Source organism: Rana temporaria, chromosome 8 (genome assembly GCF_905171775.1).
Source record: "Rana temporaria chromosome 8, aRanTem1.1, whole genome shotgun sequence".
In the NCBI taxonomy this organism is placed as follows: Eukaryota; Metazoa; Chordata; class Amphibia; order Anura; family Ranidae; genus Rana; species Rana temporaria.
In genome coordinates, this window is record NC_053496.1 from 75,418,336 (window position 1) to 75,562,514 (window position 144,179).

The 144,179-nt window shown below is 43.0% G+C and overlaps 1 protein-coding gene across 1 annotated transcript; it reads left to right on the plus strand.

Annotated features, from left to right (window-relative positions):
- The first annotated feature begins 26,583 nt into the window (after positions 1-26,583).
- Positions 26,584-110,439, plus strand: ASAH2 (N-acylsphingosine amidohydrolase 2). The gene is made up of 21 exons (XM_040362061.1): positions 26,584-26,773; positions 43,021-43,198; positions 49,008-49,167; positions 50,996-51,145; positions 53,583-53,759; positions 61,426-61,553; positions 63,487-63,564; positions 68,440-68,560; positions 74,996-75,121; positions 77,712-77,798; positions 82,607-82,711; positions 82,993-83,074; positions 85,079-85,194; positions 86,853-86,947; positions 87,036-87,075; positions 90,146-90,241; positions 93,197-93,292; positions 100,895-101,047; positions 103,047-103,106; positions 105,969-106,057; positions 110,082-110,439. The coding sequence occupies exons 2-21, from the start codon at positions 43,047-43,049 to the stop codon at positions 110,296-110,298; spliced, it is 2,328 nt and encodes a 775-aa protein (XP_040217995.1). The 5' UTR covers positions 26,584-26,773; positions 43,021-43,046; the 3' UTR covers positions 110,299-110,439.
- The last annotated feature ends 33,740 nt before the right edge of the window (positions 110,440-144,179 follow it).

Here is a 144,179-nt window from a genome sequence, read left to right on the forward strand (position 1 = left end):
ATAAGAATGCGATCAAAAAGAAATAAAATGGCACCTGGTACTGACTGCATTCCCGGCACCCCCAATGGGTTCATACTGTGCCTAAGAACCAGTGAATACGTTCAGCTCGCAATGTGTGCCTAACTAGAATGAGAGTGGACCCCCTGTCCCGGAATAACTGATATTTCCGAGATCGTGGGCCCATCCCAACGTAGGGATTAACCTAGCCTATTTCCATATTTTAGTGAAAGCATGAGACTCCTGACGAGAGCCTAAATAACAAGCAGTAATCTCCAGTGCTCACTATAACACATAAACATAAACAAAGAAGAGAGAAGATAAAGTTCTCTACTGTAATCTTTTCAAGATGCAACTGCCTATCATACCTTAATATATTTATGGAGATATGTAAAGGAAAAGGAAGAGAAAAAGGGAAAGAAAAGAAACAGAGAGACAGAGGAAGACAAGATAGAAAGAGAACATAGATTAGTGTCGCCAGCTACTGACTATATGATTCGCTCTATACGTCCCAAAATCAAAAATAACAGCAATCCAAAAAGGATGGATAACCCCCAACCACCCTTATCCTTATATCAAAGAGATGCCTATATATCTAGCCCAGGGTTCCCATACAGCCTCGAAAGATTTGGAAGAATTGAGTATTGTACTGACCATTTTCTCCTGGTGCATGATCCAAGAGATTTTCCTTTTGGTCTTCTGGAAAGATACAGAAGGTTGTTTCCACGCCCCAGCCAGTGTGATCCTAGCACCAGTGAGCATGAAGGCTATCAATTTTTGAGTATATTTGGTGGCCTGGGGGACATTAACCCCTAATAACGCTATTTGTGGAGATTTATCCACCGGTATCCCGGTCACCTTCCTAATGAGAGAGAACACTTTGTTCCAAAATCCCCTGATTTTAGGGCATTCCCACCAGGTATGCAACATGGAACCCTGGGCTAGGCAATTTCGGAAGCACAATGGAGATGTGGTTGGGAACATTGCAGCTAGCTTGCAGGGAACCAGATACCACCGCATAAATACTTTAAGGTTAGCTTCTATTAGAGAGATGTTGATGAGGCCCCTAGAAGCCCTTGACCCTACCTAATGCCACTTCTCCATGGTCCATGACATCTGTAGATCCCTCTCCCACGCCTCCATGTAGGAAGATTTGGATGTAGGTTCTGATAATGAATTGTAGACAATGGAAATGCCACCTCTTTGTTCTGTAAAACTGATGCACCATTTCTCATAAGGGGTAAAGTCAGGGGGATTTGGCTTATTTTTCCAGATTGAGTTAATAAATTGAGATATTCGGGAGTATCTATCTTTTTCTGTATCCGGCATTCCTAAGGTCCCCACACAATGTGCTAACGAGATCAGTCCCGATGGGGAAAGAAAGTGTCCAATCCTATAAAGTCCCTTGTCCGACCACCAGCGAAAAATTGTAGAGTCCCCCTTCGGATTAAAATAGGGATTTTGAAATAGATTAGCCAAAGGTTGTATGGCAGAGGTTATAGCTGGAGACTTCCGCAAGTCATCCCAAAGCCTGAAGGCTTGAGAGAGTGTAGGGGCCATAATGGCCGGTCTCAGTCTTTGGGGACACCAAAGCAGGTCATCCAAAGAATTCTGAGGAACTTCCTGTCCCTCCATCTCCATCCAATCCGGTTTCTCTCGACCGGAATAGATAGAAGTCAACTGAGCCAGCCGGGCTGCTTGATAGTAGCGAAAGAGATGTGGTAGACCTAGACCCCCTTTAGTTATGGGGTGATTCTTTTTTATACCCACTGTATATGGGCTCTGAGAGAATCCTCAGACTGTGCAAACTCTGACTAGGATTGACTCTGAGCTTACATGGAGCTTTGTCTTTTCATTCCCTGTGGTAGTAAAGGGAAAGTAAAAATATGATTTCTTTATCGTACATCACGGGACACAGAGCGGCATATTCATTACTATATGGGTTATATGGAGTACCTTCAGGTGTTGACACTGGCAATCTCAAACAGGAAATGCCCCTCCCTATATAACCCCCTCCCATAGGAGGAGTACCTCAGTTTTTACGCCAGTGTCTTAGGTGTTAGTCATGGTTTAGCTTGCCTCCGCATCCTTGGGATTAGGTGAGCTACCGGTTCTGTCCAAAAAAGCCTCAGCGCTAAAGTGGTCAGTAACCGGACCCCAAACCCTTGGGGTATAGCCCATAATGCTTTTCTTTTTAGAGAGCTGGACCCTGGGCCCAGAACTTAGAAACCTTTGGGTGCCTAATGTTTTCTGTTGCCAGGGTGCTATATGGGCCCAGGACAGTGGATCATTCATAGGAACCCAGGGCCTGAAGGTCTAGACATCCCCACGGAGATGGGGGAAGATTGGGCCTCTTGCTTGGCAAAGTCCTGCGGCATGGAGCAGGTAAGTGAGGGGAAAACTTGCGGAACTTGGTTCTTAGCAGGTTTTTTTCTGGGGGGTCACAGGGGACATGCCTAAAGTTATGCACTGCATCTGGCAAACTAGTCACATATCATAAAGATAGGATGGCTCTATATGTATTATTCCCCATAAGATGTGACCTCCCTTGTAGTGTTGGAAAAGCATTGAGTGGGGCCTGTGTGATATAAAAATATATGTGTGTGTCAGAGAGCTGTGCTTACCTGCAAGCCTCCAGGCGATGCTCCATTCAGTCTTCCTCCTCAGAGCCTGCAAAGCAGGCAAAACGCTGACCTCCTCATGGTTCCAGGCTGCAGGCTGCAGTTTGCTGGAACAGAGAGGTCCCTTCCTCCCAAACCCCCCCCCCTGTCGGGAGGGGCATTTCCTGTTTGAGATTGCTGGGGGGGGAAGGGCGGGTCAGTGGCTTAAGGAAGGGGCGGCCCTTCCTTGTTTGTTCCATTCAATACTTTGGAACGGGGGAGGAAAGACCAGAACGGCAGCACGGGGCGCCGAGGACTCACAGTGGCCAGAAAGGATATTGCAGTCTTCAGAAGACTGTTTTTCAAGCCTAGAAATAGGCTGTTTTCTTTTCCATCTCATAGTTTTTCTTTGCAATACTACTCAGGGGGACAGAATGTTTTTTTCTTTCCTGGATTTGAAACAAAAACGAAAAAAAAAAAAAAAAAAGTCATCTAGGGGAGAGGAAGCATTTTTTATCCCCCAAACAGGTGTTTGGGCAATTAACTTTTATAGTTCCAAATACCAATAGGTAGCAGGTGTACCTTGGTATTGTACCATAGGCATCCGGAGAGTCTAAGGTCTCGGACAAAGTTATGCCGCTGCTTTCCCCACAGGGAGCCTTGGGGCCATCGGGATCTGGGGCTGGAGCTGGCGCGGGTCAGTCCAACCCTAAGATGGTCACGGACGAGGTATTACTCACCTCTTTAAGAGAGATGGAGAAAAGAATGGGAAAAATGATAGCCACAGCTATGCGGGGCAGTAAACGGATTAGATCTCCGTCGCCCGAGCGCAGACCCTCAGAAGAGGAGGTCCTTTCCTCAGGGGAATTGGACGACCTCTTGGACAAGGACCAAGTAGGTTCAGGGATCGAAGATCCGGATACAGAGGAGTCTGGAGCAGTCTCCCAAGGGGAGAGCTGGTGGACTCAAGCCTTAACGGACTTGGTCCATAAATGCATTCAACTTGCCAGTACCAGATCTCCAGGTATCTACGGTTTCAGCTTTGGGCTCACTGAGGGCGCCTCAAAGCAATGCAGTATTTCCGATCCACCCTCTACTAGAGGGAGTTTTGTTCCAAGATTGGAACAAGCCAGAAAAATCTTCTTACCACCTAAAAGATTCTCTGCCCTATATCCTATGGAAGATAAATTTTCCAAGAAATGGGCTACTCCTGCAGTGGACGCAGCCATCTCATGTATTAACAAATCATTAACATGCCCTGTAGAAAACATACAGGTATTCAAGGATCCAGTTGATAAACGCTTGGAAGCACTACTTAAGAACTCCTTCACTACTGCAGGGGCAGTAGTACAGCCAGCCGTGGCTGCGATTGGGGTTGCTCAAGCATTATCGGATCAGGTTAAGCAGATGCTTAAACTTATTCCTGCCCAGCAGGCAGAAGAATTTTCGGATGTCCCTAAGGCCATATGTTTTACAGTAGACGCAATTAAGGATTCTATCCAGCAAGCGTCACGTTTATCGTTATCCCTTATCCATATGAGAAGACTCTTATGGTTAAAAAGCTGGGAGGCCGAGCCCCCATGCAAGAAGCTCCTGGTAGGGTTCCCCTTCCATGGAGGACGACTCTTCGGAGAAGACCTAGATAAATACATTCAAACCATTTCAAATGGCAAAAGTACTCTCTTGCCAACTAAGAGGAAGTTTCAGGGGCCTGCGTTTAAACGACAGTACTCCCCTGGGCAGGGGCCCTCTAATGCCAAACAGTATCGACGGCCTCCTGCGAAAGCAAACTTCGGCTTCAACAGCAAATCACAAGGCAGGCTGCTAAAGGCAGAAAGCAGTGGGTTCGCAAACCAGCAAACCCAGCCCCCAAGCCGACCTTATGAAGGGGCGCCCCCACCCACGAAGGTGGGGGGAAGGCTGCGACTCTTTTCAGAGGTTTGGGAAGCCAGCATTCCCGACGAGTGGGTACGGTCTTCCGTGGCCACGGGCTACAAATTAGATTTCCTAAGGTTTCCTCCTCTTCATTTCCAGGAGTCGAGGATTCCAAACGATCCGGAGAAAGGAGCCGCATTAATGTCGGCATTAAATCATCTACCTTCCCAGGAAGTAATAGTAGAGGTACCAGTCCTGGAACAGGGGCTAGGTTTCTACTCCAACCTATTCATCATCCCGAAGTCCAATGGAGATGTCAGGCCAATTTTGGACCTAAAGATGGTAAATACATACCTAGAGATCCACTCATTTCGGATGGAAACCGTGCGGTCAGCAGCTACCACACTCCAAAAGGACGACTTCATGGCGTCCATAGACATAAAGGATGCCTACCTTCATCTTCCAATTTATCAGCCACATCAAAGATATATACGCTTCATGGTGGCTTCGCGTCACTTCCAATTCGTGGCGCTTCCCTTCGGGTTGGCTACGGCCCCCCGGGTGTTCACGAAGGTCCTAGCTCCAATCCTAGCCAAACTAAGGATCCAAGGGGTCACGATCCTAGCATACCTGGACGACCTCCTAGTCATAGATCACTCGTCTCCCGGCTTGGAGCGAGCAGTGGCCCTCACGGTCCAATACCTCGAAGTTCGGCTGGGTCCTAAATCGAGAAAAGTCAGCTTTCCTGCCCACAAGGCAGTTGGAATATCTCGGCATGAGATTAGACACAGAACAACAAAGAGTGTTTCTACCTCTGAGGAAGGTCAAAGCCATCAAGGAATTAATCCTACTGGTTCTAAGCAAGAAGGAACCGACTATTCGCCTATGTATGAGATTACTAGGCAAGATGGTGGCCACATTCGAGGCGGTACCATACGCCCAGAGCCACACTCGCATCCTGCAGGCAGCCATCCTGTCAGCATGGAGCAGAAGGCCGCAGGCCTTGGATATCCCGTTGCCGCTCTCATCAAGAGTCCGACAAAGTCTGTGCTGGTGGTTAGACCCTCAGAATCTACTGAAGGGGAAGTCTTTCAGCCCAGTGGCTTGGAAGATAGTGACCACAGACGCCAGCCTGACGGGCTGGGGAGCAATTTTGGATGGTTGCACTCGCCAAGGTACTTGGGCAACGCCAGAGAAGCAGTTGCCCATCAACATCTTGGAGCTCAGAGCTGCTCGACTAGCCCTCAGGGCTTGGACGTCAAAATTGCAGGGGTTCCCGGTGAGAATTCAATCAGACAATGCCACGGCCGTGGCATACATAAATCACCAAGGGGGAACCAGGAGTCAAGCCGCTCAGAGAGAGGTGAGCTTGATTCTCCTATGGGCAGAGGCTCATGTGCCCTGCATATCGGCAATATTCATTCCAGGAGTGGACAACTTTCAGGCGGACTTCTTAAGCCGCCAGACTCTTTTGCCGGGGGAATGGTCTCTGCATCCACAAATCTTTCAAGCACTCTGCCAAAGATGGGGAGTGCCGGACGTGGATATCATGGCATCGAGACTCAACAAGAAGCTAGACAGGTTCATGTCCCGCTCAAGGGATCCGATGGCCTGCGGAACCGATGCGTTGGTTTGCCCTTGGCATCAGTTCAAACTTCTTTATGCGTTTCCCCCGCTCCAGTTACTACCCCGCCTGCGGCGCAGGATCCGGGTGGAGCACATACCAGTCATCCTGGTAGCTCCAGCATGGCCCAGAAGGGCATGGTACTCACTAATCTTAAAGATGGTAGTGGGAGACCCTTGGACTCTTCCTCTACGGCCAGACCTGCTATCGCAAGGTCCGATCCTCCACCCTGCCTTACGGCATCTAAATTTGACGGCCTGGAAACTGAATCCCTGATTCTCAGGGGTAGAGGTCTGTCTCAGAAAGTAATCTCTACCCTAATCAGAGCCAGGAAACCGGTCTCTAGGGTGATTTATTACAGGGTCTGGAAGGCCTATGTAGGCTGGTGTGAGTCCAAGCGATGGCTTTCTCGCAAATTTACCATCGATAGAGTATTACGTTTTCTCCAGCTAGGAGTGGATAAAGGATTGGCATTAAGCATAATCAAAGGACAGATTTCTGCTCTGTCAGTGTGGTTTCAGCGGCCGCTGGCCACCCACTCGCTGGTTAAGACCTTCCTTCAAGGGGTCTTAAGTATTAAACCTCCAGTTAAATCCCCGCTTTGCCCGTGGGATTTAAACCTTGTTCTGTCAAGTTTACAGAAACAACCGTTTGAGCCGTTGGCTGAAATTCCTTTGGTTTTTCTGACAAAAAAGTTAGTATTTTTGGTCGCCATAGTTTCCGCAAGAAGAGTATCGGAACTGGCGGCCTTATCCTGTAAGGAACCATATCTTATTTTTCATAAGGACAGGGTCGTTCTCCGCCCTCATCCTTCCTTCCTACCGAAGGTTGTATCCAGTTTTCATTTGAACCAGGATTTGGTATTACCATCCTTCTTCCCTAAACCTACTTCCAGAAAGGAAGGGTTGCTGCATACCTTGGATATCGTCAGGGCCATGAAGGCCTATCTTAAAGCTACAAAGAAGATCCGGAAAACAGATGTGCTGTTCGTATTACCGGATGGGCCCAAGAAGGGGCAGGCAGCTGCAAAGTCCACCATTTCTAGGTGGATTAAGCAATTAATCACTCAGGCCTACGGCTTGAAAGGGTTGCCTCCTCCAGTATCATTAAAGGCTCATTCTACTAGGGTCATGGGCGCCTCCTGGGCAGCACACCACCAGATCTCTATGGCTCAAGTTTGCAAGGCGGCAACCTGGTCTTCTGTCCACACGTTTACAAAGTTCTACCAGTTGGACGTAAGAAGGAATTCTGATACAGCCTTTGGGCAGGCAGTGCTGCAGGCTGCAGTTTGAGACCCTCGGAATCCGGGGGCTCCTCTTTTTTGAGTTAAATTTAAAATTTAAGATTATTTTTCTCAACTAAGTTGGATTTATTATGATTTGAGTATTCTCTAAATTAAATCCTTTTGTCTTGGAGATGTTCTCCCTCCCCTCATTGTGAGCATTGCTTTGGGACATCCCATATAGTAATGAATATGCCGCTCTGTGTCCCGTGATGTACGATAAAGAAAAAGGGATTTTTAATACAGCTTACCTGTAAAATCCTTTTCTTGGAGTACATCACGGGACACAGAGCTCCCACCCCTCTTTTTGGGGACCATTTTGGGAGGCATACTGCTTGCTACAAAACTGAGGTACTCCTCCTATGGGAGGGGGTTATATAGGGAGGGGCATTTCCTGTTTGAGATTGCCAGTGTCAACACCTGAAGGTACTCCATATAACCCATATAGTAATGAATATGCCGCTCTGTGTCCCGTGATGTACTCCAAGAAAAGGATTTTACAGGTAAGCTGTATTAAAAATCCCTTTATTGCAGAGGACCAACTTTAAATTGAATGTAAACCCAACAATTTACTTTTCTTATGTGCTCCCTTTTAGTTGGGTATATCAAAGTACACTGCTCAAAAAATTTAAAGGAACACTTTGAAAACATATCAGATCTCAACGAGCAAAATTCTCATGCTGGATATCTATACTGATATGGACTGGGTAATGTGTTAGGAATGAAAGGATGGCAGATCATTTGATGGAAATTAAAATTATCCACCTACAGAGGGCTGAATTCAAAGACACCCCGAAAATCAAAGTGAAAGAATTATGCAGCAAGCTAGTCCATTTTGCTGAAATTTCATTGCAACCTGGCGGCACCGGATGGACTGAAACATAATGTCCCAGAGGTGTTCTTTTGAATTTGGGTCAGGTGAGTGTGGGGGCCATTCAATGGTATCAATTTCTTCATCCTCCAGGAACTGGCTGCATGCTCTCGCCACATGAGGCCGGGCATTGTCGTGCACCAGGATGAACCCAGGACCCACTGCACCAGCGTAGGGTCTGACAATGGTTCCAAGGATTTCATTCCAATACCTAATGGCAGTCAGGGTGCCGTTGTGTAGCCTGTAGAGGTCTGTGCGTCCCTCCATGGATATGCCTCCCCAGGCCATCACTGACCCACCACCAAACCGGTCATGCTGAACGATGTTACAGGCAGCATAAAGTTCTCTGCGGCTTCTCCAGACCCTTTAATGTCTGTCACATATTCTCATGCCGAACCTGCTCTCATCTGTGAAAAGCATGGGGCACCAGTGGCGGACCTGCCAATTCTGGTGTTCAATGGAAAATGCCAATCGAGCTCCACAGTTTCCGGCAATGAGCACAGAGCACACTAGAGGACTTCGGGCCCTCAGGCCACCCCCATGAAGTCTGTTTCTGATTGTTTGGTCAGAGACATTCACACCAGTGGCCTGCTGGAGGTCATGTTGTAGGGCTCTGGCAGTGCTCATCTTGTTCCTCCTTGCACAAAGGAGCAGATACCTGTCCTGCTGATGGGTTAAGGACCTTCTACGGCTCTGTCCAGCTCTCCTAGAGTAACTGCCTGTCTCCTGGAATCTCCTCCATGCTCTTGAGACTGTGCTGGAAGACACTGCAAACCTTCTGGCAATGACACGTATTGATGTGCCATCCTTGAGGAGTTGGACTGCTTGTGCAACCTTTATGGGGTCCAAGTATCGCCTTGTGCTACCAGTAGTGACAATGACACTAGCCAAATGCAAAACTAGTGAAAAAGATGAGTAGGGGAAAAAATGTCAGACACCTCCACCTGAAAAAACATTCCTGTTTTGGAGGTCGACTCATTGTTACCCATCTAGTGCACCTGTTGTTAATTTCAATTAACAGCAAAGCAGCTGTAACTGATTAACAACCTCCTCTGTATACACCCCTCCCCCTCTGCTACTTAACTGATTCCAGGAGTTCTGATTCAAAAGTGTTCCTTTTAATTTTTTGAGCAGTGTATATTTACAGTTTGATAAGTGCAACAAATACATTTATTCTGCCAGAAATCTTTACTATCTGTTATCAGTTATCATTGTTTCCAGGTCTCTCTGGACGGCATGACTCTTTCTGCCATGTTATGAAGAAGAGAAGGATAGGTGTCCTATAGTCTTAACACAAGTCCTGTCCTAGGGCGATGACAGATCCCCTAGTCACCCAGAACTGCTAGTTCTTACTGGCAGAATTATCAGGTAAAAATGAAGGAAAAAAGATTAAAAAAAGAGAAAGCTGAAATATAGTACACTTTTGTTCTTTGGTTTAGATACCCCCTAAAAAGAAATCGCTTTGGTCTGCATGTCATGGAAAATGTTATAAGTCCACAATGGCCAGAGTAATAAGAAATTAAAGCGCTATAGCAGGCTTGGAATATTCTGCAGTCCGTATTGGCCAATAAAAATGCTCAGTTCTTTATTAAATATGCAACTATGTGCTGTACTAGTGATGTGAAAACATAAATACATAAAATAACACAAACGCCTCAGCGCTCACTCCGATGGTGCATATGTAGTGCCTAGATCAATGCTGCCCTCCTAAAGCAGGGAAACTCCAAACAACGCAGTAAAGAAACACAGGAGGGCGCAAACACCTAGTGCATTATCAACAACAATCGTGTTAGTGGTAATGTACTGGACTTTTGCACCCTCCTGTGTTTCTTTTAGAATACATACAGTAACTCAAAAAAGTGAGTACACCCCTCACATTTTTGTAAATATTTTATTATACCTGTTCATGTGACAGCACTGAAGAAATTAAACGTTGCTACAATGTAAAGTAGTGAGTGTACAGCTTGTATAACTGTGTAAATTTGCTGTCCCCTCAAGATAACTCCACACACAGCCATTAATGTCAAAACCCCTGGCAACAAAGGTGAGTACACCCCTAAGTGAAATGTGACTACATCTTGATAATACCCTTGAAGCCTAGGTTCACACTGCTGCGAATTCAAAATCGCGGTAAAATGCGCGATTTTACCACGATTTCGCGGCTGCGATTTTGGCCGCAATTTAATGTAAATCGCGGCCCGAAATCGCAAATAGTAGTACAGGATCTAATTTTTGAAATCGCAGATGCGGCGTCGCACTGATTAGGACAGTGCCATTCTCGACAATTGCCGCCGATTTGAGATGCGATTTGACATGTCAAATCGCATCTCAAATCGTTCCAAATCGTACCCAGTGTGAACCAGGGCGAAATCAAGCTTCACTTTAAAGTCAGAGAGCTTACTCAGCCATAGAAGGAAGTCCTAACCAAGGCACTGAACTTTGGTTTGGCACCCTGACATGTAGTAGATGTCACAGCTACAGAATCTTACATCTTTAGAAGAGGCCGAACATCTCCATCTGAGAGTCTCATGCCGCGTACACACGAACGGTCCATCCGATGAGAACAGACCGATGGACCGTTTTCATTGGTTAACCGATGACGCTGACAGTTGAATAGAACACAGGCTAGAGCCATAGGCGTGCGCACAGGGTGTGCCAGATGTGCCCAGGCACACCCTAATCACTCCATGCGCATTAGTGTAATCTCTCTTTGTAGGGAGATCAATGTGCCGGGGCCATATATATGTAGATACCTACACATGCATGTGTGTTTGAGCTTAACCCCTTCCTTACCGACGCATTGTAAAATGATGCCGGCAGGAACCCTCCCTGGATCCGGGTGGCCGTCATATGACGTCCTTTGTTCCCGGCGATCTAGGGCGCGTGCCGCACCACTCGTGACCTGGCGCGCGTGCCCGGCGGCCGCGATTGCCGCTGGGCACCCGCCATTGCCGGTGATCACGGCAGGAGTGTGGATCTGTTTATTTAAACACACAGCTCCACCTCCTGTCAGCGGTGAGGAGACCAATGCTGTGTTCCCAGTACAGAGGAACACACATCGGTCTCCTCCCCTTGTGAGTCCCTTCCCCCTACAGTTAGAACACACTTTAGGGAACAATTTAACCCCTTCAGCGCCCCTAGCGTTAACCACTTCCCTGACAGTCACATTTACACAGTAATCAGTGCATATTTATAGCACTAGTCACTGTATAAATGTGAATGGTCCCAAAAACGTGTCAAAAGTTGTCCAATGTGTTCGCCGCAATGTCACGGTCACAATAAAAAAAATTGCAGATCGCCGCCATTACTAGTAAAAAAATTAATAGAATAAAAATGCCATAAATCTATCACCTATTTTGTAGACGCTATAACTTTTGCGCAAACCAATCAATGTACGATTATTGCGTTTTTTTGTTTTGTTTTTACCAAAAATATGTAGAATAATACGTATCGGCCTAAACTGAGGAAATTTTTATTTTTATTTTAAATTGTGATATTTATTAAATAAAAAAGTAAACAATATTGTGTTTTTAAATAAAAACCGCATAGATGATCAAATACCACCAAACGAAAGCTCTATTTGTGGGGGAAAAAAACATAAAGATTTAGTTTGGGTACAGTGTTGCATGACCACGCAATTGTCATTCAAAGTGCAACAGCGCTGAAAACTAAAAATTGGTCTGGGCAGGAAGGGGGTGAAAATGCCCTGTATGGAAGGGGTTAAAGAGGAAGTAAACCCTGATAGGTTTTACTTCCTCTTTTGCTCCCTGCAAATGAAAAGCATAAAGGGCTAGTATGCATCGCATACTAGCCCATTATGTGACACCTGCAAAATAATCCAGCGATGTCCCCCTGCAGGCTGCGTCCATCTTCTGGCCCCTCTTCCTTCTGGGCCGTGGACCTGCGACTCTGTGATTCGCCGGAGCCACGGGAGCCGCCATTAAAGGCACAGGCTAGGAAAGAAACGGCACAGAGTTTAGTTTTTTTTCCCAGCGCATGCGCCGTTTACATTATCGGCGGACTAAAAGTGAAAAATCTCCTAAACAGCGCACGTTTAGGAGCTAGTTCTACTACATATAGGTAAGCCTTTTTCTAGGCTTACCTATAGGTAGAAGTCACAAAAAAGGATGCGCACCCTAATGCAGGGGTGGCCAACCAGTGGCCCGCGGAGCCCTCTGATGTGGCCCGCGACCTCCTGCTCTGGAATAATGGGTTGGTAAGCCCAGATCGCAGGTTTCCGACCCACCATACCACAGCATCAGTGTTGTGAATTAAGCTGGTGGTAGATCAAGAAAGCGGCTGTGGAGCAGAACCCCATAAGCCGATGCTTCCTCTACAGCGCCGGCTTTTGCACAGGCGGAGTCTATGGCACAATTCAGCTAACCCGCAGGATAGACACAGGTGCACTACGCTGCACCCGCGGTGTGGGTAAACTGCAGCACATCAGTTAGAAAGCAGTCTTAGGTTCTTTTCACACAATCAGCCCGACCAAATGTGGCCCTCAATTCATCCCCTTTCATCTGGGTGGATCGGAGGGCCTATAGAGTAGCCGTGACCTGTCATCCACCTGCTCCACTCATTGTGGCCCCCGATTAGTTACCAAGTTGCTTAAGTGTCCCTTGCTCTTCAAAAGGTTGGGCACCCCTGCCCTAATGCATTAGGCTGCACACACCTATGGCTAGAGCATGCATGTTCCTTGCTGGACCTTTGTCTCAACACCATCTATTTTAAGTATAAGGATAATTTCTACAGACAAAAACATGGCTGTGCTATGAAATCACATGTATCTCCCATTGTAGCTTATCTGTACATGGAGGAGGTGTGTAGAAGAGAGAAGTACCGGTACATATTCTATATTGTATGTTCATATATTGATATCTGTGAAAATTATTTTGTTGATCTTAAAAAAAAAAAAAAAAACTCTGTTGCTTGACCTTCACAGTGTCTTCATCATTCCATCCTGAGAAAGTAGACCAAGTCTGAAACGCATGGAGATAAGATGGCATTCCACTGTTGGTTATGATTATGCTACACCCAAGATGACACTGTATTAATGAGAAAAGTTTTAGATTGGTATCTATTAAGGCAATGGTGTTTAGCTTGTCATGTGGCATGGTGCAAAAGCAAAAATTATGCATTACCTGTAACATTTTAAAAAATTGTTAAAAAAAAATGTTTAACGGCGTATACCGCGCACTTTTTTGCCCTGAAAATCAGGGCAAAATCGTGGGTGCGCGGTATACGCCGATACCCGCTTTCCCGCGCCGAGTTTAAATACTGCGCCGATATATACCGAGCGCAGTACACTCGTGTATTGTCGGGCAGTCTCGGCTCCTCTCGCGCTGACGTCCTGGACGTACAGGACGTCAGCGCGGGAGTAGCCGAGCCTGCCCGACAATACACGAGTGTACTGCGCTCTGTATATGTCGGCGCAGTATTCAAACTCGGAGCGGGGAGGACGCGAGGATGCCGCAGAAGGACGCCGGACCCGACGAAGAGGACACCCGAAGCCGCAGACGGACGCCGGACCCGACGAGGCCGCCACGCAAGACACCAAAACTGTAAGTAAAAAAATACTTTTTTCCAAAGGAATTCGGGGCAACTTTAGGGGTGCGCGCTATACGCGGGAGCGCGCTATACCCCAATAAATACGGTATATATTGGGAAAAACAACTATTTTTAGTTATACATTCTTCCCTGAGTGGTACCTGTAAAGTCGGAATATATTTTGGATTCATTGTTATTATAAGATAATGGATGTGATACCAGCCTGGCACTTATCTTTTTACACTGCCTGCCTATTATCACTAAAAGGATTTAAAACAATTTTTTTTCCTGCATATGTACAGTCTTAAAAATTACAAGGTCAAGTAGTACTAAATTATCATAAGAGAAAATGTTGGTATCTCCTCTGTATGACGCATGCTCTGAGCTTCTTTTTTTATCCTGTTTTCTTTCTGGAAAATGTTACATATTTAAGCTTTTTAAATTTGATAAACAAATTATATCTGTTCCTTTTTATACATAGAAAACGTATTTCCAGTGTAAATTCATTGATATGGTTTCATGTCCAACATTATAGAATATTAGGACATTTAAATTATATAAGCACCCAGGAACAAAAGGATTACCAGGAGAAAAATAAGGAAAAAAGTGAAATATCGCCCCAGACGATGCACTTTGTTGCGAAACGCACCGGGTGACTCCACTGCTGCCGTTTTTACCTACAAGCGCTGTTTTTATCCTTCTTAATGTAAGTGTTCCTACCTATATTAAATTTCATTTATATACAGTATTATGCTATGTGCCCTTTTCTTTTTCCTTCAATTTACATCCCATTGGCTCTACTTCCCGGCCCTCATTGGGTCTCCACCTGGAAGCTACTTACCATCGAAGCACCCTCTTGTTCACGTTGATTGGTGTGAGTATCGTTTGTTCGGAAACTACAGCTGAGGATCCAGTTCTTCTAGTCACTAGAAAGAAAAGGCCACCATCCAATATAGAAGAGGCTTGCCGAAGGCAGTGAACCCAAAAGAACGTATGTCTTTTGGGTTCACTGCCTTCGGTAAGCCTCTTCTATATTGGATGGTGGCCTTTTCTTTTACTTCACGTTCCAGAATATAGGGACTATCATCACTTTATTCACTTTTGTACTTTTTTCTGAACATTTAATAGTGATTGTTCAATTTATTTGGTGATATACATATATTTATCCATTTATTTATCATTCACTGTTGGACACCATATGTAATATATACAGGCATACCCTGCTTTAAAGTACACTCACTTTACATACACTCGCGAATAAGGACATACCCACGAGTGTATGTAAAGTGCCTTACAACAGACATTTTGCAGCTGCAGTAGCAGGAGCTGAAGCTCCGAGAGCATAGCCCGCCCTGTTCCAGTGTGCCCCTGACACCCCCACTACAGCCCCTGAGACCTCAACTACAGCTCCTGACACCCCCACTGCACCCTAGAAGTGAAAAAGTGTATTGTTTCACTTTAAGTACATTTTCGTTTTACATACATGCTCTGGTCCCATTGTGTACTTAAAAGTGGGGTATGCCTGTAGGTGTTTATTTATCATATATGCGCTGCACTTTTTTATGTTTGGTTTGTATTTACCATTTGTTTACTGGTGGTGTCAGCTGCTCTAGTCACATTTAGACAGCACGGAATTTCTCTTGTATTTTGTTTCTATACACAAACTTAACTTGCTAACTTAAAGGAGTTCTCTGACCTAAAACTTTTAACCCCCGCTGTGCCCGGGCTGTAAAACTATACAAAATAAACTTTCACTTACCTGCCTACGATCCCCCGTTGTTCCGATATCGCCGTCCCGTTCTCCGGTCCCGGTCTCTTCCGCTTCCTGCGTGTCGGTGACTCACAGTGCGCTCAGCCTATCAGCGGCCGCAGCAATGTCCCGTCGCGGCCGCTGATAGGCTGAGCGCACTGTGAGTCACCGACACGCAGGAAGCGGAAGAGACCGGGACCAGGAGAACGGGACGGCGATATCGGAACAACGGGGGATCGTAGGCAGGTAAGTGAAAGTTTATTTTGTATAGTTTTACAGCCCGGGCACAGCGGGGGTTAAAAGTTTTAGGTCAGAGAACTCCTTTAAAGTGAATACATATAAATATTTATTTAGTCCATAATAAGTTGCAGAAAGATGCCAGGTTAATTGCACCCAGAATGGTAAGAAAGTCCAATGAAATTCCAAATTCAGTGAGATGTAGACATGTGCACAGCAAAAATTTTCGTTTATTTCTGTTTCGTTTCTGTTCGTTTATCGTGATTCGTAACGAGTTGTAATTTCGTAAGACGTTAGTTATCGTATTCGTACTCTTTAGTATTTTGTAACACATTTCCGTTTTTTTCTGTTAGTTTATTTTTCGTTGAATCGAGATTAGTATTTTCGTTATATTTTGTATTCTGCCGAGTTCGTATTTTTAAAATGATTTTATCCATTCCTTCGTTTTTACGTTAGTTTAATTTTCGTTGTTTTGCTATTCGTATTTACATTATATTTTCCATAATGCCGCGTTCGTATTTTCGTAAGAAATATATTTTCGTTGCTTTATGATCATTCGTATTTTCGTGTCTAATTTCCTTTGATTGTAAAAACGTACTTTTGTAGATTTTATTGCATTCGTAATTCTGTTAGAATACATTTTACGTTTATTTGACACACTACTCGTCGTAATTTTGTAATTCGTACTTTACTATGATTGACTTGACTGTCTTAGTTACCACACACACCCTATCTAGAATGAAGTCTGACGTAGAAGAAAACTAAAATATGTCAGATATTACAAATACAAATCTAGAAATTAGATGCACTGCAGTCTAACACAGAAAAAGACACAAGGAGCAAGGAGGTAATGAGAAAGAAGCTCATTGGGGGAAGGAACAAACCTCTTCAGAGGAAAGGGACAGCGCTCAGTGGCTATTGGTCAATGTCCAGAAATATTTCAGTACTAACGAAAGCTAATTTACATTATTTCGTATTTTCGTTGTTTTCATTTCCGTTTTCCGAAGATTCGTAATTTATTTTTCGTTAGTTTTGATTTACGTTTTTTATTCTTTGTTCGGCATTTCGGTTGTTTTCTTTTCGGTCTTCGAATATTAGTAAGTGTTCATTTTGTTTTTCGTAATAATTTTTTTTTTTTTTTGGTTCGGTATTTTCGTTGTTTCTATGTTTTCGTTTCTTTCTTCTTTCGTATCTTCGTTGTTTTTCATATTCGTTATTTTGAAAATATCGTTATTCGTTATTAACTGCGCTAAACCGTTCGTTCATTCGTATGTTAACGAATCAACTAAAATAACGAAAATTTACGGAAAACGTATTCGTAACTTAAAAAATTGCACATGCCTAGTGAGATGGACTGCTGTCACCAACACCTCCACACGTGCAGGAAAGCGTGGAGGTACACATTCTCCCTGCGTATAAAACTCTTACCAGAAAGCATTGGAACAAAGTGCATAAATACCAGAGTCTTACATTGACAATCTATCCGGGGATATTTCCTCTCCAAGTCTCCTTAATGCCGGACAGCTGGATCTCACAATCAAAGGGTCATTCTTTTGCTCTCCTAGACAGAAGTTGTCTGAGGTTACCAGGCCAAGAACCTCAGAAACTTCTGTCTAGGAGAGCAAAAAAATGATTGTATGGTGTTGGTGACAGCAGCCTTATCTCACTGAATTTGGAATATCATTGGACTTTCTTACCATTCTGCAATCTCTATGCAACTTATTATGGACTAAATACATGTTTATATGTATGCACTTTAAGTTGGCACACTGTGAATATCACAGGTGGTTTCTGTATAGCGCTGCCTTTTATCTCTTGATTCTTCTATTCTTCTTTAATTTTTTTTTTAAACTGAAAACTGTCCAAAGGGTTATGTTTTACAGCTACCTGGAAAAGTGATTGCCATGTATTTTAAAAATGATACCACCAATCTCTGAGCAATAGTTCGAAGTCCATCTGAGGGCAGCGTGCAAGCTGAAAAGGTGAAAAGTTAACTTACCTGTATTTGCTGGCGTATAAGATTACCTTTTACACTTAAAAAAACTGCCCAAAAAGCAGGGGTCGTCTTATACGCCGGGTCAACTGCTCGGATGCCTGCTGGATGTGCGGTAATACTGTATGTAGATTCGGCTACTTACAGTATATACCGCTTAGCCAATCCCGGTGAGCGATGTATTCAAATGAATACAGAACCTGCTCGGATTGGAGTAACAACCTCTGCCAATCCAAGCAGGCAACATACAGTAGCCTACTCGGATTGGTTTTGAGAGTCAGAGAGGCGTGGGCTGATGATGTTACAGCCTCTGCTAATCCAAGCAGGCTTTGTATTCATTAACCCCTTCCTTACCGGGCCATTGTAAAATGACGCCGGCAGGAACCCTCCCTCGATCCGGGTGGACATCATATGACGTCCTTTGTTCCCGGTGATCTAGGGCGCGTGCCCGGCGTGACCCACGATTGCCGGTGATCACGGCAGGAGTGTGGATCTGTGTGTGTAAACACACAGATCCACCTCCTGTCAGAGGTGAGAAGACCAATGCTGTGTTCCCAGTACAGAGGAACACGCATCGGTCTCCTCCCCTTGTAAGTCCCCTCCCCCCTACAGTTAGAACACACTTTAGGGAACATTTTAACCCCTTCAGCGCCCCCTAGTGTTAACCCCTTCCCTGCCAGTCACATTTACACAGTAGTGCTATAAATATGCATTGATTAATCGCTGTGTAAATGTGAATGGTCCCAAAAACGTGTCAAAAGTGTGTTCACCTCAATGTCACGTTCACAATAAAAAATCGCAGATCGCCGCCATTACTAGTAAAAAAATTAATAAAACAAAAATGCCATAAATCTATCACCTATTTTGTAGACGCTATAACTTTTGCGCAAACCAATAAATATACGATTATTGCGATTTTTTTTTTTTTAACCAAAAATATGTAGAAGAAGACGTATCGGTCTAAATTTAGGGAAAAAAAAAAAAAAATTGTGACATTTATTAAATAAAAAAGTAAAAAATATTGTCGCTCTTCTTTTGTTTATAGCGCAAAAAATAAAAACCGCAGAGATAATCAAATACCACCAAACGAAAGCTCTATTTGTGGGGGAAAATAATTTCGTTTGGGTACAGTGTTGCATGACCACGCAATTGTCATTCAAAGTGCAACAGCGCTGAAAACTAAAAATCGGTCTGGGCAGGAAGGGGGTGAAAATGCCCTGTATGGAAGGGGTTAATAGAATACATCGCTCACCATGATTGGCTCCAGCAAGAAGGAAAAAGAATATGGCTCCAGCTCCAGCAAGAATGAAGAAGAATATGGCTCCAGAAGGAAGACATATGAAGCGTCGGAAGCCTTGGAAGGGGTGTCGTCTTATAAGGCGACAACAGGCAAAAAAAATCTTAAAACACTGTAAAATTAGGGGGTCGCCTTATACACCTGGTCCCCTTATACACTGTCAAAAACAGGTATTTCTACATTTGCAGCCAAATTGGGATAACACCTACCTTATATTTGTTACATGCTCCCAATAACATAACATAAAGCAAATATTTAACAATTGCTGGTTACCATTTTTAGGGGCTTTTAGTTGCTAAAAAAATCCTTGTGTGCACTTCCTGCTTTGTAATGTTTTGGAGGGTTCTGTGGAGTAATGCTTAAAGGGGTTGTAAACCCTCATGTTTTTTCACTTTGATGCATCCTATGCATTAAGGTAAAAAAACTTCTGACAGTGACCGGCCCCCTAGCCCCCCCGGTTTTACTCACCTGAACCCTGTATATCCTACGGCGGAGACACGCTCTTCCTCTCTGTCCGGGGGTTCTCGGCTCTTGATTGGATTGATTGATAGCAGTGCAGACATTGGCTCTCACTGCTGTCAGTCAAATCTAATTAGGTGGGCCCCTGGGGGGGGCAGGGCCCAGTCCTACATCCTGCATCTATGGATGCAAATGCTCGACTCGGTAGTGCGCCCAAAAGGCAACCCCCTGGGAGAGCGCTTCTCCTAGGATGTTATATGATGTGGGGAGGAGCTGATAGCGCAGATGGGGGACCCCAGAAGAGGATGATCGAGGCCACTTTGTGCAAAACAAACTTTAAGAAAGTAAGTATGACATGTTTGTTATTTAAAAAAACAAAAACAAAGCTTTACAATCACTTTAAAGTGGTTGTAAACCTCAGTCGTGTAATCTGAGCAATTCACATACTGCATATCTGTAGTGTTTACTTATTTCTCTCCAAAGCTGTAATTTCTCTTTAGTGCTTCGTTAGTCTGTTATCAGCATGAGTCACTTCTGAGAAGATTTCCCGACACATTTTGTGGCGGTCAGGGGGGAGGGGGGGACGGAGCTCAGGAGACTGCTCAGTTTTGTGCTGTGTGAAGGGGTGTGTGTTCCTTTCCTCCAATCAGCTCTCAAACACTGTTACTGCAGCCTCTCCACCCCCTCCTCTATACTTCTGAGGCCTCGTACACACGACGAGAAACTCGACGGGCGAAACACATCGTTTTCCCCGTCGAGTTCCTTGTTCGGCTGTCAAAAAACTTGTCGAGCCAAATTTTCCCATTGGAAATAGAGAACATGCTCTCTTTTTGGCTCCACGAGTTTCCTGATGGGTTTCTCGGCGAAAAGTGTACACACGACCGGTTTTCTCGGCAGAATACGTCTCCCATCGAGTTTCTTGCTGGATTCTGCAGAGAAAACCGGTCGTGTGTACGCGGCCTGACAGATGAAGAAAGATTGTAACACTTTTCTGCCCTTATGAAGGGGTGTAGGGAAGAGAAGACCGCAGGTAAACAAGTAAAACATATGTAGGAGGATTTGTTTCATCTCTGTGTATCATCTGAGGCTATTCACTTAGTATATGTGAGGGTTTACATTCACTTTTAACATAATCAACACGGTCTGTACTGTGTTTGCAGATCTTCATTATAGGGTGTAAATTAGAATGTTCTGCATTTTCAAAACCTCATCAGTACCTCATCATCGGTGCTGCCCATCCATGCCACCTGCCAGTGCCAGTCAGTAGTGCCTATCAGTGCCAATCAGTGCTGCCTGTCAGCGCCCATCACAGCCGCCTGTCAGTGCCCATCAGTGCTGCATATCAGTGCTGCCTATTGGTGCCCATCAATTCTACATATCACTGCCTCCTCATCAGTGCCCGCCAGTGAAGGAGAAAACAACATTTTATAACCGAAACAAAGAAAAACTTTTTTTTTTTTTCAAAAATTTCGGTCTTTGTTTAGTTTGCTTAGAAAAAAAATAAATACCCCAGTGGTGATCAACTACCACCAAAAGAAAGCGTTATTTGTGGGAAGAAAATGATACAAATTTAGTTTGGGTACAGTGTTGCATGACCATGCAATTGCCATTCTAAGTGCAACGGCGCTGAAGCTGAACAGTGTCCTGAGTATTGAAGTTAATCAGCACATTCTGAAAAAAATCGGAAGACCACGCATGCCCGGAAACTAAAGAATACAGTACAATGCAACACATTATACAGTATCACATGAGAAGTCGTATTCTGTCATACGAGAATTTTCTGAACTTTAGTAACCTCTTCATTTTTTATATGAGACTAGCATACAAAATAGACAATCATTTGTTCGACATTCTCGTCTTGTGTACGAGGCTTTACCATGCATTGTTCTGTATTGTTTTGCTTCCTTGAGCTTCCACCAAAGAGAACAGTGAGGAGCACCAAATATCGCTCTAAATATCAGAATAATAGTCAGAGACAACAATGCCTCAGATTTTACAGGGTTTTTTAGGGTAGTGCTTAGGCATAATTAACATTCTTAAAGTGGATGTAAACCCAATTCATGAAATTTGAGCTGGGCACATATATCTGCAGTATTTTGTTATCTCATTTCAAAGAGCTAAGTCCCGTAGCTCTCTCCTGACCCATTCCTCTGTTATTAGTCTGAGAACTTCTGACAAATTCTCGGACACATCAGATAAAAGCAGCCTGACTCTTCTGTTGGGGAGGTTGCTATAAATAGATTAGCAGGGAGCTGGCCCTGTTACAAAACACCTCTGTGAGTCTATGCCTATGAGGAGAGGGGGTGTGTGCCTTTCCTCCAATCAGCAATTTTATCTATCTTGGCTGTATGCCCAGACATCACACTCTGTGTTAAACAGGAAGAGAAAATTTCCTAATACGATCTGAACTTTCTAAACCGTATATAAATGTGGAGAGATTTGGTTCATCCCTGTGTATCATCTGAGGCTGTTCACTTCACTGGGTGTATGGAGGGTTTACATCCACTTTAAGGCCCCTTTCACACTGACACGTTTTTCAGGCGGTTTAGCGCTAAAAATATAATCTAAATACCGTCTGAAAAAATCCTGCCCTGCAGTCTTCAGTGTAAAAGCCCGAAGGCTTTTATACTGAAGCGGTGCGCTAGCAGGACCGCTCCAAAGGTGAAGGATCGGTGTGTTTACCGCACCTTCACTGCTCCTTCCCATTGAAAGCAATGGGAAACCACAGTAATACCGCCGGCAATGTGCCTCTGCAGAGTCCCCTTTGCGGGCGTTATGAACCCTTTTTCGGCCTCTAGCGGGGGTTTAAACCGCACCGCTAATGGCCGAATATCGCGGTAAAAACGACGGTATAGCGGCACTAAAAATAGAGCCGCGATACCACCAGCGCACCTCCCACGCCCAGTGTGAAAGGGACCTTAATGTTCCTTATAACATGGCAAATCTTTTTCTTCATATGCCGTGATGGTCTTTAATTGGCCCAGCTTGTAAGAGTGCATAGAACGTTCAGGTGACTGTCAGTGGTAACGCACCGCCATTTCTCTATTAGATTATAATAATATTTGACCTCCCTTCTATTAAATGTCTGTCACCTCCAATGTTTTTATTTTTTACAACAGCATAATTCTTTATATTCCTATCTGCACAATCTGGGTTTTATCAGGTTTTGCGATTTTAGATAACATATTTTTTTTAAAACATACATCTTTACAATGATACTTTAGGACTGTGCCCTTTTTCAAACCAGCTCAATAAATGACGATTTCAACAAAGCAATGAACACAGAGGATATCTTGTGAACTTTCATCGTCATTTCAGATGGGTATATTTTATCAAAAGTGTTTATCCTTGCTATCACTCAATCACTGATTAATAGTAATAAAAACTGCTTATGTGACGATCAACCCTAATGAAAGTCCACTGAGATAAAATGCCGTAAAATATTTATCACTTAAAGAAAACAAGATAAACCTGGTGATGTGTATTGTATTCTGGGGTTTTCTACATTATATAACAACTTCCACATGTCCCAAGATGCATGCCTCCTGACAACACCTCCTCGCGCCTACCAGTTCTCATTCCATTTATTAGTAATCACCACCAAATAATGACTGCGTGAATTATATGGTGGAGGTCAGCAGTCACCCAGAAAGAACACTATTGGCTCATTAATTACATTGAACCAAAAGTACAGTTGTGTTTAGCGAAACCAATCAGAGCTCGGATTTCAAAAATGCTAATGAGCAAAGTAATAAATATTGATATCTGAATACTAAGGGTTGGATAATACTGATTATCTTAGTGATGTGAACATCTTTGGCCCTATTTGATTAGGCTGTGCAATATTCAGTAATCTAGAGCTACCTAGTGATTTTCATCTTTTAATCATCTGACTACACAAAACAGAGGCTTCTGTACAATTGCATGAGAAATATACAGGCAGTCCCACGGATTACAAACAAGTTGGAACAGGTAAATTTTTTAAGTATAACTCCAACCAAAAATTATAATTTTTTTTTTTTTTTTGGATAGCATAGGGTAGTGTTAACACCTCTGTAATGTTTGTTTTGCTATCTGTGACCCTGTTCAGAAGATTTCATCTCACTTTCTGTCCCGGTGACAATTATGCCTTGTTTCCACTGAACGGAACGGTTCGGGTCAGTAAATTTGGAGCGGTTAGAATGGGACCGGTCTATTCTCGTGAGCATTTCCACTGCAAATCGGACCGTCAGGGACCATTCAGGGTTTAGAAAAAATGTCTAGCGCATCCACCAATCAGTGGAATGTATTGTATCTCCGCCTCAATGAAACCGTTCCATTTTCAATGGCCCCACATCTGAAGCAGGACCCAGAATGGTCCGGTACGGTTCGGTTTAATGGCACACTTTCATATTGGAAACACCCAAAATAGCGTACCGTACCGAACCGATCCGCTCAGTGGAAACGAGGCATTAGATTTGGAAAATTATGGGTTGTTGTGGAAACAAAAAAATGGTGATAATGCTTCAACCTTTTTCCCAATGATAACTTTTACAGGAGTGAATTTCCCTTCCTAGGAATTAGATTTCCTCTCACTTCCTGTTGTCCCCCTTTGTTTGTAAGTATAAGTTGTATGTAAGTCGGATGTTTGTATCTCGGGGACCACCTGTAGTCTTTGCATATTATACTCCCTTAATAAAAAAGACCATCAGTATGATTCTGGCAGCTAAATTAGTTATATTACACTCAAATGACTGAAAACCCTCTCTGGGCATGAGCACCTCGCCCAGGCGCCCCCCTGTCACATTAGGTTTTACACTGTGTCGTTGGGGAAAAGAACTTGCTGTGTCACCCTGTGTAGGTAATTCAGTAAACTCAGAGGACTCGGGCCAGCCAGGCATACACAGGGTGATGGGGCAAGTACATACCTCCCAACATTTTGAGATGGGAATGAGGGACACCTCCTAGCAAACGTATGTAGGCATAGGACACGTCCCATGCCACGCCCCCTTAAAGGGGAAATAACCCCAACATTTTTTTTTATCACTACTATTCCTTTATATTGGCTTTTAAAATTGAAAAATGCAGCAATTTAGAATATGAATGAAAGCTTTAGCACTGGGAAACACTTTTTTAAAGATAAAAAGTGCATTTTATATACAACTATATAGATCGGACCAAAATGAGGGACAAATGAGGAGGAAAGAGGGACAGAGGGACATTGCTCCAAATGAGGAACAGCGTTGCCACCTGTCCAGGATTCACCCAGACAATTCGGGTTTGGAATAATGCACCCAGGTTTCAGACTGCCTGAAACCCGGACACATTATTCGGAATGGACTATGGCTTCCCAGCAGGGTTGCTGGCTGCAGCTGTCTAAGTTAAGAGTGTCTGTTATACTCCTTCACACTGCTCAAAGCCAGCGCTAACAAACCACCCCCCCCCCAAACACACACAGACGGGAGAGAAGAGAGGGCTCGATCTGCACCTTTCCCCCCACCCCTGCCCCTCTGTGTCTGCCCACACTCCAATACCTGGCACTGTGCCTTTAGAAAAAAAGGAAAGTTTGGGCTGGTAATTTGAGGTCCAGCAGCCTCAGATACATCTGGATGAGAGGTGCTGACTGTCAAGGGGTGAGTGAGATCACCATCCTTCCCTGTCTTTGACTGAAGTCTCCCATCTTCTCTCTCCAGCCTCTGAGTACACTAAGGCAAATCAGGGCTCTCAGAGTACCCCTTACATCAGATTTCCCCTTTACACCGAAGGCCACAGTGTTTCCCCTTACATCAGAGTCTTCTTCGTACATCAGAGTTCTCAGTGTTTCCCCTGAAATCAGGGTTCCTAGAGCATCCCTTATGTTGGAGGCCTCAGAGTTCTCCCTTACATCAGAGTCTACAGAGTCCCCCCTTACAGTGAAAGGGAACTCTGCAAGTTCAAAAGTAAAAGGAGAACTCTGCGGATTTAGATGTAAAAGGTGAACTCTGTGGACTCTGATGTAAAGGGGGCCACTTGTTATTAACTTCATATGATTAGAAATGTTATTTAATAGAAACATATTTGTATAGTTTATACAATAAAAAAAAAATAGCTGTGCACCTCTAAAGTGTTCGGTTTTGACTTGATGAAAAGGTGGCAACCCTACTCATGCCTGAAGAAGGGGCCATGCGTGGCTCTTAAACATTGCAATTTTATGCTGTGATGTAATCACTTCAATATATTTCGGAAAAAAATACCCTTTTTTTAATAAAAAAATAAGACAACAGTAAAGTTAGCCCAATTTTTTTTATATTGTGAAAGATAATGTTACGCCAAGTAAATTGATACCCAACATGTCACATTTCAAAATTGCGTCCGCTTGTGGAATGGCAACAAACTTTTACCCTTTAAAATCTCCATAGGCGACGACGTTTAAAAAATTCTACAGGTTGCATGTTTTGAGTTACAGAGGAGGTCTAGGGCTAGAATTATTGCTCTCGCTCTACCAATCACGGCGATACCTCACATGTGTGGTTTGAATACAGTTTACATATGCGGGCGCTACTCACGTATGCGTTCGCTTCTGCGCGTGAGCTTGGCGGGGCGCGTTTTCTGTCTCCTTACTTTTTTAGCTGGCTCCTGGATTCCAAGCAAATTTGTCAAACACTGGTCTATGTATAAAGTATAATGCAAAAAAAAAAATGTTCTTTAATATCTTGCATAATGCAGCTGGTCCAGACTAGAGAATAATGCTGCAATTGTGTATGGCATGAATATTTCTGTCTCGCCTCTGGGTTCTGATGTTCTTATTTTTTTTTCCGCTTGGTTTAATAACACTCATTGCTATCCTGTTGTTTTCTTCATGCTTGGTTCTGGGTGATAGCACTGCTATAGATATGTTTTCGTCTCTGTATCAATAAATGTGATAGGGGATATAAGAGAGGTACCATAGGGTGTAAAGTACAATACGTAGAATCATATAAAAAAGATTTTGATTGTCTGTGTTGGTGTCATCTCATGAAGCAGCTGACTTCTTTCCAGGACCCCATTAACATCCAGCAACAGGGGTTGTTATCAGCGAGAAGAGTTAAGAGGAACATCCTTGAAGTAATAAAGATAAGGCTGGAATAGCAGTGAGCAATGATTCAGAGTGAACAGTATAAGATTAAGTTCAGTGTATGCTCATAACAGGAGATCCTAATGGAGTGAGACTCGGGAACATTCTCCTCTTGGTAGGAAACATCTGTACTTTTATATTCAACAGTCAGTGGGAATTGTACTCAGAGGTAAGACATTCAGCCCTAAAGGCATTTCATTTAGACTGTGCTCTTAGAATTCCTCTTCTTTTCAGAGCCAGTAATATTTCCTCTGTCTGTTCTTGAGGTTTTAAATTAACAGTTGAGAGATGTGTGTGTGCTCATCTATGTATATACTGTATCAAATGAAATAAAAAAGCAAAAAGGTGGTACAAAATGCTGTAACCCATAGCAACAAACCATCTTTTACCAGGGTGACTACGGTAACCTATTCATATTGGTGACTCTACTGCATTTTGCCATGTCTTGTTGAATTTTTGTAGCTTTTATAGTTTTTCGGACATATATTTACAAATGTCATGTGCCATTTGATATTTTTTATTGATGAATACATACAGAATTTTTGTGTTCTAGTGTCAGATGGTTGAAATTAGTTGCTGTTGAGTTTTGGGTATAGTCCATTATCATGGAAGCAAATACGTTGTTAACTTTGCAAGGGAATTATCCACAGAGCTTAGTTGATGAGGTGAAGCTTTGATGACTTCAATCATTCAATAATGTGCAATGGGTAGGGTTTTTTTTTCAGGTGGAACTTGGTGGAACTTAGTTCCACCACCTCTGGCTCAGACCCTTTGGTGCCTGATGACCACAATCACTTGTAAACACAGAAGTCCAGTTTCTGTGTTTACAAGTGACAGCTCTGCACTCTATGTGTATCCCTCCTGGACTCTGCACTCTGTATGTAATGCAATCCTGGTATTTAATGCCCCTTTACCACTTGCTTACTGTGCACATATACCCTCTTCCTGCCCAGGAGAAATTTCAGCTCCTGGCACTGCGCCGTTTTAACTGACAATTGCGCGGTCGTGCGAAGTGGTTCCCAAACAAAATTTATGCCCTTTTTTTCCCACAAATAGAGCTTTCTTTTGGTGGTATTTGATCGCCTGTGCGGTTTTTATTTTTTGTGCTATAAACAAAAAAAGAGCGTCAATTTTGAAAAAAAACACTATTTTTTACTTTTTGCTATAATAAATATCCTATTAAAAAAAAATATATATATATATTTTTTCCCAGTCTAGGCTGATACGTATTCTTCTACATATTTTTGGTAAAAAAGAAAAAGAAAAAAAAATCGCAATAAGCGTATAGTGACTGGTTTGCGCAAAAGTTATAGGGCCAGATTCACAGCGGAGATACGACAGAGTATCTCAGATACTCCGTCGTATCTCTCAGAGTATCTATGCCACTGATTCATAGAATCAGTTACGCATAGATATCCCTAAAATCCGACAGGTGTAATTGTTTTACACTGTCGGATCTTAGGATGCAGTACCGCGGCCGCCGCTGGGGGGAGTTTGCGTCATAAACCAGCGTCGGGTATGCAAATTAGGAGTTACGGCGATCCACGACGGATTTTCGCGTTCGCTACGTCGCCGCTAGTTTAGTTTCCCGTCACAAAGTTAGTCGTCGTTTTTGGTGCCTTAACTTTACACAGCAATCGTATTGCTGTATAAAGTATGGCCGTCGTTCCCGCGGCGAAATTTAAAAATTCACGTTGTTTGCGTAAGCCGTCCGGGAATACGGAATTACGCTACGTGCGTCACCGTTCGAAAAAATGACGTCACTGCACGCAAAGCACGGCGGGAATTTGGAAACGGAGCATGTGCAGTAGGTCCGGCGCGGGAGCGCGCCTAATTTAAATGGCATACGCCTATTTAAATTACGCGGGCTTACGCCGGAGGCCGCCGGCGTAGTTTTCATCGCAAGTGCTTTGTGAATCAGGCACTTGCGATGAAAACTTGCGGCGGTGTAATGTATCTACGATACGTTACGCCGCCGCACTTCTACCTGAATCTGGCCCATAGCGCCTACAAAATAGGGGACATAATTATGATTTTTTTTACTAGGAATGGCGCCGATCTGCGATTTTTTTTTTATTGGGAATGCGACATTATAGCGGACACATCGGACACTTTTGACACATTTTTGGGACCATTGACATTTATACAGTGAACAGTGCTATAAATATGCACTGTTTACTGTATAAATGTGTCTGGCAGTGAAGGGGTTAACACTAGGGGGCGAGGAAGGGGTTAAATGTGTAGCCTAGTGAGTGATTCTAACTGTAGGGGGAGGGGACTGACTGGGGAGGTGACCGATCTGTGTCCCTATGTACAAGAGACACAGCATCGTTCTCCTCTCCCTGACAGGACGTGGATCTGTGTGTTTACACACACAGATCCACGGTCCTGCTCAGTTACTGGGCAAGTGCTTTCTGCATTTTGCAGATTTGCACTACAGAATGTGTTCCATAGGAAACCATGTCAAATGGACTGTACTGCAAATCTGCAAAATGCAAAAAGCACTAAAAATGCATAGGTGTGAATCCAGCCTTACTACATAGAGTGCAGGAGGGTAAAAAAAAAAAAAACTTCTGCCCTAAGGCCTCATTCACACCTATGTATTTTTAGTGCATTTTTCATTTTTCAGATTTGCACTACAGAATGTGTTCTATAGGAAACCATGTTAGATGGACTGTAGTGCAAATCTGCAAAATGCAAAAAGCACTAAAAAAGCATAGGTGTGAATCCAGCCTTAGGGCAGAAGTTTTTATGTTGTTACCCTCCTCCACTCTATGTAGTAAGGCTGGATTCACACCTATGCATTTTTAGTGCTTTTTGCATTTTGCAGATTTGCAGTCCATTTGACATGGTTTCCTATAGAACACATTCTGTAGTGCAAATCTGCAAAATGCAAAAAGCACTAATAATACATAGATGGGAATCCAGCCTAAGGTAAAAAAAACCTTCTGCATGCAGCTGTCCTCGCAGCCCCCATACCTGAGCCCATTCTCAAACCAGTGATGTGCACGAGAGCCAAGGCTCTGTCGAGACTTTCGCTTCTCATTGGCTCATATACATTGGCTCCCGCTGCTGTCAATAACAGCCAGTGAGGAGGAAGCTGGATGCAGAGCCGAGACACGCTCTATGGACACAGAGCAGGGTGCAGGAGCGAGCACACACAGGTTTCCCAATAGCAAGCGACTTGCTGTGGGGGCACTCAGCAGGGGGGAGGAGCCAGGAGCGCCAACGTGAGACCCAAGAGAAGGAGGATCAAGGCTGCTTTGTGCAAAACCATTGCACAGAGCAGGTAAATATGGCATGTTTGTAAATATTACATTTTTTATTAAAATAACAATCTCTTGAAAAAGGAATCCCAAAGTCCAGCATTCCAGACAGAAACAGAAAGGTTAAGCACAACATATCCAGTGAGGTTGCCCCCAGTACTTCTAAGCAAGTATGTACCACTCTTTAGACTAAATCTTGTCTTCAAGACTTTTGGGTTTTTGCTACCTACAGTCAGTTTTTGTTTTAAGTTGTAAACCCACTTTTTGGACTTCTACCTATAGGTTAGCCTAGAATAAGGCCTACCTATAGGTAGTGGAAATATCTCCTAAACGTGCGCCGTGTACAACAGGCACATATCATGAATATAAAATGTTGGGATAACATGCACTATATTGTCAAAGGTATTGGGACGCCTGCCTTTACAGGCACATGAACTTTAATGGCATCCCAGTCTTAGTACGTAGGACTCAATATTGAGTTGGCCCACACTTTGCAGCTATAAGACCTTCAACTCTTCTGGGAAGGCTTTCCACAAGGTTTAGGAGTGTGTCTATGGGAATGTTTGACCATTCTTCCAGAAGCGCATTTGAAGTCAGGCTCTGATGTTGGACGAGAAGGCCTGGCTTGTAGTCTCTGCTCTAATTCATCCCAAAGGTGTTCTATCCGGTAGAAGTCAGGACTGTGTGCCGGCCAGTCAAGTTCCTCCACTCCAAACTTGCTCATCCATGTCTTTATGGACCTTGCTTTTATACACTGGTGCAAATCATTTGGTGGAGGGGGGATTATGGTGTGAGGTTATCTTTCAGGGGTTGGGCTTGGCCCCGTGGTTCCAGTGAAGGGAACTCTTAAAGCGTCAGCAGCATACCAAGACATTTTGGACAACTTTGCGCTCCCAATTCAGTTTGGGGATGGCCCCTTCCTGTTCAAACATGACTGTGCACCAGTGCACAAAGCAAGGTCCATAAAGACATGGATGAGCGAGTTTAGGGCGGACGAACTTGGCTGGCCTGCATAGAGTCAGAGTCCTGACCTCAGAGTCCTGACCTCAACCCAATAGAACACCCTTGGGATGAATTAGAGCGGAGAATGCCAGCCAGGCCATATACACAATCCTAAACCTTGTGGACAGCCTTCCCAGAAGAGTTGAAGCTGTTATAGCTACAAAGGGTGGTCCAACTCAATATTGAACCCTACGGACTAAGACTGGGGTGTCATTAAAGTTCATGTGCGTGTAAAGGCAGGTGTCCCAATACTTTTTACAATATAGTGTATTTTTAAAGTCTTCCAGCTTAACAAAGTCACTAACATCTGATTGCACTAAGCTTAGAAGATTTCTTCTGTAAAATCAATAAAAGATATTTCTTAAGAAGAACATTTGTTCCAATCGATCTGTTTGTGCTGTTACAGGGAAATATCATAACTTTGTATACGTACGCAATCATAATAACTTGAAGAACTGTATAATCTGTGTAAATAACACAAGGTTCAACTAATTTAGTATTGGCTAATGCAGGCTTTCCCAACCAGGGACAATTTTTTACTAAAATCCATTATAGGAGGCTACGCTACAACACTGACCACCAGTTTGAGTGAGTTCTTCTCCGTAGACCGCCAAAGTAAAGCTGCATTTCTTACCTGATCACAGTATAAGTGGGCCCTCCATTGGCCACCAATGTAAGGGGACACCTCACTGACCATTGCTGCAATGAGGGCACTTCTTCACTAACTACCAATGTAAGGGGGGCATTTCTCTGCTGACTACCAATGTAAGGGGGCACTTCATTATTGACCACCAGTGTAAGAAGGTCAATCTCTACTGACTTGCGTAAGGTGGGACCTTCTCCACTGACCTCTTGTTTAAGGGGACACTACAATTTTCACAGTCTGTGTTTCTTTTCATGAAAATATTATTATTATTGTTTACCCTCCTCATAAAACGATTTACCTATCATTACCTAAAATTCGAAAAATATAAGGAACGAAAGCTTTGGACTACATTTTTTTTTGCAGATCCCACTGTTTGAGAACACATTGCCACATAGTTTGGCAACATGGTTACATGATCTTTGCTGAAAGGGATCTGAACTCTTCCTCCTACAGCAGAAGTCATATGACTGAATGCCCAGGCTTTCAAGCATGTAGCAAGCCACCATGGAATCCTACAACAGTAGTTTTTGCAATGAAGTAGGCATGTTATACCTTATACACATGATTGGAATTTCTGATGGAAAAAGTCTGACGGAATTTTTTCATCGGATATTCTGACCGTGTGTGTGCCCCATCTGAGTTTTTCCATCGGAAATTCATACGGAGTTAGAAAAAGAACATGTTCCCTTTTTTTCTGATGAAAAAAAATTTATATTGGAAATTACGTTCGTCTGTGTGGAACTCCGACGGAGAAAAAAAACATGCATGCTCAGAATCAAGTCGACGCATGCTCAGAAGCATTGAACTTCATTTTTCTCGGCTCCTCGTAGTGTTGTACGTCACCACGTTTCGGACGGTCGGAATTTGGTGTGACAATGTGTATGCAAGACAGCTTGAACGGAATTCCATCAGAAAAATCAGTCAGAGTTTATCCCAATGGAAATTTCAATCGTGTGTACGGGGCATTAGTGTTTCTATTTTACTTAATACGTTGAAATAAATTGAGCTGGCAGGGTAGCCTTTTCAGTCTCCCATATACTATTAAGGCATTCACTTTTCACCCTGCTAGGAGATCATGGGGTGTGTAGATTTAAAATGTGATAATACTGTCTGTGATGCAAAATTGGATATTTCTGTAGTAGCAAAAAAGTCAACTTTGCGTCAGTTAATGGGCTGTGAAGAACCTATGACTGACATTCAAGAATAACATGAATAAAGATGTCAAAAAATAAATAATATTAATGTACAGAAATCCCCTGTTCCCATTCACTGGGACAGGAAGTTAAAGTGTTATTAAACCAGGACCCTGCATTTACTATATCTGGTCTCCCACAGTACACAGAACATGGACATGCAATTATTTTAGTAAATGTAAACGGCTAAATACCTTTTCTCATCAGCACTTAGAGCAGTCTTATGACTTATATCAGTATCTGGTTAAAGCTTGTTGGAGGAGTTTTTATTCTCCCCAGATTGACCTATGAGGCTGCAGGACCCCCGACCCTCTGCCTGGACAGTACTTTACACGTTCACAGAAAAACAAGCATTTGTAGTACAGGTGGCAACTGCCGCAGTATTGGATCTGATGCTGCAGCAGAAACACAGAGGAAATATAAAATGATCAAAGTGTTACTAAACCCAGGACCCTGTATTTACTATATTTGGTCTCCCACAGAACATGGAAATGCAATTATTTTAATAAATATAAACTGCTAAATAGCTTTTCTCATCAGCAGTATAGCCTTGGGACTTCTATCAGTTCCTGGTAAAGCTTGTAGGAAGAGATTTCATACTGCACTGAGCTGTCTTATCAGGATCCAGGACCCCTGACCCTCTGCCTGGACACTGCTGATTAGCCCTGTGGTAATCACATGCTCTCTCCCAAGAAAACAAACTCTCTAGCAATACACACCAAACTGAGCATGTGCAGCCTGACTCTAAAAGCTCTGTCTTACCCGGACCTGTTCTGGAGTCAGTGGAAAAAAGGAGGATCTGTGCATACAGGAACAAACAGCCTTTTTACACAATGCAGAGGTTAACCCCTTAGCTTCCACAGTGAGTATAACAAGCATGGTTTACCGCATATACACACTGATTTTACTATTGTGGGTTTAGTAACACTTTAAGTGATTATTATTAAAGTGGAGCTAAAGGCAGTTTATACTCGCCACTCCTCCAGTGGTCCTGTCCCTCACTGGTGCCAGCATCACTTCTTTTCAGTCAGCTTCATTGGCTGGTGCGGGATGATGTCACTCCGGCACATGCAGAACTTTAGTTCCACTTTAATATGTAATATTGTATGTAAAAATACATAGGTACATAGTAGGTAAAGTTGAATAAAGACACCAGTCCATCCAGTTCAACCTGTGTAGGTGTGCCTGTTCATAATCATTTTCCGTATCCCTGTATACTGTGTTCGCTAAGATACGCATCCAAGAGTTTTTAAAATGAGCAATACTTTCTGCTGACACCACCAATTGTGGAAGTGAATTCCACATCCTTACCCCCCTGAGAGTGGAATACCCCCTATGCAGTTTAAGGTTAAACAGCTTCTCCTCCAAAATCATTGAGTAGCCCCCTGAGACTGAAAAGTGTATTCCCTATGCCAGAACCCCCAAATATTTTTTTAATTTGTTGGATTTAATGATACTATAATGTTACATACCTATGCAAAGTATATGTGGTCCATGTGGGCATTTTCGCCCAGTTATTTAATTATAACTTGAGTAATACCTAAATAAAATACTGACTAAGGTCAGGTCAGGTGTAGGCTGCTGGTGGAGAGATGGAAAGTGACAGTATGCATTCTCCTAAAACAGTACATATATCTAACACCTAGATGAACAAATGGTTGTCCTATTCTTTTAGCAACAACACAGACGACCATAGGTGTGTGCAGCCTATTGCATTAGGGTGTGCACCCCAAAGCTCAAACACACGTGTGTGTGTCTGTCTATATATATATATGGCCCTGGCACATTTATCTCCCTGCCGACACAGTGAAAGAGAAGTGGCAAAGTTGGTAAAATGGAGATCTTTCTCATCTCCCTGCTGCTACACAGCGTGATTAAGCTAATGTGCACTAGGTGATTAGGGTGTGCCCAGGCACACCCGGCACACCCTGTGCGCACGCCATTGCAGATGACACAGTGGTAGTAATTCTTTCTGTTATACTGTTACAACATATGTGTTACAGTGCTTTTTACTACCACCCATAACACAGTGGTTTCAACCATAGTTTTTGTTCCATCATCATCATCAAAAATATCTTTTTCTTTAGGTTTATTTGTTATCTTACACGGGTGACCTCTGGGAAATAAGAGGTCAGAAAAAACGCATGGCTTTGGGGTTAAGGTTGATTAACTCGATTTAATTAAGGGAAGGTCTCGCAAAGTTTTTATCGCTACATATGTAGCACGTAATTACCCTCGAATGAGCTATTGGATGTATTTGGTCCCCTGTTCCTGTGGCTACAACTCTGCAAAAAACACTCTTAGGCCGCGTACACACGGTCGGACAAAACCGATGAGAATGGACCGAGGTTCAGTTTCATCGGTCCAAACCGACCGTGTGTATAGCCCATCGGTCTGTTGTCCTTCGGTCCAAAATTTTAAAACATGCTTTAAAATCGAACCGATGGACCGCTGCCCCATCGGTCCAAACCGATGGTTAGTACAGAAAGCATCGGTTCAAAACCTGTGCATGCTCAGAATCAAGTCAACGCATGCTTGGAAGCATTGAACTTCGTTTTATTCAGCACGTCGTGTGTTTAACATCACCGCATTCTGACCCGATCTGTTTTTGGAATGATGGTGTGTACGCACATCAGACCATCAGGCCACTTCAGCGGTGAACCGATGGAAATATCCCGTCGGACCATTCTCATCGGTTTGGAACGACCGTGTGTTTACGCGGCCTCACACACCTGGCTGGGTGGGGAATATTTGTAGATCTATATGCAGTACCCCGGTAGCAAAAAGATATGAATAACAGTAATGACACATATCGCAACAGGTGAACAGTAGAAAGAAATATGCCGTAAAAAACAAGCAATAGGCATAGAGAGCAACTTTTTCTAAACCCTATACAATGACATCTACTGGGACAATCCTAACTAAGGAGAATTATGCCACTCTAATAGTTCAGTTCTATAATATACTCTCTTCTGCTGGCCAGCTGGTTGGGACCCAACTTTTATGCACTCAGGATAATGTCCCTTTAAGCACTGATGATTACTATGTACAGCTGCACCAGATTCTGTGTGCATCAGGTTTAGTAAAACTCCCCCACAATGTCATTCATTGTTATGGTACTGTCAGCCGCCTGAAAGCACAGTGGAAGCACATAATACTGATCCAGGGCTGCTGCATCCTGGGCCTCATACCTCAGAAAAGGACCTACTCTGCCTCCTGCCCTTTGTCCAGACCTGCTCCACCTACTGTCCAGTGCCATGCTGCTGCTATGGTGAAGATTGTAAGATAGGACAAGGTACTGAGGGCTCAAGGGGGCTCTTATGTGAAGGGGGCTTCTGATAGGAAACAATACAATCTGACCCACATGCTGAAAAGTTTGGAGACCCCTGCCTTATAACAATAGGTTAAAACAATATTTGGTAAAAGAAAAATTATAAGTAATGCAGCTTCTTGTAATTGCTAGGCAACACCCTACAAATATGGATACAGGTACTGTATATTAAGCCATCAAGCTGAGGAAATAGCCACATCACCACTGCCCGAATAGGCACTCACATTTTGGGGGACGTTTTTTAATAGAAGCCAGAAGGGTAATTTGCCTGCAATTTAAAAAACATTTTTTCATTGTAAATGTCAGCACTAAAAAATTGTTTGTATTTGGTACATTTTCCCCCGGGTCTTCCCGAAATTCTATTTTTGACAACCCTTTGCCTATTAGCCTATAAAAACCAAGGGCCAGATTTACAAATGAGATACGACGGCGTATCTCCTGATACTCTGTCGTATCTCTGTTTCTATCTATGCGACTGATTCATAGAATCAGTTACGCATAGTTAGCCATAAGATCCGACAGGTGTAATTGTTTTACACGGTCGGATCTTAAGATGCAATACCGCGGCCGCCGCTGGGGGGAGTTTGCGTCGTAAACCAGCGTAAGGTATGCAAATTAGGAGTTACGGCGATCCCCGACGGTTTTTCGCGTTCGCTATGTCGCCGCTAGTCTAGTTTCCCGTCGCAAAGTTAGTCGGTTTTTTTGGTGCATTAACTTTACACAGCAATCGTATTGCTGTGTAAAGTATGGCCGTCGTACCCGCGTCGAAATTTAAAAAATAACGTTGTTTGCGTAAGCCGTCCGGGGAATACGTAATTACACTACGTGCGTCGCCGTTCAAAAAAATGACGTCACTTCGCACAAAGGACGGCGGGAGTTCGGAAACGGAGCATGCGCGGTAGGTCCGGCGCGGGAGCGTACCTAATTTAAATGGCACACGCCCATTTGAATTGGCCCGCCTTGCGCCGGAGGCCGCCGCTGTAGGTTTTCATCGCAAGTGCTTGGTGAATCAGGCACTTGCGATGAAAAATTGCGGCGGTGTAACGTATCTAGGATACGTTACGCCGCCGCGATTCTACGTGAATCTGGCCCTTACGTCGTTTGCGTAAGCCGTCCGGGAATACGGAATTACGATACGCGCGTCGCCGTTCGAAAAAATGACGTCACGGCGCACAAAGCACAACGGGAATTGCGAAACGGAGCATGCGCAGTCGGTCCAGCGCGGGAGCGCGCCTAATTTAAATGGCACACGCCCATTTGAATTGGCCCGCCTTGCGCCGGAGGCCGCGAGCGTAGTTTTCATCGCAAGTGCTTTGTGAATCTACGATACGTTACGCCGCCGCAATTCTACGTGAATCTGGCCCCTATTGCCTATTAGCCTATAAAAACTGAAATTTTTCATTGGACTGATTTGGCTCCCATTGATTTCAATGGGGTTAGGGTTTGGCATCTGAACTTCTTTGAAGAATCTAGGGCTTGATTATTTTTCTATCATTTGGATTATAACTCTGTTCAATCTGTTAATTTTCCTCTTGCAGTCACATCCAGGAAGGTTAACTAACTTTCAAAATTGGAATTCCTTTTAATATTACTAAATAATACAAATTGTGTAGCCTTTCCCCTAAATGGTTAGCATAGGACAAACTTTATCTTCATTCAAAGTGAATTGAGCTGGTGAATTGCACAGTGTAATATATTTGAAGGGTATTTATGATAAGGTTTAGCCAATTTCCATATTTTCCTTGAAAATATAATTATTTCGGACAAATGATTGTGTCCCCTAAAATGGAAAACATTTTTTCATTATGTTCCTGTCCAATAAAGCTAATGAACGCAATGTTTTTAAACAGAAATAAAAACAACTATTTTCTTTTAATTTGTTCTGTGATTGCAATCATAACATTTGTGCCATTTTAACAAAAGCAATTATACTGCTAAAGCGCCTGCCATCAGCTTTATAGCCTCTGCTTCATTTGTGGCTGCTTATTTCAAAGCTTTACTACTGAAATATATGCACATATTTTATTCCTACCACTGGCGTCTATTAAGAAATACATTGAAATACTTTTATGTGATAGACCAACACAAAGTGTATTTGTATTCAGCCCCCCTGAGTCAATACTTTGTAGAACCACCTGTCGCTGCAATTACAGCTGCTTTTTTTGGGGTATGTCTCTACCAGAGTTGCACATCTAGAGAGTGACATTTTTGTCCATTCTACAGATTTAACAGATTCTCAATTGGATTTAGGTCTGGACTTTGACTGGGCCATTCTAACACATGAATATGCTTTGCTCTAAACCAGCGGTCTCGAAAATGCAGCCTGGGGGCCAGAAGCGGGCCCTTTGTTTGCTTTAATCTGACCCTTGGGGTGCTATTTTATTCATTGGCACCAATGAAGGGCAGAATTCCTCCCAATGACATCAATGATGGGGCAGGATTCCTCCAAATGACGGGGCACAATTCTTCCTAATGACATCAATGATGGGGCACAATTTCTCCCACTGACAACAGTGATGTGGGATTTTGTACTCCTGATGGCCACAGTCCGGCCCCCTTAAAGCGGAGTTCCGGCCACAATTTCACTTTTTAAATATAAATACCCCTGTAATACACAAGCTTAATGTATTCTAGTAAAGTTAGTCTGTAAACTAAGGTCCGTTTTGTTAGGTTGTTACAGCATTTAGACACTTTATAAAATAGAAATTGACCGGGGCCATCTTAAGTGTGGGCATCATGACTTCCTGGATTTCAGCCTTGCAGATCTCGCGCATGCTCAGTGCTGCACAAGTAGTGTAATAGGTTTCAGATCAGGTTTCAGCACCTGTACTGTCCAAGTCACATGGTTCTTCGAGACTGGGGAGTGCACAGACTCCTGGAAAGTTACACCCACTACATTCCCAGGAGTCTGTTCGGCGTAGGTTAGGAAGCTTAAGCACCTAGGTGCAGGAAGTGGGAAGATTAACTATTCTGCCTAGCAACAACACTTTGAAGGCATCTAAAAAAAAAAAAAAATTTTTCTTAAAGGACTAATGAATTTTTTTTAAAACTACTGATGTAATGTTATATTTATGGGTGGAACTCCACTTTAAAGTCTGAAGGACAGTAAACTGGCCCTTTGTTTAGAAAGTTTGGAGACCCATGCTCTAAACCATTCAATTGTAGTTTTGGCTGTATGTTTAGGGTTGTTGTCCTGCTGGAAGGTGAACCTCTGCCCCAGTCTTGTGTCTTTTGCAGACTGTAAGGCCGCGTACACACGACCGGTCCATCTGATGAGAATGGTCCGACGGACCGTTTTCATCGGTTCACCGCTGAAGCAGACTGATGGTCTGATGTGCGTACACACCATCAGTTAAAAAACCGATCGGGTCAGAATGCGGTGTCGTAAAACACACGACGTGCTGAAAAAACACGAAGTGCAATGCTTCCAAGCATGCGTCGACTTGATTCTGAGCATGCGCGGGTTTTGAACCGATGCTTTTGTGTACTAACCATCGGTTTTGACTTCAGCCGTCCATCGGTTCGATTTTAAAGCAAGTTCTCTAATTTTTGTCCGGAGGACAACAGATCGATGGGCCGTACACACGGTCGGTTTGGACCAATGAAACTGAACTTCAGTCCGTTTTCATCGGTTTGGACTGGTCGTGTGTACGCGGCCCAACAGGTTTGCTTCTAAGATTTCCCAGTATTTGGCTCCATTCATCTTCCCATCAACTTTGACCAATTTTCCTGTCCCTGCTGAAAAAAATGCATCCACACAACATGATGCTGCCACCACCATATTTCAGGGTGATATGCATTGTTTGTTTTCTGCCACACATAGCTTTTTGCTTTTAGGCCAAAAATTTCCATTTTGGTCTCATCTGACCAGAAAACCTATTACACATGTTTGCTGTGTCTCTCACATGGCTTCTCGTAAACTATACACTGGACTTCTTATGGCTTTCTTTAAACAATGGCTTTCTTCCATAAAATTTGTGTAGAGCACAACTAATAGTTGTCCTCTGGACAGATTCTCCCATCTGAGCTGTGGATCGCTTCAGATCCTTTAGAGTTACCATGGCTGCTTCTCTGATTAATGCCCAGCCTGTCAGTTTAGGTGGACCGTCATGTCTTGGTAGGTTTGCAGTTGTGCCATACTCTTTCCATTTTTGGATGATGGATTGAACAGTGCTCAGTGAGATGATATGAAAGCTTGGTATATTTTTTATAACCTAACCCTGCTTTAAATTTCCCCACAACTTTATCCCTGACCTGTCTGGTGTGTTCCTCTGCCTTCGTGATGCTGTTTGTTTGCTAAGGTTTTTCTAACAAACCTCAGAGGGCTTCACAGAACAGCTGTATTTATACTGAGATTAAATTACACACAGATAGACTCTAGTTACTAATTAGGTGACTTCTGAAGGCAATTGGTTCCAGTAGATTTTAGTTAGGGGTATCAGAGTAAAGGGGTCTGAATACAAAATCATACCGCACTTTTAACATATTTTTTTTTTTTTTTAAATTGAAAATCATTTTCTTTCCGCTTCACAATTATGTACCACTTTGTGTTGGTCTACTACATAAAATCCCAATAAAATACATTATGTTTTTTGGTTGTAACATTTTCAAGGGGTGTGAATACTTTTTCAAGGCACAGTATATATATGCAGGCGTGGCTTGGCTGGAGCATGGCTGGAGCATGGCTGGAGCGTTGGCTGGCTGCATTCATCTACATACTTTAGCACTGGGTTGGTGAGCGGCACCTTTTCTTCTCATTGATAATGCTCTTACACCTCTGAATGATGCACTGACGCCATCTCCGTTCACTGTAACCAGCGGGGAGACCTCTGTCTCAACTTAGAGTGTCACTGCAAGTTTAGTTTGGGTCAATCAGATCAAATGATTAGATGATCTGGACTGGAACCAGGCCTCTCAGTTTATGATCATCAGTACAGAGCTCTTGGTAAAACACAGCATTGCATATACGTGGCTTCATGGGAAAAGATCCACTTCCAGGAGGCTGTATAAATGCATATGCTCAACAGGAAGGGCCTAAGACGCATCCAATATGACAAAGATGCAAGGATCCATATTTATAAAATCTTTGAGAGTAAGTGACTGCAAATAAGCTGTATGCTTTTTCTATTTCTATTCAAACATTCCAAAAAACAAACAATTGCCCTTTTGGACATAAACAATCTTAACAGTTTAATGCCTCAAAATGGATAGTTTTTGTGTGGATGATGTCTGAATCCTGCACTTTGTATGTTTTGAAGACTACAGCATGAGGCTCTCGTCACACCTATATGCACTTTGTAAGCCTTAGCACAAAAAAATATATCTACACCTTTTCTTTTTACAACACAGTGGGGCAGATCCACGTACATCGGCGCATTGTTGCGGCCGGCGTAGCGTATCTCTGATACACTACGCGGCCGTAACTTACAGCATAATTTCCTTATCCTCATAGAAGTTGCGTCATAAGTTATGGCGGCGTAGTGTAATTTTGGCGGCATAAGGGCGCGCAATTCAAATCAATGTGATGGGGGCATGTTTCATGTAAATACGTCGTGACCCGACGTAAATGAAGTTTTTTTTTAACGGCGCATGCGCTGTCCGTGGGGGTATCCCAGTGCGCATGCTCGAAATTAAACCGGAACAAGCCAATGCTTACGACGGTGACGTCATTCTACGCAAATCCCTATTCGCAAACGACGTAAAAAAAATCAAAATTCAACGCAGGAATGACGGCCATACTTAACATTGAGTACGCCTCATATAGCAGGGGTAACTATACGCCGGAAAAAGCCGAACGCAAACGTCGTAAAAAAATGCACCAGCCGGACGTACGTTCGTGGATCGCCGTATCTAGCTAATTTGCATACTCGACAAGGAATTCGACGGAAACGCCACCTAGCGGCCGGCGAAAAAATGCACTTACGATCCGACGGCGTACTAAGACGAACACCAGTCGGATCGAGCCCAGATGCAGTCGTATCTTGTTTTGTAGATACAAAACAAAGATACGACGCGGGAACTTTGAAAGTACGCGGCGTATCAATAGATACACCGGCGTAATTCTTTTGTGGATCTGCCCCTGTATGTTTTGAAGACTACAGCATGAGGCTCTCGTCACACCTATATGCACTTTGTAAGCCTTAGCACACAAAAAAATATCTACACCTTTTTTTTTTTACAACAGTGCGTTTACAGTACATCTGTGAGGATATAATAAAATAGAATACAATAGAAAATAAGATAATAAAATAAAACAAATAGAAAAAAAATGAATAGAATAAAATAGAAAGAATATAGCTGTCTTTCAAAATAAATTTGAATTTCATATCGATTAAAAAATAATGAATATACAAAATGTATTTGAATATACGAAACAAATTCTGAAAACGAATCCTTTTAAGATAATGAATATGATGAAAATAAATCATTCACAAATCCAAACAAAAGGAAACACATTTTTCTGTTGTGCACATCTCTAGTTGCCACAATGGAGCAGTGGCTCCAGCTCTCCTAAATCCCACCAGGATTTCTGAACGCTGCCTTTACTCAGGGTCGTCTTAACAGCATCATGGGCCCCTGGGCAAAGTAATGCTCTGGGGCCCCTACAATGACAGTGCAGGTAAACAGACATCAAGAAGGTAGGAGGCAGACTGCCTCCCCTGTGTATCTATCACTTTCAGTGCCATTATGGGGCCCCCAATTTCGGGGCAGTGTGGGTTCAAGGTCCAGCTGCTTTAGGGAAAGTGCAGGGGCCCCCCATGCAGCTGGGGCCCCTGGGCAATGCCCAAGTGTGTCCTCTCATTAAGACAGCCCTGCCTTTACCCCCACGTTGCAACAGATGTCTTCTTTCTGAATTCTGCACAATAGAAAACTTTTTGGGTGGACTAACTTTGTAAAAAATAACACACACAAAGAATTTTCTAAAGTTTTAAAGCTTCTCTTTGTTCAATTTTGATAACGTGATTTTTTTTCTCTCAGCTTGTAGATCTTGACCTTAAAGGAAAATGGGAACAAAGAAAAGAGTTTTAAGCAATTTGGAAATAATTTTGATAACACTTCTTGTGTTGCTTTTTGCCGTTTCGGCTGGCTTAATAGCATTAATATTTGTCCTGGAAGACATGCCGCGAGATCCCAGTAAGTTATTTCCTGCTTTCATGTATCTTTTTGAAAGAAGCACAGTGGAAAGTATATTTGATACTGTCATTTACTGGAATATTAATCCATACCTCTGACTTGTGTCTTGTAGCGACCCTTTTACTAAGAAAGAAATGTGACATTTATTAGCAGAGATGCTCAATACTTTTGCTAATCCAAGGTCCTTAGGTCAGCTTTACCCTGCACTTCCTTAGTACTGAGTCTTGTGAAGATGTTAATTTTATCATAGTATGTGATTTTTATCAGGGAGAGTGGATATGTCAGGCAACAGCCGGCACAAGGTCAAAACACCACCACTTCTGGCAGAACACTGTGGTAGCCGGTAGCAAGCACGTTTTATTGACCTTCACAAATTCTTGCAAATTAACTTTTGAAGAAATTAAGTTCTTAGGTTCTAGTTTATTTTATACAGTTTTATATATACACTATATTGCCAAAAGTATTGAGACACCTTCCTTTACACGCCCATAAACTTTAATGGCCTCCCAGTTTTAGTCTGCAGGGTTCAATATTGAGTTGGCCCGCCCTTTGCTGCTATAACAGCTTCAACTCAGGCTGTTAAGGTTTAGGAGTGTGTCTATGAGGTTGGGCCAAGACCAACCCCTGAAAAACAACCCCACCCCTTAGTCCCCCCTCCACCAAATGATTTGGCCAAGTGCACAAAGCAAGGTCCATAAAGACATGGATGAGTGAGTTTGGAGTAGAGGAACTTGACTGGCTTGCACAGAGTTCTGACCTTAACCCGATAGAACACCTTTTGGATGAATTTGAGCGCAGACCACGAGCCAGGCCTTCTAGTTTAACATCAGTGCCAACCTCACAAATTCTCTTCTGGAAGAATGGTCAAACATTCCCATAAACACACTCCTATACCTTGTGGACAGCCTTCCCAGAAGAGTTAGAACAGTTATAGCTGCAAAGGGTGGGCCAACTCAATATTTAACCCTGTTTTATAAAAAACTGTTTTATAAATATGCCTTCTAATCTTTTTTTTGTTACCCTGACAGATTCTAATATTAAAATCTATAGCTCAAGGCTTCCTCTGCAACCATGATGAACACGAAGACCTTACTACCGTACTAAACTTTATACAGTCCATTTGCTGAATAGTCCTTATGGAATTAATTTTAATGTCAAAATAACCGTTCATGGAATCAGAATCTGAAAATATTGTTAACATTTTATAATAAAAAACATAAAATGAAAAACAGATATTTCCCTATCACATAAAAAAGCACCCAATAGCCAGTGTATCCCATTGACAAATAAATTTAAAAGAGCGAACAAAAGTCCTGGATGGCTTCACTCCAATGTAAAAATGCATACAAAAGCAAAGGAGAAGGCCTTCAAGAAATACAATGCTGAGAGATCATCATCAGCATTCAGACTTTACAAAGAATGCAACAAGATATGTAAGGGTGCAATTAGGGCGGCTAATATATAACACGAAATACACATAGCGGAGGAGAGAAAAAAAATCCCAGGAAATTCTTTAAGTATGAAAACAGTAAAAAAGTAGGACAGACAATTTGGCCACATAAAGAATTAGGAAGGACATCTGGTTAAAAAGGATGGGGAGGTGGCGAAGGTATTGAATTTATTCTTCTCCTTTGAAGTCCCACCAACATGTCAGATTCAAAGTAATGCAAAAGTTGTGGCAGTGTGAACCAGGGCTTAGGCTGGGTTCACACTACTACACTACTTTCATCCTACTTTGCTCTGCTACATTGGTCCTACATTTATCCTACATTGGTCCTACATCCATCCTACTTTCATGAACAGGATACTACTTTGGTCCGACTTCAATGATATTCAATGGGTTGAAGTAGGATCAATGTAGGACCAAAAGTAGTACAGGGAGCATTTTCAAAGTCCGACTTGTGTAGGACCAGTTAAGACAGCTCTCACAGGGAAACATTGATTTTCACACGTCATGCTACATGAAGCTCCCAATGTAAGACCGTTTGTCGGACAAGTGTGAACCCAGCCTCAAACCTAGAAGCTGATTGGTTACTATGCACAGCTGCACAGGATTCTGTGTGCATCAGTTTTAGTAAATCTTCCCAACTGTGTAAAATCTACATAAAAACCGATTGCAATTATTTGCAAATTTCATAAACCCATATTTTATTCACTTTAGAAAATAGAAAACATATCCAGTGTTTATACCAAGAAAAAAATAAGGTCATTTTGAAATTAATGGCAGCAAGTCTCAAAAAGTTGTGCACGAGGCGTAAATTACTGACCAAAAATTCAGATTTTTTAAAATGTATTTTCTTTTACGAATGTGCCTGTGTGCATAGGCACATTACAATTAATGGGCTGTATTTTAGGTCAGTAGAAAAAAAAAGCTGTACTGAGCTTTTTCCAGCTGCGGTGTGTAAGAGGCCTAAAAAGAAAAGCTGGTAAAAATATTTGCAACTAGTTAGGTTAGTAACATGATTGGGTATAAAAAAAAGTATCCTAGAGAGTCAGATGGGTTCAAGAATACTTCCAAAAATCACTGTCTGTGAACACAGTTCACCATGCCATAAATGCAAGGTAAAGCTCTATCATGCAAAGAAGGATTCATATCTGAACACGATCCAGAGTCACCGCTGTCTTCTTTGGGGCGAAAGCTAATTTAAAATGGCCTGTTGCCAATTGGAAAACTTCTGTGGTCAGACGGATCAAAATTTTACATTCTTTTTTTCAACCTTGGGTGCCATGTCCTTCAGACTAAAGAGGAGAGGGACCTTCTGGCTGATTTTCTGCAATCAGTTCAAAAGGCTGCAGCTCTGATAGTATAAGTGAGCATTAGGACTCTTTCACACGGAGCGAATCCGTATTGATCCGCCCCGTGTGTGTCCGTCTGCTCAGCGGGGATCATCCGTAAATCCCCGCTGAGCTGTCGGCGGACAGGGCGGTCCCCGCACACTGTGCAGAGACCGCCCTGTCTTTCCTTCGCTCTCCTCTATGGGGAATCGGATGAATACGGACCGTGTGTCCGTATTCATCCGATCCGTTCTGCCAGGCGGAAGAAAAATAGGGTTTTCTTCCTTCTGAAAAAGCGGATCTTTGCGGAGGCGGAGCTTTACGGACGTTAGCGGATACTCATCCGCTAACGTCCACAATCCCATAGGGATGCATTGTGAGTCCGTAAACGGACTTGTAAAAAACGGACCGTTCGTCCGCCCGTGTGAAAGGGCCCTTAGTGCGTATGAAATGGGCAGCTTGCACATTTGGAAAGCACCATCAATGCTGAAATATATATCCAGGTTTTAGAGCAGCATATGATCCTATGTAGACAAAGCTTTATTCAGGGAAGGCCTTGTATATTTTAGCAGGACAATGCCAAACCGCATACTGCATCTATGACAACAGCAATGCTTCATAGTACAAGTCTGGGTGCATAACTGGCCTGCCTGTAGTCCAGACCTTTCACCAATTGAAAATATTAAGTGTATCTTGAAACAAAAAATACGACAACGAAGACCCAGAACTAGGGAGCCGTTAGAAACCTATATCAGGCAAAAATGGGACAACATTCCTCTCCCAAAATTCCAGCAACTGGTCTCTTCAGTTTTCATATGTTTACAGAGTATTGTTAAAAGAAGAGGGGATGTTACATTGTGGTAAGCATGGATCTGTCCCAACTTTTTTAAAATGTACCTTATTTTTCTATTAAAATGGTAAATTTTCTCAATTTAAAAATTGTATATGTTTTCTATTTTCTTTTGTGAATGAAATATGGGTTTGTGAGGTTGCATTCTGTTTTTATATAGATTTTACATTGTTGTAACTTTTTTAGACTTGGTGTTTTAGCTCAATGAGCGAAATTAAAAATGTTTGTGCTTTTGTAAAATTTTGCCTATGGCAAAAACTGTTATGTCCCTGGCAAAATAAATTTTTGACAAAACCACGCTACTCATTTCTAGTGCTAACACTAACAAGCAACTGGTCATTAATTGTTTATGTAGCGCTACCCCCGCAGGAGCCGCTGGTTTGTTGTTGGGATCGGCATATTAAGTTACCTAATGTTGTCTAGGGGTGTAACTGATGAATAAAGTAGTGAGCGAATGTCCAGTACATGAAGGAAGGTTTTCAAATGCTTTATTTCAGGCCCAACATAGCCAACATCAACATGCAGTAGGAAGGGAAAGGTTGATGAAGCGATAGAGAACTTTGCGGTATCAGGCCTGGATATGAACCGAGCGATCCTGCTCTCAACAGCACAATTAGGCCTAGTACACACGAGAGGATTTATCCGCGGATACGGTCCAGCGGACCGTTTCCGCGGATAAATCCTCTCGAGGATTTCAGCGGATTTGGATCCGATGGAGTGTACTCACCATAGGATCGAAATCCGCGCCAAAATCCCCTCGGGATGACGTGTCGCGCCGTCGCCGCGATGATGACGCGGTGACGAGCGCGACGCTTTCATATAAGGAATTCCACGCATGCGTCGAATCATTACGACGCATGCGGGGGATCCCTTCGGACGGATTGATCCGGTGAGTCTGTACAGACCAGCGGATCAATCCGTTGGGATGGATTCAAGCGGATAGATTTGAAAGCATGTCTTCAAATTTATATCCGCTTGAAATCCATCCCAGGGGATAAAAATCCGCGGAAACAGATCTGCTGGATTGTACACACCAGGGGATCTATCCGCTGAAACCGATCCGCTGAGATTTTTCAGCGGATGGATTCTATCGTGTGTACGGGGCCTTACAGTAGTCACAGTTCGTCGCCACTCTAGCTAGAGTGGGTGAAGTGCCCCCGGACAGACTTCTGCCACAAGCCTGGCAGACGAAGTGTCACTTTATGTTGCTGGGAGGAACAGGCCTCTGCCACAGGCCTGTGCCACAGGCCTATAACTTGAATGAGCAAAGTTGTCGAATTGAGCGAATCCTTCCAGTAGATTGAACATAAGTCACCGGATGACAGCAAAGAGTACCTGTCAGCATTCCGGTCACCAGATCCCTGATGGTTCGTTCAAGCTCTGTTGGACAACCTGCCTCTGGGTTCTCCTCAAGCCGATCCCCCAATCTAGCGGCACCCAGCCTGGGATCTTCTCAGTAAAGCGGGGGACCCAGTAAGTCACCGGGGCCCCTTTTAGCCAAATGGAGCTCCGCGTAGCATGCGGCCCCGGCCTGGAAGGCCAACGCCGGGGTCCGTTGGATGTGCGCACCCTAAAGGTGGATGCCGCACCTGGAACCCGCGGGAAGAACCAATAAATATGGCGTCTGCCACAGATATACCCCTTCCCAGCATGCCCCATGAGGGAAAAACTCCTCTAATTGGCTGCTGGGGAAGAGTGGCTCTGCCAGAACCCCTCTAGCGCCACCTGTCACCCAGGGGTGGAAACAACACCCCTGGAGCGCAGACTGACCTACAGGATAGTTCAGGAATGACAGCAGCCCACAATTTAACAAATTGTGAATGGGAGCAAAATAACTCTCCCATTCCCCACTAACTTTAGCGTAGTGCCCATACTGAAAGTAAGGGGGCGCTACATTTAATATAGTGCACATTCTTCTTTGCCCTACTAAACTTGCTCACATGATTTTACAGTTAATGACTGGTATGATTTTAATATGCTTATTGTCAAATATGGCAATTTCAACTACAATTGTTAAAGTAAACTTGGGTCTTTTCTCTATGCTTGGTTATCCAATGATCTAAAATTTTTAGGGTTCAGAAATCTAGCCTATGTTATTTTTTTCAGGTCCAACAACAGCTGCCACCACAACCACCACTGCCAAGACCACCCCCACCACCACCACTGCCACGACCACCACTGCCACGACCACCACCACCACTGCCAGGACCACCACCACCACTGCCAGGACCACCACCACTGCCACAACCACCACCACCACAACCACCACCACCACTGCCACTACTACTGTCCTAACTGATTCTGAAAATTTCCTCGTTGGGGCTGGTAGAGCTGACTGCACTGGCTTCCTAGCAGATGTTCCCCTGGTATATATATTTTTTTTACCTACATTGCATATGTAAAAAATTAATTACAATAATATTCATAACAGTTAAAGTGGTTGTAAACCTCTGAAATTAAAAATGAACAAATTATATCCATCTATATTAAGTCCATCTAAAGCATCAAGTGTGATTTCTGTCTCCTTTCTTCCTTCTGCTATCTGCATTAGTTACTTCTGACTGGTTATCCCGGCACTACAGTATCTTGGAAGACAGTCCTGCCCCCCCTACAGGACACAGAAGATGATTGACAGCCTTAGTGCTGCATGTTGCCCGAGACTGTGTAGAGGGGGAGTGTTGTTTCCCTTCACTAAGGTCTCATATTACATGCAGTTCTGCTCTCTATGATGTGCAGTGAGTGACATCAGATCCCCACCCCTGCCTGCTAAAGCAGAGAAATAGCCTTTAATCTGTGTGTTTTAGAAGACTGTAGAGAAGAGAGAGCCGCAGATAAACATGCACAACTTTTGTAGGAGGATTTGTTTTAGTTCTGTGTATCACCTGAGGCTAGTCCCGTATGTGATGGTTTGTTGTTGTTCAGTCGATTAGTCGAGGTTGACTCTTCGTGACCTCATGGACCATAGCGCGTCAGGCTTTTCTGTCCTCCACTGCCTCCTGGAGTTTGCTTAACTTCATGTTCATTGTTTCGATGATGCTATTTATTCATCTTGTTTTCTGTCATCCTCTTCTCCTTTTTTCTTCCATGTTTTCCAATGAGTCCTCTCTTCGCATTAGGTGGCCCAGAGTACTTGAGTTTCAGCTTCAGGATCTGTCCTTCCAGTGAATATTCAGGGTTGATTGCCTTCAGGATTGACTGGTTTGATCTTCTTGCCGTCCAAGGGACTTTTCAGAGTCTTCTCCAACACCATAGTTCAAAAACATCAATTCTTCAGTGTTCAGCCTTCCTTATGATCCAACTTTTACAGCCATAGGTTACTACTGGGAATACCATAGCTTTTTACTATACAGCACTTTGTCCGTAGGGTGATGTTTCTGCTTTTTATAATGTTGTCTAGGTCTCCCAAGAAGCAAGCGTCTCTTATTTGCATGGCTACAGTCACCGTCTTCTGTGATCTTGGAGCCTAGGAAGATAAAATGTGTCACTGTTTCCATTTCTTCTCCTTCTATTTGCCAAGTATAACTAATTGCAAAACTCTTTTTTTGTTAGTTTTGGATAGAGTGGAAAAGGATTCAAACAGGTTTTATCAGTTTCTGCTCCTGTCGGGGAGTTTCATCCTCTCTTGTGTTCATTGAAAGTGAAAGTAAAAGAAAATCCCAAATTCTGGGTTGACACTAGAACAGGAATAGAAGGGAAATGGGGACACTAGTTCTGGTGACCCTGTGACACCACTGGATTCCCTTGTTTTGGATGGATTTCCTCTCACTTCCTGTTTTGGCTGTAGGACAGGAAGTAAAGGGAAATGTTCCCAATGGGATACAGAAGGCACAAAAAAACAACCCCCTCCTCAAAAACAAAACAAAAAAAACCTGGCTTATAACCCTCCCTTATTCTATCCAAAATGAAAAAATAAATGTTAAATTTAGTGCTGTTAGGTTTTAATTAGCCTAAGCTAAGTTTATAGTTTAGTATTCACTACTCCCCTAAGCCCTGTGTTATTGTTTGTGTCTGTTTGTTGCTGGAGTGTGTCGCTGGCAATAGTGCAAGAAGATTTAATAAAGCTGAATTATGAATTTTTCATGTCATGGCACTTATTACACATATATTAAAGCATCCAAAAACGTTATATACTACTTGTATAAAGTCTTCAAGTAAGTAACCAAAGTAACCAAATGTTTTTTTTTTAATCTCTAGATGGGTTATGCTAGTGGTGATCAAATAGCAGGAGGACTTCACACTCGTCAGTACAGCCGAGCCTTCATTGTAGCCCAGCCAGATAATTCTAAGAGGGTGGTGTTTGTCAGTGCAGACATAGGAATGATGTCTCAGAGAGTCCGGCTGGAGGTAAGTTCACAAATAATGTGTTTGAAAGGATTTGAGATTCCAATTGTAATTTTTCTCTGTTTAAATGTATTTTACTGGAAAATGTTCACAAGTTATACCAAGGCATGACAGAACATTATAGCCTTGAAGAACATGATATTGCAGGATCAGCATAACAGAAATCTTCTCCTCAGAGTGCACAAATGTGACAGTTAGTATCTTCGCACAAAAATATGGTTTGGGACATGGGTGCTCAACCTGTGGCCCTCTGGCTGTTGTGGAACTACAAGTCCCATGCAGCATTGCAAGTTAACAGTTACAAACATGACTCCAAAAAGCAGAGGCATGATGGGAATTGTAGTTCTGCAACAGCTGAATGGCCACAGGTTGAGCACCCATGGTTTAGGAGTTGCAACTTTTTCTCTAGAGAAGTCATGTCAGATAGGGAGGTGCAATCAAATGAGGTCAATGGAGATGGATAGTAAGGCCTCATTCACACATGACTGCCTATCCATGCACCTGTATGAAGGGCCATCTTTGCCTGCACAAGATGCACAGGTGTTCCATGCATTTGCGTGCAGGCAGACCTATTCATGTCTTTTGAGGTGCAGCGGCTGCATGGTCACAACCACTGGTCCCACCATGACAGCTGTGCGGATGCATGTCCCCAAACGTACACTGTCTGCATTCGGGGACATGAACTTACACGACTGTCAAGTTAGGACCAGTGGCTGTGTCTGTGCAGATGCTGTTCCCCAATAGACACAAATGGTTCTGCAAGGCATGTGAATTCATGGAGCACCTGTGCAGGCAAAAATGGTTCTTTGCACGGGAGTATGTATAGGTATGCTGGTATGAATGAGGCCTAAAAGAAAGGAATAGGTAATAACTTCTGGATATGGGGGTAAGGAAGTAGAGAGGAATAGTGGAGGGAATAATATAGAGAGGTGGGGCAGAGCATAACAGGGCATGACAGCTCGCCAGGATCAATTCTGGGATATATCCCCAGTATATATTCTTCAAAGAGGTATCAAAACGGACCCAGGGATCCTACACACATTCAGAAGCATTGAGAGTGTTACTTATCGTTGCTGCACAAGCTTTCATGCGTTTGACGTCTTGAATGCAAGAGTATAGTTTGGTGTTTGTTGGACCATATGTCTGCTACCAATGAGAGGCAATCAAACATTCAATACCTGTGTAGCGCCTGGTTACTTTACAGTACCGGTGCTAGCTAAATTTAGAGGGAGATCAGAGTGTAGTTAAACTCTGATCCAAATTGTTATGTGTTAAACAGGGTCTCTGTCTCAGCTTGGCTGTGCTGTGGGCTTATTCTGCTGTGCTGGGGTGTTCTTCCAACCCCAGTGCTGCAGGTGGCAGCAGTGGAGTCGAGGCTTGGGTGCTCTTCCCAGCAGCCAATCAGGAGGGTTTGACCTCGCTGTGCATGCTGGTGAGGGGTATTTATGGGACAGACGCCATTGGTTCTGGGTCTTCTTCTTCGAGTGTGGCACCCACCTTTAGGGTGACCACATCATGGCGCCCCAGCGTTATGGCCTACCTGGCGTTCCACGCAGTGTTCCTGGTTCCGGGGCCACAATGGCCCAGAGCATCTGAACAGCGACAGGGACCCAGTGAGCAACTGGGTTCCCACCTTTAGGGATCACAAGCTATATTGCTGTTTGGTGGGGAGTCCGTCTGAGTAGCGCCATTGCGAGGTTGGCGGTCCAAAAGGGCCTTGACAAACCACCGGGGTAGCCGGACACTGAAGGATTGATCACCTGTCAGTCGGTACCTGGGCGACAAGTTGAAGGAGATCTAGGCGTAATTCATCTAAGGAGGATTGCCTCCGTAACTACAAATCAGAGAGGGCCTGTGGCAGAGGTTTCTCCCTGACGTTCACCAAGGAGGGTCTGTGGCAGAGACTTTACCTCAAATTCAAGTTCACCAAGGAGGCTCTGTGGCAGGGACTTTATCCTACAAAGGTTCGAGTGATACTCCAGCTGCCAGGTCAGTGAAAGAGGCCTGTCCGGGTGCACTAAACCCACTCCAGCAGGAGTGGCGCAGAGAAGTATTATGCTTGGAAGCAGGACTGTTTCCCTATCATCACGCCTGAATTTGCTATTCTCCTTTCAACTTTACTTTCCTCACCACAAGTTTTATTGTTTTTTCCCGGCTGGGTAATAAAGAGCACAGCAAAAAACACTTGTTGCGGACATTCCTTTACTTCTACCAAATGCAATACGCATCATTCACCCCTGGGAATTTGGGGGAGCCATGAGGTAAATGTGCCACCCAAAACAATCAGCAGCTCCTTCAGGGGTAGTGCTACACCAGTTAGAAATTAAATCTAATGCAATTGATTGCTTTGGGCAGCACCTGTGTATTCAATTTCCACTGCCAAAGCCCAAAATCACCATGCAGTTTTTACACATTTCTACTACCATATTTTTCTTCAAAGGTAATGGACAAGTTGAAAACCAAATATGGGGATCTATACAGGCAAGACAATGTAGTGTTAAGTGGCACCCACACCCATTCAGGACCATCAGGCTTTTTCCAATACACAACCTTCATGTTGACGAGTAGAGGATTTCACAGAGGGATCACCGATGCCATTGTCAATGGTATTGTTAAGGTATGATCTGTTGCATGTGATTTTCTTTAAGATTTCAAAGTAATGTCAATGTCAAAGTAAACACCAATTCATATATACTTTGTTTTTTATAGTCAACAAAAAGTGATAACCATATTTATTTTAGATTTATGTGGACTTTGTGTTAAATAAACTCTTGCACCACTACAGTACACCAGGGCTTTTAACATCTCTGTATTCTGACATCTACTATTGTAATAGGATTTTATCGCTTTTGTCTCTAATTCTCAGGACCTTCACATTCACTCTTAAAGGAGCATGTTCCCAGTCACCTCACATGACAGAAATTCCCATTCCCATGGCAGAATACCTTTTTACCCCAGAATAGATAACACCCTTTGTAGTGTGTGATAAGAGGAATAGCAGAAAGATAATTATAAGCTGAAGTCCATAAGTAATTACCAAACCTTAATATTATAGTGAGCTCTTATGATATGTATAAAAGTTCAAACCATTTGCCTATCAGCAAACATTTTGATTGTTATCGGATATAATTTTCAGAGCAGTGCTTACCTTTATAGATAATGTGCTTATTCCAGTTTATAGAGCCCTAAAGAGCCTTAAAGTGACCATGTGCTATATTTAACTTGGCTTTAACCACTTAAAGACCTTAGGTGTTTTTCAGATTTGGTGTTTGCAAGACTAAAACAGTTTTTTCTGCTAGAAAATTACTTAAAACCCCCAAACATTATATATTTTTTTTCTAACACCCTAGAGAATAAAATAGTGGTCATTGCAATACTTTTTGTCACACCGTATTTGCGCAGCGGTCTTACAAGCGCACTTTTTTTGGAAAATTTTTTGAATTAAAAAATAAGACAACAATAAATTTGGCCCAATTTTTTTATATATTGTGAAAGATAATGTTACGCCGAGTAAAATGATACCCAACATGTGACGCTTAAAAATTGCGCCCGCTCGTGGCATGGCGTCAAACTTTTACCCTTAAAAATCTCGATAGGCGACGTTTAAAAAATTCTATAGGTTGCATTTTTTGAGTTACAGAGTAGGTCTAGGGCTAGAATTATTGCTCTCGCTCTAACGATCGCGGCGATACCTCACTTGTGTGATTTGAACACCGTTTTCATATGCAGGCGCTACTCGCGTATGCGTTCGCTTCTGCACCTGAGCTCGTTGGGACAGGGCGCTTTAAAAAAAATTATTTTTTTGTTTTCTTATTTCTTTTTATTTATTGTATTACTTTTTACACATAAAAAAAAAAAATTGATCACTTTTATTCCTATTATAAGGAATGTAAACATCCCTTGTAATAGAAAAAAGCATGACAGGTCCTCTTAAATATGAGATCTGGGGTCAAAAAGACCTCAGATCTCATATTTAGGCTTAAATGCAAGAAACAAAAAAAAAATTGAAACTGTCATTTTTTCAAATGACAAAAAAAAAATGTTTCTTTAAGACGCTGGGCGGTACTGACGTTTTGACGTCACTTCTGCCCAGCAGAGCCATGGGGACGGGTGAAGGACATTTTTCCCTCACTCACATCCCCAGTCACTTGCCGAACAGTCCCGATCGCCTCCGCCGATACCGACGGTAAGCGGCAGAGGGCGCGGGAGAGCGGCGGGAGGGGGGGGCCCTCTCCCGATAACGGCGATCTTGCGGCGAATCCGCCGCGAAGATCGTTGTTATCGTGTACAGGACCCTTAGCACTAAAGATGGATACCTCGGTTGTAGCAGCAGCTGCTGCCGTTACCGAGATATCCATCTTTAAAATGCCGACGTATATGTACATGAGCGGGTCTGGAAGTGGTTAAAATCAGTCAATAATTCCTTTGCAAAGATAGTTCAATAGTAATGTCATATGTAAGGATGCCTAAAGGTTGCCAGTAAAAAATATGGCTGTGACACTTGACTTGGAATTGGGCTCAGAGCCGGCCAGGATCATCCAAGTGCCTGCTACAGTGTGTTTGGGTGGTACCGGTGGGGGTGGGTCTGGCAGAGATGGTGCCTGAACATGTTGTGTGATGTCATGGTGCAAGGGAGCCGAGCGGAGTGGCCAGAGCTTTGTGTGAGGGTCTGTGGGACGAGAGAAAGGCGTGCTGGGAGCGGGCCTGTCAGTGTGGTTTGGACTGGAGGGGACTGAAAGGACCACTTGGCATGGATAGAGACTGTCACTGTGACTCAAGATGGGATGTGTCCGTGATCTGTGCTGCTGCACACTGCCTTCCATTTCATGTGCATGTGTCACCCCTTCTGATTCCTGTCCCTGAGCCACTTACTTACTATATTGAAAATAAAATAAGAAATATGACTTTTGCCTTAAAGTGGAGGTTCACCCAAAAACCTTTTTTTTTAACATTAGATTTAGGCCCCATACACACGATAGAATCCATCCGCTGAAAACTCCCAGCGAATGGGTTTCAGCGGATAGATCCTATGGTGTGTACACTCCAGCGGATCTGTTTCCGCGGATATTTATCCCCTGGGATGGATTTCAAGCGGATAAATATTTGATGACATGCTATCAAATCTATCCGCTGGAATCCATCCCAACGGATGGATCCGCTGGTCTGTTCAGACTCACCGGATCCATCTGTCCGAAGGGATCCCCCGCATGCGTCGTAATGATTCGACGCATGCGTGGAATTCCTTATATGACAGCGTCGCGCACGTCGCCGCATCATAATCGCGGCGACGGCGCGACACACGTCATCGCCAGAGGATTTTGGCGCGGATTTCGATTCGATGGTGAGTACACTCCATCGGATGGAAATCCGCGGAAATCCTTCGAGAGGATTTATCCGTGGAAACGGTCTGCTGGACCGTATCCGCGGATAAATCCTCCCGTGTGTATGGGGCCTTAGGCTCGTTTTGTCAAGGGAAATCGGGTGTTTTTTTTACAATCGAAGCAGTACTTACCATTTTAGAGATGCATCTTCTCCGCCGCTTCCGGGTATGGGCTGCGGGGCTGGGCGTTCCTACTTGATTGACAGGCTTCCGACAGGCATCCGACGGTCGCATACATCGCGTCACGATTTTCCGAAAGTAGCCGAACGTCGGTGCGCAGGTGCCGTATAGAGCCGCACCGACGTTCGGCTTCTTTCAGCTACTCGTGACGCGGATGTATGCGACGTTGGAAGCCTGTCGGAAGCCTGTCAATCAAATAGGAACGCCCAGTCCCGAAGACCATACCCGGAAGCGGCGGAGAAGATCGCTCTCTAAAACGGTAAGTACTGCTTCGTTTTAAAAAAAAACTACCCGATTCCCCTTGACAAAATGAGCATCAATCTACTGTTAAATTATTTTTTCGGGTGAACTCCCGCTTTAATGTCTATTGTTAATTGCATATTGTATTTATTTGTAGCCTAAATACTGAAATTTTAACTTAAAACTGTAATTTTGTAACTTTTGGAAATGGCAGTAAAAACTTGGCTGTGCCAGTAAATTTTGGGTGTCGTGTCAGTAAATTTCAATCTGGTATGTTGGCAACACTGGTTACATGTCTGTGCTATGACATATCTTTTAGGTAGGTGTACGCATGTACATGTAGGTTCTCTTGTTACTGTATGTTTCAGAAAAAAGTCATCTGGCAGCTTGGAATTAATACTTGATAAATGGTACATTTGCCCAAAATGGATGTAACGTTGCACAGATGCATATTCTCTTGTAACTTCAAGACTAGTTTTAGGGATCTTTGTGATTAACTTCTGGCAACTTTTATAATAGCATTTCATTTGAATTATCTTTCCACCAGTATCGGTGACTTAGGCCTCGTACACACGACCGAGAAACTCGTCGTAAAAGAAACATCGTTTTCCTCGACGTGTTCCTTGTCAGGCTTGTCGAGAATCTTGACAAGCTTTCTTTGCGTACACACTGTCAAGACAAAATCTTGTCGTTTTCAAACGCGGTGACGTACAACACGTACGACGGCACTATAAAGGGGAAGTTCTATTCCATTGGCACAACCCTTGGGGCTGCTTTTGCTAATGTCATGTTACTGCGTGTTAAGTAAAAGTTTGGTAAGAGACGATTCGCGCTTTTCAGTCTGTTACAGCGTGACGAATGTGCTATCTCCATTACGAACACTACTTTTACCGAAGGTGCGCTCCCGTCTCATACTTTATTCTGAGCATGCGCGGGTTTCTAAGCATACACACGAACGTGTTTCTCATCGTAAACCAGCCCGACGAGAAACACGACGAGGAAATTGAGGCTCCCAGACGAGGAAAAAGAGAACTTGTTCTCTTTTTTGCTCGTCGAGATCCACAACAGTTTTCTCGACGAAAAACATACACACCACAGTTTTCCTCGGCAAAAAAGCTTTGCCACCAAGTTTCTTGATGGATTCTGTCGAGGAAACTTTTACTAGGAGGGGGGACTTTTACTAGGAGGGGGACCTACACAATGCTATACAGTATATAGGCCTTGCCACAGGAAAAATAAATAACTCCTCTTTGGAAATGCTACAACAGTGGTTCTCAACCTTGGTCCTCAAGTACCTCCAACAGGCCATGTTTTGTGAATTTCTCTTAGATAAAATAGCTGTCCAAAATACCAAGCTATTGACTCTGATTTAAAGCACCCGTGCAAGATAATGGAAAACCTGAAAACATGGCCAGTTGGGGGTACTAGAGGATTGAGGTTGAGAACCACTGCACTACAACATACCACTCTCTAAACACCAGGCACCTGCGAGCAGTCCTCCTATTTATCTCTCACTCTCTGCAATTCGCTGATTGGTCAGGAGAAGTATATTGCACCTACCAACTATCAACAGGGCAAATACTGTCTCCAGAAGGCTCAAGAAGCCCACTGTCCTTGCAGAGCTAAAAGAAGTTACCCCTTATTACATCAAAATATGTGAACAGTGTTGCTGGGATGGATATAGTTATAAAAAAGAATGCTATACTTACTTTTCTATGATAAAAAGCTACTCTTTGCTCATTTAAATGCTGGCCACATGTCTGAGGGCCTAGGTACTCAGTCCTATGATGTATGCCAAAGGCTAAAATCAGCCATACTGAATTCTAATCCTTGCCTTTAAAAGATGTCACATGACTAAGTGCCCCAGTACAGCGTTTTCTCCTAGAATGTTAACTTACGTTGGATTCGTTGTTTCTCTTTATTTGTCCATCTTTGAAGACTGTTAGCCTTAGCTTCACTTTAATTGTTATTGTTAGACAGTAGATTATGGCACTGGCTATACTTTTTTACAGACATTTTATAAACAGGTACTGGATTTTTTTTAATCAATCAAATAACCCACATCCTAGACTAAAAAGTGCAAATATTATCTAAATAACAACTAATTATGTTTCCAATACAATCACAAACCATACAATCAATAAAGTAATTATAATAAATCTAACATGAAATTCCATCGAAAAACACTCCATGCAGTGCTCTGTGCTGTTCAGTGTTGTATTAGTAAATAAAACAGTTCTTCAGTAAAGGTCACCCTTGTACCACCAACTTAAACGCAAACAAGTCGCCGGACCTCCATGACCCCCTAATGAAAATTGGGTCATGCTGCGCTTTTCCTCCTTAAGGCAAGGGATCCCCAGGCCAGCCATTCTCTCTCCTCCAAATGTATTCACTCTTCCAATTGAGGAAATAGTCAAGAAGAAAAAAAGAACTTACATAGTGTAAAATCCTCATTTTATTAGGAGCTAGCAGTTAAAAGCTTACTAGTGCTCACTCACGTTAAAATGTACATAGCCTTGCACCAGGATTTTTAGCATACAATCACATATATCATCGGCTCCGCTATGAGTGTCTTGCAACGCTAGCCAAAGGGGTATACCTCTACCTCCTGGGCCGTGACAATGGAATGGCATCACTTCCTGTCTGCTGTCACTGATTTTTTTTCTGGCATCTCATATCCGATAGACCAGTGGTCTTCAAACTGTGGCCCTGGGGCCAGATGTGGCCCTTTCTGGAGCTTTTATTTGGCCCTTGGGGCACTGCTTCATCCTCTGATACCAACAATAAGGCATAATTCCCTCCCACTGACACCAATGAAGGGACACAATTCCTCCCAGTGACACCAATGATGGGGCACAATTACTCCCAGTGACACCAATGATGGGGCACAATTACTCCCACTGAAACCAACAATGAGGCATTATTTTTTCCCACTGACATTGCGACTTTTTCTGCTCCCAATGGACACAATCTGGCCCCCCTGAAGTCTAAAGGGCAGTAAACTGGCCCTTTTTTTTTAGAGTGTTTGAAGCTCCCTGCAATAGACAAAGAGGGCCAGATTCTTGTAGATCCGCGTATCTTTTCGCGGGCGTAACATATCCGATTTACGTTACGCCTCCGCAACTTAGAAGGGCAAGTGCTGTATTATCAAAGCACTTGCTCCGTAAGTTGCGGCGGCGTAGCATAAAAAGGCCTAATTCAAATTTGGAACAGGGGGGCGTGTTTTATGTTAATAACTTGTGACCCAACGTGATTGACGTTTTTCACGAATGGCGCATGCGCCGTCCGTGGAAATCTCCCAATGTGCATTGCTCCTAATACGCCGCAAGGACGTATTGGTTTTGACGTGAACGTAAATTACGTCCACCCCCATTCACGGACGAGTTACGCAAACGCCGTAAACATTTTTAAATTTGACGCGGGAACGACGGCCATACTTATCATTGGTACGCCGCTTTTACGCCACCATATAGCAGGGGTAACTTTACGCCGGGAAAAGCCTTAAGTAAACGGCGTATCTATACTGCGTCGGCCGGGCGTACGTTCGTGAATTCGCGTATCTAGCTGATTTACATATTTCTAAGCGTAAATCAGCGTAAACGCCCCTAGCGGCCAGCGTAAATATGCAGTTACGATCCGACGGCGTAAGAGACTTACGACAGTCGGATCCGAGGGAATAATCTATGCGTAACTGATTCTAAGAATCAGGCGCATAGATACGACCGGCCAGACTCAGAGATACGACGGCGTATCTGGAGATACGCCGTCGTATCTCTTTTGAGAATCTGGCCCAGAGTTTCTTTGAAGCCACTAAAAGAAAACAAATCTAATACAGAAATATTCTTTTGAGTGCACTTATGCCGCATACACACCATCACTTTATGTGATGAAAAAAAACGACATTTTCTGTGAAGTAAAAAACGACGTTTTTGAAACTTCAATTTTCAAAGACGAAGTTGCCTACACACCATCGTTTTTCTCACAATGTTCTAGCAAAGCGAGGTTACGTTCCACCACGTTTTTCCATTGAAGCTCGCTTCATAAGTAGCTTCTGGGCATGCGCGGATGAAAAAACGTCGTTTTAAACGCCGTTTTTGCTACACACGGTCAATTTCTGTGAAGTAAAAGTTTACGTTTTGAAAAACGACACATAAAATTGAAGCATGCTTCAATTTTTTTTGGTCGTTTTTTAGAAGACATAAAACGACGTTTTCCCCCACACACGGTCAATTAAAGTGACGTTTTTAAAAACGTCATTTTTTTTCATCACGTAAAACGACCGTGTGTACGCGGCATTAGCCTTCAAGTGGTTTCCCATCTGAAACATTTGTATACAGCAGTTATATTCTGTAATTTAGGCATATTAAAAAACTGTTAGGGCAACTCCTGAATTTATTTTTTTAAGAACATAAAATATAGTAGTGTAAAAAAAATATCTATCCTAACTTGAATGCTTTGTTTTAATTCTTCATTCTGTGCCTAGAGCATTGACATAGCACATGTAAATCTAAGAAGAGGAAAGGTGTATGTGAACAGGGGCACTGTACAGAACAGCCATATCAACAGAAGCCCCACCTCCTATCTGCGTAACCCTGAATCAGAGAGAGCCAGGTGAGGCGGTAGTTGTGCTATACATTTCATAATGGAAAATTATGGCTGCTAATAATCATATGTGGTATGTGTACCTAATGACTAACAGTCTAATTTTTCTTTTTCTATTTGATATAACTCTATGATAGAACATAATCGTTTTTTTCCCCCACTCAAATGTGTGTTTGTGGACCACCATTTATACTAGGATCTGCCCTTGTCCTGGGAATGATTGTTGTGATGTTACCAATATATTATTGTGTGTTGATCAGATAAGTCTGATATGTTATATAATTGTGTTTAAGTTATCAAACATTTATGAAAAGATAACAAAAATGATGGCTGGACATACTTTTTATAGGTAGCTTACTTCTGCAATGACCTTGGCAATCTCCATCCATATTGAAACTGTATAGCATAACATTTGCTTTTTAAAGGATCTGTACAGAATGAAACATGGTGGCTGCCATTGCTGGCCTGCTTCTGAAAATGTTTTTTGTTTTCTGCCATTGGCTTCAATGCTTTCTGAGTTGTTGACCCAGGCAAACACACATGTAAGAGCAAGTCAAAGGAAAAGGTCCATAAGCCGCACATTATGAAGCAAACCCATGAAGTAAGATGAATGGCAGCCTTTAGCCTGCACTCCAGCCAGGCCACGCCCCCAACACATTTTTCTCCACCCCCTTGGAGCCTAATCATGTGAACTCATGGAACGTCATGTAAACTCAGTGACTCAGATGGTATTGCTCTTTTAGGCACGATCAGTATTTTCAGAATAGTAGGTTAGCATTGACTATTCTGAATGCAAAACTAAAGTAGAAAATTTGTATATTTGGTTTTGTAACTAAATGCTGTACAAATAGGTGGGGGGGCACCACTGTACTGCAGCACAAAACAGGGCAGGGAACTGGCCATACATGGCTCAGTTGTTTTCATTCAGACAGCAGGCTGTAGGAAAAAAAATGTAACCGATTCCCCCATCCACACATTCTGAGTGGATGGTGAAATTTTTCCTGCTGCCAGTGGCGGCTGGTGCTCGAAATCTTTGGGGGGGCACAAACGTAAAAAAAAAAAAAAAAAAAATTGCAGCCTCACTGTGCCCATCAAATGCAGTCACTGTGCCATGCCATCAAACGCAGCCACTGTGGCATAAATTGTCACCACTGTGCCATGCCATCAAACGCAGCCACTGTGCCATCAATTGTCACCACTGTGCCATGCCATCAAACGCAGTCGCTGTGCCATGCCAAACGCAGTCACTGTGCCATGCCATCAAACGCAGTCACTGTGCCATGCCATCAAATACAGCCACTGTGCCATCAATTGTCACCACTGTGCCATGCCATCAAACGCAGCCACTGTGCCCCTCAATTGTCGCCACTGTGCCAATTGTCACCACTATGCCCCTCAATTGTCGCCACTGTGCCAATTGTCATCACTGTGCCCTTTAATTGTCGCCACTGTGCCCATTGTCACTACTGTGCCCATTGTCGCTACTGTGCCCATTGTTGCCACTGTGCCCTTTAACTGTTGCCACTGTGCCCATTGTCACTACTGTGCCCCATTGATGCCACTGTGCCCTTTGTTGCCTCTGTGCCCATTGTCACCGCTGTGCCCTGTAAAATGCACTTACCTTAATCCTTTGACATCCCTCGATGTCTTCTCCCGCCTTGGTGATGCTTCAGCCAATCAGGTTACCGATAACCAGAATAACCACTTTTTCCATCATAAACTCCCTAAACGGGAGTGTGGTCACTTGTTAGATGGGGGGAAACTGTGGGACTGCATATATATGGCCGGCTTAGCAAACATTACTTAGCACTGTTCTGCTGATTCATGTCATACTATTTAGTGCAAAGTGAAATACAATATTTCTAGTGTTGACTTTTGTGAACTTCTGACTCAATGTGCATCTTACAGTGGACAAAATTACAAAATATACCTCTGTATGCAGGTACCCAACAAACACAGACGACGACATGACTATATTAAAGATGGTGGACATGAACGGAAATGATGTTGGGCTCGTTAGGTGAATGGCTTCAACCTATTTTAGTAAACGCAGAATAAATGTATGCAACTATGCAAAAACCCATGTATGATGTGAGCAACAGGCATATACATTTTCAAATAAACCTATCAGGATTGAAATATGGGAGTCACCATTCCTGACTAGGGTTGTCGCCTCATCCATTGAAAACCGAACACATATTAATTACAGGTTCTATGTCTAATTTAGTGCAGATAAGGCACTATGTGAGTTTGCCATCTTAATCAGCCACAGAACCTGTATAAATAATATGTGACTCATTTCGAAATGTGCCAAATCTGTGGCTGTCTGTTCCTTTCTCCAGTTCTTTGTGTGTCACTGACCTTGATCAAGCTTGTGTATATTAGGTTTTGGGGCTTAGGATGACAGTTCCAGCGTTGGCAGATCCTATAATTCTCTCCTCACAGATTTCATTTGAGAGTTGTCTGAAGAAATGCTGTTTGTTGCAATAACCGTATCCAGGCCAATGTGCAAACTGTAGCAACCAACTGTAAATGACCAACAGCCATTTGTTGTTGTTTCAACTAATATAAACTGAAGAAATTGCATGGTTCCTTAACTTTGTATGTATCAAACTAACTCTCTCTCTCTGTAAAAACAGTCTGTGGTATTGGAATTAAAGGGAGTTTTTTTTAAGCAAAATGATCAGGATTTGAAAAAAATGCCTAGGGCTGTACTAAAAATGAAACTACTAAAAGTAAATGTACATTTGCTCTGTGCAAATGGGGCAAACAAGAATTATATTAGGTTAATTCCTGTGATGGTTGAATATTTTTCATTGATTTAAAATAGAAAACACCAATTTGGCCACTAGATGGTGCTAAGTATCATAGGTGTTTCATATGTGGTTCAGCACCATCTGGTGGCCAAATGTGTTTTTGACTTTAACTTGCACATGCTACAAGAACATTATTTTTTTGCTCTATTTGCATAGACCATTTGTACATTCACTTTCCCTACACTCCAAATGTAAATTGCATGTCTCAACCCAAAAATGAATCAGACATAATACCTATTATGTAGATCAGGAGTCTCCAAACTTTCTAAACAAAGGGCCAGTTTACTGTTCTTCAGACTTTAGGGGGGCTGGACATTGGTGTCAGTGGGAGGAATAATGCCCAATGGTTGGTGTCAGTGGGAGAAATGGTACTCCATCATTTGTGTTAGTAGGAGTAATGGTGCCCCATTAAGGTAGTAGGAGGAATACTACCCCAATGTTGGTGTCAGTGGGGGTAATAGTGCCCCATCAATAGTAGTGGGAGGAATGACACCCCATCATTGGTGTCAGTGGGAGAAATAGTGCTTTATTGTTGGTGTCAGTGGGCAAAATAGTGTCTTGTATCAGTGAGAGGAAAACTGCCCTGAGGGCCAGATAAAGGCAAGCAAAGGGCCGCATCCGGCCCGTGGGCCGCAGTTTGAAGACCACTGATGTAGATAATACGTAAATAATATATAGATAGGAAAGTATATCATATTTACTTGTTCTAAACTTTTTTTCATACATTTCTTAAAGTGGTAGTAATTCGCAAAAAAAAAAAAAAAACCCTGCAAGACAATAGCATTTATTTTATTAAGTTAATTTGTATTGGTGCAGTGGTGATAGAGGTTATCCAGGGCGCTCATATCCTATATCAACAACATAAAGACAATAGCATAATGTGCTAGTATGCATCGCATACTAGCGCATTATGAAATACTTACCTTAGAGCAAAGCCCCTGCAGCGCGCCCGGTCACCAATGAGGGAGCTGACATGTTCCATCTGCATTTCTTCTGGGTTCATGGGCTCCGGTGCTGTGAGTGGCCGGAGCCGCCATGGTGTCACTCAGTCCTCTGTTCCAGCAAGGAGCTCTGAAGTTCCGGCATGATCTGCTGGACCTTCAGAGTGCATGCGCCACTGACGTCAGCGGCTGCGTGCAGGGTATTCATTTTACCAACAGGTAACAACAGCCTTACCAAAAGCCTAGTAGGTAAAATTCTCCAAACAGGGTATACAGCCGCCGGGCACTCGCGATCGCTCGTTACAGAGCAAGAACCAGGAGCTGTGTGTGGGAGAGATGGGGGAGAAATTACTGATCGTCTGTTCATACAATGTATAAACAGTGATCTGTCATTTCCCCTAGTCAGTCCCCCCCCTTCAGTTAGAACACAATGAGGGAACATCATTAAACCCTTCCTCACCCCCTAGTGTTAACCCCTTCCCTGCCAGTGGAATTTTTACAGTAATCAATGCATTTTTATAGCACTGATCGCTATAAAAATGCCAATGGTCCCAAAAATGTGTCAAAAGTGTCCGAAGTGTCCGCCATAAGGTCGCAGTACCGATAAAAATCACTGATCGCCGCCATTACTAGTAAAAAAAAATATTAATAAAAATGCCATAAAACTATCCCCTATTTTGTAGACGCTATAATTTTTGCGCAAACCAATCAATAAACGCTTATTGCGATTTTTTTTACGAAAAATATGTAGAAGAATATGTATCGGCCTAAACTGAGGAAAATCTTTTTTTTAATATATTTTTGGGGGATATTTATTATAGCAAAAAGTAAAAAATATATATTTTTTTCAAAATTGTCTCTCTATTTTTGTTTATAGCGCAAAAAATAAAAACTACAATACACTGTATACAGATTAGAAAATGTCCACACTTGATTATGAAGCTATGCTTAGTGGTTTGCACAACAATACAAATATGAATAATTTTCTGGGATTTAGATAAAATATATATTTGTCAATACTATATTATATAGTGTATATCTTTTTATATACAGGGTACACATCCAAATGTTATGTTTTTTCGTGGTATTTTATCTGAGATAACAAAGTACATTTTTTTTGCTATAAAGGTAATCAAGGTGCAGCTCTAAACTTAAGTGCTCACATCCAATTATTAATCAATCATTAAATTGAGAGTCCATTTCAGCAGTAATCCACAGGAGGTGTTTAGAGGAAGCAATAACACTGTGGTAGAACGAAGTGCTCCAAAAGGGATGAAGAGACCACCACCAGCACCCAGTTACACTGCCTCTTACCATCCACAATAGAACCTCATAACAAGGCAAAAACACAATAAATAGCACTCCTAAGCAGATCTGAAGTGTGAATAATCCGCCTCTAGGACTCCTGAACGTCTCCTCTATAGACTCATCAATACCATAAAGGGACAAAAGAAACACTTCTCATAGTGTAGAAATCCCAACCCAGTTTATTATTTTTTGCAGATTTATCCACGTACCATTCTGCCACTGGAGGGGTTATGCCTGTAATGTGGGGATGGTTTTCGGTCCTGTATATATATAGTGCGATGTCGGTCGTCAAACCACGCCCGTGATGTTGTAATTTGATGATGAAACGCGTAGGGTGGCGTAAGAGACGTGTGACGTCCTCGCGCATCTGGATGTGGCGGCCATCTTGCTGTTTGTAGACATATGATTTTTAACTAATAAACTGGGTTGGTTTGTTTTACACCAAGAGAAGTGTTTCTTTTGTCTCTTTATGGTATTGATGAGTCCGTGGAGGAAACATTCGTGAGTCTGAGACCCCGTACACACGACCGGATCTGTCCGCTGATATTTGTCCGACGGACAGTTTCAGCGGACAGATCCGGTCGTGTGTACAGCCGACCGGTTCGGATTCCCGGCCGAGTGTGCTTTTTCCAGCGGACACAAATTTCTTAGCATGCTAAGAAATCTGTCTGCTGGAAACCTGCCCGTCGGACGTGTTCGGTAGTCTGTACAGACTCACCGGACACGTCCGATCGGTCGCCATCCCTCGCATGCATCGTACTGATTCGACGCATGCATGGAAGCTTTGAACTTCAAGGCCGCCCACGTCGCCGCGGCGACTGCGCGGCCACGTCCCCACGTATTGTTTACGCGCGGATTTCTGTCTGATGGTGTGTACAACCATCAGACAGAAATCTCCGGGCGGACATGTCCACTGAAAACGGTCCGGCAGACTATTTTCAGCGGACTGTCCGTCCGTGTGTACTGGGCCTTAGAGGCAGATTATTCACAAAGCAGATCTGCTCAGGAGATGGTAATAGGCAGTGTGATCAGGTGCTGGTGGTGGTCTCTTCATTCCTTTTGGAACTCTTATGCCTCGTACACACAACCATTTTTCTCGGCAGGAAAAAAATCTGCGTTTTTCCCAATCAGATTCCTCTCCAGCCTGACTTGCATACTAATGTTCATGCAAAAAAACATCCGACCAAAGTGCGGTGACGTACAACACGTACATCCTTTCAAATGGCGCCACCCTTTGGGTAGCTTTTGGGCTGCATACTTACTTCTGAGCATACACGTTTTTTTTCCTCTCGGTAAAACATACACACGACCGTTTTTCGCAACGAGAAAAGGACTGACGGGAAACACGATGAGAAAAAAGAGCTGGTTTTAATTTTTTGAGGGCTGTTTTTTCATCGAGAAAACTGCTAAGGAGCATACACATGACCGGTTTTCACGACCAATATAAAAAATGGCAGTTTTCTCGTTGTGGAAACCGGTCGTGTGTACAAGGCATTAGTTCTACCAGGGTTTTTGCTTCCTCTAAACACCTCCTGTGGATTCCTGCTGAAATAGACTGCAGGAGCAACAAATGTCACCCTTATCTCAACTTCCAAAAGGTTTGATTGCATATAGGCAGCATATGTCTGTCACACTGTCGGATAGTTGCCCTGGGTCATATTGTATTTATGTAACCCATAGCACAGTTATTAAAGTCAGTACTACTAAGCTTATCAAATCTTTTTTATGAAGACATTTTTATAGACTTTAAATCACTAAAGCCCATCTCTATTCCATCAGAAAACACTGCATATTGATCTCACTAACATGAATTTCCCCTGTTGCTTCCAGCTGGTTTGCTGTGCATGCCGTTAGTATGCCAAACACTAACCACTTGATCAGCAGTGACAACTTGGGCTACGCGTCTTACTTGTTTGAGATGGAAAAGAATAAAGGGTTTCTGCCTGGAGAGGTTGGTGTTGGACTGAATGGCAAATAGATAATTGTAGCACTGATTGACAGAACAATCACATTGTAGAGAAACAATACAGTAATGTATTTGAGTGTTTGCATTATGGTACTTCTTAATAAAAGAAAAAAAAAACCTGTATAATTAAAGTAGAAGAAACACCTAAGTCTAACTTGTCTTAAAAATATCCCTTCACCTCTCCTCCTACCTATTCAGCCTAACCTGTACTTACCTATTATTATTAATTTGTTCCAGTCCTGTCATGTGATCCTGCAGTTCTGGCTCAGGGAGTGCTGGAAAACGGCTGTGAATTCTGGAAGCCGTATCGTCACCCATGGCCCAGCTTTTGTCAGCGCTCTCTCTTCTCCCCTGCAGCAGCTGTTCATTGACACAGGGGAGTCAGAACTGCAGGGTCATGTAAACAAGCCGGATCACGTAAATCGAGCTGATTAAAAATAGGTATGTACACATATGTGTATGGGGGGAACCAATGCGCAAAACCAGCCTAAATGTAAATAATTAAAATATCAACTAAAATCTAAAAGCAGCAGCCACTACTGAAATAGTGCTCACGCACCAGAAGACATATGTAAATTGGGGGTAAATAGAGGCGCTTGCCAAGAATAGCTAAAATAACTAAAATGCCAAATAACGCACAGCAACGTATGGATAATAATGATTGAATCCAAATAATGTTTCACTCCTTGTTTCCAATACCTTCAAAAACATCTACATTGAGATGAATGAGGTGGAAATAGTGAAAATTAATAATCCAGAAAAATAGACTAAAAATAATAATTAATAGTCAACACATTAGTATCAATCTAATAGTGTCATAAAACAGTGATAACTTGACCGTGATAAATCCGTATGGAAGGACCAAAAAAAACACACAGTGTAAAATCTGAGTGATAAATAATGTTAAGAATAAACATCAATGTTTGTGAATAAATAATCTTCAGAATAAAAAATATTATATATATAAAAAAATATAATAAGATATAAGCAAAAAATGTTGAATAAAAAAGATTGATGAAAAAATGTGATAAATAATTTCAAGTTAATTAAAGTGACGTCATCTCCGCTCGCGGCCGAGAGCGGAGATCTACTTCTTTACATACAAACATTCGCTGCATGCTGTTTTTACTTCCTGGTAAATGTGAGTGTAATACCTTGTTTTAACCACTATTAAAATTGTGTTGAACTTATTACACTATGGAGTTTACATTTACTTTCATGTGAGTGGTCTTGAGCTTTACCCTTGGTGGACGTTTTGGAGTGAACCATAGAGTCTAGATTGCTGGAATCCTTCAATACATCTAACAGGCTGGTTTAACCTGTTTTGAGGTGAGAGGCTGGAATTATCTTCACGAGTCTGCACAAACTACACTGGAATTTCGTGCGGTGGATGGCAGCACTTATTTAATTATTATTTACACATTTTTTTTGAAGAGTTTGGACTGGCACCTTATTATAAGTTTTTCTTGCACCTTTCTTTTGGAACTTTCCACTACTTTTGGAGGTTGACTTGAAACACTTTAATTAACTTGAAATTATTTATCACATTTTTTCATCAATCTTTTTTATTCAACATTTTTTGCTTATATCTTATTATATTTTTTTATATATATAATATTTTTTATTCTGAAGATTATTTATTCACAAACATTGATGTTTATTCTTAACATTATTTATCACTCAGATTTTACACTGTGTGTTTTTTTTGGTCCTTCCATACGGATTTATCACTGTCAAGTTATCACTGTTTTATGACACTATTAGATTGATACTAATGTGTTGACTATTAATTATTATTTTTAGTCTATTTTTCTGGATTATTAATTTTCACTATTTCCACCTCATTCATCTCAATGTAGATGTTTTTGAAGGTATTGGAAACAAGGAGTGAAACATTATTTGGATTTAATCATTATTATCCATACGTTGCTGTGCGTTATTTGGCATTTTAGTTATTTTAGCTATGTACACATATCTATTTTATATATGTTAGGCAAGATGGGTAGGAGGAGGGGGAGGGTACATTTTCAAGACTAGTTAGACTTATTTTGCACTTTGAATTACATTTTTATAATCAGGCTGGTAACGTTGATACACCATATTACCAAAAGTACTAGGATGCCAGCCTTTACATGCACATGAACTTCAATGGCATCCAAGTCTTAGTCCATAGGGTTCAATATTGAGTTGGCCCACCCTTTGCAGCTATAACAGCTTCAACTCTGGTTCTATGGGAATGTTTGACCAGTCTTCCAGAAGTGCATTTGTGAGGTCAGACACTGATGTGGACGAGAAGGCCTGGCTCGCAGTCTTGACTCGAATTCATCCCAAAGGTGTTCTATCAGGTTAAGACTGGGACTCTGTGCAGGCCAATAAAATTCCTCCACCCCAAACTCGCTCATCCATGTCTTTATGGACCTTGCTTTGTGCACTGGTGCGCAGTCATGTTGGAACAGAAAGGGACCATCCCCAAACTGTTCTCACAAAGTTAGGAGCATGAAATTGTCCAAAATGTCTTGGTATGCTGACACCTTAAGTGCCTTAAGTGTTCCCTTCATTGGACCTAAGGGACCAGGCTTAACATCTGAAAAACAAACCCACACCAATATCCCTCCTCCACCAAATGATTTGGGCCAGTGCACAAAGCAAGGGTCATAAAGACATAGATTAGCAAGTTTGGGGTGGAGGAACTTGACTGGCCGGCACCCCGATAGAACACCTTTGGAGTGATTAGAGCGGAGCCAGGCCTTCTTGTTCAACATCAGCGCCTGACCTCACAAATGCTCTTCTGGAAGAATGGTCAAACATTCCTATAGACACACTCCTAAACCTTGTGGTCGGCCTTCTTAGATGAGTTGAAGCTGTTATAGCTGCAAAGGTTGGGCCAACTCAATATGGAACCCTACAGACTAAGACTGTGATGTAATTACCGTTCAAGTGCGTGTAAAGGCAGGTGTCCCAATACCTTTCGTAATATAGTGTATATGATATAGGAGCATTATTTGTCTTGTATAATTCCAGATATATAAGAAATTGACACCATGCCTTTTAGAAAATGAGCATGACACTGCCAATCTACCAAACTTTGAGCATATCAAAGCTGAAGATACAGTAAGTGAGAGAAAACAGATTTTAAAGGGGTTGTAAAGGTTCGTGTTTTTCACCTTAATGGATCTTATGCATTAAGGTGAAAAAACACATGGCGGTCACGGGCCCCCCAGCCCCCCGCTTTACTTACCTGAGCCCGTTCACCTGCTCTGCGCGTCCCCCAGTATCCTCTTCTCCATGGAGTCTCAGAGTTGATTGGATAGATTGATAGCAGCGCAGCTATTGGCTGCAAGTGTTGATTGAATGCCGATCGGATGCTGGTTTTCCAGCATGCCCATTCAACAGACACGTTTGTGAGACCAGCTTCTGTTGGACAGAGAGCGGTACAAACGGGTCGAAAGTCAGCCAGTTCCTGCCAAACTGTCTGTTTTTGGCTGATTTATGGCCCGTGTGTACCTGGCTTTACACAGAACTAACTTTATCTCTAGTATGCCTACCGATTGAGAGATAGTGCTAAGCCTTCTTTAGTCTAAAATGATAAAAGTTAACTTCACAGTAACAGAAAATGCAAAATCGGGTATGACCATAGATTGTGCAATATTCTTTCCTGCAACTATAGAAAATGCAGAAAATAAAATGTCTCAATTCCATTAATGGAGGGAATCCCTTCTGCAGAGCTATTGTGTTCTCCCAGTGGGGGGTGTGGGGAGCTGTCCCTGCGGGGAGAATACAGTGATTACTGCTAATGGCTACAGCCGCTAGCAATTATCGCATGCTAAAAATCCAACTTGCTGCTGGTACTCAAGTTGATGGATCGACTTGAGTACAATCACCCTGCCCATAGATGGATCGAATCCCTGCTGAACTGGACCAAAATGCAATCCATCAATGGCCAGTTTTACAGTCTAGAGGTGCCAGAATAAGGACAAATACTTTTTCCACATTCCAGCAGGGTCCCTCCATCAGTGCGACTGAACTCACAAAGCCTTCTCTCTAAGCCACTCAAGACCACTGTCGCACTCACTTCTACCATATACATTGCAGGATTAGTAGCCTTGTATTGTGCGAGGGACCATCCACAAACTGGAGCTTGGGGGAGAAGAGGGCAGTAAAAGAGCTGGCCAGAGCAGGGTTAGGGTAAGTAATCTTGCCTGTTCCTCTTCTCCCTCCCTAGACATAACAAATGTTTAACCCTTGCAGTATGGAGGGCACGTTTGCAAGGGTAGATTTTTTCTATCTTCCAGAGCTGGTCTTAAGATTCTCTTAGATCATGGATATGCAATTAGTGGACCTCCAGCTGTTTCAGAACTACAAGTCCCATGAGGCACAGCAAGACTCTGACAGCCACAAGCATGACTACCAAAGGCAGAAGCAAGATGGGACTTGTAGTTTTGCAACAGCTGGAGGTCCACTGATTGCATATCCCTGACTTAGATCATTACCTGCAAAAGTAACCCAATTTATAGGGTGATAGAAAACTAGTAAAAAATATGTGTAGCAGCTGTACAAATGTCCAGTGTGCAAGAGGTCTGTTTTGTGTATTGAGTACATTTTGAGTATTGAGTACATTTTTTAGAATGATAGCTTTTTAGCCTTTAGTAGTGGGAGAAGTTCCAGCTGCTCATCAGTCTGTTGATGAGGTTTGAGCTCATTATTGAGGAAAAGGGATGGTTATCAAGCTCCCAACACCTACTGTATATGTGGACTAGGGTGAGCTCCTTGAGTATAGATAAATTCTGGAAGTGGGGAGGGTTTTGCAGTGAAATTAGACCTATATCAATGTTTATGGGGGAAGGGGGCGTGGGGAGGTTCTCATAAGAGATTGCCATGCTATAGAAAGAATTTGATGTCAAATGCTGCTACTACTGTAGTAGGCAGCCCTGTTAGTAGACCATTCTGTAGAGGCTGTTATGTGTGATTCTGCCCTGTTAGAGAGAGAGATTGCTCCTTGAGAGTCTTGTCTGTGTCATGTGAAAGACAGCATTATTAAAAGAACATTTGATGTGGGAAGCTGTCACATTAGAGACTGGCATTTAGCAGACAATTGTTTCTGTTATAGGCAGATATATGTAATATAACAGAGCTTAAGTCACTATAAAATGAATTACCGGTACTCAGTAAAAGTAAACACCCCAAGGTACCTTCAGTTGGTGTTTTCCTTGGAAGACCCCAAACATAGGTACGAAACAAGAACCTCACTTCGGAGCTATGAGAGCTCTCTACTCCTATCTGTCACAAGCCTATATGTCAAAAGGGGCAGTACATGCTTCCCATGTTGACATTGCGCATGTTGAATAACAAACTTTAGGGGCTTTTGGATTGCACAGGAGACCATATTTTACCAGCTCATTTTTATCACTGACTTACCTATGTTTGCTTTAAAATAGAAATTTCCATTCAAATTCCATAAAAAAATATAGGGCCAGATTCTCAAAGAAGCGCCTATCTTTAGGCGGGCGTAGCGTATCTCAGATACACTACGCCGCCGTAACTTAGAGCGGCAGGTCCCGTATTCAGGAACAACTTGCGCTCTAAGTTACGGCGGCGTAGTGTAAATGGGCCGGCGTAAGCCCGCCTAATTCAAACTAGGCTGGTAGGGGGCGTGTTGTATGTAAATGATTTGTGACCCCACGTAAATGACGCGCTTTACGAACAGCGCATGCTCAGTATCACGTTGAATTTTCAAAGTAAATTACGCCCGCTCAATGCTTAGGCAAGGTGAACGTAACCTACGCCCAGCCCCATTCACAGACGACTTACGTAATCGACGTCAAATACGGCGCTATTCAGACGTTTCCGACGTCCATACCTAACATGACTTACCCCTGCTTTATGAGGGGTAACTTTACGCCGGTCCGACGCCTTACATAAACGACGTATCTTGATACGCCGGGCGCACGTACGTCCGTGAATCGGCGTACCTAGCTCATTTGCATATTCGACGTGGAAATCAACGGAAGCGCCACCTAGCGGCCAGCGTAAATATGCACCCCAAGATACGACGGCGTAGGAGACTTACGTCGCTCGTATCTAGGCAACAGTGAGGCGTATCTGATTCTATGAATCAGGCGCAGAGATGCGACGCCTCACACTCAGAGTTACGGCGGCGTATCTGGAGATACGCCGTCGTAACTCCTTTGTGAATCTGGGCCATAATGTTGGTTTACCGGTCCTACACTGGCGTTATATAGAAATATTTTTTTATGTAGTCCAATATCAAACAATGTTAAGGCACGTTTTTTTGTAATTTTATATGTATTCCTATCGTTTTGGGGTAACTTAAGATATATGTTTAGATTTCTACAAAAATTATTATAAATATTTTATCTGTGAAATTTGGTCATCCTTAGAGAATTTTTGTGTATTTTCTAGGGATCTTTTGTTGCAGCTTTTGCAACAACAAATCATGGGGATGTGACACCAAATACCAAAGGTCCTCACTGTATAAATACAGGTGTTTCATGTGAAAACCCTACCAGTACTTGTCCAGAAGGCGGGGTGAGTTAGACTTTACTTTTTTCTCTTCTCTCTTTTAGGATCCTGCAGATCTCTAATTTACTCTATTGTCTTGATTTTCAAGGCCTTGAAAGGGTGGTGCGCCCTCTTTCTCTTCTTTTTTCATTTTCTTGATTTACAAGGCCTTGAAATAAGTTGATTTTGGAAAAAATGCAAGTAATCTATCAACATTTTTTAGTTTGGAGACTGAGTTTTGCAGAGTTTGGGGGCAGGGTTTAATGGACCTTGATACCTTACACTACTAGGAATACACTTGAAATATTGCTCAGTCTTTGCTGCACATTTAGTGGATTTCGCACAGTAAAAGTTTAAGGATCACTATGATAAAACGTTTTCTTATAAACTACTGTACATGCCCTGCGCTCCTACATACTTACAATTCAATCTGACTTAATATTTTTATAATTACTTTCTAAAACAGATATTCAGTTGGACTGTTTGTTGCTTATAGTGGCATCACAGGAGGATAGGTTTAGAGTATTCACTTAGAATACAGCTAAAACAGTTGAACAAAAATAGAGCAGAGACATTTAGAGATGAGTTCCTGATGAACGCAATGAAATTAAAAACCAACAGGTGACAAGCTTTCTAGGACAAGCTTTCTACATTACCCTATTCCCCAGGTCAAATAGAATATGAAATACACTTGGTTTATAAATAATAGTAAACATGTAGCCCTGCCTCCGGGTTAGCATGAAAGAGCAGACTAGAAGATACTATACAAGACATAAAACAGCTCATCTCTCAAAAACAGCTATTGAAGTCAGAGGATATTTTTTTTTGATGTCTGAATGCAGAGTTGAGTAGTGAAGCTACAATTAGAAGAATGTTCATGATATCAGCCCACCGTATTTTTCAGCGTATAAGACAACCTTTTGTACTTAAAAATATCCTCCAAAAGTCGGAGGTCAACTTATACGCCGGTACCTGTAATGCAGAGTCAGTCAGATTGCGGGCGTCCATTGTACAAAAACCGCGCCTCCTCCTCGTCCTGTTCCGTGATAGGCAGAACACTCAGTTTCCCAGCAGAGCCTGTGTTCGGACTAGAGGACCTCCATGATAGGCAGAACACCAAACACAGGCTCTGCTGGGAAACTGAGTGTTCCGCCTATCAAGGAACAGGACGAGGAGGAGGCGCGGTTTTTGTACAATGGACACCCGCAATCTGACTGACTCTGCATTACAGGTACCGGCGTATAAGTTGACCCCCGACTTTTGGAGGATATTTTTAAGTACAAAAGGTTGTCTTATACGCTGAAAAATACGGTAGGCTGATATCATGAACATTCTTTTAATTGTCTGACTCTGCATACAGGGATAAGGCATGGAGATCTGGAGATCGGCACAGTGAGGTAGGCAATGGGCACAGTGAGGTACGCAGTGAGCACAGTGAGGTATGCAATGAGCACAGTGAGGTGTGTCGGAAGGGGGTCGTCTTATACGGCGAGTATATCCCAAAACCAAATTTTTAGCTGGAAAATTAGGGGGTCGTCTTATACGCCCAGTCGCCTTATACACCGGCAAATACTGTACTGTACCCTGAGGAGGTGCAATGGCTGGTCTTTTACTGATTTACTAAAACTGGAGAGCGTAAAATCTGGTGCAGCTGTGCATGGTAGCCAATCAGCTTTTAACTTCAGCGTGTTCAATTAAGCTCTGACAAAACACAAACAAACAAACTTGTAGACTAATTGCACTCATATATGAAGCCTCACCAGATATCCTCCTGTGCTGCTGTATGTGTTTCTTGCCCATCTGGTCCAGCTCCCATTGTACCCTGCCCCCAGTTTGTTCAAGGAAACTCCTTTCAAGAGGTGGCCTCACCTACTAATGCATTTTGTCATAGTAGACTTTGGGGATCCCTAAATAAATTCCACTGTGGTACCATGGTACTGCGTTGTCAATGTTGTTGACATGTATGATAAAGCGCTGATGGGGCACTTCAGTTGGTAGCTGCAGTACAAGCGCACTATTTTAAGTAGATAGTGTGAAGTGGTTTATATACTTAAAGACAATACAAGGTCACTCGGATATTCAATGAATAACCCCTATTGTATTGTTTGCTTTGCTCTATTTGGATTTTCCCACATTTCAACATGTATTCCCAACAGTAGTAAATTCACTTCAGCATTAGAGTTGTTTAATTAAAAAAAAGAAATAAAAAAAATTGCAACTTTTCAAGGAGCGCATGCACTGAATCTTTCTGCTTCTTTATTGTCAAGTTTGGGTCTTTACCTTTCTCTTAGCAATAATGAATCAACCACACAGTTAATTGAGGCCTACTTTAAAGCACTTTGTCATTTTCTAGATACCAGAACGCATCAGGATTTTTTTACCTGCATGAAAATTTTGAAGTGTAAATGGCCATAAAATAGCTTACCTTGGTAAATGATTTCCAGTTGTGACTAATCAGCAATATGATCATTGCATAAAATATGACAGCCACATGATAACTGCCTTAAATCCAAACTATGCATTTATTTTTTATAAAGCCTATCTATATATTTTTTTAAGCTGAAAGTTTACAGTGTGTAATAAAATGCATTGTTTTATTTTATGATCAAAATTCTAGGTCACAACCTGTGTTGCTACTGGGCCTGGAGAGAATGGGTTTGAAAGTACAAGAATAATAGGAGAAAATATATTTTTGAGAGCAAAGGTAGGTTAGTTTATGTAATAAAGTGTAGTGCTCCACTTGATGAAATCAAAATGTGAATTTAAATGCATAAAAATACTAATAACTCTCTCAACTAAAAGCATTTACATCAAATAAATCTCTAACATTCGTGATCCAAAATTATTGTAAAAAAAAACACACTTTAAATTGTACTCCACCCAAAAGTGTCTTAAACTTAGGTACTCTAATAATATGTGATTAGAAGTTCTTGAAAGTTCATTCTGTCCACAGAAATAAAAGCGTTCATAAATATTCATCCTAAGACCCGGTTCACACTGGGGCGACTCGTCAGGCGACGCAGCCGCCTGACAAGTCGCGTCCCATTCTAGTGAATAGAACCGTTCTAATAGGAGCGACGCAAGTCGTTCCGACTTAGAAAAAGGTTCTTGTACGACTTCGGGGGCTATTTGCATTGACTTCTATACAGAAGTCATTTTGCAAATCGCCTTGGAAGTCGTCTTCAGGTCGCCTGGCCGAGTCGTCCCCAAAGTCGTGCCGCCCCTGTGTGAACCGGCTCTTAGTGCTCTTCATTCAGAGCCACCCTGTGATCACCACACATGTGCAAAGAAATGCACTCATCATTAGGATTTGACCCCTATATATAGATGGTAAAAAAAAGCTTGCCATCATATAGGTATTACTGCCAGGCCCCCATCACACTGTCCTTGTGTAATGTCAGTCAATGCACAGAATTCTCCTTTTAGAGAGACATCTCTTTGCTTGATAATGCAGCATTCATCACATATAGCAATTTCACATGTAATGGCACTTGAGAATTCATTCCTCTGCCTGGTATCACTTCAACCATTTAGTTCACCTGACGGCTTTGCAAAAAACTAATCCCAGTAGCGTGCTGACATCACAGACCAGCCCTGCTTGATGCGTTGCATCCCAGTGGGCTTCCTCAGAAGCTAAGGATCAATCAGCAACTGCATGCTTTAAAGAGGAACTGCAGTCTGCTCACATAATTTGTAATAAAAACATCTTTGCCATCCTGAAGATTCACTCCAACCACTGTGCATATTATTTTGTATATACTGTGATTCTATACTTGCTAAATATACTTCAGAAATCTCCATCCACTAAGTCTGACTGCAAACATTTTAACTGCGGGCAGCTGATTTACACAGACACACACCTCTAGCTCTAAAGCTCTCATTGGCTCTCTTAGTTCTCACCCCCCCCCCCACCCTCCCTGGCAAACTCTCAGGAGAGTGAGAGAGAGAGCTGTGCATGATGTCAAAAACCTAGGCTTTTTACCAGCCAAGAAACAGGAAGTGGGCTGTATAAGGTATTTACTGGCAGAAAAAAAATGTTTTACTATCCAAAGTTAACACAACAGGGCAGAAGATTTAATAGATATAAATTTCTCACTAGATGGTACCGAACTCTGACTCGCCTGGGGCAGATGTACCCGTCCGCAGATATTAACTGCTGGAGGGGATGCAACCAGAAGGGGTCATTTTTACATTTATGGTGGCACTTCCCAAGATTAGGAAATTTTGTGAGGAGATAACACCTTGGATAAAAATGCTAACACTTAGAGCTATAGAGCCCTCCCCACTACATTTTCTTTTTCATAGGATGTCATTATCTATTACATTTTATAAAAGAAGTGTCACCCCACACTTGCTAACTGCAGCTAAGGCACTAATTCTTAGATTCTGGAAACAATCAAGATGCCCCCACAATAAAGGAGTGGAAGGGGGAGGTAGAGAGAATTATAGAAGCGGAGAGATGGGTACATACATTGAGAGACCAACAGGACAAATTTAAGGATACAAGGGCAGGATGGTTATACTACTTCTCCAAAATAGGGATGGACTGCGCCGGGGGCCGGGGCGGGAAAAAACCAAGCCAGGGGTTTCTTTTTGTTAGGGGTTCCTTTTTTGGGGGGGGTTGTTTTATTTGGTGGTCGTTTCTCTCTTCTTCTTTTTGGAGATTGGAGGATAAGGTGTGGATGTGAGTGTTTCCCGCCGCCCAAGGGAGCTCCGGAGGGAAGAAATAGAACGAAAAGGGTAAAATAGGAGGATAGATCCAGAGAAACTCAAGGGGAATGAGTGTTATATGTTAAAAGGATTTTTATAAGGGTAAATTGTAAACATTGTATTTGTCTGTCTCTGTTTATTGTTTTTTATTTTATATATTTGATAAAAAAAAAAAGATTTAAATAGATGGATAGTTGAAAAAACTACTGACGTTCTGCTTTAAATAGAAGCATCCCTTGGTGTTATCACAGCAACCGCTGAAGTAAACATCCCAAAAGCTAGAGCACAAACTTTGGGTAGGTTAGTGTTAATTTCATAAAAGAGCAAAAGGTAAAAAAATAGAGCTAGTATTCTTTATACCTATAGGTCAGGATTCACAAAGCACTTACGCCGACGTATAACAAGTTACGCCGCTGTAAGTGCAAATGTGCGCCGTCGTATGTGTGCGCAAGACCCACAAACAGAGATGCGCCTAAAACCAGGCTACACCCCACCGACGTATCTTGCTTACACCGGCGTAGAGTGGGCGCATATTTAGGCTGGGAGCATGGTGCCGCTCCCATTGATTAGTCATTCAAACATGCAAGTGAGGGAAATACGGCGATTCACGAACCTGCGTGCACCCGATGCAGGCTAAGAAAGGTGCATGTAAGTTGTACGTCCGCCGTAAAGTTAAGCCCCATAAAGGAGGTGTAACCCAGCAGCAGACATGCTCAGGTCTGCACCAGGGAACACAAGCCGGCCAAGCCGGCATATTTTACGTTGCACGTGTGTCTGGCTGGGCGTAGGTTACGTTCATGGCGTACGCAGTGATCCGGCGTATCTTAGGCAGTTGTTCCGACATGGTTGTGAGCATGCGCAGGGGGATGTGTCCACGTCACGGCGCATGCGCAGTTCGTTAAACGTACTTGTCTGACGCTCTGACCATAATTTGCATGGGGTCACGCCTCGTTTGCATGGGTCAAGCCCACTTCCACCTACGCCGGCCTGCGCCTTCGAAACCTACGCCACGCCGACGCAGCGTTGGGAGCACTGGCTTCCTGAATTCCATGCTTGTCTCTCTGCGCTGCGTCGGCGTGGCGTACATTGGTTTGCGCTACGGCGGAATTTGATTTTAGCCCTGTGTAGTGCTGGGATGGTAAAGGAGCTCTGCCAAGTGACCTGCATGTGGTCCCTGTCCTCTGATTCTCCAGTGGTGATCCCTGTCCTCTGATGTATAGAGAAACTCTGGGAACTCAAAACTCTTAAGGCAATTTGAGTATCTTGGCGTGCTGTGGGTGTATCTGCACGCACGGTAAAAGTGGTGGGAGGTAGTGGTGGGGGGGCCAGGTCAACTTTTGCATCAGGGCCCACAAGCTTCAAGCTACGCCTCTGGTGTACTCTATATCTACAGTTTTCTCTATATCTATTGCATTTTCTGTATCTATCGGTATTAGAGCTTTCATAGGGTATCTGCTACATCAATTAGCTAGCTCTATCTGGTGATCCTGTCTTTCACTTTAGAGAGGTCTTGTCTCAGGAGTGAGATATCTATGTTCACCTCATCAATTTTAGCCGTCAGAGTGCCCTGCAGAACGTCTATGGAATCCAACACCTTTGCCGTGTCCGCGGCATGACGGTCTGCCCCTGGGCATGTGACGGCGCCATCTTTGTCCTGCTCATCTTCCTCTCCATGGTGGAATTTAGCCAGTTTATCTACCGCCGTGGATGCCTTTTTGGGCGGTGACATCTCCGGTCTGATTCCTGGTACCCTTAAGCAGCTTTGTGGGTAAAAAGAAGTGCGGATGCCCGATCAGGCTGTTACATAGGATATTCGGCAAGAGGAGCTCCCACTACCCGCGTCATACTCCATCGCTTGCCAGGCCACGCCCCTCAAGCTAGCTCTATCTACTTTAGCAGTTTTCTCCCATTTTGTAGCTGCTGGTTAGACATTGGCTCATTTCTTTGCAGCATTGATCTAGACCAGGGGTCTCCAAACTGCAGCCTGTGGGCTGGATGCGGCCTTTTGCTTGCCTTTATCCGGCCCTTGAGCACTAATACCTGCCAGGAGTCTGCATGTTCTCCTTGTGCCTGCATGGGTTTCCTCAGGGTACTCTGGTTTCCTCCCACAATTTAAAGATATGCTGGTAGGTTATTTGGCTCCTGTCTAAATTGGCCCTAGTATGTGTATGAATTAATGTACAGTATGTTAGGGGCCTTATATTGTAAGTTCCTTGAGGGCAGGGGCTGATATGAATGTATAAAAAATATGTAAAGCGCTGTGTAAAATAACAGCGCTATATAAGTACCTGTTATAATTAAAATAAAATAAATATTACATCCACTGATATGAAGCACTATTCCTTACACTGACACCTCAGATGGGGCACTATTCCTCCCACTGACATCAGAGATGGGGAACTAATTCTCACACTGGCACCAATTATGGGGCACTATTCCTCCCACTGATATTAGAGATGGGGTCCTAATTCTCACATTGGCACCAATTATGTAATTGTTTACTCCCACTGACCATCAAGCCTATGGCATTGTTTACTCCCACTGATTCAAGGGCATTTTATACCCCCACTGTTCACAGTCTGAAGTTTAAAGGGCAGTAAACTGGCCCTTTGTTTCAAAAGTGTAGAAACCCCTGCTATAGACACTAATTGGCTGCCCCAGTTATGCTCTTAAATAATATTGAGTGGCAAATTGAATCTCTTTATCAGTTGCTAAACTAAGTTTGCATAATAAATATTTCACAAACTGTTCTTGGCTTCATATGTACAAGTTACATTCATTCTTATTGCTATTGATATATAGGTTTTGTATGATGATGCATCCAAGCAGATAGAAGGCAATGTGAGTTCAGCCCACCAGTGGGTCAACATGAGTAATGTCACTGTGAAGCTTAATGACACCCATAATGTGAGTATTTATGTGAATCCATGAATATCATGACTAACCCTAACTAAGAATGATCATATTGTATTGTTTAAATGGTGTGCACATTTAAACTCAATCTGCATTTTATGTATTTCTCTAAAACATTTTTGTCAAATCTGCAAATTCTGAAAATTAAAAACACATTCCAATCTATTTAAAATGACCTTGGTTTCCCATAGAATGTGAAATACTGTATGTCTGTACTGTATTAATATAGAAAATGTGCCTTATATTCTGTAATTTATGTTTTGTACCTTCTGAAGGCAACAACCTGTAAACCTGCCCTTGGCTACAGCTTTGCTGCTGGAACAATTGATGGTCCTGGACTGATCAATTTTACTCATGGTAAGACCCCCTTTGCATAAACCTCATACTGTATGTTAATACATGCGTTTTAAATACAAAGGCCCGGATTTACGTAGAGCGGCGTATATTTGTGCGGGCTTAGCGCATCTCATATGCGCTACGCCGACGTAACATTGAGAGGCAAGAACAGTATTCACAAAGCACTTGCTCCCAACCTTACGCCGGCGTAACGTAAATTGTCCGGCGTAAGCCCGCCTAATTCAAAGTAGGAAGGAAGTGGGCGTGATCCATTTAAATGAAACTTGACCCCATGCAAATGATGGGCCGAACGAACGGCGCATGCGCGCGCATGCTCATAATCACGTTGAATTTACTCCCTAAGATACGCCGGCTCAATGCCTATGACGTGAACGTAACCTACGCCCAGCCCCATTCACATACGACTTACGTAAACGCCGTAAAATACGACGGCTGTTCCGTCGTCCATACTTTAACATGACTTACACCTGCTTTATGTGGAATAACTATACGCCGGACGTACGCCTTACGTAAATGGCGTCGGCGTAAGTACGTATCTCGCTCATTTACATATTCGACGCGTAAAACAATGGAAGCGCCCCTTGCGACCAGCATAAATATGCGCCCAAGATACGACGGCGTAGGAGACAAGATACGTCAGTCAGATAGAGCCAAAATTCAGGCGTATCTTATTTCAAGAATCAAGCGCAGAGATACGACGGCGCATCCGTGCACTTACGCAGCGTATCAGAAGATAAGTGCTTTCTGAATCCGGCTAAAAGTGCTTTCCAATGCATTTGGTTGAACAATCTTGCTCGGTAGGGCAGTGGGGACCTCTGGGCCATTTATTAAATATATATATATAAACAAAAATAAAAAAATAAACATTTATAAAAAAAATAAAAAAGGGGGTTTGCAACATGGGGCCCTGGGGACCTCTGAGCCCTTTAATAATAATAAATATATTAATAGATTCTTTTTTTTTATATATATTTTTATTTCATATATATATATATAATAAAAAAATATATAAAAAAAAGATCTCCGGGCCCCTGGGGACCTACGGACCCCTAAAAAAATAAATAAAAATTGTCCCTTTAATAAAAAATAAAATAAAAATATATGAAAAAATATATATATTTTTTTTTATAAAAAATAAATAAAAAAAGGGGGGGGGGGGTTGCAATCTGCGGCCCTGGGGGCCTCCAGACCCCTAAAAAATATATATTCTGCCCCCACCACTCCTCCTATCCAGGAGCACAGAGGAGCCCCACACACTCCCTGAAGCATGGGGCTGGGGAAATTGTGACCACTGTAGTTTTTCCTCAGATATAAGTTCTTTTTTTGTATGTTATTTTTTATTTTTATATTTGCTTTTAGTATACCATTCATGGAGATTTTGTTGTGTGGATCTTTAAGGAGCCCAAAGATGCAAAACACATTGATTTTTAGCCCCTTATTTGACTTCATGTATTCTATGAGATTCTGAGCATCTCACTTATGTAAACTCATGCAAGCTAGATTCAACAATATTATTGTTTATTGATTGTGTTAGTCGAATTGCTTTTAAGGTTTTATATACGAGATATAATAAAGTTGTATGTTGCGCCATTTCTAACAGCTGTGGATTTGTTATTTCCATGTGGTACAATAAAAGTCCCATTGTTACTCCTCCCTAACTTTTCGCTTTAGTTTTGGAGGTTTGGAGGTGGTTTTCCTTCTATACTAACTAAATGTTTCCTGCTAACTAAATGTTACCAATATTTTGGTATGCCAGGGGTTGTATTACTAAAACAATTTTGCTGTTCACCTTGCAAGTGAATTTGCCCCAAAACTTAGTGAAGGAGGTGAAACTGTGTTGACTTAAATGATCCAAATGTGTGTAAGCAAAAATTCACTAAGCTCGGGGGCCAATTTCCTTGCCAAGTGCAACTTCCTTTGCAAAGTGAACAGCCCTGTTTCCCTTTAGTAAATCAACCTGTAAGTAACAGTTTTCAGCATTCCCTGTTTATCTTTAATTTATAGGAATGACTGAGGGAGATCCATTTTGGGATGCATTAGCAGAGTTAATTCTTGGAGTACCATCAAATGAAACACAAGAGTGTCATCACCCGAAACCCATCCTTCTGAACACTGGAGAGGTATATACCCAATCTGCCCATTTAATAGCTTGGAGCATGGGGCACAGAAAATCATTTTATGAACACAGTTATTTTCTCACTTAAGAAATACATTTGGCCACAAGCTCTGTAATAGTATGATAAAATAATATATCATCCTACTCAAAAAACATGCATTTTTTTTATATCAGCCCAAAAAAACGATCTCGGCGTTCCGAGGCGGCGCCAATTGTTTGAATGCAGAGTCCGGGCGTGGCGTCATAACATCGCGGCCAGCCTCCGAACGACTATAGAGACTCCGGCAACCATCTGGTTTGCCTGAAATCTCTATGGTAAACATCTGGGGCCAGCGGATCATGTCTCCGACTTACTCATCATATCGGTGAGTCAGTAGAAGCACCGGAGGGCATCTGACTTTACTTTGCATCTGACTTTACTTTAAATGTCCACTTACTTCCTATAGTTTCGCTGTTAAAGGGGTTGTAAAGGTACAATTTTTTTCCCTAAATAGCTTCCTTTACCTTAGTGCAGTCCTCCTTCACGTACCTCATCCTTTGATTTTGCTTTTAAATGTCCTTATTTCTTCTGAGAAATTCTCACTTCCTGTTGTTCTGTCTAACTCCACACAGTAATGCAAGGCTTTCCTGGTGTGGAGTGTCGTGCTCGCCCCCTCCCTTGGACTACAGGAGAGTCAGGACGCCCACTAACACACAGCTCCTTTCTCTATCTGCAACGTAGAGAGTGTCCTGACTCTCCTGTAGTTGAATATTCATGGGGGTATTTTTTTATTTATTTATATACAATGCTTCTATGGCATTTACTGTTACATATAAGGACTCGTACACACGACCGAACATGTCTGCTGAAACTGGTCCACGGACCAGTTTCAGCAGACATGTTCGGTCGTGTGTACGGCCGACCGGACAATTTTCCGGCGGATCGGACAGGTTTCCAGCGGACGAATGTTTCTTAGCATGCTAAGAAACATGTCCGCTGGAAGCCTGTCCGTCGGACATGTTTGGTCGTCTGTACGACTTACCTGACATGTCCGCTCGGCCGAAAGCCCTCGCATGCGTCGAAGTGATTCGACGCATGCGTGGAAGCATTGACCTTCCAGGGTCGCGCACGTTGCTGCGTCGACGGCACGGCCACGTCACCGCGTATCCTGTCCGCGCGGATTTCGGTTTGATGGTGTGTACAACCATCAGACCGAAATCTCCGAGCAGACATGTCCGATGAAAACGGTCCGCGGACTGTTTTCATCGGACATGTCCCCTCGTGTATACGAGGCCTAAGACTAAAGCCGTGTACAGACGATCGGTTTGTCCGATGAAAACAGTCTTTTTTCCATCGGTGAAAAAAAATAGATCATGTTTTAATTTTTTCCTATGGATAAAAAAACGATGGTAAAATCCGATCGTCTGTGTGGAACTCCTTTGGACAAAAATCCATGCATGCTCAGAATCAAGTCGACGCATGCTTGGAAGCATTGAACTTCATTTATTTTCGGCTCGTCGTAGTGTTGTACGTCACCGCGTTATGGCACAATCGGATTTTTGACTGATGGTGTGTAGGCAAGACTGATGAAAGTCAGCTTCATCGGATATCCAACGAAAAGTAGGTACTTCTCAAGTCTAACAGTTTGGTTAGTAACTTTAAAATATGTCTGCTTCTTCTAGGCGACCAGCCCTCTACCGTGGCACCCAACAATAATTGATGTTCAGATAATCACTGTTGGATCTCTGGCTATAATTGCCGTTCCTGGAGAATTTACGTATGTTTAAATCAAGTCTAATACTAAATACTAGTAAATGATTTGTATTTATCTGTTGAGTCATTTTGCACTACTTTTTTCTTTCTAGAACTATGTCTGGAAGAAGACTAAGGGAAGCTGTAAAACAGGTATGTAGGTTACATCCTAAATTTATACAGCTGAATTGTTTGTAGTTAACAAACAGAGCAGGAGATGAGCTATTCCACTCAACAGCACTTTTTAAGGCAGTGATTTCCCCAAAACAGCACGAAAAATCTATCAATGCTCAATACAGTTTTTTAAACATAATCTAATATTACCAGTAAAAAAGAAAGTGTGAGCATGCATGAGCCACTATCATTGTGGTGTTTATATCACTATTTTTTCTTAACACAGGTGTCAAGAAAAATCAGTTGCCTTTTAAAAAAATATGTATATTTTATTGCTTCTCATTGTAACTATGTGTATAAATATGTGAGTTTTAGAATGATGTTCAGAAATGTAAAAAAAACAAACAAAGGGATCTTGTTGAAAGCTTGCAATAATAACTTCATGCAAATCGCCGTACCTGTATGTTGGTACATAACCCTGGTATTTTTGGTAACGGAGTGCATTTCTCTTTAAGGTTTAAGGCCACGCTCTGGTTGTCCCTGCTGCTTACCGGATCCGCCGGTAGCAGTGGCTGCCGACTGAGGGGAAGATGGCCCCCACTCAGCGCCATAACAAATGTATAGGGCTGCAACTAACGATTATTTTCATAATCGATTAGTTGGCCGATTATTGTTTCGATTAATCGACTAATCGGATAATCTTAAAAAAAAAGTGTGGTGTACAATTTAGTTAATATGTAAAAAAAAAAAAAAAAAGTCAATTTATTCTTAAATATCCATATGCAGTGGTAAATATAAATAACCAACTACAGTAATTGTAATGCCTTCTATTACCTCCACTTTCTCTGGGTTCAGATGCTGATCTTCCCTGCACAGAGTCTTTAAAGTGATTTTTTTTTAACAAACTTGTTATACTTACCTGCTCTGTGTAATGGTTTTGCACAGAGCCGCCCAGATCCTCCACTTCTGGGGTCCCTCACCGATGCTTCTGGCTCCTCCTGCCTTCAGAGTGCCTCAATAGCAAGCTGCAAAGTATAGTATAGAGCGCGGTAAAGCAAGGTAAAAAAACTTCTGCCTTTAGAACCACTCACTTTCAGGACTACATGTCCCATGAGGCATTGCTCCTCACACTTTCACATTCACAAATTCTCAGGCACTTGGTGACATGTATGGATGGTGTACTGAGCTGTATGTGTGCTGCACTGTATTTCCTGTTATGTAAACAAATAAATGCATACTATATGCAGGCCAACTAATCAACTGGCCGATTAATCGATTATGAAAATAGTTGACAACTATTTTCATAATCGATTAGTTGTCGATTAATCAATTAGTTGTTTCGGCAATACAAATGTCACTTCCGCCTATAGCTCTTAAAGGAGAATTTCTTAGTTTTATTTTTTTCAAGTGACATTAAAAAAAAAAAAAGTTTTATTGCATTTTAATGTAAATATGAGCTCGGAGGTATTTTTGACCCCAGATCTCATAAGTAAGAGGTCCTGTCATTTTTTTTTCATTTACAAGGGATGTTTACATTTCTTGTAATAGGAATAAAAGTGACCCAAATTTTTTTTTCTAAAGCGCCCCATCCCTACGAGCTCGCACGCAGAAGCGAATGCATACGTGGGTAGCACCCGCATATGAATACGGTGTGTAAACCACATATGTGAGCAATTTTGCGGTCGTTAGAGCAAGAGCAATAATTATAGCCCTAGACCTCCTCTGTAACTCAAAACTGGTAACCTGTAGAAATTTTTAAACATCGGCTATGGAGATTTTTATGGGTAAATGTTTGTCGCGAGTGGGTGCAATTTTGAAGCGTGACATGTTGGGTATCAATTTACTCGGCGTAACATTATCTTTCAGAATATAAAAAAATATAATTGGGCTAACTATACTGTTGTCTTATGTTTTAATTAAAAAAAGTGTATTTTTCCCAAAAAAGTATGCTTGGCTCCCACTGCTGTCAATCAAATCCAGTGACGTGGGAGTCGGGGGCGGGGCCGAGTCCTGCTGTCTGTGTCATTGGAGCGTGCCCGCATAAGTGCCACCATGGAATGCGGCTTTCCATGGGGGCACTCGATGAGAAGGAGGAGCCAGGAGTGGCGCCGGGGGACCCCAAAAGAGGAGGATTGGGGCAGATCTGTGCAAAACCTTTGCACTGAGGAGGTAAGTATAACACGTTTATTATTTATTTTTATTTTTTTAAACAAACCTTTACCCTTTTTTAGGACAGTGTTCAAATCTAGTTTACAGTGGATGATTGTCCCCGTGGTGCAGACATGGTTAATTATGGTAAACACAGATGCCCAGCCCTCTAATAAACAAAGAGAACTGGTAGGATTGTACTTTCATATATGGTATTGGATTTTACAGTGCTGGAGTTTCCAGAACAAAACATGGGCTGTCAGGGATCCAGCCCTGTGCCCAGTTGAAGTCTTCTCTCCTCTCACTTCCTCTGTCCACAGGGGCTCGGACAACAGCAGTAACCATTGGCTACTCACAAACAAATGCTGTAAGAAGGGACTGGGGGTGCGGCTGAGCTGTGCTGTTTGTGTCTATGGAGCACGCACCCACAGAGAAGAGGATGAGCCTGAAGTGTTGGCGGGGGGACCACAGAAGAGGAGGTTTGGGGCTGCTCTGTGCAAAACCATTGCACAGAGCAGGTAAGTATGACATGTTTGTTGTTTTATTAATAAAAAAAAAATCTAGACTTTGCAATCACTAATATTTTTTTTTAAGTTGTGCTATCTGAATGAGAACATGTAAAAAATATAAAATAGATGTTATCCCAAGTTGGCTGCTAAAATGGAAATACACTTTAAGTTAGGCAATAAAGGGTATTAACCTACAAACTTTCTGCAATATTTGTGCTTAAAATTTTGTTATGAAAAAGCAATCCTAGCAGGTATAGTTACCTAATATATACATGTTGTCGTAAGAAATGTTGGTAGATGTTCGCACTAATTTATGCAGGTTAGCTTCTCATGTACAGGGAGTTATACAGTCTAACATAACTGTCCCATATTTCTTTACCAGTGTGCAATACCTCTTGTGGTTACTTGTTATCATTAAATTAGCTCACTTGTAGCCTGTCTTGTTTTCTTAGGAACTGGATCCATCTAATTCTACGAACGCTGATGTGGTTATTTCGGGACTTAGTAATGTATATACACATTACATTGCAACTTTTGAGGAGTATCAGGTAAACAGAGGAGGACATCTGCAGAGGCAATGGCATTTACTTTGAAATTAAACATAAATGCTATAGTGTATGTGACCTTTTATGAATAATACTTGTTAAGCAGCAATGGTATGAAGTGCGGGAATATAATATACTATGGTATGACACATTGAAGCATTAAAGTGACACTAAAGGTTCCCGTTTTTTTATTTTATAACAAACCTGTCATACTTGCCTCCACTGTGCAGTTCGTTTTGCACAGAGTGGCCCCGATCCACCTGTTCTGGGGTCCCACGGCGGGTCTCGCGGCTCCTCCCCGCATTAGATAACCCCCTCTGGGAAGCTCTCTCCCGAGGGGGTTATCTTTGGGGGCTTGCTTCTGTGTCATACACTCGGCGTCCATAGACGCCCCCCGGCACCCGCGTCATTGGATTTGATTGACAGCAGCGGGAGACAATGGCTGCGCTGCTATCAATCTATCCAATCAAAGCCGGGACTCCAAGGAGAGAAGGATGGCGGGGACGCGCCCACGGAAATTCGGGGCTCAGGTTAGTAAAACGGGGGGGGGGGGGGCTTTGGGGTGCCAGACACTGCAAGGTGTTTTTTATTTTTACCTGGGCTAAGGAGAAAAAAGACTGCTGCTCAGTGGTCCAAGGTCCACTTTTCGCATGAAAGTAAATTTTGCATTTTATTTGGAAATCAATTTCCAGAGTCTGGAAGAGAAGTGGGGAGCCACAGAATTCAAGTTGCATGATGTCTAGTGTGAAGTTTCCACGGTCAGTGATTATAAGGGGAGGCATGTAATCTGCTGGTGTTGGTCCACTGTGTTTTATCAAGTACAAAGTCAGCACAGCCGTCTACCAGGAAATTGTAGAGCACTTCATGCTTCCCTCTGCTGACCAGCTTTATGGAGATGATGATTCTATTTTCCAGCAGGACTTGGCACCTGCCCACACTGCCAAAAGTACCAATGCCTGGTTTAATAATGATGGTATCACTGTGCTTGCTTGGCCAGCAAACTCACCTGACCTAAACCCCATAGAGAATCTGTGGGGTATTGTCAAGAGAAAGACGAGACGCACCAGACCCAACAATGCAGATGAGCTGAAGGCTGCTATCAAAGAAAACTAGGCTTCCATAACACCTTCAGCAGCGCCACAGGCTGATTGCCTTTATGCCACACCGCATTGATGCAGCAATTCATGCAAAAGGAGCCCAGACCAAGTTTTGAGTGCATACTATACTGTTCATGGATATACTTTTCAGTAAGCCAACAAGTATTACAAATTATGTAATATTCACGTTTTCAGAGATACTGAATTGTAGGTTTTCACTAGCTGTAAGCCATAATCATCAAAATTAAAAGAAATGCTTGAAATATATCGCTCTGTGTGTAATGAATCTATATAATATACAAGTTTCACTTTTTGAATTGAATTACTGAAATAAATTAACTTTTTGATGATAGTCAATTTTTTTGATATGTAAGTACCTGTTTGCCCAAACATGGTTTTATTCATGGGTTTAAAATAGGGATGTCCCGATACCGATACTGGTATCGGTATCGGGACCGATACCGAGCATTTCCCCGAGTACTTGTACTTGGGGAAATGCTCCCGATGCTTCACCCGATACCTGGGCAGGCAGGGGAATTGCAAGTCTTCTCTCCCCCGTGCTCAGTGTTGTTTTCCCCCCGTGCTGATGTCTTCCCCCCCGTGCTGTTTTTCCCCCGTCCGTGCTGCTCTCTCACCTCCCCCTGTCCGTTCGTGCAGTTCTCTCTCCTCCCCCCAGTCTGTCCGTGCCGTTCTCTCTCCTCCCCTTCCCCCGTCTGTCCGTGCCGTTCTTTCTCCTCCCCGTCCGTCCGTCCGTCCGTGCAGTTCTCTCTCCACCCCCCCCGTCCGTGCAGTTCTCTCTCCTCCCCCGTCCGTCCGTGCAGTTCTCTCTCCCCCCGTCCGTGCCACTCCCCCCCCGTCCGTGCCACTCTCCCCCCCCCCCCGTCCTTGCCACTCTCCCCCTCAATCTGTCAGGGGGGAGAGCGGAGGTAGGAGCCGCTAAACCCGGCTCCTACCTTTTCCGAATGAACAGAGTCGGTGATCAACGACTCTGTCCATTCATATAACTGAGCATCGTAACCTCCTGTGTTTACGATGCTTCAGTTTATGAATGCAGAGAAGCTTCTCTCCATTCACTTCAGCTGAGGCTGCTGAGAAAGGGACTGGGGAATCTGTGTCCTTAATCCCTTTCTCTGTCTTAAAGGGGAGATGTCAGAGGTCTGTTAAGACCCCTGAAATCTCACCAAAGACCCCCAACAGAAAAATGTAAATAAAAAATAAATAAAATAAAAACACACTGACAATCCACCCCCCCCCCCTAAAAAAAAAAAATCACTGTAAAAAAAAAAAAATATTGTAAAAAAAAATTGTAAAAAAAATAAATAATAACTGCCACTGTAACATGACATTAAAAAAAAGTATCGGTATTCGGTATCGGCGAGTACTTGAAAAAAAGTATTGGTATCGGGACAATCCTAGTTTAAAATATTTTAAAAAGTTATAATGTGCAAATACCTATGTTAGATTATACTGTATACCTTTTAATAGAGAGGTAATCATGTTTGCTAGTTTGATCTACTGTACAGGACTAAACAGAGTAAACACTACACACTTCCATCACTTCTTATATGCATGTATTAATAAAGCTGTGTGTAGCATAACTGTATTTAATAAAACGTTTTTTTCACGCCAGGACATGATAACATAGATTGATTTCTTGATTTTATGTGCACGGAAAATTAAACAGTAAACTGATTTTTGTTGACTGAAGTTTGACCTGGAAATGTGAACATGGAGATGATTTTGTTTGATGTGTGAATAATAAATCACTGATTGGTGATCTGCAGAATCCTAATGACCAGGTTATCTCTGCTTCTAATAATAAATGAAAGAACTAAATGTATTTTTTATTTTCTCAATCCAGGCTCAGAGGTATGAGGCTGCATCAACTATTTATGGGCCTCACACACTGTCTGCATACCTGAAGCTGTACAGAGGGCTGGCCAAGGCAATTGCAGAGGTAAATCTAATTACTGAGGAAATTCCATCAAAACTGATATGGGAGGGTACTATATGATATAAGGTGTTAATACATACGGTAAGTTCTAATTCTATTTTATTTTTGGATAGAATGCTGGGCAGTTAAAACCTCAGATCTTTTTTTTTTTTTTGGGGGGGGGGGTCCCTTTATCTCTCTCCTGGCGACCACTGTAACTGGGACAGGTCATGGGAAAACCAAAATTGTACAGTCGCTATAACAGGAGGTGAGGGGAAATCTTCCAATAGTATGTGGTGATAGCTATCTAAAAGGGTAATTCCACTAACCTCACTAACATATTCTGCTTTTTAACCAGAAGGATTTACCCTATTAATGACCAGGCCATTTTTTGCGAGACCGCACTGCGTCGCTTTAACTGACAATTGGGCGGTCAACACTGTACCCCAAAAAAATGTATGTCCTTTTTTTCCCACAAATAGCTTTCTTTTAGTGGTATTTGATCACCTCTGCGGTTTTTATTTTTTTGCGCTATAAACAAAAAAAGACAGTTAATTTAAAAAAAAATATATATATATTTTTTAATTTCTGCTATAATAAATATCCCCCCCTAAAATAGAAGAAAGAAGAATTTCTTCCTCAGTTTAGACCAATATGGATTTTTCTACATATGTTTGGTAAAAAAAATCAAAATAAGCATATATTGATTGGTTTGCGCAAAAGTTATAGCATCTACAATATAGGGGATACATTTATGGCATTATTATTATTTTTTTTTACTAGTAATGGCGGTGATCAGCGATTTTTAGCGGGGTTGTGACATTGCGGCAGACAGGTGGAAAACTTTTGACACTTTTTTGGGACCATTGACATTTTAACAGCGATCAGAGCTAAAAATAGCCACTGATTACTGTATAAATGTCATTGGCAGGGAAGAGGTTAAAACAACACAACACAATCTCCTGCGCTTGGGGGCTTAGTACATAGATATGTGGTGCAGCCAACCTTCTGCATAAGAGGTGAAATGCCTGTGGTCTTGCTGCCCTCCTCAGAACAATGGGTGTCATAACTGAAACATATAGAGAGAAAAGGAGGGTGCACCGACCTTGTGCATTACCAAACATAAAATGTATTAAGAACTGTAACAGCAGTAGTCATACTCACAAACAAATGTGTTAAAAAGGCTTGTTAGCCGTTTGCGATGCCATCTGGTCCCCTTCATCCCCCCGGTCCAGGTTGTAGGTGTCTAGAGACACGGTTCCATTTGCTGGTGTACTGAAAAGCCTTTTTAACACGTTTGTGAGTATGACTACTGTTGTTACAGTATTAAATACATTTTATCTTTGGCAATGCACAAGTTCAGTGCGCCCTCCTTTTCTCTTTATAGGGAAGGAGTTGACACTAGGGGGCAAAAAAAGGCGAATAATGTGTATCCTAGGGAGTGTTTCTAACTGTGGGGGAATGGGACTGCCTGGAGGAGGAGACCTATCACTGTTCATAATCAGTATGTACAGCAGATCTGTCTCCTCTCTCCTGACAGAATGTAGATCTGTCTGTTTACATTGACAAATCTCCATTCTGTCTCTCTCAGGAGCGATCGGGGGTGCCCAGCGAACATCTCAGCCTGCCGAGTACGTGCATTGACTCCGTCGTCACACCACTAAAGCTCAGCCAGCGTACAGCTACGGCAATTCGCCCAGGGGAGCAAACCTGCCGCAGTATAACTGCACTGGCTGGTCTTTAACTGGTTAAACTCTCTTCCGCTATCTACAACGTTACAATTTTTTAAACTCTCTAACCAAAAATCATACTCATTCATTACTGTTGACAGCCTTTGAACCCGTATGCCACAAATGTCCTTCGACTAGGGGCCTCTTTTCATTGTTGTACACTAGTATCCTTAATCATACGGGAGCACATATGCCATCTTACTGTTCTAATGGGAACTAGATCTTGGCAATACACTATCCTCTGAAGAATGGTGCAAGATATGGGAGGCTCTATTTAAATCATCCCGTAATTTAATTGCACCTGAAAATTCCTTCAAGGTAATTTCTCATTGGTACTACTGTATACACCAGCCAAACCGGCTAAATACATACCCGCGTATCCATCTAATTGTTTTTGAGGCTGCCAGGATTTGTGTGACATGAAACATATTTGGTGGACATGTCCAAAAGTAAGGAATACAGGTTTCACATTGGTCAATACTGCCCTTCATGATAACCTGTGTAAAGCTTCCTGGGAATCCCCTTTTGCATAAACCAATTGAAAACACTAGGTGTTGAAAGCGCACTCTTCTTACCCATACTTTTAAGGTGACAAAACAAGCTATTGTGAAATCCTGGAAATGACCTCCCCTTAATTTCGAGGTGGTTAAAGCGGTTGTATACCCGCTCACACAATTTTTTTTGTTACCCCTGTAAGGAAAAAGGCACAATGAACTAGTATGCACCACATACTAGCTCATTATGAAATACTTACCTTAGACCGAGGCGTCGGACACTTACCTGGTCCACGCTGAGGTAGCTGACATGTTTCCACGGCATTTCTTCCATGTATCGTGGCTCCAGCGCTGTGAGTGGCTGGAGCCGTGATGTCGTTACTCATGCGCATGCGCACGGGAGAATTCTTTCCGGCAAGGTCCGGCGTCTGCTGGGCCTTAAGCCGAGAATCCCCTGTGCGCATGCACAGCTGCAGTCAGCGGAATATCTCCTAAGCCGTAAAGGTTTAGGAGATATTTTTTTACCTACTGGTAAGCCTTATTTATAGGCTTACCTGTAGGTAAAAGTAAAAAAAAAGACTATACAACCACTTTAAGAACCAAATCCACGGAATGCTCATTCATGAAAAATTAACAGCGATTCTTGCAGGCACGCATGATGAATTCTTACACGTTTGGCAGCCTTAGCTAGATCTCTTTCCTGTATCTCATATGACCTCCTGCTTCTTGGAACCATAACCACATTTATTTTATTTGGTCAACCAGAGTCCCTGGGGTACCCCTTGTTATTTTCCTTTCTCCTCTGCCTTTCTTTTCTTATTTTTCATTCTTCTCCTTCGCCTTTTTTTTTTCTTTTTCTATTTTTCTACTACAAATTTTGAGCAACTCATATACCCTCGCCCAGGGGCGTAACTAGAAATCACAGGGCCCCATAGCAAAATGTTGTATGGGGCCCCCCAGAGCCGCCCTAGTGTCAATGCAGCGTGACCTGTGCCCCATACAGCGTGACCTGTGCCCCATACAGCGTGACCTGTGCCCCATACAGCGTGACCTGTGCCCCATACAGCGTGACCTGTGCCCCATGCAGCGTGACCTGTGGCCCATGCAGCGTGACCTGTGGCCCATGCAGCGTGACCTGTGGCCCATGCAGCGTGACCTGTGGCCCATGCAGCGTGACCTGTGGCCCATGCAGCGTGACCTGTGCCCCATGCAGCGTGACCTGTGCCCCATGCAGCGTGACCTGTGCCCCATGCAGCGTGACCTGTGCCCCATGCAGCGTGACCTGTGCCCCATACAGCGTGACCTGTGCCCCATACAGGGTGACCTGTGCCCCATACAGAATGACCTGTGCCCCATACAGCGTGACCTGTGCCCCATACAGCATTGCCCGTGCCCAATACAGCCTGGCCTGCCTGTGCCCAATACAGCCTGGCCTGCCTGTGCCCAATACAGCCTGGCCTGCCTGTGCCCAATACAGCCTGGCCTGCCTGTGCCCCATACAGCGTGACCTGTGCCCAATACAGCATTGCCTGTGCCCAATGCGGCATGACCTGTGCCCAATACAGCGTTGCCTGTGCCCAATACTGCCTGGCCTGCCTGTGCCCAATACAGCCTCACCTGTGCAGAGGAAGAGGCAAGCCGGCCGGATCAGCAGAGAGCGGGATTGCCCGCTGTAATAGCTTTTATTTGAATTTCCCGTCTTCCCAGGGCTCATCGTCACATAGCCCCACCTCTTAGCCCAACGCCTTTGATGACGTCACATGTCCCACACTGGACCGGCGTTCTGTCGATCAAAGGTGCCGGACCAAGAGGTGGTGCTATGTGACATGAGCCCCGGGAACACTGGAAGTTCTAATGAAAGCTATTACAGCAGGCAATTCCGCTCTCTGCTGATACGGACAGCCAGGGGCGGACTGACAACTCATGGGGCCCCCGGGCAATAGGAGATTATGGGGCCCCCAAGCTTAGAGATGGCCGCCATCTTTTTTTTGATGCAACATGAATGTGGGCAAACCCATGCGGAGAGGCACCAAGCTCCGTGAAATGCTGAGTGGCTTAGAGTTGGTGACCCACTAAATTCACCAGAAGCCTCTCATGGGCAAACAATTGCAGCCTCACTGTGCCCCATTAAATGCAGCCACTGTGCCCCATCAAATGCAGCCACTGTGCCCCATCAAATGCTGCCACTGTGCCCCATCAAATGCAGCCACTGTGCCCCATCAAATGCAGCCACTGTGCCCCATCAAATGCAGCCACTGTGCCCCATCTAATGCAGCCCACTGTGCCCCATCTAATGCAGCCAACTGTGCCCCATCTAATGCAGCCAACTGTGCCCCATCTAATGCAGCCAACTGTGCCCCATCTAATGCAGCCAACTGTGCCCCATCTGATGCAGCCAACTGTGCCCCATCTAATGCAGCCAACTGTGCCCCATCAAATGCAGCCAACTGTGCCCCATCAAATGCAGCCAACTGTGCCCCATCAAATGCAGTCACTGTGACCCACAGTTGGCTGCATTTGATGGGGCACAGATGCAGCCACTGTGCCATTAAATGCAGCCACTGTGACCCTCAGCACCCCCCCCCTGTTGTCTGACCGACACTTGCCCCATCTTGGTGGCAGGTCAGGCAGTGGGTGACGGCGGTGAGATGTGGGACGGGCAGCGGCGAGCTGCTTACTCCCTGCACCTCTTCTTTTCTCCTGCTAGGCGTCCAATAGGAGCGCCTGTCCTTTCAGCCAATCACATGATGGGTATCAGACCTGCACTTCCTGATTGGCGGAGAGCCGGTTCATTGTTAGAAAAGCAAACATTAATTTGCTTTTCTAAACCCACCTGGATGGGCTCTGAGTGCTCTGCGCTCCAAGCCCACCCTAATGTGAAGCCTATTAGAGCCTAGGGCTCTAATCAGGTGCTTCAAACCCCCCCCCCCCTGCAATTTAGGCACCCAGCGTCCTAAAAGGGGATGGACACCTGAATTGGGGGTGGCCATGGATAGTTTGAATCTATACATTCTACATAGAGGGGGTGGTGCCCTTAATGGATGGACTGTATAATATATATATATATATATATATATATATATATATATATATATATATATATATATATATATATATATATATATATATATATATAATATATGAGTCAGAAGTGCCATGCTTCTGGGAGAAGGATGTGCTGAACTTCTCCAATCTCTGCTACATCTCCCTACTCATCACCTGCCCATCAATACACAGGCACAGCCTCCTCTCCTGTATTACCACATGTGAGCTGCTGGGGCACTACAAGTACCAGCATGGCAGAAGGGGCAGGAGCAGTGTGTTCTATCAGGATGATTTTTGGAAAAAAAGTTCTGGTGTGTGTATATATAGATATATATTTATCGATATATACACACACCAGCACTTTTTTTTCCAAAAATCATCCTGATAGAACACACTGCTCCTGCCCCTTCTGCCATGCTGGTACTTGTAGTGCCCCAACAGCTCACAGACATAGCATGTGGTAATACAGGAGAGGAGGCTGTGCCTGTGTATTGGTGGGCAGGTGATGAGTAGGGAGATTGGAGAAGTTCAGCACATCCTTCTCCCAGAAGCATGGCACTTCTCACACAGAGAAAAACGATCTAACAGCAAGAGGAGCCCTGCTGCTACACAGCCTCCCCCCTCCCCCTCCTCACCAGGATAGGTAAGCACTGATAATACAATTCTTCCAGCTCAGCCAGCTTACCTTTTATGAGGCAGCAATCCACCCCACACTGCAGGCTGTCCCCTCCTCCCTCTCATCTCTCCAGCAGTCGGCATCTCCTGCTCGTATGTCAAAAAAGCCGCGCTGGAGAAGGGGGCGTGTACACTGTGCTCCCATTGGCTGAGAAGGCAGTGAAGAGGTGGGGCAGCTACAATCTCGAGATTTGTACATCAAAATTATGTCGGTAGTGGCCATTTCAGTGATAGATGTCAAAAAACACTGATTCCAACAAACTGTCCCTGCTTTTACCAAGGCTGGCTACCTTGATGGGGCCACCTAGTGGCCATGGGGCCCTCAGCTCGCCTCTTCCTCTCCTCCCTTCACCGGGCCCCCCTGATCCTCACTCGGCTGCGGGCCCCATAGCGCCCGCGTGGGTCGCTATAGCGGTAGTTCCGCCACTGCCCTCGCCCTATATCCTGGTCCTGGCCGGTAATTTCCCTAGCCTTCCACCTGCACCAAAATATCCACCACCCTTCCCCTTTGTCCCCCCCCCCCAACAATTATTTTTTTGGGGTCAGACCTTTTCAATGCTTTTGTTTAAGGATTGATTGCCTGGCCATGAACCTTTATGTGACAATGCTTTGATTAACCAATTATTTGCCTTCTCCTTTTTGTGTCTTTATATCTTAAATTTCTCAAAGATCATACACATAATTTAATATCTACAGTATTTAATTCTGGGCTACATGCGTTAAATCCAGGCAGAATTAAAATCTTATGATCCTTTTTTTGTTATGCTTTGCTTCTTCATTTTTTATTTACCTTTATTTTGTATACTGACTATATATTACTTACTTTACTGAAATTGTAATAAGAACTTATTAAAACTTAAACCCTTGGAGACTTCAGTTGTCTCCTGCTTGAGTTCCTGGCTCTGACCCTCTACCATGGAGTCTCACTTTTGTCTTTTGCAGTAGAAGGTGTATGCTTTCTCCTCTTTTCTTGGAAACATAAAATGTCAATAAAAAGCCTAATGCCATGTACACACGTTCGGTTCGTCTGATGAAAACGGCGCAAAACCGATCATGTGTGGGCCCCATCATTTTTTTTCCCATCGGTGAAAAAAAATAGAACCTGTTTTAGAATTTTCTGATGGTTAAAAAAACGATAGAAAAAAAAAACGATCGCCTGTGGGGAAATCCATTGGTCAAAAATCCACGCATGCTCAGAATCAAGTCGGAAGCATTGAACTTAATTTTTCTCTGCACGTAATTGTGTTTTACGTCACCGCGTTGGACATGATCGGATTTTTAACTGGTGGTGTGTAGGCAAGACTGATGAAAGTCAGCTTCATCGAATATCTGATGAAAAAATCCATCGGTCCGTTTTCATCCGATGAACCGATCGTGTGTACGTGGCATAACAGGAAAATTGCACAGATCTCACAGCTTAGAAATTCATGAGATATAAGAAAAGAGGGCTTGCTCAAACTGCCAGCTTCTATTAATAAATTTACTTGCAAAATGTACTATCGTTTTCAAGGTCTTCATCTATAATGTTTACAATTTTATAAATGGATTTGTTTTTGCAAAGAATGGGAGTATTAAGGAAAAATAAGGTAAAAAAAGGGTCGTGGCTGAGTACTAACAATATTGATGAAAGCAATTAAAAACACCCATGCTGAAGATGTTTATCTCAATACATTTTGTTGCAGAACACTGTTGGTGAATTGCCTAAAGGACCACAGCCACCATTTTTCAATGAGTCACAACTTTTTAGCTTATTGGGTGCTGTTCTTGTAGATAGAGCCCCAGGAAATACCACCTTTGGAGATGTTTTAGAGGAGGCGAATCCTCAATATCTGCCGGTAAGTGATAATATATATATAAAAAAATATTATTCTTTAATTTGCTCTCTGTTAGGTTCACATGGCTTTTGATTAAATAATATATACGTGTCTGTTAAAGTCGGAATAAATTCCATTTGTTAATTTTTACATATAGGTAAGCCTATAACCAGGCTTACCAATAGGTACAGTAAATATCTCTTAAACATGCACCATTTAGGAGATATTTATTTTAGAAGTGGCCGGTGACATTACCAGCATATGTGCACTGGGCTCTGAATGGACCGTGCCGTTAATTCAGAACTCTGTGCCATGGCTGTTGTTTACTACCGCCCTAAAGCATATATGTTTGTCTGCTCAGAAGAGGAATTTCTACTATAATAAGTAAGAATGTACATTGACTTCAGTGGGTGTATGGTTATACTGTCATGATCTGGCTAAAGGGAAGGTCACAAACTTGCAAGCTTGGATGCAGGTGTTTGCAGCAGGTTGCCTGACCTGCCTGGCCAAAAACTTCTTCCTAGCAATGTTGTGCTTCCCTCCCAAAGACATAACGTTTTTGCTAAGAGATGGAACCTCTTTACAATGCCTATTTATACAGGTAAAACGTGGAATACCTTTATTATATATTACATATGTTTAGTGTTTTCTCAAGAAAATGACAAAGAAATGAGAGAGAATGAGGGAGATGGAGAGACATGAAGATATGACAACAAGTCTTGGCCAGTACAATAGCAAACTTAAATACTTTACAATATTGCCCTTCAAGTCCCGTACACAAAAAGATAACCCAATGACCAGCTTGTATTTATAGAGATATGCCTTGTACACATGATCGGTTTTCCCAGTGGTAAAAAGTCGGCCGGGAAAACTGAGAACCTGCTCGGTAGCATTTTGCCCCTACACATGGCCGTTTTCCTGGCAGGAGAACTGCCATGAGAACTTTGGTCGGGAAACCTGGCCGTGTGTATGCTCCACCGCAGGCTTTCCCCATAGAAAAAATTGCCGGCTTAAAAACTGCTGGGAATCCCAGAGGGAAAAAAGAAAAGATGTTCTGTTGGAAAAACTGCTATGGAGCGTACACACGGTCAGTTTCCCCTGGGCCAAAAGCTGTCATGGCAATTTTCCCGACAGGAAAACCAGTCGTATGTACGAGAAGTGCATACCATATTTATCGGCGTATACCGCGCACTTTTTTGCCCTGAAAATCAGGGCAAAATCGTGGGTGCGCGATATACGCAGATACCCGCTTCCCGCGCTGTGTTTGAACCACTGCGCCGGCATATACCGAGCGCAGTACACTCTGGTATAGTCAGGCAGGCTCGGCTCCTCTCGCGGTCACGTCCTGTACGTCCTTTACGCGAGAGGAGCCGAGCCTGCCCGACTATACCCGAGTGTACTGCGCTCGGTATATGTCGGTGCAGTGGTTCAAAAACGGATCGAGCGGGGAGGACACCACGATGGCCGCAGAAGGGCGCCGGACCGGACGAGGCCACCGATGGACGACGGGCAGGACGCGATGGACGACGGGCAAGACACCGACGAGGGGCATCCAAACTGTTTTTTTTTCCAGGAATTTTCCCTTAAGTTCGGGGGTGTGCGCTATACACCGGGGCGCGCAATAGGCCGATAAATACGGTATATCTCTTTGGAGCTCAAAAGTAGCCCATTGCTAAATTACCACAGAATTATTTTAATAAATGGGGAAAAAAGGTGAGTTCAGAAAAACCCAACCTAGCAACAATAAGGGGTGCATGTTACATAAATACTGTTAGGAAATCGTGTAGACAGGCTATGCATACAACCTATATACAAAATGTTTATTTGTTAAAGCATAAATTGTGTATTGCTTTTATTGTGATATTTTGTGTTATTTAGATTACTATGAATAGCCTGAAATTCCATTCCAACATTCTTCTTCTTAGTACATAGAGCAAATACACTTTTTATCTATATAGAACATCGCTATGTGTATTTTTATGACATGACTTTATCTGTCTACTATATTATGCCATCATAGGGTGAAGTAGCTTCAGTTACATTTGTTGCTGGGAACCCCAGGAATTCTGCACCATACATGGTAAGTGAGAATTAGCAGCACTACAATGACAAGTTGGAGAATTTGGTCCTAATTGTTGCTGTTTGATATGGGTACACTCCTCAGGAAATGCATACATTCTACAACCGATCACTGACTTTTTAGCAATTAGTTTTGGATCTGTGATATAATATCTCCATTATAAGTATTTGCATAGCGCTGACAATTTAGACATCACTATATAGCTCATTCACATCATTCCCTTGACCTCAAGATGCTTACAATCACAGGTCTCTAACGCACATTCTTTGATGGACATATCTAGAGCCAATGTATAAAGAACCCAATTGTAGTGGTCACCCCAAAAAAGCCACTAAATTGTACCGAGCCCCTTCTCCCCTGCACCTGTAATGATCTGCCCTAACCTGACCCTGAGAACACTGACGCCCCTTATACGGTTTAATTGGGCTTTGTTCAACCACTTACAACCCACTCACAGTACTTTTACTGTGAGCAGGTGGCAGCTGCAGGCACTATGATGTACTGGTTTGTTGCGGTGCACATGTACACTGGCCCACCCCATGGGAAGTGCAGCGGCATGATATCGTGACCGGACACCATGAATCATGGCGCCTGGTACCCAGCCATTGTGAATGACTGGGGTATTGTGATTGGTCAAAGCCTTCACATGAAAGAAAATAGTCAAGAATGGCTTCCAGTATTGTGATGCTGCGTTTGGCCCACAGATTTCACATGGTACCTGGGCCAATCACAGCCCCCTGTACCATGTGATTAGCTGTAGACAATCAGAAATCACAATAGTAAGCAAGCTGTTATGAATGAAAGTACTGATAAATAATAATATCAATAATTAACCGACAGAACATCTGCAACTGTTAAATAGTGAACTCAGGCACTATATATAGGATATGGTAATTGTATAAATGGTGCACTTGTTCCAATCCCCTTACATAATATTACTTGAAAAATATAAACTTTTATCAATAAAATATTCGCACAACAACAAATGTAAACGAAAGTGCATGTTCAAAAGGTAGTGTTGTGGTTGGGATTTGAACAAACAACCCTAGTGCTGCTAGGCAGAGATGTTGACTATTAAGGCTGGCCATAGATTAATTGAAAATCGAATATCCTGTTGATTAAAAAAAACGAAACGGCACATACAATTGTGTGTAGCGCTACCCCTGAAGGAGCCGCTGGTTAATTTGGGATCGGCGTATTAAGTTACCAAATTCTTCTGTGTAATGGCGATGCTTGTGAGTGTGGCTAAAAGAACAAGTGTCCAGCAGGTAGCGTGAGGTTTTTTTAATGCTTTATTCCAGAGCCAACAAGGCCAACATCAACTTGACACACAGTATAGGAAAGAGGTTGATGAGTAGGAAAGACTTGTAGCATCAGGCCTTGGATATCAAAGAAACATAGAGAGCAAGCCTGCTCTCGGCTCAGAGGATTTTAACTTCGCCACCCTTGTCAGGGTGGGTAAGTGCCCCTTGGACAGGCAATTAACTTGGACCTGGCAGTCAAAGGGTCGCTCGTAATAATCTGATCACTGGGAGGAAACAATGCCTCTGCCACAGGCGTAGTACATTTTCTTGGTATAATTGAAGTGTAAGGATAGAGAATCCTCCCAGTAAGTTTTGCTCTACAGGATCACCCACTGACAGTAAAAGAAAGATACCTGTCACGTAGCGCGGTGATCGGATCCCCGGTGGTTCGTCCAGGCCTCACAGACAACCTCTGCACTTAGGTTCTCCCGAGCCAATCCCCCACCGTTCAGCCTCCAGCTTGGGATCTGGAACCCAGCAAGCCGCTGGGGTCCTTTTCTTCATCAGCGAAAGGCACAGCCTCGACCCGACTGGCCATGAGGATGGGGCCCGCGGATGCGCGCACCCTAAACGTGGATACCGCACCTGGAACTCGGGCCCCGCAGACTACCCAAAAAAATGGCCGGTTCTCCAGATATACCCCCCCCCCCAGCATGCCCAAAGAGGGGAACTCCTCTGATTGACTGCTGGGGAAGGATTGTTCCATCAGAACCCCTATAGCGCCAACTGTCGCCCAGGGGTGGGAGCGCCCCTGGACACACAGACTGACCCAAGAGGCAGTTCTGAACTGGCACCAGCTCAAACTAACAATTAGTGAATGGGAGCAAGCAAAGTCTCCCATTCCCCACTAACTTTAGCGTAACGCCCCACTAACTAAAAGGGGGGGGGCGCTACATGTGCAATCATTTGTTTTTCTAAAAAAATCAAGCACGTTGGATCAGGCATTTTTGGTCGTGGCATGACAATCACGTGTTGCAGCTGGCACACTAATGATGCAAAAAACAAACAAACCTGAAGATCGACAATAATTTTCCTTTTTTTTTTTCGACTCGCGAATGGCCTGCTTAAGCCACTGTTCTGCACCACTTGCCTTACACTTCTTCCCTCCCCCACTATCAGTGGTCCTATGGAATCATTTTGCTAAATGCTTGTGATTTGTGTCAGTGATGTTTATTAATATATTCTATATGTCGGACATTCACAGTATACATAGAACCAAATGTGATCTAGGTTTACCCGTGTGCTGCATATGCTCATTTGTGTAGCCGTCTCTAAATTTGAGACACGTTTGTTTTTCTAATTTCCCACAAGTTCATTATTTATTTGAGTTTTGATTGGATTTTGTTGCATCATTTACATGCTTTAAGCTTTGAACCGTGCGTGTTATTACCCTGTAATATAAGATTCTTAAGGTTTATCACAAACTTGAAGCGTGTAAACATAAGTCTTGTCGCCCAGCATTGTGAAATGCCGTTTAATGTGTTTTAGTACCTTTATTTGACTGAAACTGCTCTGAGCATTTTTTAAGTTTTTTTTTTTTTTTATTATTATCTTACAGGCTGATAATACTTACCTTAAAGTGGAAAAATATCAAAATGTAACAGGAACATGGCATACAGTTCATAATGATGCCTCATGGGAGACCAGGTAAGCTGCGTCTTAGTATACAGTGTCTTCCACAGTGATGTTTTGTTCTTTGCATTAAAATTAGTTCCTTTTATGCCACAAATGTACCTTGAGCTTCTACAGTTCTGTAATCCATCAACCTGTTGGCTTCATATACTGTATATGTAGCAAGTTCCCGGGTCCCCAGAGGCCTAATGGTGACCTCCAGAGTTAGGGACAGCTGACATCCTTCTGTGTAGTGTGGGTTACAAGGCATGATGGGTATAGCGCAAAGTAGATTATTAGGCGCCAGACACTTCTTGAATGCAAAGAGATTTATTTTCTCTTGAACAGAACTGTAGGACAGAGGGTTTATGGCCATGACACCCTTAAAGGGGTTGTAAAGGTTTGTTTTTTATTTTCTAAATAGGTTCCTTTAAGCTAGTGCATTGTTGGTTCACTTACCTTTTCCTTCGATTTCCCTTCTAATGCAGCGTACACACGACCGTTTTTAATGTCATGGAAAAAACAAAGCTTTTCTTGACATGATTCTTGTCAAGTCTGCCTTGCATACACACGATCGTGAAATAAAAATGCTCGAGCAAAGCGCGGTGACGTACAACACATACGACGGCACTATAAAGGGGAAGTTCCATTTGGATGGCGCCACCTTTTGGGTTGCTTTTGCTAATTTCGTGTTAGTACTTCGCACTTTTCAGTCTTCGTGTTTTTCAGTCTGTTACAGTGTGACGAATGTGCTATCTCCATTACAAACGCTAGTTTTACCAGAACGAGTGCTCCCATATAACTTGCTTCTGAGCATGCGTTTTTTTTCCCGTCGTTAAAGCCTACACGCAGCCGTTTTTTACGACGTGAAAAATTAGAGCATGTTCTAAATTTTAAATGCCCATTTTTCACGGCAACGGCTACACTTTTAAAAAATGGCAATTTTCTCTTCATGAAAAACGGTCTTGTGTGCATAAATGATTTATTTTCTTTGTCTGAATACCTCACTTCCTGAGGAGGAACAGAAAGTGAGAAATTCAGACAAAGAAAACCAAGAAAAAAAACATTTAGAAGTAAAAGGTAAGTGAACCAACAATGTACTAGCTTAAAGGAACCTATTTAGAAAATAAAAAACAAACCTTTACAACCACTTTAAGTAGTTGCAATGTTAATTAGCAGGCTCAGAGACTTCTATAGGTAGACAGCCATGCAGGGAAAGGAACCCAGCAAGACACCACACCTGCATGTGTAGGATCGCTGTTTTCTATGGAACAGTCTTATAACAGTTTCTAACACAAGTTGCAACAAACTTCTGTACTTCCTCTACAATAAGTCTTTCTCACTTGCTGATCCACTGCCACTGGATCTTCAAAGCTCTTCCAACCTTCTTCTTGCGTATCTTCCTTAAATGTCACCCCACTGGCCTGCTCGGTCCCTAGCTTGGCACACAAGACTGCTCTACAAGCGTCACCTCCGCTGGCTGGGTCCCTGGCTTGACATCTTCTGAAGTTTCCCAATTCTTCACCGTTTCCGTTTGCTGAGAATACTGCTCCGGTACTTGCTTCAGCTACTCACTGTGGTCCCTGGTAATAAGGTGGTTGGTCCCTTAGTGATGACAGCTTGGCCTCCACCTCCAACCACAACAGGTTCTCTGGCTAGCAGAACCATTACCTATGGTTGAACTGCAAGCCGCAATCCCAACCCTACGCTACTCTCTTGCTTCTGGATAGGCCCTCAGACAGCCTAGCAGCCAGATGTCCCCGGGATAGGCCTTTAGACTCTGACCTAGCAGCCTGGGGCAGCACAGCACACGTCCACCCAGACAGCCATCCAGATGGCACAGAATTCCTAATCTGTCCTTCCAATGCCCTTATCTTATCTAATGTCACCAGATACCTGGCCATCTAGTGACAGAAGAGAGAAGTGCAGCAATTCCAGAATTAGAGTGGAATCAATTGATCTCCTATCAATTAACCAAGACATCTATACCTGGCAGGTAAATTTAAGAGCGTCTAAACATCGGGTTGCTACATATATTAAAAGGAAGCGAGAGGAAGTCTCTTTAAAGTAAGGGATATCCTATGGAGCAGCGCCATTCTAAATTTAAGATAGTGATATCAAAAGACAGTGAAAAAAATAACAAAACATCCGTAAACCCATGTCTCAAGATCATTTTAACTGCTATTGGAAAGTATAAAAATCATGTAATAACAAAATGTGAGCTACAGGTGTTAAAATATAGTGAAAAGGAGACAAAGTTGTCTTGAAACATTAAAATTAAAGCTACACTAACTGAACAACAGGCCATTTTTGTGGTGTGTAACGGGCTGGACCCCATAGGAATCTTCCCCCGCCTCTTCCCCAGGCAAGCCTCATTCCGCATCTACTTTTTCTCTCTTACCTTCTGTCCACCAACACTACTGATGGATATCCTCCATTCCTCGTTTCCTCCCCTTCAGCACTGTACTCTTTATTGGGCTTCAAAGCATTCTGCCCTATTCTCTACCTTTACTAAGGCAAGTGCCTTCGCTAGCAACATTTGTGCTCATTGGCCCATCTTCTGAATCATACTGATGATGGCAATGTGCCCTTGTACTTTTTACAACTTCTGAAGTAATTTGATGAGCTATCTCCACATTTTGGTGCACTTGTTACTATGTACTTGTCTAATGCTACTTTTTTATACTGCATTCTTCTATACATGATGTGTTGTATAACTTTAAGGCTACTTTCACACTGAGGCACTTTGCAGGCGCTATATTGCTAAAAATAGCACCTGAAAAGCACCCTGAAAGAGCCTGTCCTTTCACTCCACTGTGAAAGCCTGAGGGCTTTCACACTGGAGCGGTGCGCTGGCAGGACATTAAAAAAAGTCCTGCTTGCCGCATCTTTGAGGCGCTGTAAGAGCGGTGTATACACTGCTCCTACAGCACCCCTGCTGCTGACGCCTTAGTGTGAAAGTAGCCTTAGACAGATGTCACCTTGACAAATGTCCCAATTAAAAAGTTGGGGTAATGAATAACCTGGGATAACTCAAAAGAATCAATGTTTTTTTCCCTGACAACGTCTTGGTGACAATGATTAGTAGGAAAAATAACCTGACAATGTTGCTACAGATGTGAATTCCATGTTATGGTATTACGGATTACCTAGTACTGTGTACCATGCTGTAGCTTCTTCTTCCATAACCAGGATTATGGTAAAGACAGGTCATATAGCTGGGTTAATGATCGTGTAGGCTCATCCTGAAACAAAGTTGTTTGAAATGTGCAATTATTGTTTAATGGGGCCGATTACATCTCTTACAGTGATACTATTTATTGTGATAGTTTTTTGCAAATTTGGTCAAGAAACAAGGCACATTTTGGTAAAAGTTTGGTGAAAGTCCTTATTTGTAAAGCCAACAGAGACATTTACCTCCCTTCCAGCCCCATCATGAATCGGTCATCAATGGCTGATGGCATCAATGGCTGGGTGCTCCTGGACATGACTTAGATTGCTCGTACAAAGGTGGATCTTTTGTCAAACTTAACAGGTGTTAGAAGTATCAGTTTTTGTTACTATCTTCCGATCCCCAAGTTCATACATTTTCCTTTATGAGCACAGTTTTACTGTCTGGTTGGTCCAAAAATTCCTGCAAATTTGCACATACTGCAAAATGTCTATGTACAATGGCTATATTTTTCATCTTTTTACCCTTCCATGCAATTTATAAAAGCCTTGCTTTATTGAGTAAGCAATTAAAATACAATAGGCTAACAAGGTCCAAAGATCATATCACAGAAAGCAGAATTCTGATGTTATTTGGGTTGTTGTACATTGTACAAGTGGGTATACAAAGCCATTAGAATATTATAAATGTTTATAAAAATATGTATAGCTATTTATTGTTATAAATGTGTAAAATAAAATTTAGAATGAAAGATATGCCTCGCCATGTGGAAACAACTGAATCCTGTATAAGTCCTGTATCTGGTCACAGCACAGAATATATCTGGTAGCTGTCTCTACATATATACATGGTATATTACTAATTAGCATATACTTCATATTTTTACAGATATTACTGGCATAAAGGGACTGGTGGTCAAAGCAATGCTACAATTGAATGGCACATACCTGTCTCAGCTGAGCCTGGAATCTATAGGATTTGTTACTTTGGTCATTATAAAGAGAGACTTATACCTGCTACCATAAAGCCATATGAAGGCATTTCATCTCAGTTTGAGATCCGAAATCTTACTAATGTCCATGTTAGACTGTTTGATTTTCAATAAAGTTATGTATTTCAATTACAATAGATAGATCCACCAGAGATAGGTGGAAAAAGGCACCTTATGTATTTCAATGTTCCAGGAAGATGGAGCAGTGCAGCGATAAACTGATTTTCCTCATTAAATAAAAGTGATACAAGCTAACACCGGACTTTTTTTAAACTTTAAAACAAACATGGTATACCTGTCAGAAGATTAGCAATAGTTTGATGTATTGAATATTGATGACATAACAAGATTCTGTTAAAGAGCAGAAATAGCCCAAGACCTATACTTTGATTTCTAGAGGATTGTTTGTGTTCGAAAAGCAATTCTTATGTTAAATCGTTTGTGTACTAGAATGCTTGACTGTTAAAGCATATGTGTTATAATTACATAAATATATGGTACTACAGCGCTACAACTACTAATTAATCAAAAATTATCAATCAAGAAAAATATACAGAAATAAAAAACTAAATAATACCGCTGCAGACACAAAAAGAGTGTACAAAACCAATTATAGTGATAAAATAGGTGTGTTGCGCTGATAATAACTTATTTCTACGTACAAAATTACATAAGAAAGAGACCCCCTTGTAAACTTAATACAAAAGGGATCACAAGTGCAAAATAGAAAATATACCAAATCATCCAGTGAAGTGCCAGTGAAGTGCTAGGAATAAATCCCTATTGAAACCAGCATGCAATCTTCATGGGCAACTGCAGCAAGTCAGTACAACCCCTGTCACATGGAAAAATAGACACACCACAGTCCAATATTCATGGGATAGTTCAAAGTATACAGGCTTCACTTCTATATAACTTTTCACTTCAGGGCAGTGCCGCTCATGTAAAAAAGAAAACACAAATATGGTGCAAATAACGTATGGATAAAGGAAGAAAACCAATGCAATACAGCGATTGCACTCACGGAAGCCTCGATCACATTAGGCTCTGCTGTAAAGTAATACGAACGCCGCTCAGTGCTTTGACGATCTCCTCAGGTGGATGGTCGCGTCACTCGGCTCCTCCCCCACGCGTATCATCACTAGACACGCGACCCATGAATAAGTCGCGTGTCTAGTGACGATACGCGTGGGGGAGGAGCCGATTGGAAACTCCCGCCTTCTGGAGCCGGCGACGCGTATGATGAACATCATATGTTCTGCAGGCTCCAGAAGGCGGGACCTGTGACTCGGCAGATCAGATCGCTTCCTGGTCGCCGGCGTTCGGGGCTAAATAGTGTATGGTGCCCTTTTTGAGACTCTGGGCTTTTCGGGGGCACATTCGGGGCTCCAGCCCCCCAGGCCTAACGACGCCTCTGCTCGGGACATGGCCGGGTTTTGCCGGGCTGGGAGCCGGCTTACATTCTTCATCCTCACCAGTGTTGCCAACCCCCTGAAGTGAAATTTACTGGCAAGGATGCCAAAATTTACGAACGACACCAATTTTTTACTGGCATTGCAAAAAACTACCTAAAATTACTGTTTTCAGTGCTAAACAGTGCAAGTAAAATTGTTGAACTATAAACATGTAGCTAGTACTATTAGCAATGTGTTTAAGTTAAACAAAAGTCAAAAAACATATTTCTCCATTTACATGAAGGTCAGGTCACTATAACTCTACCAGCGCTGGGTTCCCCCCTTACATCAGAGCCTGCAGGATTCCCCCTTACAGTAAAAGGGAACTCTTATGTAAAGGGGAACGCTGCAGATCATGATCTAAGGGGGAACTCTGATGTGGGGGGAGGGGCGCTGGTGACCAGAGACCACCTTATATCAGAGTCCACTGCATTCCCTTTACATCAAAGTTCCCACTTACATCAGGGTCTGCAGGAACATTCTTCTGGTGACCACCAATGCAAGGAACATTATTCGCACAGACCACCAATGTAAGGAGCATTCTTTCTGCTGACCACCTATGTAAGGAACATTATTCGCACAGACCACCAATGCAAGGGACAATTTTTTCTGGTGACCACCAATGCAAGGAACATTATTTCTGGGGACCACCAATGTAGGGAACATTATTCGCACAGACCACCAATGCAAGGGACAATTTTTTCTGGTGACCACCAATGCAAGGAACATTCTTTCTGCTGACCACCTATGTAAGGAACATTATTCGCACAGATCACCAATGCAAGGAACATTCTTTCTGGTGACCACCAATGCAAGGAACATTATTTCTGCTGACAACCAATGCAAGGAATATTCTTTCTGGTGACCACCAACGTAAGGAACATTATTCGCACAGACCACCAATGTAAGGAGCATTCTTTCTGCTGACCACCAATGTAAGGAACATTATTCGCACAGACCACCAATGCAAGGGACAATTTTTTCTGGTGACCACCAATGCAAGGAACATTATTTCTGGGGACCACCAATGTAGGGAACATTATTCGCACAGACCACCAATGCAAGGGACAATTTTTTCTGGGGACCACCAATGTAGGGAACATTCTTTCTGGGGACCACCAATGTAGGGAACATTATTCGCACAGACCACCAATGTAAGAAACAATCTTTCTGGGGACCACCAATGTAGGGAACATTCTTTCTGCTGACCACTAATGTAAGGGACATTCTTTCCACTGATGGTTCTTTTTGTTGACGTGTACAGATATATCAGTGTTGTATACAAGGAATAGCTCTCAATATACAGATATCAGTGTCAGGGAAAACACTCAGTGTATAGATGTCAGTTATACATAGGGAATAGCACTTGGTGCTATTCCTTATGTGTTACACTGACATCTATACACTGAGTGTTTTCCCTGACACTGATATCTGTATATTGAGAGCTATTCCTTGTATACAACACTGATATATCTGTACACTTGGACACTCAGTGTACAGATATCCGTGTGTCAGGGAATAGCTCCTGGTAGATGGGCACTGGGGAAGAAGGAACACTTAGCCTGGCTGATGATCACAGACATGCTGTGATTACACACTGACCTGCTGCCACACACAACAAGACTCCCCTGGATGTATACTGTGGCCCCGCCCCTCTGCTGAATTCCCTAGGAGGATAGGTGGCCAGAGCGCCTGTCATTGCAATAATCCTCATGGCTCCATGATCGCTCTGTAATCCTGGCCAGCACCTAGTCCTCTCATACAGCCTCATCATCTGCAGGCAGGGTTGACATCACTCACTACCTCTGCGGTGCACAAACGTTCCTAATTTTGCATAATAAACTGTGGGCACATCCAGGGGCAGACTGAGCAGCTCATGGGGCCCCCCTGACTCTGGGGTCCTCGGTTTCTGCCTGACTGATCAGTCCGCCCCTGTACCGGACTGTTCGTAGAAAAAAAAAAAAAATTAACAAAAAAAAAAAAAACGGACGGTTAGCAACACAGATCCTCACCGGGCCCCTCTCGGCTGCGGGCCCCATAGCGCCCGCGTGGGTCGCTATGGCGGTAGTTCCGCCACTGAGTCCCACCAATCCAGCATGTTATGGATCAAGCAACAAAGACCAAACGTGTTTAAAGTCCGGCCTATGTGAAAAATATGGCTCCCTCTATAGTCTGTTCAGTGCATAGGGATTAGAGAGGAGAGCAGCCTGATTACACAGAGCGGAGATCTTCCGCTTACCCAACAGCTTTAACAAATGTGAAGAAAAACTGGCTGATGAAATTGCACTGTTGCCAGAATCAATGAGACAGCTAAGCAAAACAGAGCGGGTGGGCTGAGAGAAACCCCACAGCGCACTAGCAAGAGAAGCGTGACTCCGGCAGCAAGATGATACGATCACTCAAAGACCAGCCAGCCCCGCCTGGCCGCATCCACACATGGCCAGCTCCGCCGAGCCAATCGAACGGTGCTCGCCAATCACAGGGCGCTTGTGTAGACTACAATTCCCAGAAGCCATTGTATGGAGCCGGACTCCGCGGCCATGCCCCTGGCTGACTCCCTCACAGAAAAAATAAATAAAAAATTGGCAGCGGGTTACCGCGGCCGTTTTGCTTATAAGTTGGAACGGCCTGGGGGATACTTTTATTGCCTGTGTACTTTGCAATATACATTTTATACCTTGATACGTGTAATGCCATGTTTTACTGTATGTATCATTTCAGTGGCTTGTCTATGATTCATGTTTGCATGACAATTTTAATACATTTTGAGACCGCATTTACTCCTGTTTTTGTGATCATTTATAGTGAGACGGAATGGGTGTACCTTCAAAAGGACTTCTGTTGGTACCCCACAGAGGAAGATTTGGGTTTTTGAAATTTTAAGAACAAAGACTGGGTATTCTTCCAATCTCTCTTGAATTCCTTCCTGGCCTATAGGAATTTTCTTTCCTGTATCTCTCCAGAAGGCTGCATCTGTAAGATGATACTTTCAGTTTCAGTCTCCTGTCAGAAGAAATAAGACCCAATTTTCCACCTGTAACTTTTGAGATCGCCAAATCTAGTTTAGAACCAAAAAGATTTGCTCCATCATAGGGTATCTTGCACTAATTGGTTTTGTAGGCTGTATCCGCTACCCAAGATTTCAGCCACAAGGCCATTCTGGAATTAACAGAAGCCTGCATTGCACTGTCGGAGGATCTAATTATGCCCACTGACGCCTCTGCCATGAAGTCTCCTGCAAGACTGAGTTCCTGAAGGGCTGTTATAATTTTTCCTGGTCAGCACCCTCTAGCATGGCTTTTTGATATTGGAGGTCCACCAGGAAATTGCTCTCCCTACCACGGCTAAAGCAATAGCTGTTTTGCAAGCACCTCCTGCACCTCCTGCTGCCGAATATTCTCTTTTAAGATCGAGATCAATCTTGCAGTCAAGTACATCTCTAAAGGTCACTGCATCCCCAATAGGCAAGTTTATATGCTTGGCCAGGCACATTAGGAATGCGTCAACAACTGGTGCATAAATTAAAGGAATTACATTAGGCTCCTTTAAAGGATTTTTTGCTAGTCTGCTAGTTTTCTTATCTGGTTTTTGCCACTCATCCTTAAAGCTGAGATCCACCCAAAAGAGTGGATCGGCTTTAAGCACTCCTCGCCCCCTTATATGCCACATTTGGCAAGTAATTTTTTTTGGGGGGAACCTAGATTTGACAAGTTCCCAGCTCCCACTAGCACTCGCAGCATAGGCCACTCCTCTCCCTCCCCCTCCCCTATCTCCTTTCTTTTTTTTTTTCTTTAAAGTGTATTTTGTGCGTGCACTTTCTCCATGCCCCGGGTGGCAATGGTGGGTGTGTGAGGGGGTCTTCCCACACAGCCCACCCTACCTGCTCCGCTTTGAAGCCCAACGGGGCAGAGGGACTCCCTATAAGGGAGTGAGAGGATCTAGCCCGCTCAACCAGCCCTGTTAGTCCTTCGCCTCTCTTTTTAGAGACCGCGTGGTCAAAGTGCGTGCATGTTAACCCAATTTCGAGTGCATGTAAGTGTGGTGTAAGTTTTTGTGGGAGGGGGGTGGGCATACTAAGCGCAGGCTTACCTCGCATAGCACACCCACCGGGAGCCGGGCTGAGACCACCAAACTCAATTCACATGTAGCTGAGACCGGGATCCGAACCCCTAGCTGCAGAGGTGAATGGCTTGTCAGCGCAGTGCCAAACGCGTTGAGCCACCACAGCTCCCCCCCTATCTCCTTTCAATCTTTTGCAAGACATGTCACAGGTCCCAGAAGATTGCCCGGCCACTGAGAAGGTGCAGCGCGACTCACGCATGCGCAGCACCCGGCTGTGAAGCCGCAAGCTGTAACAGCTGGGTGCCTACACTTGCAATGCCGGTGCTGCAGAGAGGAGAGGGAGAGGAGCAAGGCTTTGGGCGGCCACATCACTGGACCGTGGGACAGGTGAGTGTCTGTTAATTAAAAGTCCACAGCTACAAAAAGCTGATTTTTAATAAACGTAAAAATGACTGGAACACTGCTTTAACTGCTGTTAACTCCAACTATGTAGTTCACTCCAGAATCCTTCAGTCTGTATATAGTGCACACCTGAAATCCTGGTTTATAACAATGCCTCACTGTTAGTGCAGTTTAGCCACACTCACAATTTGATGCAGAGGTAATGATGTGCAGTAACCTCTATCAACCAATCAGTGAACAGTAATGATCTGCTGTAATCTCTAGCAACCAATCATTTAGCAGTAATGATGTGCAGTAACCTTTAGCAACCAATAAGTGAGCGGTAAGGATGTGCAGTAACCTCTAGCAACCAATCAACAAGCAGAAATAATGTGCTTTAACTCCCAGAAACCAGTCAGTTAGCAGCAAAGATATGCTGCAACCTCTGGCAACCAATCACAATCACTGCCTGATCTGCTGCAGTAAACTGATTTTGAGTCTAGCTGCTATTTAATGAGTGTCTCAGAAGAAAATGTTTGCCCAGGATTCAATCAATATTAAAAAGACGGCCCTGGCAACAGGATAGTTTTAGTAAATCAACCCCACTGGGATAGAAAGTGTGTTATTTGAAGAATCACCAGGTAAAATAGAGGGTAAAAGGCCTAAAAAAATTCAATTAATGCAGCTGTACACTATGTTAAAAAATTTTTTTTAGGTTTTTTGAAGGAATTGTAAATGAAAACATTATTTTTTTCATAATAAGCATCCTTTACCTGCAGACATTCCTCTTTTCACTTCCTCATTGTTCGTTTTTGCTCAGAAGTTGCTATATTTCTTCTCTGTTCTGTTTACTTCCTGCTTGTCTGATTGTTACTCACCACCGCGATGGGAGACTTTACTGCGGTGGTCAGTGACGTGCTCACCCCCTCCTGGGAACTACATCTGTGCGGCAGGACGCTCTCTACATGTTAGAGACTTCAAGAAGGTGTGAAGGTTCTTACATAAACGAGCGCCGCAAACGAGAGAACAGAAACTAGAATGCCGGAGGTGATACAGATGAAGGAATTTAATAGGTATTTACCCGTTTTTTAACAGAATCATTACACTATTCTGTCTGTCTACCTTGCAGACATTAATTTTAGGCAACATTTTTTTTTTCCTTTACAACTCCTTTAAGACATACTGGACATGGCATAGTAAGGCAGACAGTAACTTAGTAGGCAAAAGTCAGTTGCCTGGTAGCAATGTGATGCTTAAATGAAGCACCATAGCTTGCAACAAACCAGAAGAAGAAACCAGTGACAGGGATTTGTAGGCTGTAGGCCAGTCAAACTGAATAGGCTAGGCAGACAGAGCTGACTCGCTTAATAGCAATGAGGATGGTTTGCGAGAGCCATTCTAACACCAGCTATTTGGGGCAGAGTGGACTTTGTCTCTGTTGTCCAATGACCGAGAAGTGGGGAGAGCAGAGATCAGTGGGCTATAGAGGGTGTGAGCGTGTCTCAGGCTCTCAACAATTTATAAGTCAAGGATGTGAGTCCTCAGTACAACTAAATAAATCATTATCACATAAAAGCAGTTTTCAGTGCTGCCTTGTCCACACTTTAGTTCCTCCCTAATATGAAACATATGCTATCATTGGGAGACAGATAATGCCTGCCAAAAAAAAACAGAAAACGTTTTTCAAGAACCTGGATTTGGTAATAAAGCTTCTTCAAGTTTTGGCTAAAAGTATTAATAAGTCATAATCTTGTGAATGTTGTGCTGAAAATAAGCAGAAAATAAAGATAAGAATATTCTCATTCTGTGTCTTGGAAATTTGTCTATATTCACGTCACTTAGTATAAATAATAATTGGATAAATGGGAACCAAACCAAGTACATATCCTGAGAAAAAGGAACTTATGCTGTTTTCATAAAGTACTAATATGTTTACTTTATATGAATGATTATGTAGATTAAAGTGGCATTCCACCCACCTTTTCTTCTTTTAATGTCTGTTTTAAGCATTTCAATGCTTACCAATAGCTATATAAAATTATAATTTTTTGTAAAAAAATATATTTTTTCTTAATTTTTCTGCAGCACTTCCTGGATCGTCTGCATAGGCAATTTTCAAGGGCTCCTGGAATAGCGACGTCATATATCCCAGGAGTTCTTGCGAATCCCCTAGTGACGAAATCTTGTGTTATTTCCAGACCGTTGTCAGGATGAAGGAACGCAGCACAGTGACATTCCTGCACAGGCGCGAGATCGGTAGGTGCATGCTGGGTAGCCAGCTGCACCTAATCCCGGAAATATATACCAGAGGGCTTCAGATTCCCACAGTGTACCCTGCCAGCTTCCGAGATCAAGGTAGTCTTTCTTTATTTTAACTGAAATAAAAACAGAATGCACTATAGACACTAAATAATTGTGGCAGATAAAGTGAACAAATTACAGCAGAGTTTAAACAAAATTGACTTGGGGGACAGGAACTCCGCTTTAACTGCAAAATTTAACTGTAATGCCCCATACACACGGTCGGAATTTCCGACAAGAAAATTCCGATGTGAGCTTTTGGTCTGAAATTCCGACCGTGTGTATGTTCCATCGAACTTTTCCTGTAGGAATTTCCGCCAACAAAAATTTGAGAGCTGGTTCTTAAATTTTCAGAAAATCGGAAATTCTGATCGTCTGTAGCAATTCAGACGTGAACAATTCTGTTGCATACTCGGAAACAATTCGATGCATGCTCGAGGCATTGAACTTAATTTTCTCGGCTCATCGTAGTGTTGTATGCCACCGCGTTCCTGATGTTCGAAAGTTCAGAGAACTTCAGAGTGGAATTCCGTCGGAAAAACCATCCAAGGTTTTTCCGACAGGGCATTACAGTTTAGATGGTTCATTCTTGTTGGAATACATTTTTCATGCATTTTTGTACAACAAATACAGATATATTCTGCAGCCAGTAGATGGCAGTGTTTATAAGATTGTAGCTGGTCTACAGTAAACTTGATGTCTTTTCTCCACATAATAAACTTTCCTGTTTCCTGTTTCAGTTTAGCAGCAAAGCCCATGTGGACTGTGCACTGTCTGTTCTGTAGGGCTATATACAGAATTTCTAACAGGTTATGGGCCCAGGCATAGTCCAGACACCCAGGGAAAAGCTGAGAGCCCAGCAGTGGCGGCCCGTCCATAGAGGGCGCCCGGGCGCCGCCCCCCCCTCCCCCAGTCAGTAAAAGAAAAAAAAATTATTTACTGTGCCCGGGCGCCGGGCACAGTAAAGTGCGGTAGCGCCACGTCTGTGCAATCACAAGATTGCAGGCGAGGCGCTACATTGGAAGGCAAAAAATGCCTTTGTGGCGTTCTCCATCGCGCCACAATTTCCGGCGCGATGGACTTTATTATTATGGCCGAGCGGGTGCACGCGCTATTGATCCAAGTCCAACGTCACTCGAGGTACAGGAAGTGACGTCGGCACACTCTGCAGCTCAGCGCCCGTGTGGTCCCGACTCCCGGGACATTAAGGTATGCAGCAGCATCCCCCTCCACCTCTTATCTTTACTCCCCCCTCGGGACTAATTACATTACTGAGTCCCGAAAAAGTAGCTGCCAGTGCCACGATCCCCCTGCCCCCCCCCGTCCTCGTTATTGCCTGTTTGTTTTTCAGTACATTCCTCTCTGCTCCTCTGCTCACTAATCCTATATGCTGCCGAAATAGCGTCCATCACCCCCCTCACCCCCCCCTCTTATTAACTAAATGTATTTTACTGTAAAATACATTTAGTTAATAAGCGGGGGGGGGGTGAGGGGGGTGATGGACGCTATTTCGGCAGCATATAGGATTAGTGAGCAGAGGAGCAGAGAGGAATGTACTGAAGAACACACAGGCAATAACGAGGATGAGAAGCAGAGGGGAATGTACATGTTACATGCTCCTCTGCTCATTAATCGTATGTGCTGCCGAAATAGCATCCGTCACCCCCCCCCCCCGACTGTCTTTTACTGTAAAAGACATTTAGTTAATAAGGGGGGGGTAGGTGACGGATGCTATTTCGGCAGCACATACGATTAATGAGCAGAGGAGCATGTAACATGTACATTCCCCTCTGCTCTTCTGCTCATTATTCTAATGTGCCGCCGAAATAGCGTCTGTCACCCCCTCCCCCACCTACCCCCCCCTTATTAACTAAATGTCTTTTATTTTAAATGTACATGTCTTCCAAAATTATAGCCGTCACTACCATCCCCCCTCCCCCCCCTTATTAACTAAATGTCTTTTATTTTAAATGTACATGTCTTCCAAAATTATAGCCGTCACTACCATCCCCCCCCCCCCCCCCCCCGTATTAACCAAATGTCATTTATTTTAAATGTTCATTTCTGCCAAAATTATAGCCATCACTACCATCCCCCCAAACCCCCCCCCCCCCCCGCGCTTATTAACCAAATGTCATTTATTTTAAATGTACATTTCTGCCAAAATAGCGGCCATCTCCACCCACCCCCCCAACCCCCCACGCTTATTTACCGGATTTTATTTACATTTCTGCCAAAATAGCAGCCTTCAGTCCCCCCCCCATGCCCACTTATTTACAAAATTTATTTTACATGTACATTTCTGCAAAAATACCAACCTTCACCCCCTACACAAAGTCTTTCATTAGGGCCACAATTCACAGAATTATGGGTTCTCTAATGCAGTATGTCTACAGTCTCTGGTAATCTCCTGCAGTATGTCCGCAGTATCTGGTAATCTAATGCAGTATGTCCGCAGTCTCTGGTAATCTAATGCAGTATGTCCGCAGTCTCTGGTAATATTGTGCAGTATCTCTGCAGTCTCTGGTAATCTAGTGCAGTATGTTCGCAGTCTCTGGTAATCTTGTGCATTATCTCCGCAGTATCTGGTAATCTTGTGCAGTATATCCGCAGTCTCTGGTAATCTTATGCAGTATGTCCGCAGTCTCTGGTAATCTTGTGCAGTATATCCGCAGTATCTGGTAATCTTGTGCAGTATGTCTGCAGTCTCTGGTAATCTTGTGCAGTATATCCACAGTCCCTGGTAATCTCCTGCAGTATGTCTGCAGTTTCTGGTAATCTAATGCAGTATGTCGCAGTCTCTGGTAATCTCCTGCAGTATGTCGCAGTCTCTGGTAATCTCCTGCAGTATGTCGCAGTCTCTGGTAATCTCCTGCAGTATGTCCGCAGTCTCTGGTAATCTCCTGCAGTATGTCCGCAGTCTCTGGTAATCTAATGCAGTATGTCCGCAGTCTCTTGTAATCTAATGCAGTATGTCCGCAGTCTTGGTAATCTCCTGCCTATTTAGAGTCCTTCATTACTAACAGTGTAATTTTTTAGTTTGTTTGCGCCGATCTGTAAGGCTGCGCTATATACCATGATTTGTGATGCTGGGGCTATATACTCTGTCCTGTGACACTGAGCTGTATACTCCTGACACTATGAGTGGAAGCAAGTGGAATACAGGGGACGGAGTGGGTGGATTCTATAAGGGGTGTGGCTTATTAGAAGTGGGAGGGACCAACATGGAGGGGCGGAGTCTTGCGCCCCCCCATCCAAAAACTTCACCAGCCGCCACTGGAGCCCAGTCATAGCCCAGACATGGTCAGCTACAGCAGATAACTGCAATATGCAGCAACCAAAATAATACTGCAACCGAATAAAAGAAAAGGGCCAGTAATACAGCTGCAAACAAGCTTTAATTTGCAAATCTGACAAATCAGAACTGCCAGTCTTGGAAATTCAAGATAAAAATGTTGCTAATAAGAGAAGGTACATAGGAATGTATAAATTAAGTCAGGCCAGAACACCCTTCAGATGAGTGGATAAAGACCAACAAGCTCAGAGTACAATCTCTCTTAGCATAGAAGATGACCAAACCATACATATATGTAAGTGTGAAACTGCTAATGTGAGATGGATTAGAAAATGTGCATGAAAGAGCTAAAACAAATTGTATTTGATTAGAAAGCTATACCAAACTAAGCAGATAGAAGGCCAGGATATGCAGGGCTACATAAGGCACACCTTGTAAATGATTGAATGCCTGAGAGGCATAGGTAAAGAAATAAAAGCTTTTCACGTTGCAGCACTATTACTCAGTGACTTACCAGAAAATACAAAAAACTTGTGTCACAGCACTTGATGCATGTCCAGATGATGAACAGACATTGAATTATGTTAAGGGCATGCTTGTAGATGAACATAAGCGTAAAAAAGAAAGACAATTAAATTAACAATGATGGTGTTTCTGTCGTATAGTCTGCTCTAAATGTGAAAAACAGGAACATGCAACAAGAAAGACATGAATGTTTTATGTGCAAGAAACAAGGTCATTTAAAAGCAGAGTGCAGAATCTGGAAAGCTAACTAAAACAAACTAAACTACAAATGACCTAAAGTGTAAAGAAAGAAACTGATTTTACTTCAGATATTGAATATGTTTTTCAATCCAGTTATTCATCTTGTCCAGCGTAAAACAGAAAAATCACAACATTTAATGGGCAAATAATGGAACCAGAAAATGCTTATACAGAGAAAAGAATCTACAGTTTCCGGTTTCCTGTTTCATTTAAGCAGAAAAGCCCACGTGGACTGTGCACTCTTTGTTCTCCATGGCTATGTTCAGAATGGGAGGATAAAACTTGCGCCAATATAAACTAATAAACCAAAAGTAAATAAATAAATAAATAAGCTGCTACCCCAAAATTACAGTGTGTATAAGTGAAGAAAAAGGGAGTGCTAAGTAAAATGGACAATAATCACCTAGGTATAAATATAGATAATCAAAATGAATAAAATACACAGCAATAATTCATTATAAATGGTGAAAAAACACAAAGTGAATAAAGTAACAGCAAAAATTATTATTGGTGAAGTCCATATTAAATGCAGACTCCCAAAGGGAGATGTCTTAATCCAACAGTGTGTATAAAAATAAAGTCCAAACAGTGAATAAACAACAAGTGCTTGAAAGATGATTTCACTTATTCAATAAAGGTTTCCACCTCCACCGCAAACAGAAGAAAATCACCACAAACAAGTGCTCATTGATGGCTTCTTACCGCAAGATGTTGACCACTTTAGTTAAAAAGAGGTCAAAATGCGCATTTGGAATAGCCACAGATTCCAGAAAAGACTCTTGATCTCTCGACTCCCATAATCACCATCACATGGAGTAAATTAGAAAAGAGAAAATCGCCATATAATAATATCGTTTATTTAAAATAAATTAAGACAGGCAGCACCAAATGACCCCTTACTTAAACAGTGCCTTAGCCCGGCACGGAGGCTGATCGGCGTTGGATGTTGTGCAAAGAGATGATCCCACGCTTCAGCAAGCGTGCAGCCAGCGTGTGTTCCACCTCACAGGAAGAGCGAACCAGCGTGACCGGAAGTACGGAGATTGTGCGTCACCAGTGCACCTCGACGTACGTTTCGTGATTGCCACGTCGTCAGGAAGCCTATGGTCAGAATGTCTAACAATTTTGCATTATAATTTATCACTAGTGCAAAGGAAGATGAAATGTGCTATCAATCCAAGTTATGTTTCCTTAAATTTGACTTTTCAGTAATCTGCATGAAAACATTCCTGACTAGTAAAAATATACAGTAACAATATAATTTTCCAAAGCAGTTGCATTATTGATGATCAAGACCTAAATATGATTCTAAATATAATTATATATCTTCTGTGCAAATATGCAAAACAAACTAACACATATGTGTGCAAATCAACAATATATATAGAAAATTATATGATGAATGATTATATGAGCGATATTCATTTGTGTAAATATGCAAATAAAGTGTATATGTGCAAATGAGCATTAACCAAATGTAGAAGAAATCATAAATAGCAAATATCAAATTATTAAATTAAACGTAAAAGTGCAAATAAAAGTTGAATCAATATTATATTCCAACAAATGAAAAAACATAAATATCTACAACAAATGTGCAGCGTTCCTTTGCTATATGGCTCTTCAGGCCAATTGTTTAAACACCCAGTGTTCTACTTCACCAATGTCACCAAGATAAATTTGCTGTTTGAGATTGTGAACCTTCCAATAAGCTCCAATCACTGCTCCACTGTGTTTCTCAATCAAAGACGCATCTCGCCAGGGAGTATATAATGGGTGAAGAGAAAAAAGGAGAGATACTTCTCATAGCGTAAAACAGTTCCGACAGGTATTTGTAAAAAGAATTGTAATTCCACTCACAAGATGTCAATCAGACGAAACGTGCGTAGAATGAAGCAGGGACGCTGACGATAATGCATGTTGAGTAGTCGGAGCCCGTGTTGTGTGATAAGATCGGAGCACAAACGACCAACTGAGCTGAGCGTGTTATCCTTAGTGCCGGACGGGCACTCGGAAAATGTGAGTGGAATTACAATTGTTTTTACAAATACCTGTCGGAACTGTTTTATGCTATAAGAAGTATCTCTCTTTCTTTCTCCTCACGAAAAGAAAGCTCTATTTGTGTCGCATGACCACCCAATTTCCATTAAATGCAATGTAGTGCAGTATCGCTAAAAATGGCCTGGTCAGGGAGGGGGTAAATCCTTCTGGAGCTGAAGTGGTTAATAAAGGACATTGTCAGTTGTGTGCTGTTTATTCACCTTGTAATTTTTTTTGTGTATTTTGTTAGTTAAAAGGGTTACTATATACATACCCCTTACTCATTCAAATGGGGAGCCCCTTATTTAAGGGGGGCATCCAGATTCTCCCCCATTGACCCTTACATCCACTGGGCCAGGGATGTGGGGAAGAGACTCTTGTCTCTATGTTGAAGGTATTATGTACATACATATGATTAATTCCTTTCAATGTAGAAATTGTGAGTTTTGGGGGAATACGTTATATGTGCATGTATGTGTGTATGCCAATACACTAAAGCAGGGGTCCCCAAACTGCGGCCTGAGGCCAGATGTGGCCCTTTGCTAGCCCTTGGGGCACTATTCCTCCCACTGACACCAACAAGGGGGCACTATTTCTTCCACTGATACCAATGATGGGATACTATTCCTCCTACTAACCACCAACCTTGAGGCCATAATTATTCTCACTGATGATGGGCTCAGGACATTTTCTGCCCCCTGCAGGCCGCAATCCGGCCCTCCTAAAGTCTGAAGGACAATAAACTGGCCCTTGGTTTGAAAAGATTGGAGACCCCTGTACTAAAGCATCAGCATTTACCCCAGTACAGTTGCCATTTCTTTTATGGCCTTCTGTACGAGCCACCTGCAACTGCCCCACACATAAAACACCAGGATTTCTTTGCTAGGCATATTCTTAAAGCAGAACTTTACCCAAAAGAACTTGATAACAAATAATGTTCTTTAGCAAGACACATACATTTCACAATAATAATTATGCTACCAAAATTAGTGTGTGCTGTAAATTGTCTCCAACAGTGTTCCTGTTTCTTTCTTGCTGGAGGCTGCCAATTTCAAAAAACTGTTTGATTTAATTGTGTCCTCAATCAAACTGTCAAACCATCAAATGGCTGGTGTCCTAACTCAACTAATCAAGTGAGTGGGATTTTAAACAGTATATGTATGTTTTAATGTTTAATATACTGTAGCTATACCTACAAAAGGATCCAGCCTGAAGTGATCCAACAGAACTTAATTTTCTGACTAAAGTTCCACTTTAGGCATAAAAGTGCATGTGTACATATTTTTGCACCCTGTTTTCTGGTTCAACAGCTACCTGAGCTCTTTCACATGTCTTGTAGCTATTGCTCATCTAGCCATAATGGTCTTTTGGTGTCCTTCTATCAAAAGTCAACATCTCCATACTGAGCTCACTTGTGTGGAAGCCTTGCCCCTGCAGTACTACTACCAATGAGCTGCAGAGGCAGGGCAGGACAAACATCTCACCCCTTCTGTTTCCCACTGGGCGGGTCCTATAACAGATTTGTGATGGTAGTTTTGCCACTGTGGCTTTTTTGTATGGCTAGCTGTATGGTGGGCAATTGGTGATCTGGGCAGCCAAGTCTTGTAAAAGCACTTAACAGGAAACTGTTAGTTGAAAAATATGTTTAGTCAACTGACCCCTCTCTGAAAAATTCTACCTGGCTGTTATTATGGTCCTCCTCAGTACTTGAGTTGTCGGGGGACAATTGTCAAAAAATCGCACCACGATTGAGGTGCCATTGAAAGTAACGGGATCGCAAGCGTGTCTGTGCGTCGATTTGGGAATTGCGGGCAGAGTCACAGCGATTCCGCCAGCGATCCGGAACGCCTAGGTATGAACTGAGCCTTAGTGTCACTGGGTCCCACTATAAGTCACTTCTTCTTTACAACCAGGGGGGCGCAGTTTGCCATCTTTGCAACATGTCTCCTGGAGTTATTTCCGGGTTAGCGGGCTCTAGCGCTGTGTTTGGCCAGAACCGAAATGAAGTCATTCACGCGCATGCGCACAGGAGCTGCCTATCACGACTCCTGAAGAAACGGCACGAGCAACCAGTTTCTTCCTTGCACATAGTTTCTACTGTGCAAGTTTAGGAGATATTCACGGTACCTACAGGTAAGCCTTATTATAGGCTTACCTGTAGGTATAACAGGGTTTACAACTATTTTAATAACTCACTAATTAGAAAAGCTAGAAGAGCAGAAGGCCAACCATACGATTAGTATTATCAGGAATATCAGAACAGATATTTCTCTCTTTATGCATCTTGAGTAAAAACCCACTATAAAGTCACTTGGATAGTCAACAGTAGAAGGAACACCAATGGGGCTAGAACAAAGTTTATTAGGAAATTTTCTCTCTGGGTTGAAAGCTTTTCATTCATTCGGGGTAGGATGAATCCGGAAAATACCACATTATGGCCAATAGATGGAGTTGAAGATCATAGGAAATAAATTCTTATTTACTATTAGTTTTAACTGCATCCGTGGTCATTTTGAAGGATTAAAATAAGGGGGGAACTAATGCGCAAACCAGCCTAACCCGGGAAAAAATATAATGGTACAAATAAATTAAAAGTTACAATCAAGCAGCAGCCACAACTAATAGTGCTCACGCACTGACAGCATATGATAGACAGGGGGATGTAGTGGCGCTTGCAAATACTAAAAACCGACAATAATTTAAAACAATAAATTATTCTAAACAATGATTCCTAAAGTATGAGAGTGAGTCCGTCCTCTACTGGGGTAAAGTTGTGTTCCACTCGAGGTCTATGCCCAAAGAATACCATCCAGCATCAATAATTAGATGTGGAAGGAACTGCGAGTGAATAAATAATGAAATCCAATGGATAAAAGTGCCTAACTGGCCGCACAGTGTACATGGGATAATAATCCTTTTTTTTAAAAAATATGTGTCATAAATCCTTAAAGTGCTTGATGAAAAACAAGTGCAAAGTGCTAATAAATAAAACAATAATAGCAGTGAATGAAAGCTCCAGCTCTCCTGGAAAGTGGTTAATTACTAATTAGCAAACACATGCAGGAAAAAGCAACAACTAAAAAGAAGTCCAAAAATGCAAGTGTCCTAAAAACCTAAACGGTTCAATCATAAAACTGTTGTTTTTTCTGTGCGATGAAAAAAATATAATATTATAATAATAAATAAAAAATAAAAAAATCATAAATAATAGTCCAAAAACAGATAGTACAATATCACTGCAGGATTAGTGATAGTGAATAAAACTATATCCAGTGCACAATCAAGTGATAATGATAATATTAAAAATAAAGTCCAAAGTGCAAAGTGCATCTGTGCTCCATTCAACAATTCAGATGATCAGTGGTTAATTCAGTGAAGACTTGTTACATTGTGCTGTGCTCATTCAGTGAAGACTTGTTACATTGTGCTCATATGTCTGTGAATCAAAACAGCCCGATTTTCCTCAGTGTGGGGATTATTTTTACTAGCCTCTTACCTTCCTGAGGCTTTTACCAAGCCTGTAACAGGAGCTGCTCTGCAGTCACATAGATAAAATCCAGGATCCAAAAACGACTCACACTCCTCCCCATTCAGGCTCTCAAAAAGAAACACAGGAATGCCTCCATAGCATAAAACCACAGGATATCAGTTTAATAAAGAAAAACGAATACACTCACAAACATTGCTGTGTTAAACAGCGTGTGTAGAATCGAGTGTCACCGCTCTGCGGCCGCAAAGCAGGTGACTTCACCAGCAAGCCCTCTGTGTCCTCCTCACGCGTATCGCGACAGCCCTACGTCGCTTAATCATAGGATCAGCAAGCCCTCTGTGTCCTCCTCACGCGTATCGCGACAGCCCTACGTCGCTTAATCATAGGATCCTGATCCTATGATTAAGCAACGTAGGGCATTTTTGGACTTCTTTTTAGTTGTTGCTTTTTCCTGCATGTGTTTGCTAATTAGTAATTAACCACTTTCCAGGAGAGCTGGAGCTTTCATTCACTGCTATTATTGTTTTATTTATTAGCACTTTGCACTTGTTTTTTATCAAGCACTTTAAGGATTATTATCCCATGTACACTGTGCGGCCAGTTAGGCACTTTTATCCATTGGATTTCATTATTTATTCACTCGCAGTTCCTTCCACATCTAATTATTGATGCTGGATGGTATTCTTTGGGCATAGACCTCGAGTGGAACACAACTTTACCCCAGTAGAGGACGGACTCACTCTCATACTTTAGGAATCATTGTTTAGAATAATTTATTGTTTTAAATTATTGTCGGTTTTTAGTATTTGCAAGCGCCACTACATCCCCCTGTCTATCATTTTGAAGGATTCATTCTATAGGAATGAAAAACAGTTGACCTGTAGAGAAAATAGCCTATTAAGATTTGTTTTTGCCTTTATTGAGTTCCACATGAATTGCTCTGCACGTTTCTTTTAAATACACCATTAGTGTTAGGCTTTCTATGGTGCCCTGCTTTCTATATACTTGTATAGTGAGGAGAACGAGACAATCTACAGTAACACAAGTCGCACAGTCCAAAGGTTGTCTCACAATATGCTTAATCAGCTGTTTGGTTCTCATACTCTTCAGCAAGCGCACCATCAGACAAAAGACTGAACAGGCGGCTTGTGATCTGTGCAAGGACACATTACAGTTTTGATTACTGCTGCCTCATTTTCCTGAGCTTGGATGTGTTCAACCTATCATTCCCCTGAGAATATCTGAAACCATATATTTAGAACATAATTACATGTTATATTAAATCTTATTATCTGACACATTTTTGATGTATATCATTGTTAGAAGCTACTGCTTGCAAAGTTCACCATTTTTCTATTCCGCCTCATAATATCACCTAAGCCAGATGGTGGGTTACACATTAAAATGAGGAGGCTGCAATTTTGTAGGCTGGGTTCCTATTTATGAAAGAGCAAGCTGTCATTTTGGTAGGATTTAGTGGCTCTTGACCTGAAGACAGGATTAAACACATTAAACCAAATCAGTTTTATTAATGCAATTGATTCCTAGCACATTATATATTTAGTGATCTTACTGACCCCACATTGCATTGGTCCGTTATATCTTGTGCTGTAGATCATGTTAGGTAATTGTCCATGAATGTAAAGACTTGAGGAGTCCACTTGTATGGCCTAGTGGGAAGCCATTACAAAATCAAATGACTGAAAACTGTCAGATTTTACACCAACATAAATAATAGTATTCTGAGTATTGTGTTCAGTCTAACAATGGCCATATGTAAACAGGTTAGTCTAAAGGTGCTATGTAGAGTCGTCCCGATACCACTTTTTTAGGACCGAGTCCAAGTACCGATACTTTTTTTCATGTACTCACCGATACTTTTTCTTAATGCCATGTGACAGTTTGACTGATGGGCACTGATAGGTGGCACTCACTGATGGAGACTGATAGATGGCACTGACTGATGGGCACTAATAGGTGGCACCTATGTGAACTGACAGATGACTGGCACTGATAGGCGGCACTGATAGGTGGCACTTATGGCACTGACAGGTGGCTGGCACTGATAGGTGGCAGTTATGGGCACTGATGGCACTGACAGGTGGCTGGCAATGATAGGCGGCAGTTATGGGCACTGATAGGTGGCTGGCACTGTTTGATGGCACTGATAGGTGGCACTTATGGGCATTGATGGCACTGACAGGTGGCTGGCACTTATGGGCAGGCACTGAAATGCAGAAATAAATGACACAAGGAAATGCTATGCTGCAGCACCCATCTTGGTACACCCTGCACTCTGCATCAGTAAGTATCAGCAGACATCTTGTTACACCCAGCCCGAACTGCATGGGCTGGGTGTAACAAGATGTCAGCTGCTGGCTTACTGTGGCCAAGTGCAGGGTGTGCCAAGATGACGGCGACTGCTCTGCCCGCCTGTTCCGCCTACTGATGCCAGAAACACCCTCCCCGCCCACTGAATCCATTTGCCCACTCCGCCCACTGAGGCGGCCGATCCGCCTTCTGACGCCGCCCACCCTCTCTGCCCAGAGTCCGCTCGCCGCCGACCAAGTATCGGGTCAGGCATCGGGAGCATTTGTGCGAGTACAAGTACTTGCACAAATGCTCAGGTACCGTTTCCAGATACCGATGCCAGTATCTGTATCGGGACAACCCTAGTGCTGTATATTAAAATGTTGCTTGTGCTGCCAACCTGTTTGCCGGATCTGGAGACAAAACACATCCCCACTCTGATCAAAAGGGTAGATGTGACCGCAACGCTGCCCTCTATCAGATTCTTGTCCAGCAGCTGGTAAAGCTGAACTATTTGTATTGCATATTTACACTGATCCAGCTCGGCATCTCATACAGTACCAGCTGGACCGCTGGGAGGCAGAAGATCACTGTAGTTGTTATCAAAACGACAGCGATAATCACAATCCTCAGGGTTCTCTATAAGCTGCTTCCCCTCTGCAAACTGACCACAAGGGTTTGTCTTCTTGGAACTGCCACCATTCGTAGGACACATTGGAATCGATTTACAAATACTGGGGCATACAGAACCTGGTGCAGCTGTGCATGGTAGCCAATCGGCTTCTAACTTGAGCTTGTTCAATTAAGCTTTGACAATAAAACCCGGAAGCTGATTGGCTTCTTTGTAGAGCTGCAACAGATTTTGCACTCTATAGTTTTAGTAAATAACCCCCATTGTATTTGTTTTAGTAATATCACTGCCCCTCCTCTCCTCTTCCAATCACAGAACCCCTTGTATTCATTGAAAAGAAAAAAAAAATTCTATGAATGGCAGTGAGCAACCCTCTGTGGTCAGTGTGCAGTGGGGCAACCACTAAAACATGAGTAGGAACTGGAAGATCACAGCTATCAATGCTGACTCCTACAGGGATTTCCAGCTCCCCCAGAGGTCCATCAGGTATGAGCAGGGCTTTTTTTCTCAGAGAATAGGTGCAGGTACTCCACCCTTCCAAGTTACCCCTTTTCTCCGCCTCTACCCACCTTTAAGCATTGTCCCCTGGTTCCACCCCCTACTCACCTCCCAGTACCACACTTTTTTTTTTTGAGAATACAGAATCAAGTATCATTGTAACTTGTAATTTTAATTTGTAAGAATGTGTTAATGATAAAAAAAAAAGCAGTACAATAGATATCCTGAAGCCAGCAACAAAAGACCCCCCAGCAACAAAAGAGCCCCCACCAGCAACAGTAGATCCCACTGGCAGCACTAGAGCCCCAGCAACAAATACCCCACAGCAACAATAGATCTTCCAGCAGCCTGCATCAGTAGACCCCTCCCTCAACAGTAGATCCCTCACCGAAACAACTGACCCCCCCATAACATAAGACTCCCAGAAACAATACCCCCCCACAACAATAGATTCCTAATCAACAACAATAGAACACCCTTCCCAGCAACAAAAAATCCCCCAGCAACCATCATCAATAGACCCTCCAACACACCTCAGCACCCATTAACATTACACATATGAACTGCTGGAGGCGTTGCCCCCCGTTCCCACTGAAAAAATGCCCTGGGTATGAGTGATGCTTATTACATTGTGCCAAACTGGATCAATATAAATAAGTATGCAATACAAATCATTTTTGAGTTCAGCTTTCAAAACTCCTGTACCTTACTAGTGTCAAAGGATAACCTGTACTGGAAGAGAGAGACATGGCTGCCACGGCTGATCTGAACATGCTTGCTGCCTGTCTGTCTGCAATTTAATACTTTGACTCACAGACCTGGAGCAACCATGAAAGTAGTAAAGGAGATCAAATGATTGATCTACAGTATCTTACAAAAGTGACAACACTGAAGAAATGACACTTTGCTACAATGTAAAGCAGTGAGTGTACAGCTTGTATAACAGTGTAAATTTGCTGTCCCCTCAAAATAACTCAACACACAGCCATTAATGTCTATACCGCTGGCAACAAAAGTGAGTACACCCCTAAGTGAAAATGTCCAAATTGGGTCCAAAGTGTCAATATTTTGTGTGGCCACCATTATTTTCCATGGCATACATGATTCCCTCAATGAACTGTAGCTCCCCAGTGCCGGCAGCACTCATGCAGCCCCAGACCATGACACTCCCACCACCATGCTTAGTCTGCTTGTCTTCAGAAAACTGTTTGCGGGATTTCATGTGCATCATCTTTAGAAGAGGCGTCCTTCTGTGACATTTGATGCAGTGTGCGGCGTATGGTCCGAGCACTGACAGGCTGACCCCCACCCCTTCAACCTCTGCAGCAATGCTGGCAGCACTCATATGTCTATTTCCCAAAGACAACATCTGTATATAACACTGAGCATGTGCACTCAACTTCTTTGTTAGACCATGGTGAGGCCTGTTCTGAGTGAAACCTGTCCTGTTAAACCGCTGTATGGTCTTGGCCACCGTGCTGCAGCTAAGTTTCATGGGCTTGGCAATCTTCTTATAGCCTAGGCCAAATTATTCTTTGCCATGAGGTGCCATGTTGAACTTCCAGTGACCAGTATGAGAGAGTGAGAGCGAAAAAAAACATATTTAACACACCTACTCCCCATTCGCACCTGAGACCTTGAACAGGGAGGGAAAATGGCTAATTCGGCCCAATTTGGACATTTTTACTTAGGGGTGTACTCATTTTTGTTGCCTGCGATTTGGACATTAATGGCTGTGTGTTGAGTTATGTTGAGGGGACAGAAAATTTACACTGTTATACAAGCTGTACGCTCACTACTTTACATTGTAGCAAAGTGTAATTTCTTCAGTGTTGTCACATGAAAAGATATAATAAAATATTTACAAAAATGTGAGGGGTGTACTCACTTTTGTGAGATACTGTACATACTTGTTTTAGGACCTAGACTCTTGTAGCCGGATTCAAAAAGACTTACGACGGCATATCAGTAGATACATCATTGTAAGTCCGAATGCGTGCTGTCGTATCTTTAAGTGTATTCTCAAACTGAGATACGCTTCTCTGTTGCTAAGATACGACCAGCGTAAGTCTTCTACGCCGTCGTATCTGCATATTTACGCTGGCCGCTAGGGGCGTGTACGTTGATTTACACCTAGAATATGTAAATGAGCAAGATACGCCTATTTACGAACGTACGCATGCCCGTTGCAGTAAGCTACGCCGTTTATTAAGGCGTTTTTCAGGCGTAAAGATAAACAACCAAAAAGATGGCGCAGCCCATGCAAGGTGTGGACGTCGGAAGTGCCGTCGAATTTTACGTCGTTTGCGTAAGCGTACGTGAATGGGGCTGGGCGTAGGTTACGTTCACGTCGAAAGCAAGGAGTATTTGCAACATGATTCTGAGCATGCGCGCGAATGCGCCGTACCAACGGCCCTCATTTACATGGGGTCACGGGTAATTTACATGGAGCACGCCCCCTACCTGCCTATTTTGAATTAGGCGGGGTTACGCCGGGCCATTTGCGCTACGCCGACGTAACTTAGGAGGCAAGTACTTTGTGAATACAGTACTTGCCTCACTATGTTACGTCGGCGTAGTGCAAATGGGATGCGCTACGCCGGCATAAAGATATGCGCCTCTATGTGAATCTGGCCAATAATGTACCATGACAAAGGTCCAGCTCACACCATAAAGGATGTGTTTTGTGTGCATGCATTTTTGCGTATTCCAGCGTGGTGCGTTTTGCTACCAATCGCACACTACGCACAAAAAGTACGACCGGCGCAACTTTTAAAATTGCGCTGTGACAAACTGCATGGGGCTACAGTATAATGCGTTTTGGTGCCCACAAACGCATGTGCATTGATTAGATGCACAGGGCTGCCATTACAAATGATTGGCACCGGTGCGTCTGCAGACGGCAGCCCGTTCCCACGTGGTGTGGGAAAATGCAAACTCCTATACATGTTCCCACATCACAAATGGGTGTGAACCATCCCTTACAGATCAACATGACATGACATATAACATTTCAGGTTTCCTTTACATATATCTTTAAATCTTTAAATCCAACTGAAAATAAAGTGTGCTGTGTACAACAGAACAGAAACGTTTTTTATGTTATAAAAGGAAACATCATTTGAAAAGTAGAATATGACATTCAATCTGTGGGAAAGCTTTAAAGGCCCCTTTTTCAAACAACAGAAAATTCTTTATAAACCAAAATTGGAGCGTTCAGCCACCGCCGTCTACAGTTGTTATTACAAAGAATAGATGTTCACACGGAGAGCTATATTTAGCAGTCAGCTGACATCAATTTAAAATTAGCCAATAACTTTTAAACATTGAATGCTGTAAGTTATATATACATAGAAAGAATAGGCAGCTTTCCAGTCACTAAATACACCACTAGATGGCAGTATTAGTTCACAAACATTCCAGAGGTCTCTTCCCAAACTTCAGTACAGTACAAATGTCTTTATAACATAACGGCATCCAAGCAGTCTAAAGCTCGCCATACATGGATTGAAATTCAGCCAGTTCAGCAGGGACCAGCAGAATTTCGAGTAGGGGCACGCCCGTTGTACACATGTATACATGGCCATCTACAACCGGGTAATTTTCTCTCTGGTTAAAGCGGAGGTGCACCCAAATGTATTTTTTTTATTAAAAGCCAGCAGCTACTAATAGTACAATCGCTCGTCCCTCAGATGCTGCCGCTGCCATTGTCGGTGAGGGTAAACAGGAAGTTAAGTGTAGCAGCTTCACTGCTAGTTTCCCTACTGCGCATGCGCGATTCGCACGGGGCATCGGAAGATGATCCCAGCTCTCTCCCGGGAAAAGTGTGTTTCTCAGAAGACAGCGGGGGGGGGGGGGGGGGGAGTGGTGTGACTCCCACGGGAGTCTATGTCCGGAAGTGGGTGCAAATACCTGTCTTAGGTATCTGAACCCCCTCCCCCCTGAAAGGTGCCAAATGTGACACCGGAGGGGTTGAGGGTTTCCGAAAAGTTCAATTTTTGGGTGGAGCTTTAAAGCCGATGCCGCTGTGTAATCTATTGGTGGGGATATCTCCCTGCTGTCAAAATGTGAGTTGTGTATTCCCCTATCCACATCGAGTGTGTGAGAGGGAATTTAAGTCATTTCCTTTGGTTCATCCTGCTGCTTGAATGAACAATGATGGGTGAATGGCCATTTTAGATAAGGAAAAGTAGAAAAAAAATCATAATATGTTAGGGAGCGTTTATTTAACTCAGTGGTCATCAACCCTGTCATCAGTGCCCACTAACAGGCCAGATTTTATATATTACCTTGGTGAGATACAGACTAGAATACTGCAATCACTGAGCAGTAAATGATATCACCTGAGATGTATTTCAGTTATCTTGCAAACCTGGCCTGTTAGCGGGCCCTGAGGACAGGGTTGATGACCATTGCTTTAACTGCTTGCCAACCTGACACAGTATATTTACAGCGGTAGGTCGGCTCATACAGGCACAATCATGTACTTGTACGTTGCGGCACTCTACTTGTCACGCATGCTAGCAGGTCCCAGACAGTTATTCATGGTGGAGACCTGCTGATCAGATGTGTCCAATCACAGCCCAGAGCCCTGTTTTGACAATCAGAGGGAACAATTTCTCTGTTTCTTCTCCCTGTAAAGCAGGGAGAAGAAACAAAGAGATCTTTTTTTTTTTTTTTTACTTGGTTGTTTATTTTTATTTTTTTAAGTGTATTTTGTGCGTGTACTCGAGAGAGGAGCCATACTGTAGGAGTTGGGAGTAGGCAGGCCTCCCCCAGAGGCAATTTGCCACCTTTCTCCATGCCCCGGGTGGCAATGGCAGGTGTGAGGGGGTCCTCCCACACAGCCCGCCCTACCTGCTCCGCTTTGAAGCCCAACGGGGCAGAGGGGACTCCCTATAAGGGAGTGAGAGGATCTAGCCCGCTCAACCAGCCCTGTTAGTCCTTCGCCTCTCTTTTTAGAGACCGCGTGGTCAAAGTGCATGCATGTTAACCCAATTTCGAGTGCGTGTAAGTGTGGTGGTTTTTGTGGGAGGGGGGGTGGGCGTACTAAGCGCAAGCTTACCTCGCATAGCACACCCACCGGGAGCCGGGCTGAGACCACCAAACTCAATTCACATGTAGATGAGACCGGGATCCGAACCTCTAGCTGCAGAGGTGAATGACTTGTCAGCGCAGTGCCAATCGCGTCGTGCCACCGCAGCTCCCAACAAAGAGATCTTTAGTGAAAAGAAGCACACATTACACAAATTAACACTTGTTAGGCACACATTTAACCCCTTGATTATCTGAGATGTTAACCCCTTCCCAGCCAGTGTCTTTAGTACAGTGACAATGCAAAGCAGGATTGTCAAACTCAATTGTTTTGTGGGCCACATCAGCATTGTGGTTGTCCTCAAAGGGCAAGTTGTATCTGAAAGACTGAATGTCCAGAGCACCCCCCCTTACATCAGATGTCAAGAGTCCCCTGCCCTTTCTTACATCGCAGTGCACCCCCTTACCTTGAGCTTGTGCAGGGAAAAAGCTGGGAGTGGAGCTAAGAAACTGTGCAGGGTCTGGAGGAGGACCAGAGGAGGGCTGCCAGAGTCTGCTGAAGAGTCTGCTGAATGCTGAGACACAGGGTGGCAAAGACAAGCCCCTCTGTGGCTGCATGGAGAAGCGCATGATCAAGTGGGGAGTTCTGTCCTGATCTCTGCTGCCAATTGCTAAAGAAAGATAGGTGCAGAGGAGGGTTTTGCAGCTGCAGGAGAGGTGCGAGGGCCACATCAAATGGCCTGAGGGACTGGAACTGGCCCTCGGGCCTTGTGTTTGGCACATGCAATGTTAGTAATATCACTGATCACTGTATTAGGCCTCATGCACACTGGTTTATTGTAAAACGCTGTTTCTCCAGACATGAGAAAATCCGAGATAAAAACTCACCTAGGCTGCATTTTTTTAAACCAACTTAGCAGAGTGTAGCAGCGTTTGGTGTTTGATCGTTTATTTTTCTTTCATTGGCCAGAATTTTATTTTATTCTGGCTATTGCAATAAATATATGCTATGAAGCTGAACGCGGCTAGCATTTATGCGTGTTTTGACGCATTTAGCAGCGTCAAGCTTTTTTTCTGCCAAGACTCTACTGCACCTGGATGCACTGGCAGTGTTTTTTTTTTCCTGCCTCTAAACTCTCCTGCCATTAAATGCTGATAAAAGCCTATGTGTGCATGGACACAGAGGCTAACATGGAGGGGAGTTTAGAGGCAGCAAAAAAACACCAGATGCCCTTAGGAGGAGAGGTTAAAAGTCCATGAGGCCTCAGCGTCACTGGCGAGGTCAATGGCAGTAAGTCAGTTGCCACTCCGTGTCAGATTGCCTGCTGCGGTCCCAATATACTGTAAATCACTGATCACCGCCATTAGGAGTATAAAAAAACAATTCCAGTATATATCCCATAGTTTGTGGCTGCTATAACTTTCACGCAAACCAATCAGTATACACTAATTATTGTGATTTTTTTTTTTTTTTTTTTTAACCGCTTGCCAACCAGCCGGCGGCATGTCGGCTCGGCTGCGCGAGATCACATAATATTACGTGCTCGCCCCCTGCTCGCCCCTGGTCCCGACGTGCGTGCCCGGCGGGCGCGATCACCACCGGGCACCCGCGATCACTCGTTACAGAGCGAGAACCGGGAGCGGTGTGTGTGTAAACACACACCGCTCCAGTGCCGAATCGCAACAAAGTGGCCCAGTAAACACACACCGCTCCCGGTCCTGTTAGGGGCATACAATGTATGAACAGCGATCAGTCATTTCCCCAAGTCAGTCCACCCCCCCTTCAGTTAGAAAACACCCAGGGAACATACTTAACCCCTTCCCCGCCCCCTAGTGTTAACCCCTTCCCTGCCAGAGGCATTTTTATAGTAATCAATGCATTTTTATAGCACTGATCGCTATAAAAATGACAATGGTCCCACAAATGTGTCAAAAGTGTCCGAAGTGTCCGCCATAAGGTCGCAGTACTGATAAAAATCGCTGATCGCCGCCATTACTAGTAAAAGAAAAATATTAATAAAAATGCCATAAAACTACAGTATACCCTATTTTGTAGACACTATAACTTTTGCGCAAACCAATCAATAAACGCTTATTGCGATTTTTTTATGAAAAATATGTAGAAGAATATGTATCGGCCTAAACTGAGGAAAAAAATAGTTTTTTTTTTATATATTTTTGGGAATATTTATTACAGCAAAAAGTAAAAAATATTCATTTTTTTTTCAAAATTGTCGCTCTATTTTTGTTTATAACGCAAAAAATAAAAACCAAGGTGATCAAATACCACCAAAAGAAAGCTCTATTTGTGGGAAAAAAAGGACGCCAATTTTGTTTGGGAGCCACGTCGCACGACCGCGCAATTGTCAGTTAAAGCGACGCAGCGGAGAATCGCAAAAAGTGGCCCGGTCATTGACCAGCAATATGGTCCGGGGCTGAAGTGGTTAACAAGGACATTAAGCAGAATACATTTTGGTCAAAATGTATGAAGAAATATGCTTCTGTTCTAATTTTTGCTGTGGCATGAATTTTTTGTGACCAGTTTTAATAAAAGGAACGTTTTTTGGAGTGCGGCTGTCCACGTTATCCCCTATTTTTGCATTACTATTGCATTGCCATGGTTTGGATCCAGTGAGAAGGCTCTTTGGTTCATATGAGCGGTTACTCTTTCCTTTATCTTGACGTGAATCTGTGTGTTTACACACACAGATCCACGTCCTTGTCTGTGTATCCGCCGATCGCAGGTAGCTGGCGGACATCGCGGCCACCAGGCACGCGCATCTGGCACTTCAGTGATGCGGCGGGGGCGCGCGCACCCCCCAGTGGCTGGAGAAGCGGAGGACGTCCATAGACGTCCTCCCGGCAATTGAGAGCCACCTTGTGGCCATCTTTTGTCAATTGGCCGGATGTAAAGTGGATATAATGAGTTTGGAAATTGTAGAGAAATGCTTAAAGCGGAGTTCCACCCAAAAGTGGAACTTCCGCTCATCTTATTCCTCCGGTGCCACAATTGGCATCTTTTTGGGGGGAGGGGGGACAGGATACCTGTCTACGACAGGTATCCTTTCCCACTTCTGGGAGTTCCTGCCGCCGGACCAATAAGAGAGAGGAGCGGGGCCTCCCCTACCCGCAATGGCTGCGGAGCACCCGACAGCTGATGTAAACATAAGCGGTGGGTGTCGACATTGCTGGATAATGGGAATGGGCGAAGATCAATACCTGGAAGCCAACCAGCCGAAGATGTCAGTGGCTGGCAAGGAGCTCCGGGACACTGCAGTGCTGGAGAGAAGGGGAATATAGTCCTTCTTTAAATTTTAACTAAAACTTAGGAAATTGTAAAATGGAAGATTTCCCCTCTATTCCTGTTTTGGCAGCAACTCAAAATTTGGGGTTCTACCCCATTTTCAGTCCTAGTGACATTGGTTACTAGGGTACTACAAAGTCTTGGAGAGACACAGACAGCAATACAAATCTGATGGGGGTTCTACTGCTGTATCCAAATCTAAAATATAAGTTTTGGCTTTGGATATACTTTAACTGTCAACACATTTGGCTTTATTTTTAAATCCGTCTAGCAGATGGTTGGACATGTATCATGTATTAAACAGCAAAATAGTATGACAGAAGGACAGGAAATTATTTTTCGTATGGAGCTATTTATCAAACGGGATGCTAGCTTGGATACATACAGTAACATTGGGTATTTATTCAGTCATAACATTCTTATCACATATAAAATGTTTTGTGTGTAAACTTTACAAGCCCATAAAACATAGGGACAGTTATCAACATCATCACACAATCCGGCAGTTTTAACAAGAGCAATAATACATTTCATGAGTTAGCTTTGCCGTAATATCACAGCTTAAATTCCCTCATATACAGAATAAATAATAGCTCTTCACCAATATACTACAGTATATGAACTTAGGGCCAGATTCAGGTACAAATGCGGCGGCGTAACGTATCATCTTTACGTTACACCGTCGCAAGTTTTCCTCGTAAGTGCTTGATTCACAAAGCACTTGAGTAAAAAATTGTGGCGGAGTAACATAAAGACGTCCGGCTCAAGCCCGCCTAATTCAAATGGGGCGTGTACCATTTAAATTAGGCGCGCTCCCGCGCCGAACATTCTGCACATGCTCCGTTAGTAAATTTCCTGACGTGCTTTGCGCGAAATTACGGCGCCCCGACGTGTTTGTGAATGGCGATGTGCGTAACGTACTTACGCCGAATTTTTTTTTAATTCGACGCGGAAACGACGGCCATACTTTAACATGGCTGGTGTAAAGTTAAGCCATGAAAAAGCAGGCTTAACTTTGCGATGGGAAAAAATGACGTAACGCACGCGAGTAGCTTTGTGGATCGCCGTAAAAGCTAATTTGCATACCCGACGCTGGAAAACGACGCAAACTCCACCCAGTGGCGGCCGAAGTATTGCAGCCTAAGATCCGAAGGCGTACGGCTGTCGGATCTTAGCCAAATGCCGTCGTATCTTGTTTGTGAATCACAAATTAAGATACGACGCAGCAAATTTGAAAATACGCCAGAGTATCAGTAGATACTCCGGCGTATTTCTTCTGTGAATCTGGCCCAGTATGTCTACCAGTGTCTAGTACATGGCATTTTCTATATTGGATATTTCCCACACAGGGGATGTTTGCCAAATCTTTTATCGGACCTCTAAGCAGGTATGGATATCTCTTTATGTACCTAGTGACGACATTTCCAACATGGGATTATGTATTTTTCTTTTTTGCAGTATGTTTATCTTGTGTTTTGTTTTTGTTTATGTCTACCAGAATCTTAGCTATATATGATATCTCTACTATACTTCCTATGGAATTTTCTTTGTTTATATAGCCTCCGACATTCAGGTATTTATATATCAGATCCTGTCCATTTCAAGGTACTTATTTGTTTGTCATGTTGTCAAAACGGATGCCCGTGGGACATTTGAACACATACTTTTAAGTTGTAAGAATGCAATGTATGTGTGTATTTTTATATCATTTGGTCTATAACATAAACATATCTCATTCCAGATAGTGAGACTTGTTCTCTGTTCTTGTTAATTGTGTTCTTCCTGAAGAAGCCTCACGGCGAAACGCGTAGACGCACAAGGTACCGAATCTATACTCTGTATCATCTTGTATGGTTTTAATTCTTGAACACGTGCTTATCAATTTGTATTTTCTTCAATGAATATATATATTTTTTGTTATCTCTATTGTTTCCTTGCCTTGAAAGTCTGACCATTGGTTACCCTTCTGGGTAATCGTCTATGTTTTACAGTATATTAAAGTAAAACATCCTTCCGATCTTTTGTTAGACCCCTTTCAATTGGGCGAACTCCACCAGCGAAAACCTGTCTGCTGATCCCTGCTGATCAGGCAGATGGCAGGTCCTTGTCTCCTTGTCTTCCGTACCTGTGTACAGGCTGGGGAACTTGGCAGTGCAGATCTGCTCCTGTTGCTCTGGGAGAGGGATCTCTGCAGAAGTAATCCGACAACATTTCTCTCACTGCAAGAGGCTATCCCACCTTTCACATGTATAGCTTGATGACATGCTGCTAGAGAAACCTTTGTTAGCATTAATAACCACTTGTATCTTCACACTGTATTAACTCTTTACTTTGATGTGTTTTAGTGACCTGAGCTGTAGAAATGTGTCGGTTACTTGCATTACACCCCTTGAGTAACTTCAGCCCCGGCGGGAACAAGGTTTCAAAAGCTGTACTTGTACAAGTGCGAAACATTAACATCCAACATCCAAGAACAGTCCTTTTCCCTACATCCCTAATCCTAACTCAGGCTATGTGCTGCCCTGGCATACCTGCACATGTAGAGTCCATGTATTAAAAGGGTCCATCAGTGGCATTCCCCAGTGTCTGGGGTGTTCGGGGGTTGAACCCCAATTATTGATTACCTTCTACTTGTTAGCAACACGCATTCACTTCTCAATCCTAGGGCTCCAGTTTGCAGCTCTCCAAGTCGCTCTAGCACCAAACCACTGTCCCTCTTTTCTATCACAGGATCAGTGGGTCAGACCCAAAGAAACCCACCAAACAAAAGAACCTGGAAAAACCTTAACCCTCACACTCCTGTACAAGACAGCACCTAATTAGCTCAATTGTAACCTGCTTACAGACTGCTCACTTTGAAAACAATTTTTTTTCGTTAGCTTAGTGAATAAGGTGAAGCTCTGCTGACTTCCATCATCCAATCATATATATATATATATATATATATATATATATATATATATATATATATATATATATATATATATATATATATATATATATATATATATATATATATCTTTAATTTCCCTTGCAAAGTGAGGAGCCTATTTGCCTTTAGTTAATCCACCCCTATGGGTCACTAACCAAGAACAAACATTTATAAAAGGACTTCAGACTTAACTCTGACTTCTCTGCTATGCTTCCTTGTTTCAGGACATTGACTAGGATAAGTATGCAAGCCAGCATAATGGCCAGGCAAATGCCATTTTCAGAAGACAGTGAGCAATGGCAGCTCCAATATTTACTTATATTCTTGGGCCTTGTGCATATGGGCTTTAATTTTACCTGCCTCGCAGCTCATGTATACCAAGGGACAGGAATACTTGTGGCATCACTGACCTAATATTGCCAGAGAAGAACAATGTGTACTGCAAGCCTTTTTGAAGCCCCAGTCTGGGAGCACATCGTAACCACTTGACGACCAGCTGTTGCAGTTTTACTGTGTTATTATTATTTATGGAGTACTGTTAGTACGTGTAAGGTGTGTCCAGAATCTTTGATTGCCCTTATATAACTCCAGTTGAGCATTTAATTTTTAATGACATGAATGGTTGGGGATTTTTGGAGCCCATGGGGAGAGGTTCCTGTTCAATGGGAGTCATGACGTATTTTTAGCCCCTCCCTCCCCCTTCTAGGTTTTTGTTTAAAAGGCTATCAAAGTTCTGATATAGGGTTCACTGTCAATTATCGTGTTAGAAACATTGGGGGTATTGCAGCTATGTGTAGATAACTGACCATATGTAGGTGTAGAACAACACTATTCCAATTAGTGACCCAAGTTTGGATAAATTGAGCATTTGGAGTATTTGACTTCTGATGAGTAAATCTATTATTTATTTTTACTCATTTCTATTGTAGTTTATATTTCTGTAGTACACTGTGTCTATGGTTTATACGCTCACAGTATAGCTTAATTTGTGCAATATTATGATATTAATTATGTTTTAATTGGTTTTTAGTGTTCATTTTTATAGTTCATATTGTCACCACTTGAGTGAGTGTGTGTAGGAATACATCCGTCTGACATACAATTATGCTGGACGATGTGTTGGTTTTATCCCATTCGCTTCTTGTATTGAGGTGCGGATGGGATGAATACTACACCGCTTGCTCTCTTGGTGTAGTGTCTTTGTTACCAATCCTTATTGGTCCCCGAGGCGTGAACCACATTGGTTCGTTGTTCCAGGGTTTTGTGTCGTATGGCCCTACATGCCCATTTGGCGTGGGTATGGTGTGGGTGTGGGTCCAGAACGAGGCTTTGCTCCTGGAGTGCTGTGGTGCGCACACGCAAGTGCCATTGGTTACACTCGGAAGCGAGGCTTGGTTTCCTCGCGACGGAGGTGCGCGTGCGCACGTGGGCCCGGAGCGAGGCTTGGTTAGACGCCTATGTACATTTAGGGGGGTGATGCGGTGTGCTGCCCGTGCCC

Excerpts from the sequence above, each read along its gene's own strand:
- ASAH2 (XM_040362061.1), top strand. The coding sequence starts at position 43,047 with ATGGGAACAAAGAAAAGAGTTTTAAGCAATTTGGAAATAATTTTGATA. Across the intron at positions 51,146-53,582 it reads CTCAGAGAGTCCGGCTGGAG|GTAATGGACAAGTTGAAAAC; the intron begins GTAAGTTCACAA and ends TTTTCTTCAAAG. Across the intron at positions 82,712-82,992 it reads AGCTTAATGACACCCATAAT|GCAACAACCTGTAAACCTGC; the intron begins GTGAGTATTTAT and ends TACCTTCTGAAG.